Below are 144,179 nucleotides of genomic sequence, written 5' to 3'. Positions count from 1 at the left end.
TGACAGTCACTGAACTAGTGTCATAATTCATATTTGTGAGCTGCTAAGTACTTGTGAGGTTCAGTATTTGCTGTAGAAGCTCTGAGACAAGGAATCATGTTGGTTCTGGCCTAGCTTGTGTACTAATAGAGTGGAAACTCTGCTCTGATCTACTGAGACAAGACTTTGATTCCAGATCCTACTGAAGAAAGGGCAAGGTTTTTTAAAAAAAAAGTTACTAAAGAAGAACTGTGGAAGTGAGAGTAATGACATAGAAACTCATTGCAGGACAAAGAGGTCTAGGAGTAAGAGTGAATAAGCCGTGTGAGAACTCTGTAAGAGCTGAGGGAATCTGAAGAACAAAGGAAGGAAATAATTGAAGACAAAGCAGAGGGAAAATGAAAGGTGACACTGGAAACACTTTTCAAAACAGTTCCAAAGCCACTTTTCTCACACCCTAACTTTAAGCCAACAGGTTGCAGTCCATTGCATGCAGAAGAAGCAGGGTCTAAATCTACTGACAGGGTGGGAGCAAAGAACTGACTGAAGTGTTGTGTGTTCCCCTTTCTTCCTTTACACTTCTCTTCTGATGCTGGAAGAAGCAGCTCTTGCTAGATAACAATGACCCTGATAATTGCGGCAGCACCTTACTCATGGATCACATACCACATTATCCAATATGCCACGTAGTACAGCTACCTGGCCTACCTCTAACAGGAGCTGCGGTGGGCTCTGAGCCTTCCCCTATGGCTCTGGTCTGCAGTGTTGCATACCATGTCCTGAATTTAGCACTAATCAGTGCTGTGTTACCATCATTACAGAATTTACACATTTTAACAAGAAGAGATGCCCCTTAGAATGTGATTCACCTAAGGGTAAGTTGGATGTAGTTCAGTTAAGGTTATTGGACTTAAGGGAAAGAATAGTATAAGCCAGGTAAACTGCGACTCCTATGAAGCAGGGCAGCACAGTAAGGGAGCGCAGTTGATAGTTGTAAGAATATCAGAAATTAGCTTACTGGGGGGACAAGAGTTGGGAGAAGCCGTGGAATTGTGTAAACTTGCATGTAATCAAGTGATGATGTTGCCTTAGCCTTTGTTTGGCTACGTGCAAAGAAGAGTTCCCCAGGATGCTTATTTACTGTGGTAAACATACTGATATGTTTGATGAGGAGGAGGCCCCTGTAAAATTAAGTTCATGCTATGTCCAGATGGAGATTGTTTCCAGATGGTGCAAAGAGCAAAACCAGACTCTCAATTCTTTTCTGGTCATTGGTGTCTTCCCTAATGATTCACCTTGGGGTAGGATGTGTTTGACTTGAAACAGGTGATTTCCTGAGTAAGAGTTCACCTGTGGAGCCCCTCAGATGGACTTGCAGGAAGCCAGGGTTAAGAAGCCGGAAGAAGGTTTGCTGTAGTTTGATTTGTTGTTTGTTTTTTTTTTTTTTCCCTTCTTTCCAATAAGTGGGGAATGAAATACCTGCTTGACTCATTGCAGTCACAAGTATACCCGTGACAAGACTAGTGAATTAGTTTTAAAATTACCTTTTTTATTATTTGTGCAATGCTATGATAACTAGCATAGCATACTATATTACTGTAGTACACTGCCTCCTTCATATAGACTTTGTTTCTGAACTCACCAGCATGCAAATCTGTCACAGGTGCCTGATGGCTGTTCCCCTTCCTGTTTGGCATCACTGCAGGTGGCAAGCCAGCCAGCAAATCTCCTGTAATTACAGAAACCTCCCTGTTGTTTGGAGAAGTGGTAAGAGAACATTTTTGCATCCAAGTGCCAGCCTTACATAATTCTGCATTTAAATGTGAAAGTAACTGCTGAAGGCATAAAATAGTTCTACTTTATCTAAATTCTGTATCTTGTTGCTTTCTCTGTGATCCACAGTCTTAAAATGGCATTAATACAATATTCAGCTTTGGCAATGGATGAAGTACTGTACAGAGTAAGAATCGGTTTCACTCTTGATAAAAAAGCCCTTGCTCCACAAGGGATTCAAGCATAAAGTCTCAATTGTTCAGGTGACACTGTCATTTTACTCCTTAGTTTATTAGCATCACTACCCATTAGTTAATTTGGCTTTATTTGAAGCCTGTTTTATAGAGGGAAAATACTTGCTGTTGTAGATACCTCACAAGAGTGAGAGTATAAAGAGAAGTTAGATGTCAGATTGCAATCAGAAATGCTGGGATCTAGAGATTTTGTATTTCCTTCTGTAGACGAGCTACAGTTTCATTAAATCTATAGAAATACTCTAAATTAAATAAGAACAAAAAAATCTGTGTTCACGTTCTCCCTTAAACCTCAGTAAAGGACTGGATTGTAGTTTTTCATCAATTCCCTAAAACTGAAAAAAAAAAAATCACAAGACAATATTTTTACTTATGGAATATCTATATATAGCTTCAGAACAGTCTATTTTCTGGTACATTTCAAACCAGGAAAATTTTCTGTGGATGTATCATTTGGATTGTCTGTTTATGATGTTACTGTCACTACTTCATGTTATAAATTATTAGCCCAGATTTAGAGCAATTCCTAGAGGAAGTCTTACACCTTGTCTGACAGCAGTATAGGCCTCTAGGTATGCTTTGTAATACAATTAGGCTTGGTTTTGGGGCTTGTTTGTTCAGATTCAAAGTTTTAAATGATAATTAACTCTTTATTTTCGGTGATCTTAGCATGTTTTTATGAGCTGGAATCTAGCTTTAGCTATATGAAGTAGGCAAGAGTAAACAATCAATAGCTTTGCTTAGGGCATCATAATGGCAAATATTTCAGGATCAACAGAGATGAAGTATAAAATCTGGAACAGTCCTACCAAGTGACAGCTAAAATATTGAGACAGGTGTTCACTAAAGTGTCTAAACATTTGGCATCAACTGAAGTCAGAGATTATGTTTCGTTATTGCTGGTAACTTCTGTTTATATAATTGAAAGAGTATTTTCATACAAAAACTGCAATTAGTTGGGAATTCACCCAGAGTGTAATGCTGACATGTTACCCCCAAGGAATACCTTTCACAATCACCTTTTTCTGCTGTTGTATCATGCTGGACTTGTGAGTAGCATCTTAAGGTTTTCCTCCGGGGTGTTGGTGCATTTCCTCTTGCAGAAGCCCGTTGCAGCAGCGCTGTATATACATGGCAATGGTTTCATGACTGGGCTTTGCGTGTTGTGAGTAGTTTTTAGTGAACGCTGTTATTTGGACCTGCTGAGTTTATGGGTTTCGTATGTATTATAACTTAACGTTCATATTTATGAGGTAGAAATACGTAACTGCTTTAGTGCTTATTTACCATCTTCTTCTAAGCGCTGCTTTAAGCCACTTCTAACTGGGTGCTACTACAATACTGCCAGATGAAGTCTGCTTAGCAATTGCAACCCAGCTCCTCTCTTCCCTTTACAATTTTATTATAACAGGTTTCAACAGCTCTAAATGGGTGAGTGTAGCTTCAGATTCCTTTGTGGCAGGAGCATCATGGCAAACTTTTGTTCAGAGATCAGTGGATCCATCTGCATTAGTTTCTTGGTGAGCCACCCCGTGCTTCGCACAAAGCTGTGTATCCAGCCCTTCCCAGGTATGTGGTGCTGTGCGTGCTCAGTGGGCAGGCGTTGGCTGCGGAAGCGGAGTGCACCGGCCACGCTGTGAAAACACCCTCGTTCAGGCTGCCAGTCAGTCTTGTCTGACAGCTAGCCAGACACTGTATACAAAATCAAAATAATCTTTTCCTGGAAAGCCTGCCCTGAATTTTGAATACTTTGGTAATTGCTTCGCTGTAGTAGCAATAAGGAAACTGTCCTCACTGCTAATTGATGAGTGGGGTGTACACAGAGATACAACAGCTGTGAAATGAGAGTCTTTTTGCTTTGGATTGTAGGCTTCATGTTAGTAGTTTTTAATCCATGAATAAATATGAAAAAGAGAGGAAGGGAAAATTGTTTCCCTTTTCTCAGGTACAAAATATTGAGAGAACAGAGAGTTTTCAAGTTGCCTGTCTTTTGCCAGTACATCATGCTTTTTTTGTTTTCTTTGAATGCGTAGCCTTCCCAGGGGCAATGTTTTTACTCTGCAGCACCATGATACCTTCCCTGGCCTTTGGTGCATTGTGAGGAAATCCATCCAGTACGGGCATTGCTATCCTTATCTCTGTTATACTGTGAAACAGTATAGACATAATAATTTTGGTCTATTTTTTTTCTTCTATTGTATTTAATGTTTGTTTTGTCAGATTGTTTCAGAGACTTTAAATCCCATAGTGAACACATCACCTGTTAGCAATGATCTGATAATGCTTTGAACATAAATATTTGGTTTAGCCTAGCAGTCATATTCTTTCTTGTATTTGGAATCTAAGCAGATAGGGAATGCTTTCAAGTGAGAGAAGTCTTCTGTTTTTTGAAAAGCTTTAATGATCAGGTATTTTTGCCCTTTCTTTCATTGTTGTTTTACTGGGATGTCTCATCTTAGATACTGATCTCACTTTTAGTAGTAAAAAACTGCAGAGAAACTTCATTAATGGCATGTGGAAGTACCTCGGTGTGAGGGCAGAATCACTTGAGTTGGATATTTTCATATTATAGAATAGGGCAGAATCACTTGAGTCGGATATTTTCATATTACAGAATATATTGGTGCTGTGCTGCTTTCCAGCATGACCAGCAGGTGGGGAAAGTGAAAAAGCTGCAGAGAGGCAACTCCAGCAGCAGCTGCATATCCCCGACTTCAGCGAGTCCTGAGGCTGCTTCTCCAGTGCTGGGGAAAGTGGGCTGGTGGCTGCGTTGCATTTCATTAGATGTTGTAGACAATTGGTTCTTGCATAATTCTTCATGGGTGTTCCTGTATTTTTCCCTTGAAAAGATGACCTGCATTTGCTTCTCTCTAGGATCTTCCTTCTGTATAAATATAACTGCCTAAGTGAAATAACTGAAGTATATTACAAGTAAGTGGTGTTATTTTGATAATTGCTCTGATTAGATTAGAGAGATTTCTTGGCAAGCTGAAATGCAAATTATTATTAAGAAGCTGGGTATTTAAGTAATATTGCACCTTTTGGTTTTTCCCTCTGAAACGTTGCTTTCTTTTCTAAAAATGACTGTGGTGTTCTAGGTCTTGCAGTGGATGGGAAAAGAAGGGCAGTTTTTGCCAACTCTCCTCTTCTGGTAAGTTAGAAGGTCCTGAATTGTCCTGATACCTCCTGATCAATAGAGAGAGATGTCACAGTCTTTCCTTTTCAAAGGCTTCTTGGAATCTCTGTGCCTGTAGTGGCCAAAACAACAAACCAGGAAAATGCTGCACAGTGGTACAAATTAGTGTCTCCTAGGAGTCCTTATGTGAAGAAGCGTCTATGGTACAGTTAAGTGCCTTTGTGAACTTTCATTTTTTTTCTCACTCTGTCAACTTTTGGAGGTAAAATGACTATTGCAATAGGAGAAGGTGTTTAAAGGTATTTATGAACTTCATGTCTTCAAAAGAGTAGTATAAAACTAAATGACTAGCTAACTACTAAGCTCTCAGTGTCTCAGTAAAAATAATAGACATGCCGGTTTGCTTACAGATGTTCAGCAAGAAAGGGTGATCAGCAAGATGCTGGCTGAGCACAGCCAAAGTTACTCTGTTAAAGTGTGTCTCAGGCATGTAATTACTGGTAGCTCACCTTACTGTGTAAGAGAGTTTGTCATCTTTCTTGCTTTTTGCCACCAGGTATTTAACATCAATTAGCATCTGACACAGAGCTTGTAAAGCTGATTTGTGTGATGTCTCAGTCACTGAAACATTCCCTCTGTTTAAGCATTGATGCTTCCCTCAGAAAATATTTATTCTTTGGATTTATATAGGGAGTTCCTGCAGTTTGTACTACCATGGTTTGTTTCTTTCTTTGATGATACTGCGTCATACTGTATTGCTAAGGCTTTGGAAAGGTCATAAAGAGATTAGGAAGCATTAATGTGGTGATGAGAGTGAAAGACAGCCAACCAAGCAGTAGCAGTCCCTCTCCTGGGCAACTGGAGAAGGAACTTCCGTGGACAGCAATTTAGCAAAAGAGTGACTTCTGGGTAGAGAGATTCTAACTTTAATAATAATCATAGAATCATAGAATGGTTTGGGTTGAAAGGGACCTTAAAGATCATCTAGTTCCAACCCCCCTGCCATGGGCAGGCATACCTTCCACTAGACCAGGTTGCTCAAAGACCCATCCAGCCTGGCCTTGAACACTTGCAGGGATGGGGCATCCACAACCTCTCTGGGCAACCTGTTCCAGTGTCTCACCACCCTCACAGTACAGAACTTCTTCCTTATATCCAGTCTAAATCTACCCTCTTTCAGTTTAAAGCCATTACCCCTTCTCCTGTCACTACATGCCCTTGTAAAAAGTCCCTCTCCAGCTTTCCTGTAGGCCCTTTTAGGTACTGGAAGGCTGCTAGAAGGTCTCCCCAGAGCCTTCTCTTCTCCAGGCTGAACAACCCCAGCTCTCTCAGCTTGTCTTCATCGGAGAGGTGCTCCAGCCCTCTGATCATCTTCGTGGCCCTCCTCTGGACTCGCTCCAACAGGTCCATGTCCTTCTTATGTTGGGGGCCCCAGACCTGAACACAGTACTCCAGGTGGGGTCTCACGAGAGAGGAGTAGAGGGGGAGGATCACCTCCCTCGACCTGCTGGTCACACTTCTTTTGATGCAGCCCAGAATACGGTTGGCTTTCTGGGCTGCAAACACACATTGCTGGGTCATGTTGAGCTTCTCATCAACCAACACACCCAAGTCCTTCTCCGCAGGGCTGCTCTCAATCCACTCATCACCCAGCCTGTATTTGTGCTTGGAATCACCCCAACCCATGTGCAGGACGTTGCACGTGGCCTTGTTGAACTTCATGAGTTTGCACGGGCCCACCTCTCAAGCCTGTCAAGGCTTGAGAGGCATAAGAAGAAATACTTTAAGCCAGTATAAATGGCACTTGATGCTCATGAAAGAGAGTTCTAGTGCTGATCTATCCACGTCACTGTCAACCTGGAGACAGGTCCATGGAGCCGTACTTCAGTGCATCAGGGTTGGAATTGGAATCTGCCCCTTGGTCATCACTTTGACCACAGGGCAGAGGTACCTCTGCAGCTGGATGGGAAGCCCCACAGCTCCCATGCCTCATTTACTTACAACCAGTTTCTGGTGTTATGGAAAAAGGGAGAATCACCTCTTTTCTCCTCTGGGTCCAGAAGAGGACCCTTTATTAAGGCCCTGCAAAGGCAATGAACTATTTTCTATTAACTTCTTTGAGATACAGGATCAAAGTCTTGATGCAGGTTCAGGTTCCTTTGAACACCTTTGCTGCCATTACTCATCCATCACAGCACTCCACCTCTGCACTTCAGTAGATTATGGGCTTAATTTTGTAAAATCCAGACATATTTTGTAATTTTGTCAACAAGCAATCTGCTTTGGCTGGAAATACTGTTCTTAAATGTGTGCACTTAATGGGAAGTGGCTTTTTATGTATGTTTCCTCCACAAATGATGATTGTCAATGTTTAATCAGTGATGGAACAGAATCTGGCAGCTTCACACTGTTTTGATGAATAGGGGACTGATGTTTCTGATGAAAGAAACAGGTTATGTCCCAGCTAGTTCTTTGAAGTACTTTCCTCTGTGGATCATTGTTAGAGTTTCTGTAGGGTCAGCATAAGTTTGCTGCTCTTTGCACAGGAACTAATTTCTGCCAAGCGTTGTGACATTTTACAGACAGCGATGTCTACATCTGTGGAGAATAAAACAGGGAATCAGCTGTATGTTCTTGGCAGAGAAACCTATAGATTGTGTTTCTTCCTCCGAGTGGGTGTTGAAGAGAAAGGGAGATAAGATAGATCCCAGTAGGTGGGCACAACCAAAGGTTTTTAAAGAGGATGAAAAGCAGAATTGCACTTGTATTCCTTGGATCTTTCTGAAAGAAATAATTACTGCCTACATTGCACAGTATATGTCCACAGGAGTAGTTCTGGTTGCTGCTGGCTGGCTGACATTGAAAATAGACTGCACTTTTTGCTACTGAGTATGTCAACCATTTCAGCATTTTCCCCTAACAAGTGGAAGGTGTGCAGGCAGAGATGAGATCTGTGCGTGCTCAGTTCTTTTTAAGAGTTTTTATAGCATAAGTCAAGTGGCTTTGAACAATTCTCCTTTGACTCATTAACTGTCAAAAGCAAATGTAGATGGGAGGCATAAAACTGTTTCTTTCAGAAAAGGATAGCTGCAATATAGTCTTCCTCCATATGGAAGCATCTTTCACATGAATCCAGGCTTATACATAAGCAAGCACTGACACATTACATGACATTTATAATAAGACAGGGAGATGCATAAAGAACAATTCAGTTGCCTAAACACGAAGTGCCATTTGAGATACCGTTGTCTCATCTGATCTCCTGGTATCTCACCAGGTCTCTAGCTTCTGGCCCAGGGGAATATAGGGCCTCCATTAGGTCCTTTATCGTATCTTGTGTGAATGTATCGCCTGTCCTAGGATATCTCAAATGGGACAAGATACTTATGCTTAGACTAATGAATTAAGACCATGTAGATGAAAATAGCATGAATTTTGTTCCTAGCTGGTTGACATACAACCTCTAGAGACACATTAAGCGTGAAGGATACATTAAGAGTCCTTATGCACAAGGTGCTAGTTTTAGAATCCTAATCTGTGATTTTTTATAAAATATGGATGATGGAATAAAGGTTATGCTTATTACATTTTCAGACTGTGCCACATGGAAGATACTGTGAGCATTTTGGAGTGGATGGTGGTAAATGAGTGCTTAAAATGGAGAAGGTAAGGGTTTTTAATGTGAATTTTGACAACTGTATTAATAACAAGAATGAATAATTAAAGGTAGGGACGAGCAAAAATGGGTGAATTACTTCAGTTAGATGTGCGCTTTTTCACGAGACAGAATCACTGTGTGTGTGAATACTTCAGGTCAGAAGCAGGATTAATACATGTTCAGTACTAAAGCATATTATGTAGGTAGGTTTATAATACACAGTGCAGTGGTATGTATATTATGAAAGAGGGAACTAAATCTTAAAATCTCTGATTTTGAGCTTTGGTATAGCGAGTCCCAAGGTGGCTGTATAGCCAGCAGTATGCCAATGTTGTGCTACTTGTTACATTCCTTGAATGAAATTATTTTGATGCAGAACTGAGTTTGTAGCTAGAAAGGACAGTCCCTGGCTGGCAGGAGGCAGTTCCTGGAGGAAGAATGAAAGGGAGAGACACAATTATAATTCAAAATTATCTTGATTAATTGCATAAGTGATTTGAAATCAGTGAGATGAAATCCAGTAAGTTCAAGTGCTAAATACATGGGGAGAGATGTGTGTTTGTAGGCAGGGAGGGGGCATTTTTAATACAACATGAGGAGTTACTGACTGGGTAATGATATAATGGATCACAAACTGAATAGGGATCAGTGGTGTTTTCTGCAAAAGAGGGATAAATCTAATTCTGGGATTTATGAACAGGAAGATGATGCATAGGAAGCAGGCAGTGAGACCACAGGTGAAGTAGAAGGTCTGGTTCTGTACATCATGACTTAAGAAAGATGTACATATGTTAAAAAAGGCTGCAGTAGATCCATAAAAATTATTAGATATTTAAAGATCAAAGAGCATGATCTTCAGGTGATATAAATCACTTCAGGCTCAATAACTCCTAAAGAACTAAGCTGATTCACACCAGCTGAGGAGCTGATTAAAAGAGTTATTTTTTAAATTTTCTTTCTAATCTAACCTTAACAATAGCAATTTACATTAACTTCTCAGTGCTATCAAGTTTTCCCCAAGGCTTACAGGAAAGAATTATTTGAGTGTCATAATTTAACTCTCTCTCTTTTCTTTCATTTTTGTTTTAAACTGAGCTATAGATTTTTTTTTCAGTTTCTATTTTAGCATTATTTAAAAATGAACACAGTTAAAATGGAAAAAAGGAAGTACTTTTTAAATACAAGGCACAATTAACCTCTGAACCCTACTGTCTCTTGATATCATTGCTGCCAGAAGCTTAATAGGATCAAAAAAAGGGTAATAGATAATGAGAAAATCTCCTGACATATTAGAGAAGATTAAAATAAAAAAGACTTTAGGAAAAAAAAGGACAAAAAGCTACACACTTCAGGACATAAGACAGCCTTTATATATCTGAATGGAGGAAGCTGGTTTCTCAAAGAGCATGTTGTCCTATAGTTGCCCCTAATGGGCTTGTCTTACTTTGAAACATCTCCTGTTACCCCTTGTCAGATGGAGGATACTGAAGCAGATGGACACAGCTCTCAATGAGTCTGGCATTCATACTTTTTCCTAATTTGAATTCTGTGCAAAATTCTGTGCTCCTGCAGCTAACCTCTTAGTGATGTGTAAAGGTGACTTGAAAGGACTATTTAAAAAAAACAGCAAAGGCAAGCTTCTTGTTTTGTCTTTGTATTCATGTCTGTCTGCATATTCATATCATATTCATCCTCATCACCATGTTGTTTCAACATCCTTTATGTACCTATGTGTTTAATTTTTATTGGAGGCTGGATCAGTGGGATGAAGAAAGGTTTCTCCAAGGGTTGATCTAGGAAAAGGTGAACAGCAATAAAGAAAAGCAACAAAGGAAGAATGTAAAAGCATTGCTTGGGTACTTAGGGACAAAATTATAAATGACAAAGCCCAGCTGCAGCTAAAACTAGCAGGGAACATTAAAGATGGTAAGAATGGATTCCAAAAATGTGCTAGCTACCAAAGGAAGTTTAGGAAAAAATGTGTTGGTGAATGAGAGCCTAGGGATAGACATTGGGGAGAAAACTGAAATTCTCAAGACCTTTTTTTCCTCCCTGTTCATAGGCAAGCTTGCTCCTAGACTTCTGCATGTGCTGCTGCAGTTTGGGAAGGAGATGGCAACCAACAGGGGGAGCAACAGATTAGAGACTACTCAGAAAGGCTGGTTTTCTTAAAATCTGTGGGGGTGGTTGGGATTCACTTGAGGGTGCTGGTGCGGTAACTATGAGACTGCTGTCTGTCATTTATCAAAACTCATGACAGTCAGGGAAGCAAGACTGGGTATCGCTGCCCTGCGTTCATAATGGATGGCTTTCTCAGCAAGGTTTTGCACTAGTCTGCTTGTGTGGATCCTCAACTGAGCTGATTTAATACCATGATTAATTTTTCGTGGTTCTTTTCTTCCCCCAAGCCTAGGTATTGCTCTTTGGATTTGTCAGTGACTCATTTCGAATGGCCTAATGCTGTTGGAGCTGTATTCTAGTGACAAGATATGTGAGCTTTGGTTGATTTCTCCTAACACTGGGTAGCTCTAGGAAATGTTATCTTTTGAAGGGAGAGACTGGATTTTCACCCTTATTGGCTCTTTACAATGATCCTCCTTAGAGTAGCAATTGTAACTGTAGCAATTGAATAGCCCAAAATGGGATGGTGAGAAGAGATTTTACTCCTGCACTTTTTAACATGCAAGTTAAACATCAGATGTGGGGTGTTTCTGATGTAATCTGGGCCTTATGGAAGCAAGAAGCGGTTAACCGAATTGGATTATTTGGTTGAATTAATAGATCCTATGCACATTTAAAAACTTTTATAGCTTCTTTCACACTTACCTGGAAAGCCTTCTCCAAGCCACTTGAACAGCATCACAAAATCTTTTTGCATCATCTTGCAACTATTTGAGGAATACGTTCATGCTTCTTCTAGGTTGTGTGAAAATCGTGTTTGACAAAACCCTGATTTTGGGAATTGCATCTTTTCCTGTTAAGAGTGAGCCAAAACAATGTGCCTACAATGCTTTATGTTAATCGAGGATCTGGCCTAATATGTCTGTTTCTGGCATACACAGAGTAGAGGCTGTGTGTCCTGTATGCTGTGGTCTGACTGTCGTCTTTGCTTAATGCTCTTTGCAAATAAATGCCCCAAACCAGAGAAAACAATGGGCTGAGCTAAAGAAAGTCAACCTTCTGTTTCAATTTCAAGTGTTACTTTAAAGGTTTAAAAACTTTGTAAATGTCACAGTTTTTCTTTTTGTGGTCCTTAGCTCAATGGGAGAAGTCTTCAGATGGCAATGAGCTTCAAGCTGGATCCCTATTACCTTTGATTGCTTGTTCATTAAGCTATAATAGATTGATAGAACTAAGGGCTGTAAAAGGTCTGTGACTTTCTTCCAAAAATGTACTCTGTCTTGATTTGAAGGTCTGGGTGCTTAATCACTCTTGCAGTTGAAACAGTCTTGTTTCCAGTTTGAATTTGTTCAACTTGACCTGTCTGCCACTGCTTCTTGGTTTGCCTCTGCTTGATTACAAATCCTGCTCTGACTCAGCATCCTTGTAGGTCTCTTCTTGAGAAGGTGGGCAATATAGGCTTTTAATTCTTTCATGTTTGTGTCTCTTCAGTTTTGTGCCATGATTTTCCAAATGTGGACACCAGAATTGGAAGCAGCACTTCCGTTTCAGTGCTAGCAATAAACGCACTGAAGTCAAATTTTACTTTTCCCAGGTTCATATACTGAAGGAACATATTAGCGTTTCTTGTCTTCATAGCACTCAGAGTCTAATGATAAAATAATTCCGTTTATCGTTTGTTTGTCCATTTTAACTCTAGATTCGTTTTAAGTCACTGCTTTGCCAATACACCCTCCATGCTGTAGGTATGATTTGCACTTTTCTTTCTAGATGTATAATGTGAATGTGATTTTATTAAAATATTTTGTGGGCTTAATTGTTTCATATGCTGAATTACTTCAGATCATTCTATATAACTGTTCCGTCTTTGCTCTTTATCATTCCGCTTGTTTTTGTCAGCTGTAATTGTTTTAAGATTGCATTAGCCTTATTTCAAAATCATTTATGAAACTGTTATATATTCTGAAGTCCAGTGCCAACCCTGAGGAATCATATTAAAATTACTTGGGTTCCATGGTGTTTTCCCTTTTGTGACTATTTCTAGAGGTTCGTGGGCCATTTTTTAATTCACTTAATGTGTGCTTTATTAATAATGTATAGTGTTAATTTTTAGATCAGATTATCATATGCTTATGCATAAGTCAAATGCCTTATAAAAGTCTAAATATATCCTCACAGTTACCTTTTTTAAAGAAAATTGTGACCTCATCAAATAATTAAATAAGACTTGGTCAATAAGATCTGCTTTCTATAAAATCATCATCACTGGCTGTAATTATATTCCAGCGCGTATTTTTTAATTGATAAACTGATACAGGATTTAATTGAGAATTTGCCCATCTTAAATTAATTGGCTTGTAGTCATGCTGACTGTCCTACTTGCCTTTCTTGAAGGTATGTACACCAATTAGCAATCTTCTGAATTTGTTAAAAATATGCAGCAGAGGCAGATCTCTCCTCAGGTAGCTGTAGCACGTCATTGACATGTAAGAAAAATTTTGAACATGTTATCAAAATATCTTATTGAAAAAGGCTAATCTGGAGAAATTATTTTTGTCATATGAGACCTTTTTTATTTTAATACTGTTTTCAATGAAAGAAAAAAAAATGAACCAAAGTACTATTAGTTAATAGTTAACGTGTTGCTTAATACCAGCTTAACCAAAGCATCTCCTCCTCTAAATGAAATTCTTTGTCTTGTGTAAATAAAGAACATTAAATATAGTTTACAGCAAATCACTGGTAAAAGCAAGATGACAAAACATGGAGCAGGAAAATGATATAATTATTGGTTTTGTCCATATTTTCGTGCCCCTTTGAAGTCAAATTAGCCTGCATATAATTGAAATTTAGAGCATGTGTCCTTGATTCAAGGATAGATTGAGCATCTGGTAAGAGCGACAACCTCAGTTTTTGTATTGGCAGAAAATAAAACTGAATCTACTTTAGCCAGAAAGGGGCAGTGAAAATCAACAGCCTACGACTGAAAACTAAAGAGACAGCAGGGAGAAATTCAAATCTGAGCCCTTCTGAGGTATCATCAGAGGCAGGTGAGCGGCAGCCTGGAACTGAGGGGACATGGGCAGTCCCCAGAGACTCGAGCTGCAGCTGTCAGGCAAGTGGAGGAGGAATTATCTAAGCCGAGAGATTTGGTGCCATATCAAGGAAAAAAGAGTACTGAAGGGAAATCCTTAAAAATACTAGAAAAGGCAAAGGAACAGCGTGGCAGAAGCATGCGTTGGCAAGATGAACCCGGAGCTCTTGCAGAACTGGGAAGGGAAAATGAAACTATGGGTAGAGTATGAAACCACAGGCTTCATTTGACGTTAACGCAAAATTAGTCTGGCTAAAACTCTTGATGGAGGCTTCCCAGCAGGAAGAGGACCAACCACAAGCAGGTCATTTGTGTCCACCAGAACAAGAAGAAAGCTCTGATGGTGGTGGGCTGTATACTTGGAATGCCAGGATATGGGCACGTGTATGAAGCTGTCATGTTGGCATCAGGAAATGGTGTTGTCCAAGACAGACAACCCATAGCAGCCCGGCCCTAAGAAGAACCCACAGCAGAGAAGGAGGAATGGTCAAAGTCAGTGCTATGCAATACCACTGTACATTTTACTTTGTCTTCTGTGTTGCTATATGGTCTCCAGAAACAGGCAGGCATATTTCTGTATGCCAATAATTGTGATGTTTGTTTTCTCATTAGTGATGCAGGACCAAAGTTTTTGAAATATGTTGACAATTCTCTTGTAAATTGAGAGGCTTATGAAGTGGTTTGGCTGTCTAGATACCTTTAAAAATCTGTTCTTTCAGCTAAAATTTGTTGAAGTGGACAAGCCTGTTTCTGTTTACTTCAGTGAACTTTGAATTGGGCCTAAGTTCATCTGCTTGATTATCTATTTTAGCAATTTTAGTATGCAGGGCTTTTTTTTATAAGTCAAATCACAAAAACAGTATTTTATTCTATTCAGTGCTCAAGGTAATTTGATGACAGATAACACCACTGTTTCAGAACTGACATGTACCTACTCCTCCTTCAAAGAGAAGAATCTATGTCAACTCCACAAAGTTGCTAGGACAACACGAGGGAACTTACGAATTCTTCTCCTCACGGAGCAGCACTTTTCTTGCTGCTGCATTAATTACATTACTCTATATTTATCACAGTTCAGAAGAAAAGTGACAATTAAGCTATGACACTTCTCTGGAAAATTGCCATTTTATTTAGAAACAGCGTGAAGTTGGGGGCGCATAATCAAAATGAAATGGAGACCCTTGCCACAATGTGCTATCAATTATACTTTAGATAAAGAGATTTTTCCATCACTGCCCAATTTAGGAATTAATGTAGGTTTTGCTTTAGAAGTGATAGGAGAAGTTTTGGCAACCAAAGTTTGGTTTTAAGTAGAACACAAGAATCAGAAGTAAAGAGTTACCTAAATTGTACGCTTGTGCAAGGAAATGTAGGATAAGATCCTGCTATCAGGGATACTAGAAAATGGTCTTTGAACTTCTTATTCTCCCATTGTAAAGCGTCAGTTCATCAAAACTGTGGGAAATTCTTCAAGAACAAACTTTTCCAGCTTGAAAAATATATACACCTTTTCATGATTTATCAAAATACCCTGTTTCACTTGATGTCCAAAATCAGCTCCTTGACTTATTTTACTTTTTTGCAAAGGAATGATTCATTTCACGTAGGACATCTTTATGTTAATGTTTTGGATAGACCAAATATGAAATATTCTGAATGTCTCAAAAGAGGTTTCAGGTGATTAGTTGGAGAAAATGTGTAGATTCTCAACTTTCTGCCCAATGTGGAAAGGAGGAAAAAATCCTAAGGGTGGGAAAACTCACTTCTCGGACAACCTTGCCCCTCTAAGATTATAGGCAGTCCTGTCTGAGCTGAGGAATCATGCTGTCTGATTGCTGAACATCATCCCGAAGGTACGCACAGGCGGTGATCTGTAATACACTTAATGGAAGGTTGTACATGCACCTGCTTACTCTCTTTCTGGAGTAGCATGGCAAGGAAGCAATCTTCAGAACTGTTGTGACAGTAGGGGGGTACCTTAATGTATTGCTGGCCTAGGCTGGCAGATAACTCCCTCTTCACAGGGAGCAAGGAGAAAGCAGGGAAGGATGTGCATTTAGATGCTTCCAGAGCTAATCTTCGAAAACTTGAAGCATTAAAGCAATTAAACTCACTTCTGTCCTGTTTGATCGTAATTGAAATAGCTGTGAAAATAATTAAAAGTAACATTTTTTTAACCTGAAGCATTGATAATCTGGTGCTTAAAAAAGGAAAGGACATCAAGCAGAGGACATGAGCAGCAGTATCAGAGTCAGAAAAATCTATTTTTTTTCTCAGAATCTTGCTCTATTTTCTCTACAGTGCTTATTAGATAGCACTGAATATGTTGTAAGGGCTATTGTGGTATCCATGTGCACTATTACTTTTTGAATGTTTGATCTTATTTAATTGCCATCATATGATATCGTATCTAGAATTGCTTTGGTGCTAATTGTGTAGAGGGAGATGATAGGATGTCACAAATATCTAGAAAGGTCAAATACACCCACGATCCACGAAGATCAGTACAGCTTTGAACAGATTCTAGTTTACATTTTTGAACTATTTCATTGCAAAATGACCCCAGTTACTATATTATATTTACTCAGTTAACAACAGGAGACAAAAATCAGCACTAGGCAAATATACTTCTGCAACTAGGGTAGTCCTGTGGAAATAGAAGTAAAATAATCTTTGTCTCTGATTTACTTTGAGACAAAATGGATTTTGTTTTCTTATGTCTTCTTGCGTTATGAAGTCAGATGACCACACAAATTATACATGAATAATAAACTTCATGAATCAGAACTCTAAAATAATACTTTGGGGTCATATGTAAAGTTTCATGCAGACATTTGAAACTAGTTTTGTGCTCTTAGTTTTGCCTTACCAATTTGTCACACAAGGCAGAGGCCCTTCAAAGTGCACTTCAAAATAAATAAGATTTGTGCTGCTTAGTTTGGCATCTGAGAATCACAGACTTTGAAAGAAGACCCAGCTGCAATAAATGACATTGGATTCACTAAATAAATGTGCTTTCAATATTTACAAAGTTTCTGGCCTTAAATTCTTTGAACATATGTGTTGATAAATTTAATGTATTACTCCTTAGAAGTTTTGGATATTCTTATGTCATGAGATATTTTCAACAGATGGTTAATGTATGACCCCAGAATTTCAGTGGATGTCAGCAAAGATCTGCTAGATTAGGTTTATCCTCGGCTTAAACCCACTGAATCAGATCTTGCCAGGTAAGAAATGGGCCTATGTAATCTGCCCAATCGTGGTGTTCCTATCAACAACTTATACGTCCAGTATTCCTATGCAGTACTACAAATAATTTTGGTCAGTGATATATTGCAAATAGATTCAATTTTTTCACTGAAAGCTACTATTTTATGTGTTCCTCCTCAAAGACTTCTATTCTGCATTTTTTACAAATAGAAAGGAAATCTGCAACATTAATGATATTTGCAGATAACATGAAATTTGAAAGAGTTTTGAAAGAGACGGAAAAATAAGTCAAACAGGAAAATGAGAGCAATTCAGAATACCTGCAGAAGATAGCCAAGAGTTGATTCCACATCGTCAAATGCAAGAGGAAAAATAAATAGTCCAAACAATGCCAAACTCAGTGGTAGGGAGAAATTTTACACTGAACACTGAATGGCAGAGTAACAAGTTTTAGTTATTTTGTGATTAGATTTCTGTAATGATTTTCATATCAGTACTCATGCAACTCCAAAACAGTAGAGAACTTATCCTCATAGTACGTTGTCTTATAACACCATGGTGTTATTTTATAGATTTTGCAGCTGAGAAGCTGGCATACATGTAGAAGTATTCTTCAGAGAGCAGAGCATTCTCAAGAGAAGCAATTTTCTGGCTTAAGCTAGACAAGCTGTTCCAAGAGGCGTTCATCAAGTGATGCCATGGTACTTCCAGACTGAAGCACATAAAGGTCCTCTTTGGCACATCAGGAAAAGAAGTCGTGTTACTTTAGGCCTGGTACGAATTTTAACCATAAAACTGTTCAGCCTCTCTTAAAAAAAATGGAGTGGACAGTGTATTAGGGGAAGAAAAGTCTTTTTATATGTCTCCAGTAGTAAGACATGAGGATATTTAACCTTGGATTGAGAAGATATGCCTCCTTTTTCTGTGACTTTTTGGGACCAGAAAAATTCTGTTTTCAATTCTGGACATCACAATACCAAAAATAGGCAGACTGTTTTTCAGTAACTAAAGGGAAAAAAAGTCAGGAATTAGCAGAAGAGATGAAAAATAATTATGCTGAGAAGATTTTTGCGATACTTAGCACCTAAATTAAAGGTACAGTTTTCAAAATTGCTAAACACTCGACATCTCCTATTCATAAGCCTAATGTAATGGTAGTTTAGATGTGTCTAGTAACGCTGTATCACTATTGTTATTCAGTTTCAGTAAAAGGATTGCCAGGGACCTCGAGGTAGCCAAGATTTCAGCTGCATAGTTAGCAGGAAAAGGCATTTACCCAAGGAGGAGGCACCAGCTTTCTGGCTAGAGCACTTTTTGGGTACATGGGTGACCTGACCTGGTGTGCCCAGTTTGGAGCAGAAGCTTGCACCGAAATCTGCTTTGTTCAGGAAGCGCGGTGACCGAGTTGTCTTTCTACAGGTATTCTTTCTCTCAGTCTTTCTTCTTGGCGTTTTTCTACTTTGTATTAAAAATGTACAGTTACTTTTCAATGTGTTTTACCTCTGAGGAATTAGAAGGGAAATCATCTGCTATTCTTTTTCCCCCACAAAAACTAAATTTGATTTGCTCTATTTTAGATCTACTTGTAAGAAGGCTCACAAAAGAGTGTTTAAAACTAAAAAAAAAAAAAAAGAAAAGCCTCACTGCTGATTCATTTTCATTCCCACTTTTATCTTCTTGCTGGGACCATGTTGTCCCTGCAGAGGACAGGATCTACTACTATACCTGATATGCCATGCCCTCCCTTGCTCCCTCCCGTTTCCCTGCAGTGTTTACATTAGAGGTGAACAAGGGCATTGAGCTGAACTTCAGCTCAGGGTTTGGGGCTAGACTGTCAGAAGGAATGCCTCACAGTGATATGCAGAACAACTTGTGAAACGAGGGCAGCTTTGTGCCCTCAGGCACTGCTCAGGAACACAAATTGCACTATCCTAGAAATAGCCCAGAGCTGCCCCATGGCATATCTCCCTTCCCCAGAAGCTGGTCCCCTTTTCCCTTCGGAAACCTCCCTCAGCAGGGAGAGTCCTGGGAAATGCTTCTGCAAGCACTGCTTGCATTTTGCAAGGAGGGTGATTATTGTCTGTTTGCTTTTTCATTCAGCATTTCAAAATCTTTTGTTGCTTTAAAGAAAGGCAAAGGAACAAGATAAAAATTTTCCCCAGATGGCAACCTCACAGATGAGAAGGTGCTGCCTTTTCTCACTTTGTGATTTGTTGAAAGCTTCCTACTCTTCTGCTGCTTTAATTTCATCTTGTTGGCGTGTTCCCAGTGAACCTGTTTTCCCCACATGTGAATATTCTCTTTTCTAAACCAAGGTAACACCATTGGCAAATGTCCCTGGATGTAAAGGGCTCGATTCTTTTCTATCGTGATCAATAGTACTTGTTTTATCTATCAAACATATTTTTATGTGCAGTCCATCAAAAGGCCAACATAAAAGCATCATGTTATTTGACCACTTTGTTCTTGTGTGTAAATAGTCACTCATCAAGGATCTTTCCTTGTACCTAGGGCAAATGGTAAGTTTAATTCACATCTCTTGTCTTTCCAAGGCTTAAAGATAATAGATGTATTCCCAGATTCCTGAGATTAATTTTTCACCTGTTTTTGTTCCTAACTGGGCTATTGCCAGATGATGGGTATGTATCACAGTGTACAGTCTGCTTATTTATACAAATAAAGGGAAAAAGAGTTGAAGTTTATCCCATTGTGCATAGAATGAAGGAGGACACAGAGAAAGTAGACTTTTGCCACAAATACTTACCTTTTGCAGGACTGAACTTCTAGATCACCTGTTGCCTAGTAAAGAGGGTCTTGCACAGTGTAAAATACCCAAGGAAAGACAGGCTGGCTATGCCTATTCTAGTAAACAAGTGTGCCAGGGCCTGGGTTGTGGCTTTGATGGCAAATGACATGGCACTGTTTGCATCCAGCTTTTTCCCCTCCCCAGAGTGGCCTCATGTGTTTCCCAGCCTGGGTGTTGTCTGGGAGATTAGTAGTTATCATAAGACAAAGTTGTACTAGAGAAGCCAACAATTTAGCAATATGGGCAATCACGGCAACCTTGGTCTGTCTTTTAATTATATTTTATTATAGGTGTAGCCTCAAAACCAACTGAATTAACTTAGACCAGATGGAGTGCTGTTTAAAAGCACTTAAAATGTCCGGACAGAAACCAATAGATTCATTCACATTTTAGCTTGGCCAAAGTCCTGCTTAAGTTCTCCTGATTAAGTCTTGTTTTTCCGTCCATAAGGAGAAAAGGAAAGGCTTCTTAGAATAGCTGTTAACCCTCCACTTGGAGAACTTCCCAGAAGTGTAGTAAGCGTGGGTCCAGCTTCTTCCTGGACTGACTGATTTGAAAGAAAGATTTGAAGCCACATCTGCTTCCACTTTGGAGGAAGGAGATGAAGAGTTCTTTGTCTGAAGGTCATGTTTTGGAGCTATTGTACTTTGTATTAAACAATTATCCACTGAGCCAGAGAAAGTGAGAGAATGAGATAAGTCAGATATGTTCTTGTATTCGGAAACAGAGTGGTGAGCCTACTTAGTTGGATCTGCAGCTGAGACACGATGACTGATCCTGTGTATGTTTGTAGCCATTTGCGATACATAGCAAATCAATAATAAAGCTGATTTATGCTCCTTCTGCTGAAGTACGTTCCTAAAAGATGTGAATTTGACAGCTTACAGTTAGGTGATTGTGTAACTGATTGTCAACATGAATGTTTGTCTCTTCTTCAATAGAAGTGGATGCAGGAAATGGAACCGTTACTGAAGCCATGTCCTCATTGATACTGATGACTTGTGATCTGGAGTTTATTTTGCTGGGCCACTGTGCATGTTTGTCTAAATTCTCATCCAGAGAAATATATATGTATGTTATTATATATAAATAATCATGGAATAGGTTTTCTGACTTCACTTCAGGCCTCTGCACATTAACCAACACTTCTAAGAAGATTCTGTCTTTGATTTCATTTAAACAACTTTTGTAGATGTTTAGCGTACAGAAAATAAAGAGGTTGAGAGATGTATTTTCTTTTTCTCTCATTAATTCTGTTAGACACATAAAGACTGTAGAGTAATTAACATATTGATTTAGAGTAAATACAAGTTAACCTCATAATTTCTTAGGTGAAAGCTTGGGGAATAAAAGCTTGATAATAGTGCTAGAAAAATGTTCTGATTTTCCATGGATATAAATTTTATGGTCAAGGAACAGGAGTGAGAAGGGGGGTTATACATCAAACACTGACATTTTCTTTCATCTAACAGGTTTCATCTTTCTAGCTTTCAACATCAAGAGCTAAAGACAGACCCTAATGACTGCAATTAAGATATGCCCTCTTACATCAGGGCTGAAAGTTGTGCCTGGTTATTTGAAGGGGAATAATAAGAACCACATAACTGTATTTTCCTTGGCTAGAGCTGTCCTTACATTAACGAACATACTGCAGAAAAGTTATGGGGTAATGAAATTTTATATGAGGGCTTTTAAACATAAAATGAATGTAAATTACTGCAAATTTATGGGTCATTTATTCAACTACCGTAGTGTTATTCTGGCCAGATCAAACATTTGGCTAGTGGACTAGGACTTTATTTTTTTTTTTAGAGGACAAAAGAAATCAATAAGAAATAGTGTTGTTCTCAGGGCTGTAGTCAGCATGACCTCTGTCTGTTGTAGATTCTTCTGTTCAGCTCTAAAAGAATCATGGGGCTAGGTTCTGAGCCTACAGAAAATCTGTTTGCTTCAGTGGAATAAAGAAGGAGCAGTAATTATTTTTACCAGTGTATTCAAGTACCTCTTCTTAATTAAAATGAGACTTAAAGGCACCTATACCTGGAAAATTAATCCATAAAGTCTAGTCTCTAAATACTTAAATATTTAAAACATCTCACTCACAGCTGCAGTTAGGATGAGATTCACTTGGGAAAAAAATGCTCAGCTTTGCTCATTGATGATTTCCAGGATCTAAGTGTATCTTTCCAAGATGTGAGTCTGAGAACATAACAGTGTTAATTAGATCTTTTGATCAGAATTTAAGAGGGACAAAGTGAGTATCAGACTAAAGAACTGTCTAGCTCAGAGTGTGGTCCTAATGGATGCTTGGGGAAGGAGAGCAATAAACAAGGCAGGTATTTCCCTGTTCTATCTTGCATCTTGCACACATCCTGATCTGTCCCAAAACCATGGATTTCTAACAGTTAGTAGATTTATCCACTAACTACAGTGGATATGGAGCTTATGGAGATTACAGACCCCTTTATGTGGATTTAAAGCAAAAAATATCACAGTCTTCGTTTCCATTTCTCTTCCTTCCAAGAAAGATACTGTATTTTCTTTTCTTGCTTCACTCTCTCAGCACCTGCCACCTTCCTCATTAGATATGCAGGTGAAGTGATGGGAATGATTTTGGCTTAGATGTTCCTGCTTCCTTCTGCCAGGAAGTTCACTCTTCACTGAATCACGTCCCAGATCAGGTTGAATTTGAATATCACCCATAACAGACAGATGCGCAAAGCATTATCACAATACATACTCCTGTCTGTAGTGGTGATGAGATGGTGGAACTATGACAGTGATTCTTCTGCGACGGCATGTCGTGGTTTAACCCCAGCCGGCAAGTAAGTACCGCACAGCTGCTCGCTCGCTCACTCCCCCCGCATCAGGATGGGGGAGAGAATCGGAAGGGTAAAAGTGAGAAAACTCGTGGATTGAGATAAAGACAGTTCAATAGGGAAAGCAAAAGCCGCGCACACAAGCAAAGTAAACCAAGGAATTCATTCACCACTTCCCATCGGCAGGCAGGTGTTCAGCCATCTCCAGGAAAGCAGGGCTCCATCATGCGCAACCGTTACTTGGGAAGACAAGTGCCATCACTCTGAACATCCCCCCCTTCCTTCTTCTTCCCCCAACTTTATATACTGAGCATGATGTCACATGGTATGGAATATCCCTTTGGTCAGTTGGGGTCAGCTGTCCTGGCTGTGTCCCCTCCCAACTTCTTGTGCACCCCCAGTCTCCTCACTGGTGGGGTGGTGTGAGAAGCAGAAAAGGCCTTGGCTCTGTAAGCACTGCTCAGCAATAACGAGAACGTCCCTGTGTTATCAACACTGTTTTCAGCACAAATCCAAAACATAGCCCCATACTAGCTACTATGAAGAAAATTAACTCTATCTGAGCCCAAACCAGCACATTCTCCAGCCCTTATTCCATACCATTTAGGTCATGCTCAGGTCCCACACTATCCAATACATCCTCATTATCCGCCCCCTCCCTTCCCATCCTTTGATATAATACACAGATATCATTCTCTTACTCTATGGACCACACTGTAAAATGTCCATAAATGTCCACAAAATGTCCATTGAGTTCATTTAGTCCATGACTTTGGGCTCCATCTGTTATGGTGGTCACTCAGGACAGGAGAAGTGGTGTGTTGTGTGGAGTTACTGGGCACCAAAGCCAGCTCAGGTCAGGTCACTGCTGCACTTGCACTGCTTCTTGTAAGGCTTGTCCTTCACTGGTTCAGGTGGTTCCTGCTATAGTAATTCCTATAACATGCAACCCAAATTATGCGTTACAACAATGTAAAGATATATCCATTACAATCTCCACCCCTGGTCCCTCTGGACCAGACCATTGGGTTTAACGCTGCAATGAACTCCTCCCCTTGCCCCTGTTCAGGCTTGGACTTATCCACAGACTGCAGTTCCTTAAGGTTGTACCTCCTCCGAGTGGAGCCTTATCTATGAGCCACAGTCTCTTCAGGGGTATACCTGCTGCAGCATAGACTTCTCCACAGCCACAGTCGCTTTGAGGTGCACCTGTTCCAGCGTGGCCTTCTCCATGGGCCACAATGCCTTCAGAGCTACATCTGCTCCAGTGCGGCCTTACCCACAGCCACAGTCCCTTCAGGAGTGACCCTGCTCCAACATGGCCTTACCCATGGCTGCAGTCCCTCCAGGAGTGTACCTGCTCTGTCGTGGGCTTATCCATGGCCACACGCTTTGAGGTGCTCCAACATGACCTCATGCACAGCAGAGCATCCATGTATCCTAAGTGCTGAGGTGTGATAGAAAGAAAACAGGGAGGGAATTTGTATTGCAGGTTGTGTAAATTGGCAATTCCGAGGCCACAGAAAACAAAATTATCTATGGTACGACACTTGGAGTCTTAAACTCTAGGGTACAGCTTGTGCCTATCTACTCCGAAACCTATCAGGTACCGCAGAGAGTCAACAAAGTGAACGTGCTTGAGTGCATGCAGCCACATAAATCTCTGCCCTCATAGACAAAACTGCGGTCCTGCAGTCCAAGCTGAAGCCATATATCTAAAATAAGGGAAGGTGCTCTTCCTGTCCTAGTTCTTCGCCTGATACACTTCAGTGAAGTTAAATACAGCTCCATAGCCAAATAAAATAAATTTTTGGCAAGCGTGAATAAGGATGTATGGAGAGAAAAATATTTTGATTTGTCTACTCAAGTTGTGTATAAACTCTTCTGAAAATTGAATTTGCTTAAACGTCAAAACCAATTCACATGGGATCAGGAGCTCTACGTTTTGAAGGAAGTTCATGTCAGGACAAACCTACTTTCCAAATATTGTTACAAACCTAATACAGAGGTTCAAGTTGATTCCTCTTCTCCTGGACTCATGCCGGCTTGACTGGATGGGACCTGGTGACTGCTCTCTAACTACTCCCAGACAGTCTTTCCTAGCAGGGGAGCACTTTGAAAATGTCACAGATAGTCATAATATTTGAAACTGCTGGCGCTATTAAACATGTGACGTTTATTAAGGAACATTAAAGAACACCAATAAATGGCTTCTGTGCAGTTTGAGACCTGGCTGTACCAGAGACAAAATATTTAGCACAACATCAAGAGATTTTAATGACTGAATGTATACTAGAAGTAAACATGCCTTTATGCAAATAATTTGTTAGTCAGGTATGAACCGGGGTTAACCTTGGATCTGTTCGCTGTTGGAGGTTAGTGGCTTTCAGTGCTGCTTTGCCTTTTCCTTCCCCCTCAGACACTAATCCAAACCGGTTTCACGAGGTCTGCGAGAGTAGCCCTCGCCTGTGTGCTTCTAAAGGCCTTTTGTGCATCTTTTCTGCTGGATTCGTCCCCAGACACTAATGCAATGAAAATATTGTTAATGCCGTGTTGTGTAACTGTGGCTCTCAAAGCGTGTCCTGTGGAGCGCATGGTGGAGCTCAGTGGCGAGCTGGCTGCCCAGATGGTGCTGGCTCCTTCTCCGTCCTACTCACTACCGAGATGCTGAAAAGCAGCTTCGAGTATGTTGCTAAGAGCAGTTGTCTATTGCTTCACAAGAACCTAATGAAAATGGGTAACCAGGTTGATTAAACTGGACGGCGGTGCTAGGGATTCACCATGCTTAATTGTTGTTTATAATGATTAACATGTGAGCTAGCTCCCCTAAATTCCTTTTGTAATGAATGGGGAGCAGTAAACACTTTAAAGTGGGGTTTCTGCAATCTGGTTTAGCTGTCTGCTATGGGATGAAAGGAAATGTATGCCAGAAGTGCCTAATTTTCTCCATTAACTCTAAATGAAGCGTATGGCTCAGATGTAGCTGTCCATATCGCAGGGGATACCAGCCCCTGTCTCTATAGCTTCTTTGGAGAAACAACTAATATGTATTTCTGCCCTGTAGGTACTCTTCAGGAATATGAAAAGAAGCTAAAAATCACTTAGGACAAAAGTTAGTGAAGTTCTCATGCAATGAAAATGCTTGCAAAGCCTTGCTGTAGAATGTCCTCCACAAGCTCACTAATATCCAGAGTACATCTATTCAGGTTAAGTTGTGTAAACAAAAAGACTGAGTCTAACAAAAAAATTAGTCATAGCGCTGTTCTGTTTCTTGGTGTGAATGCTATAAAAGTTACAGCAGCTTTGGAATCCAGACACTGTTTTCATTAAAATACAATTTCAAACCCACTGGTGCATCATTTATTCCTACACAGAGTAGGCATTTCGTCGTGAGACATTGTAGAAAAATGATTCTAGTTTTTGCAAGTTAAAGCAAGCTACCCAGTAATGTGATCTGTGACTAGACCAGAATTCATTCTGGATTAGGAGATAATACTGGGATCCATTTTCAGGAGATCCCTGTATTTTTCCATGCAGCAGGAAACACGGCTTTTTGAATGTCCGTTTTCCTTAAAGCAACACACAATACATTAAGGAACTATCAAGCGTGTGAGAAGTGCTTCATTTTTTCTTTTCACCAGCGTAAGTATTTGCAGAAAGTTTTGTTCCCTGTTTATTATAAATACTGATCAAGAAATCAGTGTTTATAAGTCTGAAAATCCTACAAAGAAAGGTCTCGAAGGAATGTAATACAGGCATTATGCACTTACTGATTATTATCTCTGGGTGATTTCTTCCCATTAAAATCTGAAAACAGGTTAGTTTCTTACACAGACTGTGTCTAATGCATAGTTTTCTTGGCATTTTATATATATGTGTGTGAATGTATATATATATATGAAGGTATAGGCAGTTTACTTAGAAATGCATTGTAAATGAGGTATTCTTAACTTCCCTGTAGCTGCCTGGCTGACTTTCAAGCAATCACAGGACAATCCATCATAAAAATTCTTGATTTATATTGTAATTATAGGAGCATCTATGCCATTTAAATACATTTTCTGTATGCATTATGTATACGGATGTATGCATATTATGTATACAGAGATATACATTAAACAAATGTGCTACATTTAAATACATTTATCTGTTTTCTCTGCTTGTGATATTTTTGCATACTGGTCCAGGTTTCTATAAGCAGCTTTTCAAGGGGAAATTTTGAGCAGCCAAATGAAATGGATGAAATCAACCTAATCTCAGCTTTTTATTTGTGCTAAACAGAGGCCAAGGTATTTGCTGTGTTGCCTGGTCAGACGTCTTTTTAAGCAGCCTAAAGATTGACCAGTGTTAGACTATAATAGCTGCCTAGGAACAAAGTCAAGTTATTAACAGAAGCCCATTAGCTGCTGTATCAGAAGTAAAGCTATTTGGAATGCTATTGCATTTCAGCAGTGGGGCCACTCTGCTGCAGGCAGTGTGAGGTTTGTGAGGAGGCTGCTCACACAGAGCAGGGAGCCCCTCGTCCTCTCAGGGTTTCGCTAAAGCACGGAGAAACCAATATGGATATTGAAATTAAAGAGTAGTCCTCTCTTCCCTTCCACCCACCCTGGCAAGAAAACAACATGAAACACAAAAAGCTTGAACATACTGTGCTCTGCACCTCTTACAGTCAGTTTACACAAGCACAAAGTTGCTGTAAAATTCTTTCTTCTGCAGCGGCAGGGTTTGGCATGTGTTTGGTCTGTGTCACTGGTGTGTGATGTTGGGCTATGAGCCATCAGGGTCAAAAATGTGCTTGGGCAGCGTGAACCACCTACTTACTGCCTCCCACAGTAGAGAGCACTGTACACAGACAGCAACTAGGAACATCGTGTCCGTGCTGTTAAAGCAGTCTGAACAGAAGAAAACCAGTTGAAAATACAATCTTTTGTCAGCTGCAGGCTGTTGTCATGAGTGACAAAAGCAAATATGCCTAGCTGCCTTGTCTGGCCGGTAGCAAACAACACTGCTGCCCGACAGAAGCATTAAGAAGAATTGCTGTTTCCCTCAGCATGGGAAGGATGTGGCTGGTATTGATGTGAACTGGTAGCCGTAGCCTGAATTGAAGAGCCGGAGGAGTTCCTGCAAGTTACACGCAGTGCTGGCAGGACCTCAGAGCGGAGCTGTATTACAGCTATAGAGTTTTGCACATATAGGGAGAAAACCTGTTCAGCTGCCTTCAAAAATGCACTGAAGACGTGAGATTGAACCAGTTATCTACTGGTGCTGATGGAGGGAGCCCTGGCTTGCCATTTAATTTTCATCTTTTCAGTCCTATAGCACTGAGAAATGTAAGCTGACAGCACAATACAGAGAGTTCTCGGAGGCTTAATGTGTTAGTGTCAAATGAAACAAAACCTGAGATTAGCTTTTTAAAGGGTTTTTGTCTGCTACAGATAAGAACTGAAAGGCTTTTATAGATCAGCTCTGTTGAATATGACTTTGAGGAAAGAAAGGGGGAGATGAGCGTCAAGGAGGAATAGTGACAGAGCAATCAAATGGATTAATGGATGATAACCAGAAAATGGTGTATTTGCCTACATAATTAGTACCTGCTTGGGTTACAGAAACTCAGGGTAATTGACTGAGGCTGCAGAGCATGCCTTAACCTGAGAAGGATAAAAAATAGATTTCTAAGGCCTAGCAAATTTTGAAATTGTGATAATAATTACTAAATTCTAGGTTTACCGGTCCTTTGTTTCCATTTTTTGAGCTGATTCACTGAATATTATATATCTAAATATTCATTTAGCCAGAAAAAGTATATTGTCATATAGAAAAAAACTTGCAATTGGAGTGAAGGAGAGGGACCAAGGGTTGACTGACTGTGCCTATAAAGTAAAACAGTTCCTGTAAGAAAGCTTGGGAAGAAGCTCATGCAGAGCGGCCAGGTGGCTGGGGTTGCATCCTTGAACACAGGAGGTGGCAGCTCTGCTTCAGGCTGGGTTGGAGGTCTTGGTTGTTGCCAGTAACCTTCAGCTGCATGCTGCTGGTGCCTGAGGTCTCTTGCCCAAGACATTTGTGGAGTTGCTGCCTTTTAACTTTAATGAAAAAACCCCATTGTTTGAATAGCAGTTAGTTTTGAGTGACCCCCTCACACAACCGGCTCAGCTGGCAGAGGTGAGCAGGCAGCTTCCCCGAGCGGCAGGGCAGCACTGAGCACTCCAGGGCACGAACCTCCATCCAGCAATGCTGGAGCTAGGAGAAAACTCATTTCTACCACCTATCAGTGAGGACCGTGTTGCGAATCAAGGCAGAACCTCAGAAGAGCAGGCAAAAAGTTTGTCTGTTCAGACCTGAGATGGGTGTTCATGTCGCAGGACTGTTCATGAGCCATGCTAGAGCGAAGGAAATGTCTCTTGGTAATGCCATTCTTGTTTAAATCGGCATTTATGTTTCAGTAGGTAGCTTGGCTTTTGAAAAGCAGACTTCTTCCAAGCCAAAACTGTTTTGTTAGAAAATCCCCAGGCAGCAATAGTAATGACAGCACACACCAAATTGCTTACTATGGGTATCTTCTGTACCATGCCATAGCAATCTTCTGAGGAACAGCTGGTGGTTTCACCAAGGCGTGTGCGCCCTAGCACGGGCTTAACAAGTCACCATGTGGGGAAATTGCAATTTCATAGAGGCTTCTGCATCTTGGTGCCTGATTATACACCGTGCAAGTCTGTGCTGGGCAGATGGCTTTCCAGACGTCCTTGAATTGAAGAACTGAGTCTGTCTTTCTGGAGAGTGGACTCTTCAGTAGTGTTCATACGGTCTGAGAAGCCACCAGGGAAAGTGTTTTCAATTATACTATTGCTTGTAAAGTACCTATGTGCTTCCAAAAATGCCAGCTGCGCTGGAGACCCACACCTAAGTCCACTTCTCTGGCTGCGTGCAGATCAGGAAGGGATGCTTTTAGCCAAGTGTGGGAGAACAATTTCATTTCATTTCAGCATCGTTTCATTTTTCATAGTTCTTCTGGTAAAATTGGGATATTTTGTAGAGGTTGCTATTTGGCTTAAGTAGTTAACAGATGATGCCATTTACAAAATTCATAAAAGCTTAACCTGGGAAAATACCACAATGAATAAAAATAACCTTTATTGCATTTAATTTTCATTTGATATTTACTTTTCTTTCTTTAACCTTTATTTATCCTGAAGTCCAGGGCTTCATAGCTAGTTTACACTTAATTAAATACTTAAGCAGAAGTCAGTATGAGGGTGTCTCACAAATCTAGTTCTTACATAACTTTGTTAACTGTCAAACAAGGTAACGTGTTTCAATAGGACACCATAATTTAGCAGATAACATGAGGGAGCTAAGCTACCACACGCAACTTGCTTGTTCTTCTGAGTACTTGCATGTGATGACTTCTGAGTGCCTGATTTCTGAGGGTTTGTCTGCAGCAGACCCCCAGCCTCAACTGGCACTTAATACTGATTTCATTAAAAAGCATTTAGTCCTTCTGTGAACACTTAAATTCAGAATTCAAGTGGCCTTTGGTCAGCTTACCATGAATGTTAATTATGCTAAATCGAAATAACATTTTAATCCCAATTAAAATACAGAGTTTCTGCCACAGGAGATAAATGTGTGATAGCTTTCCTGCCATAGATGTGCGCTGTATCCAGCATATGGACGGATGCACTAATTACTGCTAGGTGAGTAAGACTGAATTTGCAAAACAATACTAACCAGAGGTAACTGCCTGTGTGCACACCCTAAGAATTAAACAGCGGGTAAGAGGGGTAAATTGTCTTCGATTTTCTGGGTGGCAGGAGGATGCATGAACACAGCTGCAAGTGTTGTTAAAGTTAAGCTGTAAATTCACAGCCTCTCCCCCTTTGTACCTTGCCTGTGTGTTGATAGCCTTCGCTAATTTAGACTGACTTTCTTTACTGCTCCCAAATAGATGAGCTTTCAATCTTATCCCTCTCATTGTCTGTTCATTTGTTTGTTTTCTTTGTAGGAGAATGTTATTTCAAATACCTCATGTTGGTTATTTCCTCTAACAAACAACTGTCAATCAGATACTAGTTGAAAGGGACAGGCTGTCCCAGGAAAACACAGCTCCCCTTGAATTTCTGCGTTCAGACTTCTGTCTGTGCTGTCAGTGAGGGAGCCTGGAATTGCTTGGGAGCTGAATTTGGAGAGAAGCAGTCCCAAAACAGAGCAGGGGAGCTGGCAACCAGCTCTACTGACAACACTTAAACTACCGGCTCCTTTTTTAGCATAGCAGAAGCCCCATCTGCTTCCAAAATTAAAGTATACACGTACAAAATGCTGCTCTAGCAAATTTGATGTAAGGGTGGTGTAGCCATGAAAATTCAGTTTGCAAATATGCATTTCTTTAGCAAAACTTACAAAAATTGTATTTTGATATATAAGCACTCTGCAAGTCCTTATTGTAGTACCGGAGCTTAATGTTGCTGTATGTCATGGTCACTTTTTATTTGATTCCCCATATGTCTCATGGTAGCTGTGAAATGAGGAGGCATCTGATTCTTTCAAGGTTTTTCAGTTCATGCAGAAAAACCTTTCAAGCCTCTTTAGTAAACAGATTTTTGAAAGGGCATCTGTGTAAGTTATGTCTTTTATTACCAAACATCAAAGTATTTTAACTCCATGATGGCATGCAAGGGGTAACCACAGCTGGCTTGTGATGTCACCGCAAAGTGAGATCAATGGCAATGTCTTCTGCTAAAACTAGAGACCATTTCATCCCCTCCATGGTTCCTCCTCTCCCATGCAGGATAAATCAGTGCTACCTTAGATAACAGTAACGGAGTTCCAGTAGCAGAAAATCATTTTAAGGTGGTGGTGGTGGAGGGAAATCAAGGCCAAAAAGTAGATTTCATACTTCGTTTCAGAGGTGCAGTGGAGAAGGAAGGTAATCCATCCAGTTGTCCTGTCCATCCATAACTGAAGACTATTTCCATGAACCAGCTAATTCTGGTGTTTCCTTAAATAGTCTTTTGATATTTCAAGCTTCCCATCTTTTACACTAGAACAGAAGGACTTTGTATAGTTTGAGCTTCCCAGGTATATCTGGGGAAACAAACACAAGTATTTTTCAGAAGATTCTTATGTTATAAAGCACCTGACTTGCACAGAACGTAGTTATCCACTGGCAACTGATCAAAAATACACAGAATATTGCGAAGCTGACAAAAAAATGGCAACAGCAACAATAAAAGTAGAATGAGCCAGTGTAAGCCAAGCAGTTAAAGGATTAAGAGGAGCATAAAGAAACAGAAGTGAGGCCAAAACATCCCAGAAACAAAGCTGGAGAGACAGATAGGGCATCAGCAAATCTGTAAATGGCTCAAAAAATGGGATGAATTTTAGGAGAGTGTAAATAAGATTTAGCGGTCTGTTCTTGTCTTTCCTTTCTTTCTTTAGTAACACTTCCACTAGATGCACTGAATAATGCCTTGTCCTTACCAGTTAGTGTATTTATCTAGCATGGTACGTAGGCATCCCATGCAAAATTTAAGTCCAAAGTTTTGCAGCTGCTCAGGTCCTTCCCCTGCCCATTACTGGGACTGCACATGCAATGACCCAATCAGCGCTAGAGCTAACTTGCTGCTGTTTTATTCTCTTCAGTAGACCTGCTTGTAGTGTGGTTGAACTCAAACATCTTCACTTCACCTGTGTTGTTTTGAGGAGTCCGGGCTGTTTCGGTGGTGGTGAGCCTCCAGCCAGGGAGAGGAGCAAGCTCTGAGATTGCTCTTCGTCCTGGAAGAAGATAAAGGTGAACAAGCAGCACTGGGGTAATCTGGTTTTCCTGTTCAGATACAGAGGCCCCTGTGCGTTGGATCAGCTCTAGAAATCGGTCACAGGAAGGGAATAATTTTTCTACTCCATGATACTAAATTTCAGGTTTAATCTCCAGTAATAAATGTTTCCTTTTCTGTCTCCCACCCTCTTTCTTCTTTTCTTGGCAGTCTCATGAGAGGTCTCCGTCTTGTGTATCTGAGTCTCACAATACAAGAAACACCAAGGACTTTGTGGGGTGTTGGAGCATAATGAAAAGGATTATTATGGGCTGTCGCTGTTGTTTCTCTGTTAATAAAGAATTAGCTATTTGAAGCAAAGGACGTTGTATGGAGTTTCACTCTGCAACAAAGTTATCAAGGAGAAGTAATGTAGCAGACAATGATTATTTCATAACTCATACAGAAGGCTATGATTAAATCTCATTATATGATTTATTGAATTCTGAGAAGAAAAAAAACTAAGGCAAGGTACTAGAATAAGAAATACTGAATGGGCAATGATTTACAGACAATAAGAAACTGCATCTGTACTTCTGTCTCAGGTGTCAGACTCGGTCATCTTACAGATATGCACTCTTCAGTATCATTAAAGAGAAAATTAAAAATCATTTCCAGTTTTTTCAGTATAATGGCATTGCATTTAAAGAAGCTTATGACTCACACTGTGTTTACTTCATCAGGGAGCCTGACATTTAGAAGGAAGTATTTAGTAAGAGTGGTTGTATAGAGGAAGAAAATTCATTTCTCTTAACTACACTTATCTTATATGTTAAGCACCAGCAATATGTTTGGATCCACGCTAGAGATGAGGCCTAATTTGCTTCTCAGTCCCACCTGTGTTAATTAGAAGTAATTCTAGTGCAGTAGCAAAGTGACTTGGTAAAGTGACAAGGAGTACGAGCTTTCTGTTCATATGTTGTTGCTGCTATTGGCAACAGCCAAATTTTGATACATCTATTTACATTAAACAGAACCTTAATGCGTTAGACATACCAATAAAATATTTTATTTAGCATTGGAGAACTATAGCCTTTGCCCTAATTTTTCATTTATTATAAAACTAAAGTAGATGTCTGTGGAGATGCTAGCTACAAAACACAATTTCAGTCATTTTTGTGGCTTGGCAATAAGCATCATTAGTCTTGACTTTTTCAGTCGCACATCAGGCTGACATTTTACTACAACAAAGGGGACACTTCCTTCTACTTTTAGAGATTAGCTGGTACGTTTCTCAGGAATTGGTTTTTTATTATTATTACAACAGCAGCGAGGGCTGCAGGACCAATTTGTTTTAGAAGCTTAAAAATTCCCTGTTAACACACCAGAGACACTTCTTTTCAACAGCAGAGAAGGGAGACCAGTGCGAAAGCAGGGATGGACAAAGCCTACTTTTCCAAGAGTATTGTATTTTCTTGTTTGTCACTGCTTCCAAGAGGAGGCAAACGTTTTTCCCTTGGCTTAGCTGTGTGATTTATTACACTTTCAGCTCTTGTAGCAGTTTTCTAGCTGCTCTTTTTAGTGATTCTGGGATGGTCTTTACTGATTCATGGGAAGGAAATCTCCAGAATGCGTTCCACCGCCTGGAAGCAAAACCAAGCAGTCGATAAGAAGGGATGTATTTGTGGGATCTCTAAATGTGAGTGCAGGTTTTGATGCTACAGTGAGACTCAGGGCTGAGCACTCTTCCTAACAGAGCCATGTGTAAAGTTTGTTGTAAATGTTTGTTTTCCTTTTTTTTACCTGCTAAAATTTTCTACTTTCTGAAGAAAATTTGGTTTCTCTTTTTTTCCCATGAAGGAAAAGAAACCATGTACTTCAACCAGCTTGAGTTCAATTTGCTGGTAGATCCAAGAATATCTTTCCAGCACACTAGGGAGAAACACAGGTGCTGTTGGATAGCTGATGCAAAATAATAGCCATGTAAAAAGAAACAGTATATCCTTTTGCAGCCCTAGTTGCTTTCATTTCACACAGCTACAGCTTCTAGAAACGCAACATTGAAAGGACTTCTTGGTGGTACCTACCCACACGGCCTTCGGAAACCTGCCTGCTTCTTCCAAGCTCATGTATCTTCAGGCCTCAGAAAATACCTTCAGCAAAACTACAGAGTCCTGCCCAAATTGTTGGCTTCTAATGGATTCATTGGCTCAGAAGAAAGGAGACGTCCTCCGACTCATTCACAAGAACTATTTCGAGTGACCTAATTGAACAAAAGGAACCATGCTCTGAGCTGCTGCTCCTTTACTGGAGCCCTTGATAGCCATCTCACTTTACGCCACATTTTTACTCTGTTCTGTACAAAGTGTTATTAAATTATATAAGAACCAATCTCTGCAGTCTTTATAAATATCTACGAGTCACTTCGATTTTGGACTCCTTAGTGATGTTCCTTTACATTACGAGATCATAGTTTCTGCAGGCTCTGTTGTATATATGTTTGCAATTTCTTAATATGGATAGAGGTAGTGTGGTCCTTCTCATTTGGATAAATTAAAAAAATAAAAGGATGTTTCATACCATCTCTGCTGTATCGAGATGGCTGCTCTAGGAGTGACGTGAAGCTGGGGGCAGTCTGCAGTGCAGTCCCACTGCAGTATTCCTCAAGGCTAATACAGAATGAATGCTTACGGGCTAAGGTCCTGGAATCTCTGACTGATAGACTGATGTTCTTAAGCTTTCCAGGATACCTGTGTCTATCCTTAACATGACTTTTTTTTGTGCAAGGGGCTGTGAAATCCTGGTTCCCTTGGAGGGAATGACAAAACTCACCCCAAATCCCCTCAGGCCAGGGTATCACCCTTCTTCTGTCAGCACTTGGGCTTTGTAGCTGCATTGCCTTTGTAAGTCTGAACCTGGTTGCTCTGAAGCCTGCCTGCTTTCATAGCGGGCAGTGCCACTCTTCAGCCAGGAGGGACCTTGGGCTGCACTAAGAGAAGATGCTTGTGGACTCTCCCAGGAGGTAAACGGTAATTGTTAGGTCTACACACCTGGGCATACAGCTTGTGCTCATTTTCAGCTTGCGCACATGCTAAATTTATCTTCAGTCATTCATCTCACATGCATTATGTCTGTCCACACAAGTGCTTTTTTTTTTCCCCAGAGCTCGTAGTGATTATGTACCTAGTGAATGTTGCTGTACTACTCCAGCCAACAAGTGTCTCTGCTGAGAAGCAGGAAAAAACCTGCATAGCTGTTCCACTCTTTTAGCTTTCTCAATAATTTCTAACAATGACTTCTGATGACTTTCTGAACATGCATACTCTCTTCCTTCCCTTCCCTATATATGTTACATAGTTTTCATCATGTGCTCTTTAAGATGAATGGAAACGTGCATACAGGAGAGAGCTGGGAGGTTTGCTGGGTGGGCAGACTGTTCCTGGTAGCCCTCAGTGGGTGGATAAGTGGGTCTAAGGACTGATCTTCCAGGGACAGATTTTGATGTGGGAAGTCTTTCCGTTTTAGGTTCTGTCTGGAATAATAGTAAGGCGAGAATGAAACAATTGTTGCCTGAGGTATAACAAAGAAACTGAAAAGAAATAGTCAAAGTCTGGAAAACTTCGTGGATTAGAGTTGGGGCCTTAATACAGCTGGGAGAGGTACGTGGGAGAGTGGGTGAATTAATTTGTCAGTAAACATTCAACACTGGAGTTAAGGATGGAGGAGGATGGAGTTTTAAACTAGCTGGAAACTGCTACGGTACATCAAGACATATTTTAGAAACTGAGAGCAGACTGAGGTTTGTGTGCTTGTGACAGCTTGCGAATCTGACTGCAAGCCTGCTTTTCCTACATGGTGTAGATGAAGCCATGATGTCTGCTCTAGGGGTTGTTCCAGGATAACTATTCAGAGAATCAGATCCTCTAGTGAAATACCTCCATGTATTTATTCTGTGCAGATCAAGCTTTGGAAATATTTCTTGTTTTAACTCTATTTTTCAGGATGATTTTTTTCAGTGATATGTGTTCTGCCTGCTCAGTGCCGGCAGCCTAGCTTGTTTTTTGCTCTGCCATGTCATGGTTTCAGCAGAAGAAAAAAGCACTACAAAAGTTAGCAACAACGAATAGCTCGGGAATGGAATGGCAAGTATGAGAGTAATTCCCTTTTGGCTGTCAAGCACAGAACATGGATCACACAGCTAAGCGTTTGCTATTTTTTATAGCTATTTTACAATTTAGCACAGAGAATCACATGTTTACCTGTTAAAATTCATGCCTTAATTAGAAAAGCATACCCCTTTGGTATTTTGGTTTAAATTGCAAGGAAACCTAGAGTAAAGATTTAAGTCTGATTCCTCTTTTCTGGGGCAAGCAGCTAAATAAGTACAGCTGAGCCTGACAATATTGAGGAGTTACTGTCAGAAGTGGAGGTGCTAAAAGTGGATCTGTAAGATGCAGAGAAAGTAACCCAGACTGAACGGGTTCTGTTGGGTAGTAGCAGGAGGACAGCTGTTGGGCACTGCCTTTGGTTGGTTGGGTTTTTTTATGGGAATGCAATATCAGATCAGCCTGCAAACACATAAAATACAAATTAAAAAAACTGATATCCCTAAATAAAATATAACTACTGACAGGGACCACAAAAACAGGGAAAAGTACAAAGTCATAACTCTTCTTAAATAGCTTTCACTTCTAAAGATTCAGAGATATCTTATTTTGTCCTTGAACTCCAGGGAGAGGATTCATTCCTTTCCCCAAATCCCTTTTCTCTGAGATTGCATAATAACTATAGTCCTTTCCTTCTTTATCACCTCAACATACCAGTTACCTTATAGACAGAAATAGCTGTTGCAGTTCTGACCTGGCTGTCTTATAAATAGCCACTGCATCTTCAGTGTTAGACTTAAAATCCCTTTTTATGGGTGAAGAGAAAAAAAAAACCTTATATGGAAAGAATGTATTGCTAGTGTACTTGAAATCTGAACAGTCTAATCAAAGAATTATTATTATCCCAGATCTAATTGCTATAGGTTGAATAAGACAATAAAGAGATTAATAGTATTACAGAAAAGGTCTAATTAATAATACAGATGAAAATGTTATACTCACAGTTCCTAGTCTCTGCTCCTTCTCTGCTGTTATGCTCACCCCCGTGCTCCCTCTAGGTCTGAGGTTGATGGCTTCAGCCCCAGAGGAGGGTGGTGTTGTGCTGAGTTATCACGTCCCAGGACCTTTCTGGGGACAGTGTGACACTGCTGGTGGGGATTTCTTCCTCCGCTTTGCCAACAGGAGCATGATGTTGACGATTTGTTCTGCCATACTCCAGAGCCCATGCAGGACTATCTTTAAGAATGTCTTTATACATCTTCTACCATGCTTAACCCCTTTTTCTGTCTTCACTGGCTGCAATTTCATGTTGCATGTCTATATCCCTTGTGTTTAGTATTGTGCAGTGTTGGATACTTGCCGTTTGTTTGCTTTGTTATAGCTGAAACTCGTTTCGCACAGTTCCCAATCCTTCCTGTCTTCAACAGACCACCGTGGGCGGCTCATAGCCTGCAATGTCCAGTGCTGGCCTGTGCCCGCTCTGTTGTCATCTCCTGCCTGTACTGCTCTGCACCCCATCCTGGGTCCCACTCCGATGACATTGTGCCGCATTCCTCCCATCATCGTGTTGGGGTCATGAATATTTCACTCTGCACCAGATAGCTACTTATTACTCCTAGCCATATAAAAATTACAGTTATACTCAATGAATATACAAGGAGATTATTCAAACAAGTTAGCAATTAGCCACCTGGTCAAACAAGCTAAAACAAAGCTCCAGGCAGGCCAAGCCAAGCTCGGGCAAAGGCTGACAAGCCTCACTCCTGTGACCTTGCAAAGTTAGCGTGATGTCTGTGGCCTCTTACTAGCAATGGCAATAGGGTATTTACTGGGCAACAAGGTTACATCAGGTCTTTCAGTCAGTGTTATTAGCTCTTACGGTTTTCTCTTTCCCACCAAAATGTCGTGTTGACAGGTTCATCCAAGAGCCCTTAAATAATTTAAGAATGAAGGTGACTGTTCTGTTAAAAATATACATATGCAAATTAATCTTAAAAGCAGCTGCTTACTCTGAAGACTGAGTTCTGTGATCATTAAAATCCAGTTACAGTTGTGTTGGATGAACACAAGAGAAGGGTAATGTTGCTTCTATGGAGGCAACTATAAAACCTTTCAAATTTCTTCAGGGGCCTGTGTTCGGGCAATTGTTAGGGTAAAAACCTGTTAGGGTAAAAACCTGTTACCCTAACACCGACCCACAGCAAGGCTCCCTCAGAGCAATCTGGGTTAGAAGATGTACTGCAACTCTGCTGAAGCAGTGGCAGGTCTGGGTGAAGAGCTCCAGCTGCCACCCACCCTTGCCTACGAGGATACTTGTTCCAACCCTTGGCCAGAAGTCATCCTCCTCCCCTTATTTCTATTTTGGGCCAGTTTCTTTCTTTAGCTGTACTGCATACCAAAACTCTGAAATGGTTGGTATTTTTAAAAAAACCCAGCAGTTAACGTGGCAGATCTGAGGAGGTGCTGATCTTTGGTAGGAAGGTAGAGTGAGAGCGGTGAAAGGGGCTGGGATTGACAACTCCCTGGCCTGGATCAGCACTGGGTGGGCGCTTTGCTTAAGCAAATATTAACGTGTTTAAACTGAACCTGATGGGTTTGACTGAATCAGGTTAGGGAGCAGTCAGCTGAGCAGTTTACAGCAGGTGATTTGAAAGGGTGCCAGTTTTTCCCAGGGAGGTGGTGGTGAGAAGCTACTGCTGAACTGGGGGAAGTAACCTTTTCACCCAGCTGAGCTCCAGCCAGGGCAGGGTGTAACCAGATCCTTCAGCTGAAATAAAAAATCATAGATTAGAAGCTGGGAAGAAGAGAGGGAGAGAAAACACAGATTTAGTATGAAATGGTCAAATTTCAGCGTGGCAAAATTTGAAAATTAGTGGAAATTTAATAGGACAAAGATTTTTGTACCAGTATGTCTCTGTGAATGGTTGGAAAAATTATCTCTTTTTGTTCAGCATCTTGAAACAACTGCTGGGCAGGCTTTCAGCCAGAATCCTCCTCTCTCTGCATTTGACTTCATTTAGCTCATGCTTGTCAGCCACCAACGCTGGAGGCTTCCGTGGCAGGGCATGTTTGCTCCTTGTTGGTGATTGTTTCGCTCCTTCACCGTGAAAAGGCTATAGCACGTCAAAGGCTAAACTGCAGTCTCTGTAATCCACTCAGGTGGACTGAGAGCAATATGCGTCATAAAAATTTAAGTCAGAAAGCAATCTGAAGAGCAAGAAGTGTGTTCATATAGTCTCTTTTCTTCTTTTAAGACAGTCTCACATTTTTTCTAGGGCTGATTTATTGCTTTTGAACCTACTGAACCATGCTGAAACCTAAATGCAGCATGAATTTATGAGGATGGGAACATAGTCGCTTCAGTTTTCAAGTTTTTAAATGTCAGTGCCTCAGTATTTTATAATATAAATATACTATATAATATAGTATTATATCTATTTATAATGTAACTATATAACATAGTTTAAACATGTTCTACTTTTTAACTTAATGCTTTAAAATTATTTTTTAATTTTGTATAAGAAAATTAATTCCATAAATGTGTAAACTGAGATAATTGCTTCCAATTGTTAATATTAGCCTTGAATAGGTGAAATTTTGTTTCCCCTTTCATCATAATTCCATTAAAGTGTCAACATGAACTACTGTGAATTAATAATTTTAGATCATTATTTTAAGTAATAATTTTTTCCTCATTTTTTAGAGAAAACTGTCCCAACAGGAGGTGGTATATGTTACCTCAGCATGCAGCGAAAGGTGAGAAGTAAATGTCAGATGTATTTATTAGGTAAAAAAAAAAAGCATTTTGATTTCCTCTTTTGGTTGCAAACATTCTTGATGTTACCCAGAAAAGCCACATGACAAAAATAGCACTAAAAGGAAGATGCTGTCCCATTAATGTTTGTAAAATGTTTCATGATACTCTTGAACAACTTTGATAGTTGTATTGAAAATGTAAAAAACACATTTAAATGCATTTCCATTAAAAATTAGTAGAGCCATCATTTTAGTCATCTGTAATTTACCACTTCTAATTAACAAAACCAGAAAACTTTCTCTGCTTCTTGAACAACCTTTGCTATAATGGAGTCTCATGTTATCTTTACAACAGAGGCAATAGGCTATGACTGCCACTATAACGTACAACTAAACCATATTTTTCAAATCTTGATGAAGGGCACGTTTGATGGGGATATGAGAAGTCAGGAAAACCAGCTCTGTCCGGCGCTGCAAGCGGAGCATGTTAGCTTTACCAGCCCAGCTAATTAATTGCATTTAGGGCATACCTGCCCTACTTCTGCCATCTGAGCCACTGCCTGCCCGGCGCTGTCATCTGCAGGAATAGGCTGGGCATCTCGGGCAGCCCCAGCGCTCGCCGCTTGCGCTGCACGGGGCCGTGCGCTCGCACGGAGAGCACCGAATGTGTTAGCAAAGGAGCTGAGCCGGGGCTAAATTACTGTGTCTGCTCTGAGATTTCTGACGGATTGTTAAAAGCATTTCATTTACGCATATATACTCACATGCATGCTTTAGAGAACTGTACTGACAGTTTAGTTTGTAATAGTTGATGAATTAAGGGGCAAGAGATAATCAGAGAGTCCATATTCACAGCTTCTGGGATGCACCGCTAGCATGCTCTTGTTTGCCAATATTACAGTCTGGTTGGCTTTGTGGCCGGTGTTTTTTAATTATAAAGTATCTAATGTGTAAGGCATTTAGGACCACAAATAATACAAGCTGCACCCTGAGCAAGCTGACCTTCTGATACATTATCTTGCCTTTTTTTCCCCTGAACCCATCTCTGCAGTGTTATCTCACCAGTCCAAGACGTGAGTCAGGCTCCTTTTTTCTTTTTTTTAAGTGGTGCCTTTCTGATATTGTGACAAGCAATCTGTGAAAAATGTAGAACTGATAAAAGAAAAAGAAATTGTTTACAGATAAGCCTGCTTCATCCTTTGCTGTTTTACCAGAACAAACACAATTACTTTGTGAGCTTGAGAAAGAATGTAGGGTTTTTAGCTCCTGAAAAGTAGATTTAGATCAAAGTAGGAATCACTGCATTAAACACACGTTACTACAAGATAAATGAGACCTGTACTACGTTATTATAAAACTCACCTGTTTGTTAGCTTCCCAAATCTTCCTTTTCCAGCCAAATTTAGGGAAAAAACTTAACAAGCAGCATTCACATAATCTAACTTTTCAAATGTTCCCAATCAATCTGCTAATGCAGGACAAAGAGAGGGATCCTGTTACAGAACTCATGTGAACAGTTTAAGGAAAACTGTCCTTAGCTGCTAGTTTCTGGAGGCAATTATCTTGAGGCTGAGCCACATGGATTGGTCACGTAATTTTTCCTCACCTACTTCTGTGCAAAGACAGCCCAGCTAAAATAGCCCCGAAATAGTTCGGATTAGCTCAGCTGCCTGTGCACTGCAGGAGATGAAGAGCAATTAAATGATCCATTAATAGTTTTGGGTTTTAATTAAAAACTTACTTGACTATGACTATGTGGCTGTGCCTTAAAACTAACTAGCACAGCTTAGCTTAAGTAGCTGAGCCCTAAGATGCTTTGGTGGTGATGCAGCTTTCTGAATCTGGTAGAGACATCAGTGTTGCTGCTGGACATTGGAAAAGCTGTTGTTTCTTGTCAAGTCATGTCCCATACCTCATCCACCGCTGCCCGCTGGGTTCTCGCCTTTCTAAGGACGTCTTGGACAAAAATCCCAACTTGTTGCACCATCTTCTTGGGGTGGTGGAAGGTACAATCTGTTTCTTAGGACTTGTGTCTATAGAGCATGACAGGCTTATACAGAGCTGGAAGGAACGCTACCTCTAATGATACACTGATGCTTGTGTATGACTTCCCACCACAAACACACATCATCCTGTGTTTATGAGGCGGCAGCAGCAGCAGGTCCCAGGATTTCAAAGCCCATTGACTTCTTGGTTTCGTTTTATCTGCTGCTTTGTACTTCTGAAGCTCTCCAGGGACTGATGTCAGTTGTTCACAGCAAAGGCCGCCTTGTTCTCAATTTTCTGTTGCACGAAATGTCAGTATGGGAGAACCTGTGCTTCACTGGTGCTGTTGTGCAATTTAGCAGGGGTCTGCAGCGAGGAACCTGCTGCAAGCCAGAGTAGCTGGCCCACGGCAGGACCTGGCAAAGGAACATCCCCAGCTATGGCTACTTTTAGGCTGACACATATTGTTTCACCCAAGACACTGCAGAACAATTATTTCTATGAAATTTTTTCGTTTCCTTTAGCTGATTTATTCTAGACATTTGATCTTTCAAAAGGAAAAAAAAAATAGGCAAAAAGAATTCCTTTGAAGCTAACCAATGGTATTCTAGTTTTAACAGAAAATGTGGGCTTGGTGGACTGTTGACAGCGAATAATTTATTCATTGAATTTAGCTCTTTTATATTTCCTAGTTGCCAGTAAACAGATGATGACAATAAAATCCAGAAATGTATGTCGCTCATATGCAAATCAGTAAAAGAGTATTTTATGTGGATAAACAACATCTCAGAGATTTATCTGACCATGAACTGTATAGTGCAGGACTGTTTGCATGTTTAATATTCTCAATTATTGCGATTTTTACTAGAGACACAGGTACCTTGCATTCTTTTCATGAAGGGATAAGTATTAGTTTTAGGAGCAGGGCCTGATGCAGATAGATGTAGCTGGAGAATCAAACTTAGTTGCCAGAAAGGTATGCTGAAATACCACCAATTGCTAAGTGAACATTCATATGCCAAGACTGCTTTTTAAAATAAGTCTAAAATCATGCGCCTAATTTAAGTTTTAAGTGATTTTTAAAGTATTATATGCTTAGCTTCTATCAATGTGACTACAACACCTATGATAAATGCAATGTTTAACACTGCTGTTAATAATGAGACAAGTGTGTTATTACTGGTGTTATGGTTGATGAGACTTCTATTACTGAGATTTTTAAGAACTGGCTAGATAAAAGCCTGTGGGGAATGATTTAGGTATGGATGATCTCACCTTAGCACAGAGGGATGGACTTGGGAGGTCTCTGTTTTCTGGGAGTCTCTCTGCAGAGGGGAGATTTGTATACAACAGGTCAAATAACGGAAAGCCTGGGTGTGATGGTCCAAGCAAACCATGTCGAAATTATTAGTTGTAAAATCAGCCTGGAAGGTCCAGTTGGGCTTAGGATCTGCAGGATGACTGCACACTATTCAGCCAGAACAAAACTAGGCCCTGCTCCAGTGAATTCAGTCTTATTCTCAGGTCCTTTGCAAAGCTCTTGATGAACTTTTCATCCCTTTGTGGAAAAAAAAAAAGATCAACTTGGCCAATGAAATAGGATGAGTTTTGCATGTAAAGTAATAGCTAATACTGTCATTTGAAGGCAATATTGTTATCAAATACATGACTACTGCCATTTTGATACTATATTTCTCATGCTGCTGTTATGTACATTTAATACTGATCTATCATGCTAAGAAATATGCATACAGCACTAAGTATGTTGACCAGGATTTCTCAAAAGAACAATTTTCTACAGAGTACTTAAAAAATGCAGTCTGAAATAATTTTGCTGCTCCTGGCTTGGAAGAAGGGGCAGACTTTTTATTTCATAGAAGATTAATGTGTAGTCAGAAGGAAGAGAGTGCTTATATTTGGATCATTCTTCACAAGCGAAAGGCTGACTTTGTTTCACAGTGATTGCCTTTGTTTGATAAATAGTTCCTGGTTGAAATGGAATACGTAAATGTTTAGAGGCATAAATAACTCAGTCATGGTAATGACTTGTAGACAGTGATATATCAATGCCATTATGGAAATTTGTGTTCAGCATCATAAACAAAGGCTAAACTGTATAACATAGGAAGGTATAAGGTATAAGGATTCCAGGAAGCGGAAGTTTGTATGTGTATGCTGCAGATTAGCCCAGATTTCCAAAAGTGAGGAATTACGAAAGAAACTGGTTCTACAAATATGTGTACTCAATCTGTCCAGACCTGCCCTGAGGCTGCTCTGAGCATGGCTGCGAGAGGACAGAAAAGGGATATAAGCCTTTAATATGTAAGTAATATCAGACGGGCAAAGAACTGCCCCAGGGAGAGATGATAATAGGTGGTATCAGCTTAGTGGGAAAGAAGTCCCTTGAGCATCTGATGCTGAGAGCTGACCTGGGCTGGCTTTGTGCAGGTGAAGCAAAAAGATATCTGCCAAAGAACGGGGTGGCTTGTCAGGCTGGGGAGGTGGGAAGGGGCTTGCACTCCTTCATGGAGGACACGATGTCACGGGGCTGGCGACGAGACTTCTGCAGTGATCATCCACTGGAAACAAGACGAAGAAGACACAGATGTATTTTTGGCTGAGGTTGATTGAGAGCTGCTCTTGGGCTGTTGCTGTGAAAAGGCTAGGGTTGGCCCAGCAAAAAAATACGTCCGTTAGGGACAGAGATCAGAGGTATTGCAGGTCCTTGTGACACCTGCATACAAATTTAATCACTCGTGCATAAGAAATTCAGAGAAGTGGGGCAAAGAGTGTTTAAAACTCTAATTTCAGTTTTCTAATTTATGGATATTCTGTGAATTGGCTGCACGGTGACCCTGCCTTCTCATATTTCTTAACTTCTGGTCCTTGATTTTGTAAATGTCGGGACATTTTTAGCACAGATTTTGTTTATTTGTTTATGTTTTGGGTGGAAATGTATGCAATGTCTTTAAATGCATGTTACCATCTGGAAACAGGGATAAGAGCCAAAAAATCACAGCCAGCTCTCTTAAAAACTCCAGCCAGGGCTTTTCAAATCACATCAAGACTTACTGATTTATAGGATACACAATCGTTGAATATTGTGAAGCACATGGAGCCTGAGGAATGATGAACTTTAGATGAGATTTTATAGATTCTCCAGGGATACTGAAATTAAAGTGGCCCCTCTCCCCTGTTCAGCAAACTGCATGCAGCGGGTTCAGACAAGTATAACTGACTGAGTGTGACCTCTAAAGATTACTGGTTATGCTTAGGATGTACTTTCACATTTCCAAGAGCCACTGAGGGCTCTTTTTCTTGTCAACAAACCTTCTCTCTCCACTTCTCAATGAAAATTAACAGGGAACCCTACTGATATATACGTCTTCCTGAAGAAAGCAGATTTTTTTTCCCCTTCTTGTTCTGAGAATGCTATCATCAGAATATATGAAGTACCTTAAAAAAATCACAACTATTTTATTAAATAGGATAGCTAAAAGACAATAGGAAGAAAACAGCGTTTATTTCAGCTTATTTTAAAATTATGTCTGCATTGTTTGCCAGAAACTATACATTGTGTGGAAAATCCAATAGCCAAAGAAAATGTAAAGAATATATCTTACAATAGTGCACTGCTAGAATAACATTGCTTGAAATGGGTCACTGATAACTTTTGACTTACCAGAGCTCAAGCAGTTTAGATAGAAGACTAGATCTCTTCAGGTTCATAGGTCTGTCTTTATGTGGAGCAAAGGAATATATCTTTCTTTTTCTGTAAAAGCAATTTTTAACTTCAGCTGGTTGCTAATTTATTCATGTGTCATGTTGCCTTTCCTCCCCAGTGGAAGCAACGTGTACTCACCTTCCGAATACAACCATGGGCTGTAGGAGACCGTGGAGGATATACATATACAGTGTTCTTCAGGAATTTCTGAGCTTTTTCTTCATGTGCCTTTATTTTTCTTCTCCTCCGAGGGGAATGAGCAGCTTTGAGTTCAAATAGCCAATTTCATTTGCTCTCCCCGCCTACACACTTTGCACAAAGCTTATTTCTTTTTTCCCCCCACACTTGCGATAACCTTAATAAGGAATCCCTGCATGAGCATAGGGAACTGTAACAAAGCTGCTCCAAACAAAAATTAATTAAAACCCCAGCTAAAAAAGTCTGACTAATGTTTATTTATTGCAAACTTCCTCCCCGTAAAGGAGCAGAATGATGGTGTCATCCAGAGAAAGAGCATCATGGGGATGGGGACTGGGATGTGAGATGTCTTGCTGGAAATCTATTTTACCCAATAATTTACCATCCTTTTCTTCCCTGTCAAATGGCAGCCTCTGCTTTCCTCCAGGATTCATGCAAAAGCCTGTGCAGCAGCATAACCTGAGTTGTACTGTATATGAACATGAACGTAAACAGTCACACCAGAGACAGAAAGAAGTCACCGCACTCCTACCATGGCTGGAGTCCCACACCTCAGGGTTTAGAGACAACTGATTCTCAGCCAACTACAAAATCAAATATAAAGCTCTGAATTTTCAATGTCTGCAGCTCATTGAGGCCTGACAGCATTAAAATGCGCTTTTACCAATATTAATAAATATGATTTTTATCGATCGTATTTGTATTACCATAGTAATTAAGTCTATAAAAATCTTCAACGTGGCAATCCTTACAAGACCTCCAAAACATAAGAGGGCAATTTATTTCTATTATACAGATGGACAGTCAAAGCCAAGGGGCTGCTTGTCCTAGGTGGCAGGGGATCCCTGTGTGATCTTTCACAGCCATCGGGGAGCAAGCTTGCTGAGCCATCTGGATGCAAGGCAGCTCAGATCAGAAATGCTGTAGTTATCCAGGAGGATTTAGCCTCTCAGCAAGGGGAAACCTCTCTAGCACAGCACCAAGCTGATATCTTCAGCTGAGTTAGAGCATGAGCTGTGTTTGCATGCGGGACCCCTCTGTTGCCGTGGGTATACTTCTCTGTGCCCAAACTCTGAAAATCTGTGTAGTCCCAGGCTCCTCCAGACCCCAGTCGTGGAAGTAACCTGAATCATATGGAGCAGCTGTGACTGCATCTTCAGAACCCACCATCTGTGTCTCCTGTGGTCTAAAATGTAGGTAGTGCAGAGCCGGGACAGTCTCATTCTGTGCGCTGCAAACACAAGGGATCCCGATCTCACCGGGAGACTCTCAGAGCTGCTGTGCTATATGAACAAGGCACTGATGCTGGACCTCTTGGCACAAAATACATCTCTGAGAGGGGGGGGAAAAAATCTACATTTTGCAGATTTTTTTTTTTTTAGGAGTAAGAGAGATGACCTATGCTGGGCGAGGAAAGCCATCATTTTCTGGACAAATTCCTTTTCGGTTTCAAAGGGGAGTGAGGCTTAACACTCAATGGTATAGCAAGGCCTTAGGAAGGAAAGGAAGAACAGCAGAAGATGAAAAGTGGTGAGGAGGAAACAAAGTGAAGCCAACCAAACCTCAGCTAAAATATTTAAGTATAAGCTCTAACAGCCTGCCAAGAGATGAAACGCAGCAAATCACTGCACAGAAGAACTCTATCAAAGGAAATGATATAGTGCAGCAGTTGAAAACAGACATGTGGGGTGAGAACTGAGCAGAAGTGAAAGAGATTTTCCTCTGTATTTGCTGCCCAAAATGGAGATTATTGCTGCATGTAACCATATGGAGGCAACCAAGCGACAAGGGCCACATCTTCTGTGGAGGTAACTCAAGACTGCAAGGGACACAAAGTGGATTAATTTTTAAAACTGTCTTTCTCAGTCAGCAGTGATCTCTGCCAAAGGGACACTCTCCGCCAGGATGAAGAACAGACCTTCACTTCGTTGTCCAGGGGCGTGGCAAAGAGCCCAGCAGGGAGTTAATGTCACTGTCCCTTGCTTTGGGAGCAGTCTCATCCATCAGCACTAAGCCTGTTCTTTGTCAAAAACCTCTGTGCCCATGCACAGGAGGGTCCAACATAAATATTCTACATGGCTGTTCCCCTGCTTTTACCCTTTGTCCTCCTAAGTATATGGGGTTTTTGTGGGGTTATATTGCTACCACAATTTATGGTGAGATTTCAACACATGCAAATGCTGCAGCTAGTGCTAATTTAGATGGTGAGGGTATTGACAGCTGTGCAACCACAGCAGCGTGGCTGTCAGCATGGGCTCTTCTAAACCCAGCGTAGGAGGTGATTTCGAAGAAGCCTGTGATGTTCAGGTTTCCTTTCAGTTGGCATCTGTCTACCCTTGGTATATCTAGAGATACCATGATGTTACATACTCTTTCTGTATGTTTCCCTTTGCTGCTTTGCATTTTCAGTCCTAAAACAACCAGCCATTGTCTAGCGGGTCTCAGCCTAAAAGTAGCCTGAGCACCAGACACGGAGACACGAGTTGTGCAGGGAAGGAAGGATGAAGAGCAGTACTGAAAACAGTCTGATATTTTCTCCTGTAGGATAATCCCAGGTCTTAAGGATTCCTTGTAACCAGAATGACAACCTCTGTATAAAAATGTGTTTGCATTGGTGCTTTTTTCTAAAAATGTCATGAAATTGAATTACATCCCATTTGCTCTAATCATTTATATTGTGAAAACAACTGTCGTGTCTCACCTATCAAGACAAGGTGCTTAATATTGCTTTCTTTAGCCAACAGAGAGGATTTTTTCCATTGCCTTTGCTGCAGAGAGCTGACCATATTTCTGATGGATTTAAAGCGGCAGGTGTGTGTTTTGGTTGTTCAGTTCACACTCTGTTATTTATAGTTTCTGTTAGACTAATAATGAATCTTTGAAGAAGCCCATCTGTTAAGCTGCACAGGCACAACTTTGAAGAGTTTAATTTCTCTTGAATTGCAGTATTCTCAGCTGCACAATGAAAGACATCTTTTGATCAGTCTGCAGCATTATAACTTCTCTGCCAGGCTTATTGTACTTACAAATGTTCTGATTCGTATGCTCGTGGTGTTTAGGATCTGCATTACAGAGTAACCAGTGTGGAAGCATCACAGATTCGCATGAGACCAGCTGAGTTAAAAACAGGTGAAAGAGGGTGGGTGAAAGTCCCGTCTGATGGCTAGGCTGTTCTTGCCTCAGCCAGCTGACAGGAGTGGCACTTGATAAATTTTTGCTAAGATTGAGGAAAATGTGACATGAAATATTTCATGAGGACATGAAAACATGTCAAGGACAAAAAAACTACAGAATGGCTGAGACTGGAAGGGCGAGGATGCATTGCTGGCTCATGGTCAACTTGGTGCCCACCAGCCCCCCCCAGATCCTTTTCTGCAGAGCTGCTTTCCAGCTGGCTGGCCTCCAGCCCATGAAGGTGCATGGGGTTATTTGTCCCCAGGTGGAGGACTTTACATTTCTCTTTATTAAATTTCATGAGATTCCTGTTGGCCCATTTCTCCAGCCCATTGAGGTCCCTTTGAATGGCAGCACAAACCAAATCTCTCGGACCCATCTTCCCTCCAGGTCTGTACCCCATGGGACTCTTCCAAGCAGGTCTCTGAACAGGCCAAAATGAGGGGCAGCTGCTAACCTTTCTTTTAGGTGTACAAAGTTTGTGCTGTGTAAAAGGTTTAGATTCAGATCTAGTTAGAAGTTCCCAAAATGCTAGATAGCAGCTCCAGGGAATATCAATCACAACTCTCCTGGCAGAGGGCTCAAGAAAGGAATTTTGTTCCTGTTGTCATTGGGTCTGCTTCTAAAGTCCTGACTGGTTTTACTGTCTTTTTTCAGGCAACTGCCAAACAATTCAATGCCTGAAGAACTTCTGACTCATGCGGTGAAGTCTGACATGATTGGGCCAGGGTGAGAAACTGGGGAAAGTCTTACATGGGAGTCTGTGGGTTGCTTCCTCTCCTGGAGGAAAATTCAGGTTATTTGCACTATGTTGTGAAAGTTGAATCATAAAATAGGAAAACGGGCTTAGTTAAAATTGGCATTGCTTTGACTACGCAGAGGTAGGTCGCAGGAAAAAATTAAACTGAACGCTTTGAGTAAGCCCATACCTTTCCAAATGACATTTGTTTTTACATTTCCCTAAAGTAAATTAAAAGAAGAATAAGCCCCAAGTAAACGAGATGAAAACATTTTGGTTTAGTCTCCATTAGATGTTTTAGTTGACTGGCAAAGAATTTCTAGTTGTTTTGCTGAAAAAAATTCTCTTATTTTAACTTTTTTTGTTTAGTTAGTGATCCAAAAAATCAATTATTCCTAAACTTCTCATTTTTCTTCAAAAACTGGGGATGGCTGAAAAAGGGAATCAGATACTTATGAAAATATCACAGTGTTTTTTCTTTTTTCTTGGAAATATTAAAAAGCTCATGTGATACAGATCTAATTCATTTTAGGAGGGCTTAAATTTTACTGTGATGAGCACTGTGGAGATACAAGACTTGGAAAGATGAAAGATAATACAGGTTTTCACAGATTAAAAAAAAAAGCCATTGTTCTAGTACAACTGGTGTGGACATGCAAGATGTGTGTTAGCTGTTGAATGTGATCGGTTTGCTAAAGAAAACTGGCAAGTGAAGCGTAAGAACTACAGCAGCAGAGCTGGAAAAGAGATTGCTTCTCTGCTGTACTCCTTACCAATGAAGAAATCCTGTATTTCACTTTCAGACCACTTATTGTATTGTACAGTCTAATTTTTACTGAATATTCTGCTTTCTTTGGGAGACTGACAGTCTAATCCCCATGTCCCCATGACTTTTTTCTTAAAAGTAATCTCTACGTTTCCTTTCTTCTGTTACTTATCTTTGTATCATCAATGATTCATCTCCTTCGTTCAAATAGTGTAAGTCTACCCAGCTAAATTTGCAGAGCCATTTATTTAGGGAGTTCTGCTTTATCAAATGGAGTTAAGCATGGTTTGGCAGGTGATCCTTTTCAATGGTGTGAATTAGAGAAATCCCTCAAATCCCTCAGATTTCGTCTCTGCCCAGTTAAATTCTAACATTTTTCTTTCTTAATATTTTGAAATTCCTTTTCAAACAGCTCATTTGAAAAATAATTTGAAATGTAGGATTTCTCTATGTGCATATGAAAGGTATAATCTGTCCAGACAATACCCACATGAAAAGTTACACAAGCTCTTTTTCTGTAATTGTATTTCATCTAAGAGTTTATCCAAGATACTCCAGAAACACAAAGTAAATTTGCATATCTTTTGCCGTATTTTTTATTCCTTCTGAGCACTTTCCAAATGATCTTTCTACAGGTCTTTCCCCACTAATCATGTTATCCAACAGAGGTACGTTCTGCAATTTTCAACTCTACGTCAATGCATGTATTTTATCTTTCTAACCCTTTTGGGCACTGTCTTTTCTCTCCCTTATGTTCTCAATCACCTTTTGACACATAAACTGACTTCCACAGACATTTGGATGCACACACACTGCTGACAACCTGCCTGCCCCTCACCTTTTCTTGTTGCTGCTAGTAAAAATCTTAGTGTTATGTAGTGATTTTCTCCTTTCCTTGTTTTCCATCCTTTCTGTTGCAGTCATTTTCCCTTACCTACTAAGTATGAGGTATTTTTCTTTGGCTTATCTTTTATTAACTTTTATTACCTGTTGTACTCTGTATCCTGGTGGGAGGGTGGGGAATAGATTCCCTGCGTTTTGCTCTAAGAAAGTGCAGAGACAGAGGAACCAATACAGAACGCGGCAACCAGAGCCCTAAATGAGATCTTGAGACAGATGGGTTCAAATTCTTGTTAAAGCAGACTTTGTGTCTGGCCAGGCACTCAACCCACCAGGGACTTAATTCCCAGGCTGAAAAATGAAGGCTTTGGGAGTCTCAGTACCTCACATTGCAGAGCTCTTGGCCCTGTAGTAACAGGTAACTTCATGAAGAGTGATGGAAAGCGTAGGGCTCTCCGAGCACTGCCCGTAACACTTTTGGGGTGTATGAGCTCTCGGGGCTCAAGGTCCAAATCCTGCAGGAAAGAGTGAGATCAGCAGGGGCATATATACACTCTCCAGTCTCTGGTCTGGAAAAGTCCTGCAAGGTAAGCAAGGAGTCTTTGTCCTGTTATTTTTTGCTCTCAGAGATGCAATGGTTCTTCTAGAAATAGTTAAAATATTTTTAGGATATATTTTACCTGGCTCCATTGCTCAGTTTTGACAACAACAAAAGAAGAATATTATAAAATCTTTGTGGAGAACAATCCGTCTCTAAGTGCCACATCAGAAATCCACTGATGTGCTTTAGCAGAGCTTCTGCTCAAGTCTCACCTCAAAGGGAGATACCTGAAGACCAACTGTCGTGGTTTAACCCCAGCCGGCAACTAAGTACCACACAGCCGCTCGCTCGCTCCTCCCCCCACCCAGTGGGATGGGGGAGAGAATCAAAAGAAATAAAACCCCGTGGGTTGAGATAAAGACAGTTTAATAGGACAGAAAGGAAGGAAAATAATGATAATAATAATAAAACGACAATAATAATACTAAAAGAATTAGACTATACAAAACAAGTGATGCACAATGCAATTGCTCACCACTCGCTGACTGATGCCCAGTTAGTTCCCGAGCAGTGATCCGCCCCTCCCAGCCAACTCCCCCCAGTTTATGTACTGGGCATGACATCATATGGTATGGAATATTCCTTTGGCCAGTTTGGGTCAGCTGTGCTGGCTGTGTCCCCTCCCAGCTTCTTGTGCCCCTCCAGCCTTCTTGCTGGCTGGCCATGAGAAGCTGCAAAATCCTTAGTGTAAACACTACTTAGCAACAAATAAAACCATCAGTGTGTTATCAACATTATTTTCCTGCTAAATCAAAACTACTGCACTATACCAGCTACTAAGAAGAAAATTAACTCTATCCCAGCCGAAACCAGGACACCAACCTTATAGCTTCTCAGGATCATAGAAAGTACAAGGAAAAAATAGATGGGGTCACTTTCAGAGAGGGTCTGCTTCTCTGGGCTATTTTTAGTTATAGTTCTCACTGCCAGGGAGTTGGATTCTTTGTGAAATGGGCTGCCATCAGCAACATATGGCATATATATCTCCAGGCTGGTGCTCTGATCCAGATAGCAAGTGAGGACTGCACTTGCCCATTGGTATGGCATATCACCTGGTGATAGACCAACTTGGATCTCTGGTCTGAATTTTCACAGGTGTTTAAGTGAATGGGGACATCCAAGCTCCAAATTGACTACATGGAGTTCTTATAAAACATAAAACTTAGTGTCAGATGCAAAAAATTGTGCTCTTTGCCATCTCCTCTCTGCTGCCATCTTTTAAGGTTTTCTTTTGGAGGACTATTCTTCTATGGATATTGAATATTTCTGTATGTATAGGGTTGCTATCAGCTATTTAGCCTTTTTTGCTCAAAAAATAGCATCTCAGAAGATCCTTATGGACTGAAATGATTTAACGACCTCGTTAAGAAGGTAGTGTTAAAAACTGCAGCATTCTGCAACTAACCCACTAAGGTTACAATGTTTATAATTGATTCAGTACCAACAGTGTCTTTGGCAACATACAGGGAGCAAAAGCCAAGTGGTTTATGTACCCGGAAGTTTATAATCGGATCCAGCCAGACACCGAGTACATCTATGGACTATTAAAAAAAACAAAGCAAAGAGCAACAGCCAGGTCGTTGGCTGGCATAAGTCAGTGCAATTTCATAAAACCATCAATTACACTCTTTCCCTAAGAACCTGACTCATTTTTACCCTCAGTCAATGTCAAGGAGTGAAGCTGATACCAAAGCAAAAAGAACTTTCTGGCTTGAAAACTTTTCTTTCTAATTGACTGAAATTTTCATACAGTTGGGCAAATTTTTTTGGTAAAATATTAGTCCACATTTCAGCAAATATGAAGCTCATTAAAGTTCCACCAGCTTCAGCAGGAAAAAGCAATGCTGAAATTGATGGTGATGAAGGATTGAGTCTAGGCAACCACTATGAAATCGTCATTTGGAAAGTGGGTGATCTAGGGTAATGCATTGTGCTTTATTTCTCTTGTATACATTTAATCGATAAGGTGAAATCATTAGTTGTGAATTTTTTATCGGGTTGCTTTAATTCCCTTTTAGTTACATTTTAGGAATTATTCTTTCAAGAATGTTTTCCTCTACTTTATAAAATTTGTTTTAAACCTTAACTTCTGCTGGGGCATACCTGTTTGCAGTCTGTAACTTAATGTCACCACCTTGTGAAAAATGGTTGTAATATGGACGTTTGCTAACACATCAAATTGCTGTGTTCAGAAGGGTTAGTTGAAAGCCTCAAATTAACATAACAACATACAGATGGCCTTCAATAAAGAGCAATAAAAGGGTTTGCGGTTCAAAAGTAATTTATGTCTGAAACTGTTGTCCTTGGCAACACACCTACACAGTTTGGGGAATGTGTTACTGTTTTGTCTGCCGGAAGGGAAAAAAAGAATATTTAATGAAAATACAAGACAAAATATATTACTATAAAGGGGAGAGGAAAGAATCTAGATTAACACAGTATTTCACTATTTTTTTTAATCCCAATCAAGAGTTATCATAGAAGTATCCGGTATGTTTTAACTCTGTATAGGAGATGTTCTATCTTGAGACGAGAGGATAAAAAAATTGGGTCTATAAATAACATCCCCACAGGAAGATGTCTTGAGGTGTTTCTAGATATCCTTTATCTCTTTTAAGATGGAAATTCAGAGCTGCTTTCCCCAGTTTATAATGGTATAGCTGTCAATTTTCCTTTACAAACCACAGGACAAAACATTGAAAGTCATATAAAAATTCATGAAAGAAAAAAAAATAAAATCATGAGCACAATGGTGGCTAGGAAAGGTTATTACTGGAGCTGTTTGATAAGAATATGCTTATTGCATTTTTTTACCTGGAAATGCCACTATTTCTAGACTGGCACATACATAAATATTTACCATGTGCTCCTGATAGCCATGGGATAACTCTGTCTTGAAGCTTGACCCCATCACCCGCACTCTGCCCACCAACTACGGCTGCTTCTAGTATTTTAAAACGCCTCAAAAACTTTCCAGTAGCTCCAAAATGGAAACATAAATAGAAATCTTGTTTGTAATCTCTTTTTTTCCCAGTCCTTTCCCCACAACACTACTTGTTCTCTCTTCCCCCATCTGAGCAATTCCAGAGGTTTAAGGCTCACATTTCTGACTGGCTTTGCACAAGTATTTCTTTCTGGGCATGCAACATGCAGTGAATACATGAATCCCACGACTGAGGCCATTCCTCAAGGATCTCCAGACATGCAGTATCCTGCAGCAGCAAAGGGAGTTCTCCCACTGGACCTCCAGCTGCTTGGGAGGCCAGGGGAGCTTTTCCTTTTCTTACTAGACAAAGCTTGGGAGCAGAGAGGAGGACCTACATGGGAAACCCAGCGACTGGTTGCTTTGTAGAGACCACTTCTGTAACCACGGAATAATAAAGTTCAACAACTAGGGAGTAGCAGGAGAAATACTTGCTTACAATGAGGAAGGCATCATGGATTCCCACCATTTTTAAAAGAAACCATTTTTCTTCTGGGTCTGGACAATTCTTATGAGCAGACCCTAAGTAAGCCGCATGGATTAAGGTGCTTCTGAAGTTGACTTTTTTTGGACTGAAATTGCAACAGAACCAGGAAAAGGGAATCTGATCACCAACTCCATTCCCACAATCATACCATATAATCCCTCTTAGGCCTTTGTGTGTATATTGTGCTACAAATACATATTGCCAACATATCAGGGATTATTCTGCACCTGTTCTGTCCTAAAATTTGGATCTTGTTCCTTTTGCACCGATCAGACCAGACTGACTGTGCTCTAGCACTTAGGAAATGTCATCTTATTTCCAGCCTAAATGCATTCACAGTCTATTTATAGTATCTATTTATCTGTTTATTCCTCTGCCAGTATTATCTTTTAATAGAAACAGCTCTTCTCCTCGTATATTTATAGAGGATGATCACATCCCCTTTTCACCTTTTATGTTTTGAGACTGAACAAACCCATCTCTGCCAGTCTCCTTTCATGGGACCAACTCCCTTTACCCCTGAACTTTCTAGTAGCCTGTGTTCACGCTAGTCCAAGTTAACAGAGAAACAACAGTCATACTTGTAAATACTGTGTTGAATGGTAGTCTTGATTATTTACCTCCTTGAATTCTGAAATGAATGTATGCGTTGAAAGGAAAAATAGTTCAAAACTTGTTGGAAAATGCTTAACTACCAAATAAATCAAACACAGAGAGAACCCTTTAATCCATACTGGAAAGTTTAGAAGAACTGCAGATCAGCAAAGTTTGGAAACCACTCTAATAAAGGACAGGTTTTGGGAAATGCATGCCTTGCTTATGGTTTAAGCAATTTCGCAGTCTAATTAAAGAATTTTTAAAGGAAATATTGTAGAATCCAATTTTAATCAGCCAATCAATCAATAAAGTAATCAACATTCTGAAGTCTTAGAAAACTATCATCAGCAAACAAGTGTTAAAAATTTAGAAAGGTAGAATTAGCAATTAAGGTTTAAGTAAATATAAAATCCAAACCACGCTCTTAACACTTGCTACTCAGAGGAAAATGAATGGATTAAAATTTCATTCAAAACTTTTAAAATGCTTTAGAAATTTGTGCAACTCTTTCCACTTAAAATGAATTTTCACTGAAAATTAAAATTAAAACCAAACTACAGAAGATTTAAGTCTCCAGGTTTCATTTTACATTTTGTTTTTCCCTGTCCCCTCTCTGATTAACCTTTTAAATTTCCCTACTACAATGAAGATAGTTGAAAGAGAAACAGAAGAGTGGAAAGAAAAACCTTTCCTCCCTGCAGCCTCCAAATTTGGGACTGAAAGTTTATTGATGAAAAATACGAAAAAAAAAATTATTAATTCATTAACGTCATTTAAACTTGTGACTTTTCTAGAGTTATTAGTCTAAGCAGTTACAGCAAGAAGGTGTAAACAATTCAGTTAACTTTTATTTTGTTTGGCATGTTTGAGCAAAACAGGAATCCATATAATAGATTAATGTCACAAGTCATACATTAATGACCATTTTAGCTTAATGACCATTTAATTTTAGCTTCTTTTTTTTAAAATTAGTTTTAATCGAACCTTCCAGAAGCTCAGTGTTTCATTTCCTCATGGAAGTCAGGACAGTATGAAATTGAGCTGTCTTCTGGGAACTCCAATAAAAGCAGTTTTATCACAAAGAAATTTTAACCAAAAGAAACTAGCAGTGAAAGATTAACCTTGAAGAAGTCCTCCTTGTTCCCTTAAACAGCATTCCTACGGAGAATTGTCCTTGGGAAAAGGTTCACAAAAGATGCCCCATCATATTTCCTCCAGATGTGGTATCAAACAAAAATGCAGTGGAAATAGGGGAGATGATAGAGTCTGGCCTGGATCGTCTGCATCACCGTGAGCGCCGGGTGCAAGGCAAAGGGGTGAACATGTAGGAACAGAGCCAGGACTTGACACCTTTGGACAGAAGTGGGTGTCTCTGTGGTCTTGGGAGGAGCAAACAACTCCCTATACAGTGGGAGCAATTCAGAGCACTCTCAGTTAGGGTCCTTTGGGAAAAGATGCTCAGGCTTTTCAGTAGCTGCAACAGGAGCCTGAACAGCCTTTCCAGGCAGAGGTTAGCCTTTGAGAGTGTCTTTAGTGACCCTCAGGTCTGTCCTTTGTCCTGGAGACAAAGTCACTCTGGGAGGTTTGCTGGACACCAAGGCTGGGGAGGACGAGTGGGAGAGCACCTGAGGGAGCTGGAAGTGGGGTGGGGTCTCCCAGGAGTGGTCCCTAAACTAGCCTTGGGCACGACAGCACCTTCCCCTCTCTCTCTTTGAAGAAAGCCTGAAGCTGTCTGCGCTTTAAGCCTGGGATGGCTGAAATAAGAGCATTCGTTGAAAACTCTCTTTTGCTGCATTTTTGTTCCCACAGTTGCTTTGTCTTTATTGCCCCCCTAGCATCTACTCATAATTTGGGTGAGGAGGGAGACTATTTGTGACCTCAATCTCTCCCAGTTCACATACCCTTAAGGCTGACAATGCTGCAATAATGTCTGTAACTATCTTCCATGGTTTTAACGGCTTCTGCATTTTTCACTTGCCCTGTGTCATTCTTCATCTCCTTCCTTTCCTCTTGAACATTTCCTCTGATAATTCCTGCTTATAACTCTAGGTATAGTCTGTGTCATTCATTATAGCAGAAATCCCTACCACTGTCTGATTTGGCAGTGGTAGCTGTAGCAGTTCAGTAACATTTCCAGAAAACAGGGAATAATTGCAGAGCATTGTTTTGGTGGTTAGGCATTTTAGAGATTCAGCTCTAAATAAAAACCCAGCTGTCTGAAGACTCTTGTTTTCCTGAACCTTAGCTGGAATCTTCCTAATGCTTTATCCCTCAAAACCTCCTGGGTCTGTGAGCTCCTTCAAGACAACTGGAAGTAGCCTTGATTATTTTGTACCAAGAAAGCTGAACCATTTTGTAGGAGGAATGTGTTGATTCAAGTGGTAGTAATGTGCAGATTCCCTTTTTCTCTGCTTTGAGTGATGGTAGTATTTTTTAAACATTATATAAATAATGACCTTCAGTATAGCTTTCTTTCAAGAATGTGGTTGTTTTCTCTTCTATTCTATTTTTTAATGATTTTTAAATTTTTTTAACTTCTTTGAGTTTTTTTTTCTAAGTTGCCATGTTAGAATGTCACCTGTTGTACTAGCGAATGAAGACGATCAATAAGCCAAGAGATCTTTAAAGTACCATGCCCACATCAATCAGTGGGAGGTGCAAAATGTCAAAAGCTTTCAAAAGCTTAAAAGCTTTTGAAATTTATAATTCAAAGACTACACTCTACCTATGTACCAAGAGCTTGCAACACCTAGAAGCTCACAGGGATTGCCACCACCCTCGGGACAGTGACACACTGGTACAGACTGACTGAATCCCCATTTGGATCCAGGGTCAAGTCTAACTACTTGGAAATGAGTTGTTTGCATGTAATTCAACTCTTTGTTGGACCAAAAGAAAGCTGCCTGCTTAAGAAACACCAAAATCCTCATTAGAAGAAACTTTTAGTGTGAGAACATCCTTTTAGGGCTTTTGAAATGTTAAAACTTTCCCTCTGTTGGAGTGAGTTGCCTGTCCTGACCAGCTACCTTTTTAAGAGCAAGCAAATGTGTCTGTAGCTGTAAAGCAACACATCTACTGATCATTAATGAAAACCATAAGTTCTGTATAGCAAATGAATCTCTATTATTTACATGAAGCAGTTTTGGTAGAGGTTAATGATTTTTCATTTAAAAGTCAAGCCTCAATATAATGCACTTTCAGAACATCTTAAATGCTCTTATTTTGCTTGGGTGGTAGTTTCTGCTCATGCTTTCCAAATGCAGCGACATGCATGCATAAAGAAGCACGAGCTGTATCAGTTTCAGTTTAAGTAACATGCTTGGCAAATGTCACTCATGTCTTTGTATTACTTTTAGCTATTACACTTCAGCTGATATTAGAAACGCACTGATGTAAAATCTCTCCCTACTATTTCCTGCAAGTCATAGGATTTTTTTAATTATCTGCATAAATGCATTTATTAGCACTGTTAACCTTTAAATAAAACTCCCATTACTGCTGTCAGTCACCTAATTGGGCTTTCCTAACCCGCTTAAGCTCATTACCTGTTCCTCCATCTTTCATATCAGCCTCCTTCTGTGGTGGAGAACTGAAAACCCAGCACTGCACCCAGGGCTCAGCCAGCAGAGGTTGCCTGGGCAACCAAGATACAGGAATTGGACATGCGGATATTGGCAGGACGAAAAGAAAACCTCGAAAAGGAAAAAAAAATCCAAAGCACATTATAAATACTTTGCCATTTGTAAAACTGTTTGTAAGTATTGCAGGGTAGCTCTGTACCACTGTTTGAGGAGTGAGTCTCATCTACCTTGCAGTGAGAGGCTACAAGAGCTCAGGCAACAGTTTAGCAAAGGGAAGGTTAATATGATCACAGCCTAGAATTATCCAGAGAGAAAAAAAGATTTCTGATACAATAAGGCTTTCTATTTTAGAAGAAAAGGTATAACAGTATCTGACAGCCAGATCTAGCTGAAGCTAAATACATTCAGGCTAGAAATAATGTATGCATTTTTAATCAGGATAGCGGTTAAGCTCTGAAGAAACTCACCTAAGGATTTGTCTCTCCCTATAACTTAATAATTGTCTCTTTCTAAAAGATAGTCTCCATCTTCTAGATAAACTGTGGATTTCACAAAGGTATCACTCAGTATAAGTCATCAGACTGCTGTCTTCTCCAGTTCAAATAGTTCCTCATAGATTAAAGTTTACAGGGAGAAAACAGAGAAATAGAAATAGTCATTAAAAAAGGTATCGTTCCTTACAATGAGTAAATACTAACATGTTGGATCAGAGCAGTACTCCAGCTAGTCTAATCATTTTCATTTTCTACATCCTGACTGAGGTTTTTCAGAGAATGATTTTTTGCAGTAGCCAGTTCTGGCAATTCCTTGTCTCCAGAGTCTGTTTCTTTTCAGTTCCGATGGGTGAAAGGGTGGTCTTGGCTATGAATACAGTTTACTATTTGCGGTCTTTTCCACAGGTCCGTATTTGCTTCCTTGGTAAATATATACACTCTAAGCATTTTTGTCATCCATATTTTTTTGCTCCATGGAGACAAACTGTTGTTTTATACATGGCTTTGTTGCTAATTGACTTCTGTTGCTAACTGACATTTTTTTTCTTACTAGAATTTAGCCCCAAACCTTAATGACTGGTGTTAACATGTGCATATTTTCAGTGGCCAGAGAACAAACCCAGCACTATTTCTCTTTGAATTCAAGTTGTACCCCATCTGTGAAGGATTTCATGGTTTCCAGTGCTGAAATCTTGCTCACGCTTTCATTCCAGTAAGAGACAAAAATCTCAAGAGAACAGTTTGGGTAGTTTCAATGATAAACATAAAACTTATGCCCGACCACAGCTTATGCCATGAAAACTCGTTACTAAGTCACTTGAAAAAATCATTTATATCTTGCAGTTTTCTTAGTCACTCTGCTTAAATGTCTGCCTGCTTTTAGAAGCACTGTTTGTACATCAGCCATCTCAGAATCACAAAGTGGTTGAGGTTGGAAGTGACCTCTGGAGGTCATCTGGTCCAACCCCCCTGCTCTGGCATGACCACCTAGAGCCAGTTGCCCAGGACCGTGTCCAGATGGCTTTTGAATATCTCCAAGGATGGAGACTCTACAACCTCTCTGGGCAACCTGTGCCAGTGCTCGGTCACCTTCATAGTAATAAAGTGTTTCCTAATATTCAGAGGGAAGCTCTGTTTGTGCCTGTTGCCTCTGGTCCTTAGGGAATGGAATAGCTGCAGTGAGCCAAGTAGATGGAAGCTAATTAATTGATTTCGTCCTAGTATCCAAATGAAGTGTGTAGCACAGGACAGTCTCTCATGAAATCTTCCATACATCTCAGGAAAAGAAAGATATGAGTCTTGCAGCTCATGCTGACACATCCTTAGCGATGTCAGCCACTCATGGATGCAGGGTTTGGCATTGGACATGTCTTTAATTCCAAAGGTGTGAAATATTACCATCAGTCAACTCAAAAAGTACTTTTCTTCCCAAATATAGCCCTCAAACCCACAAATTTCAGCAGCAAGTATCTCACAAATATTTAAAATTGCGCAGTGGCTGGGACCTGCTGCTTTTAACTCTCCTTTAACCTTTCCTGAGCTGCTGTTCTTTAAATTACTGCTACAGCTACTTTATTTCCCTTCCCAGCATTACCACTTGTTGGACTTTTTTATTATTATTTATTGTTTCTTTTTGCTTGAATGGTGGAAGATAACAGCCGTGTCACAGCGATGCAGCACTAACTCTGGTAACCAGCCCTGGTGATGTCATGGCTGTGCCACAGTGGTCACAATGTTGGTGGTGGCCATGTAACAGAGGAGTCATTGACACAGGCAGCCGAGAAGGGGTATAAAAGGGCTGCGACAGCCCAGTCTGGCAGGCGTCTGGCAGGCGCGCCAGAGACCTGAGCAAGGGCTGAGGGAGAGGGCCTCTTTTCTTCCTTCTACAGATACCTGGAAACACATTTGACCAAACCATGGCATGCTCCTATCATCCTCCTCCTGGGCAACTCAGCTGGAGAGCTGTCAACCCGCTACAGGACAGATAAGATAACCCCAATCTATACCCTGTTGTGGTCTCACGTGGAGACGGAAGGACGCCCAGCCCTGGGCAAAGGGAGCTCCACACCCTTTTCCCTTGGTAGCTGAGGGCTGGGTCCCATAAAGGAGCTCCAGCTACGATCCCTCACGATGTACTGGTCATGTCTGTCATAGTGGGCAGAGCAGTGGTGTAGCAGGTGGCTAGGTGCCACATGAGCTCCGAGCAACAACCCTTGCGATGCAGTAGCCACAATGGCACAGCAGGCAGAGCAGTGGTGGTGGCCCAAGCCACAGTGAGGTTGGTGACATGGTTGGCCCAGGATGGGTGTCTCCTGGCTGTCACAGAGATGAGGGATGGACAGCCTTGGGGTGAGGTTGGGGAAGCCCTGTGCAGGGAGGCAGGGGCTGTTCATGATGACAAGGGAGGCTGCTCTTTTTGTTGATTCTCCTATTACAGCTGGACACTGACAGGGACGCTACCAAACCATGGCACACGCCTGTCCTCTCCCTCCTTGACCACTCAGACGGACAGCTGTCAATGTGCTACAGGACAGATAAGATAGCCCCAGCCTATACTGTCACGGTCTCACTGGGAGGTGGAAGGTCCCTGGAGAACCCTGGAGAAAGGGAGCTCCACACCCTTTTTTCCTGGGTACCCGAGGGCTGGGTGCCACATGAGCTCCTGGCAACAACCCTGGCAATGTACTGGCCACGTCCCAGCGGGCAGAGCAGTGGTGGTGGCCCAAGCCATAGAGGGGTTGGTGACATGGTTGGCCCAGGATGAGTGTCTCCTGGCTGTCAGGGAGACGAGGGATGGGCAGCCTTGGTGTGATGCTGGGGAACCCTGTGCAGGGAGACAGGGGCTGCCCGTGGCTATGTGAGGTTGGATGTTGCGTCTGTTGATTCTCCTGTTTATTTCAGCCTCAGCTCTTGACTAGAATAAAAGGAGTTCCTGGTACGGTCCTGTTCCCTCCCTCATCTGCCACTAAGCTGGAGAGTGTCACGACTTTCTACATGGATGTTTACCTAAGGACTACGGAAACACGCATAGCCTTGGCTGAAGCAAGCTCTGCAGCACCCACCCTCTCTGTACCCCGTCATGATCCTACAGGCAGCTGGAGGGTGCCTGCAGCTATGTACAAAGGGAGCTCCACACCACTCAGCTTCTCTGTGCAAAACTTATCTTAAAATAAATCTTCTGTTTTGTGAACCCATTGGCTAGTTTGTGCTGTCTTTTTTGGAAAGCCTTTTGGGACTTTTCCTTTTACATCTGGATTGCATAAGCCTACATTTCTTAGGAATTAGGGCCAAAAAAAATTCGCCACATATTAAGCATCATATTTAAGATTAAAGTCTGCAGGCATGTATATGTAAACCACTTTCTGCCTTATTTGAGCAATGTAGCATATGTATATGATAAAGGAAACAGCAGGTTTCCTTGTGAAGAAAACCTTCCTTCCTTTTCTTGGCTCCTTGCGAGCTTGTGAAAATCCCTTTCACATGTAGACTTCAAACCTCTGATGGACTCTTGAGGGTGCAGAAATGAACAAATCTTAGATTTAGCATCAGAAGAGACAGACTGAGCAGAGCAGAAAAGCTGAAGGACTCGCTTTGATTTATGGACATCAGCTGTCACACCTGATATTTAATGTCATTGATAGGGCTGAAATCAGTCTCTCCATACCAAAAAACTGGCAGGAAACCCCTGAAGTGAAACAGTAGAAAATACCCTCATTATGAGTGTGCAATACCTAGACTGAAAAATTTTTTGCTACCATGCTGGTAGGACTGCTAATGTCACGAGCAGCTGAACCACTTGCTACTCTAGCAAAATGAGCTTTTTTAAAAGATGGACAAACGCAATGTACTGTGAAGTTGCGTGTGAGGACCTTTGCTTTAAAGAATAAGGAACATAATGCACGGCAGCCAGCTGACATATGTTTACAGCTGAAGATGTAAAGCTGACCCAGAGGGAGCTGTGTCTAACCTACAAACACAAAAGGAGTGCTACTCAAATGGACCATGTATTTTAAAATGACAAACTGAGCAGGAGCAGCAGCATGGGGATGGGTTTTTCCTGCTGCCTTATGTAAGAAGCAAGCCAGATCAATATAGCATGGTAAGCCACTGCTGGCAGGGAAACACAACTCAGAGTAACTCCTACCTCCTCGACATGCCGTGCTGCGGGGAGGAAAGCATGCTCTTGGTACGCAGAGGCAAACCCAGGCTTGGAGGTGCTTTCAGCCTAGGTGCCAGCAGTACGTGAGATGGCAGCGTGGGCTGAGCTGGACAAACGAGGTGAGCCCTGGGGCTCCGGTGCAGGCAGCAAGGCTGCAGCAATGCCAGTGCCACCAAGCCCGTGGCATCAAAGCTCACACAGGTAGCAACAGCCAGCCACAAATCCAGCTTGCCACATCAGCATGGATAACCTTCAACAAAAGCAAAGAGATAAACAGTGCATTGTAGGGTTGCTAGGCTGTAAAGAGAGGAGAGGAGGAGACAGAGGCAAAACCTTCCCCAGGCACAGTGGTGATAATTGCATCAGCACAAGGAGAGAATCACACACACTTGGGACCGGATTTTTAGCCCCCCACCAAACAAAGTAGCTGTGTTGAGATCAGCACAGTGCTGCTTCACACTGTATGAGGATCTCCCCGTTGGCATAAATCAGCCTTAGAAAAACAGGCTCCCAGTTAATTTGCTGAGTCCCCCAAATACATTGACTTTTTTTTGGACAGAGCCTTCCTTGTCCCTCTGTGGAGCTGCATGGTCGTATGACATGTAAAGAGCACAAAAAGGAAAGGTGTAAAAGAAAAATTGAAAGTTACTACAAAACAAAAATGCTTATCCTCAACCTGCCTATTAAAGATAAACCATAAACATTAATTAAGCCACCTTGCCTATAGTTAAATTACATCACACTAACGTTTCATCCCTGGCAAGCATGAGTGACAGTTCTACACTTCGGAGTTTTATAAGACAAAACCAGAGCAAGGAAAATAGCTCTGCTGTGCTCAGTAAACGTATGCAAATAACCACAGCAGGAAACTATCATTAATAAAGCCCAGTTAGAAAGACATCTCCCAGATTCCGCAGTGTTACTTTTCTTTTTCTTTTTTTTTTTTTTTTTTTTTTTTTTAGAAATCTAACCATCTTTTTTTAAAACTTCACACATACAAGACTTTTCCTGGGACCAGCTGGTGTGTTTCCACAGTGTTTGGGGAAAGCCTGAAACACAGCCATTGCACCAATGGAAATGCCTGGCACAGATGCAATAACCTCCAAGAAACCAGTGCAGCTTAACTGCAGTATGAAGTGGAGACTAGCTGATGAGACATAGCCACCTGGCTTACCTGCGACTCAGGGCTTGTGCTGGTGCAACTTACTGCAGTGGGTGTCTGTGTGTATCACAAACTTGACTGGGTCAAGTTTGTTACCTTCACTCTCATGCAGAAATCACCATCCATGCAGGGTCTTCATGCCGTTTCTGTGATACTGATCAAAAGTGTGATGCCCGTATATTGGAGCTGACATACGACATAAACTTGAAAACAAAACAGTCATCTTTTCATGTATCGTATCTTTGTCCTTCCACCCACATACAGCCTTGTATCACAAAAGGAGGGTAAGAGGTTACCTAAATATTTCCTTTTTTAAGGAAAAAAGGTGTGGTGCCGTCGACACGCTGGAGGGAAAGGATGCCATCCAGAGGGACCTTGACAGGCTTGAGAGGTGGGCCCGTGCAAACCTCATGAAGTTCAACGAGGCCACGTGCAACGTCCTGCACATGGGTCGGGGCAATCCCAAGCACAAATACAGGCTGGGCGATGAGTGGATTGAGAACAGCCCTGCAGAGAAGGACTTGGGCGTGTTGGTTGATGAGAAGCTCAACATGACCCAGCAATGTGTGTTTGCAGCCCAGAAAGCCAACCGTATTCTGGGCTGCATCAAAAGAAGTGTGACCAGCAGGTTGAGGGAGGTGATTCTCCCCCTCTACTCCATTCTCGTGAGACCCCACCTGGAGTACTGTGTTCAGGTCTGAGGCCCCCAACATAAGAAGGACATGGACCTGTTGGAGCGAGTCCAGAGGAGGGCCACGAAGATGATCAGAGGGCTGGAGCACCTCTCCGATGAAGACAAGCTAAAAGAGAGCTGGGGTTGTTCAGCCTGGAGAAGAGAAGGCTCCGGGGAGACCTTCTAGCAGCCTTCCAGTACCTAAAAGGGGCCTACAAGAAAGCTGGAGAGGGACTTTTTACAAGGGCATGTAGTGACAGGAGAAGGGGTAATGGCTTTAAACTGAAAGAGGGTAGATTTAGATTGGATATAAGGAAGAAGTTCTGTACTGTGAGGGTGGTGAGACACTGGAACAGGTTGCCCAGAGAAGTTGTGGAAGCCCCCTCCCTGGAAGTGTTCAAGGCCAGGTTGGATGGGGCTTTGAGCAACCTGATCTAGTGGAAGGTGTCCCTGCCCATGGTAGGGGGGTTGGAACTAGATGATCTTTAAGGTCCCTTCACACCCAAACTATTCTATGATTTTTTAAATTAATCTTTGATGGCCACCATATCAAATAAAGGCAAGAGGAATGAGGTTTGGTTTGCAGCCTGGGCAAGAACATTTAATATAAAAACCTAATCTGCTGTGACAGAACTGCTTGAGGTAATTCCTGTTTCTGGCATGGATTCTGGAAGAAGGAAAAATAATTCAAGTGTTCAATGTTTCTTTCCTGAGACAAGAGCATTTTCCCTCCATGCTTACTTTCAAACATAATCACTTATATTACAAAGGTCGGAGCGTTTACCCATTACTGTCCCTGCCAGTCTTCTCAGTTCAGCAAGTCACTTCCAAATCTTACTCCTCACAGACAAGATTTCAGCACTGCTTTGTGGCTGAAGTTAGGCACTTTTTAACTTTTGGTAAATAAAGAGTTTTCTATTCATTTGAGGAAGATAGATAGACTAGAAAAACAGTTCAAAGGTGATTATAGGACTCAACAGCTTAAGCCTCTATCTAAGCCACTTTTTAAAAGGTAGAAAGTCAGTGGCTTTAAAGCTGCTTTAGACAAATTTGAAGATTTTACCCTGATCTTGACCTACAGCAATTTACAAGAACCTGAGGAGATGACAGATCATCCCACACAGCCCGAAACAGCCTGTCAGACATCATCTTTGTTAGCTGCATCTCGGAAGTCTGACGTCTCCTCTAAGAACGGAGGTAGTGACCAGCATGTATTCCCCATGGCAAATTACATCTTCCCTTAAACCTGTACCAGTCATCTGGATTTATGAAACATTGCAGAACTCTCTGAAGGGAAACCAAAGTAACAAGTGTATAATCTCTCTGTAGACTAGCCTGAAAATGATAAGCGTGTAACATCAGATAGAATATTTGTTCAAAAATATTTCCTAAAAAGTCAGCTGAAAGGACAACTCTAGTATGTTGGAAGCATTTTACATATTAGCACTAGAGTATTGGCTGAAAGATCACAACACTCCTTGTTTTCACAGTTTTATGTGCCTTATAGCCAACATCCATGAAGTAGCAACTTAAATGATAACACAATCTTTTCAAGGGCTTTTTCCTCCACTTTAGTTACAAGTGTGGAGAACGAATTTTTCAACTTCGTGCCTTGCACTAACGTTCCATGTGAGAGCTTATTCTAGCCTAGACTCCCACAAAATGCCACATTTTAATGATTTCTTCATCAAAAGAGCAATGCCCGTCTGGACACACTTAGCTGGCCACATTTCATCACACATACGAAATGATGCACGGTAGGCAAATGCACCATCTGCCTTGGGTTTTAAGCTTTCATGTTGTACCTGTTATTTGCAAAAGGTTAAGGGAGCACCAGTCGGAGCTTATATGGAGCAATGAGTTAGTCTGTGCAGTCTGGCCATTTGCTACTGTCAGAGCAGAAATCCAAACTACTCTGAGGGGCTGACAATGTTGCAGCAGGTTATGAGTGGCCGTAGGTTGCTATCTTACTGATGAAGCTTGCCCAAAGCAAGATCAAAACACTTTTCCTCCTCTCCTTCTCCCCTGCTTCCTTCCTGCATCTTCTTGCCCTTGGAAACATCACAAGAAAACTGTGAGGGAGGAAACCTTGTGTTTTTCTCTTGTGTTCAGGGAACCATAAGCATACATACACGCATGCTTTGTAAACAAATAAGATTACATCAAAGATATAAGCCATGTGTAATCAGTATCATTTTGCGATAGAAACACCCCAGGGAGGTCCCAAATGCTGGCTGCCTACTCGGATCAGAGTGGCTATAACAGCTACACCACAAGGGAGGACATGATCTGCTCTGGAGAGATCCTATCACCCATCCATCTGTTATGATAGTGGGTGTAGAAAGCAGGGAGACCAAGTTGTCACCTAGCTCAGTAGAATTCATTTTGCATAGAAATGGGATGTACAAAAAGCTTTATTTAAAATGGATCTCATCAAATAGCATGTGTAGAATCTAACTTTGGTAACATCAACTAAAAATGACAATTTGCTGTTTTCATTTAAGTAATGATATGTAGCTGTGGAAGATTTTCCTATTGTCTAAGTTGAAGAACAAATCCCATATCTTCTAATAAACCACCACCACCACAATACCTTGCCTCCCACATACATACACACATAGTAGTACTATAGTTTGCTGCTGTAGTTTGATGAGAGTTGAAGCTCTTTGGAATATATTTTTCAAGTATAGATACACTGTAAATATATACATACACTCTGTGAACTCAAAACCACCCAATCAATTCTCCTTTGTGCCAGAAATAAAGTGAAATAAACACAGTGAAAAATGCTTGTTTTTCAAATGTATTATTTGTTGGACGACTTGGTTGCTGGTTTGCTAGGAGAGCCAGCCCTTACCTTCCCCATTTGGATAGCAGGAAGACAACCTTATTACGAAAATAACAAAAAATGGAATGATTAGTAGCACTCTGTCCTCAGAAACCTTACTTTCCTTCCCCCCTCCCCTCCTTTTTTGTTATCTCATCTCAGGTGTTTTCAGTCCAGCAAGGCAGTAATCACACTCTTCCCCTGCCACGTTCAGTAACTGGGTGGGTGCCTTTATCATCTGGTTTCAGGAGGCCCAGTTTTGCCCTGTGGAAGTTTCAGGGCAATTACTAAGAAGAAAAAGCACAAATACCCATGGGGTTCTTTTTTTCTCTCCCTTCTGATGACAGCTCTCAGGACTAAAGAAGTTGCTCTTAATTAAGACTGATGAATTAACATGCAGGTGTCTGTAATACGCTGCCACTTTCCTCCCCCCTTTCTAAGTCTTTGTGGATTCACAACAACTCTTTCTACAGACAAACTGCTTTTGATGCAAGGTTTATCATGTTACATTTCTGTTCCAGGATACCCGGGGCTGGGACAATGTCATCAGTACAGTTACTCACTATGCAAAGAGAAAATCTTTTTCCTTCTGCAAATGTTCAGCCAAGAGCAACATTGGCCAAAGAGTGTTAAATTTGTACTAAAATCTAGTTCATTTTTTCTGGACAAATCTGGACAGATCTGGATAGATCCAGCAAAAAATGTAAACTTAGAGAATTCCAACATGATAAAAAAAATTTGCTGATTTACCGCAACTTAAAACTAGACCAGAAATTATAAATCAATCAGGTGTTAAAAAAAAATAAATAAAACATCTGTATTTTATGAGAGTAAAGTGGTTATTTTAGCAGAAATTGAGTTTGAGAAGGGAGAAACACATATGGGAGGGAAGAAGCTGGAAAGGAGGGGAAAAAAAACCAAACAAAAAGGAAAGCTAAAAAGTATTGTGAAGGAAAGGGAAAAGGGAGGAAAGAAAGAGAGAAGAGAACGACAAAAGCTGAATCACCTGCAGATATGATTTTCCAGCCAGAAATGACAACTGCTGAGGAGAGCGGAGGAAAATAGATGGAGGGAGGAAAGTAATATAAAAATTGCATTTCATTCTTAGCCCCTAAATTGATGGGTTTAGGAACAGCCTCACTGTATAAATGATCTGTTCCATGCCATAATCATTTAGTGATGTTGACCTGCTGCACAGCAATTAATGGGACACAATCCCTCTCAGTGTCTGCCCTCTCTCCTTGTTAAGGTACTTTTAATATTGATGGATGACATATTCCGTGTAGATTAATGAAGCCTACATAGCAAGTGTATATTAATTTGACAGACTACTCAGACTCATCAGAAGTCGATGGGAAGTCTTTGCAAGGCAAAAAGTAAAATTTAGCTCTCAGTCTTGTAGACTTATATTTCTTACTGGACCTTTTAAAATGAGCAAGTTTGTTGAATTCGAACTCCATTTACAAATTTTAAAAAATTCTTAATGTTCTTAGAAGTAGCAAGATACTCTAAAAATGTTCTACAGTTAGATACATTTCTAAAAGTATTTTAAAGAGGATAACTGTTATATAATGTGAGGTCTAAATAGCATTCCCTTGTTCATACAACTTTTATTCAAATAAGCCATCTTGTTAACTTTAATAAGCATATTGGAAGGGTTCACCACCCTCAGTTGGAGCTACATTAATCCTGCTGTAGGTATCTGGAAGAGCACATTAACTTTAGGTACATCATACACTCAAAGAAATGGTCAAAGGAACATTATGCAGATAGTGGAGTCAAACACTCAGCAGGAGAAAATGCTGAGATCAAAATTGCCTGTGCAATCTCTGTTCAGGTGTTGGTGAACAGGCTTTCTTTTATGTGCTTTCGCCACATATAATACATAAAGATGCTTTTCCCCTGGGTTCCTGCTTGAATGCAGGCAGAAGACAGGTAGTGCTCAGTCAGTAAGCTTTGATTTTTCCTCATTATCAATGACTGAATCTGCATTGGGAAGTAAAAGAAGCATTTTGGAAAAACATTATTTACTTGTACATCTCCTGCAATAATATCATCCCCTTATTTCCCATTTTACAGAGAGGGAGCTTAGACACAAAATGTAAAGGCAAACTTAAGGCAAATATATGTGTGATTGACTTGCTGAGCATATATATGAAAACTACTACAGTGGACAAGTTTACTTTCCTGGCTTTCCCTTAGTTGCATTTTGGTGAAAAGAATAATTTTCCTCTTGTGTTTTTCACCATACACCTTCTATCATCTAACAAATGAGCAGAGCAATACAGAAGAGTCAACAGAAAAGGCCCATCTGTGTGCTTGATGGAGTATGATGTGGGTAAAAAAGTGTTTTGTGTCATCGTGTTAATTATCCATGTATCATAAAGCACGAACTCACGGGATGAAGATAACCAGAATAAGTGTCACAGCAACTTAAGTTTTGGAATTTCATAATCATTGAATACTTTGCATTGTTCTATTTTGGTAGAAGGTATTGTTTGTTCTAAAAAAAATTTTAAAAAATGTGAAAATTTAGAAATATCAAGTGATGTTGACCTTCACCTCAGTCATCAAAGTGCAGTCTATGCGATTACTACTCTGCTCTCTGTCATCTGAGAGTGGTGATTTAGTAGTTTATCTGGGGACCATCTCTGGAGAGAGAATATGACACACTACTAGGCTCCCAACAACAAAAAGAAAAGAGAAAAGAAACCTGCAGACTTTGGGGGAGAGCATGGTTTCACAGCCCATACTTACTCCTGTTTGAGCTTCTATTGAGTATTTCAGCTTTACCTCTGCATTGCACCATTAGTCCTACTTCCCCCCTTGGGGGGAGTTTGCATATCAAACTCCATTTTTTCAGCTGTACTGTTGTTTTTTTAAACCCCTCTTTTGATTTACGATACATCTCTTCTTTCTTTCATGGATTTTGGCATCTCCGCTATCTGGGTTCCAGTCCTACTTTCTCATATGGGATCTCCACGTGGTACAACTTACCTTTTGTCTTAGGTTTACTATCCAGCCACAGCAAATTCTCCATAAACCCCTGAGCTCTGCAGCCAATCTGCCTCCTCATCCTTTGGTTTCTCACTGCTAATGCCCTGAGAGCATGAATGGGCCTCAATGGCCCTGACCAGCCTCACCCGGGACCTCTCCTCACCCCCTGATCATGGGCCCAGGAACCTCATTTAAGCTCAGACCTGGCCCTGACCTGAGTTGCACAGTAGGTGTATCTGTCTTTAGTCCTGGTTTTTGGCCCTATCTCCTGGATGGCCCGTAGACCCTATGTTGTAGCCTTGTCTCCAGCCCCATCTACTGCTCCCAAATATTCTATGGAGACTCTAATACTCTGGACAAAATCCCTGCTGGTTGCACTCCTGTCTCAGCAGCGATGACCCAGAAACTGTGGGAAGTCAAATACAGTTAATGAGGTACAACCACATGGCAGAAATGACCTTGCAGTTACTAAAAACTGAATCCACATATAAGTAAAGTATCAAATCACATTTCAATTGCTTATAGTGAAATCCATGATAAAATCCACTGACTACTTTGGTATTGCTAGAACAAAATACCTTTTTAAATGTAGTGAGCTCAGAGTAACAGGGACTTATTTGCTATTGATCTAGCAATATCAAAGTGCTTAAATGTAGTTGCAAGATTTGTAGTGTTTTATTATAAGATAGTTCTGAAAGAAAAATTAGAAAAACCCATATCTATTGAGTTGATTAATGTTTTATTGACTTCTAAAACACTTTACAAGCAATTCGTATTTAGCCCTAGTGACAGCTCATTCCTATAATCGCCACAAAACTACATGAGTTGGTCTGTATGATTGTCAGTTTTCAGATCAGATTGGCTTGTCAGCTTCAAGATTTTTCTGCCTTGGGTCAGTAATCGGGTCATGTGGGTTTGTAGGTTGTATTTATTGGTTTTAACTAGCCTGAGCAAAAAGACTGGCAACACTGTGGAAAACTGAAAACATACAAAGCCATTTTGAGGAACTTGTTATGAGTTAGCATATAGGAATCAAAATGAAATGTAACCTGGCATATTAAACTGGACAGCTCTAGAATGCAAGTGGGTTATAATTACTGTCTGATTAGCAAGTACCTTCTTCAAGTGATGATGTCCTGACAGCTACTATGTTAGAAGAAAGCCAAGGAGTCAGGAAAGAGGCTTCAAGCAGAAGGCTGATGTTACACATAAGTTTTTTCTTAGCTATAGGATTCATTTCTTTCTTTCAATTTTAACTACTTAATTGGTACACTTTTGTTCCTTCATCTGTTTTGCTGAAAATTAACGAACATAATTTCCACTGCTTCGTTACATCAGTACTTCTTGTATGCTCAGTTCCATTCATGGGAACTTTAAACTATTTAAGGGCTTCAGCCAGTTTCCAAACCCTCTACATATAGATGGGAAAGCTGACAAACCATGCAAAAATCACTCCTGAAATCAGTGATAAAGCCTGAGACAGACATGCAGGTGTTCTGTTTCTCCCACTTCCAGCTGAATAGCAACTTCCATCTCTTATTCAGCAACACATTTAATGACATGATAATGGCTTTTGTTGACAAAGGCTTTAATCCATAGATCACTGGATAGAGTACTACACTGTTTTGGGTTTAGCTGAGCACAGCAATGTGATGCTCTTCAAGTCATAAAGAAGGAGCTTGAGATAATTGTTGTGGATCTAATGTAACAGACTTTGTAATGGCTGCAAAATTTTAAATCATGAATCATATCTTTACAACATTTTGAACAATAAATAATATAATGCGGTTCTTGGATTTGACTATAGATGCAGCTAATGTTCCAGCTATACTTGGAGCTAAATGTTGAATATACAGCATCTGCAGCAGATACTGTTTTTCACCAGTTTACCTATTAACAAAAAATACTGGCTCTATTCATCTAAACAATTTACAAAACTGCTCTATTTCTGAGTAGAAAAAGTACAACCATGGAATGAAAGTCATAAGTCATCCAGGGAAACAAACTCTAAGATTCCTATGGCCAAGTTTGAACAGTGCTTTCGAATGAACTTCTTTAGTTTTAGCTTGTGCTTCTGTTGTCAGTGCTGGAGCTGCCTGCGTGCCCCTGTGTAGCAGTGGAAGGGATGCTGGTGGAAGTGAGGAGCTCTATAGTGTTGCTGCTGAACACCTTTCCACCTCAAGCAGTCTTGCTAGACCGGGCTCAAGAAAATTTTCTTATGCAGAAATATGGTATTTCCATTTCTTTAACCCTCCCTACAGGCAAATGCAGCACGAGGTAATTCAGTATGAGACGGAATCTGCTGTGGAATAACGTGAAGAGCTCACACTGAGACAGCAGAAGCCTACTTAACTTTTCCTTCAGAAATGGTTTGTGGTAAGGAATTAGGCCCAACTTGCATAGGCCACCTTTAGCTTCTTTACAGCACTGCTATACTTGCATAAGTCTGGTTTTAAGGGTAATACCAAAATAATAATTATACAACCTGTATCTAGAGCACTGTCCTGGTCACTGGGGCGGGGGGGAACAGGGGAAAAGAGCTTAAAACAAAGATGTGATGCTAATGGAGGCTGGGAAGTGAACAGCCTTTTTCAGCAAGGATTTGTTTGCAGAGAGTAGAAGAAGCCCAGAAAATGCCTTTTAGAGCTTTCATAGGATGCACTTTTTGCCTCTTTTGTCAACTCTCGTTTTCCTCTTGGCTCGTGTCAATGATTAGAGTTGCGTGTGTTGACTTCTTGAGTTGTGTTCCCTCTCTCTCTCCTGTCAATTAATTTCTTAGATTTAAAAAAAAAAAAAAAAATCTAAGGGAGGTGCTTGATGTTATCTATTGTTTGGAAAATACTTAATTAGTTGCACTGTAATTCTTACATGTCTAGAAAGCACTCTTCTTTCAGGCTACTATGGGTAACAATATAAAAGTCTCCTAATTAGCTGTTCTCTTGTAGCCTCTTTAGGGAAAAGTTTATTTTAAAACAGATCTCAAGTTTATCACAAGTTATTGAATAATATTTTGTACACCGTGGTACATGTACTAGGACTTCAGTCCAGAAGGCATCAAAAGGTATATGTTTCCATGATTGTCAGCAGTTGGAGGGATTGACTTGGCAGCTGGAGTACTACTTTGGTTTCTCTCATGTTAAATTCACTACACCCCCAAACACATATCAGGGTTTTCTTGAAGCTAGAATTACTCCATGAGGCTGTGAGTCATACTTGAACCCCATTGCCTTGCAAGACAACATAGTGTGAGTGGTGGTTGAAGGGTGTGTGGGAACAGGGGAGAGCCTGGATGTGCCTGGGGTGGGCATATGAACAGCTGAATGCAAATGAAATCACCTCTTCAGAAGAGCATAATTTGCACCTGAAGAGGAAGAGGTCATTAAAGTCACAGGACTGGTGAGCAACACGCTCCTTAAATTCTCTGTGCTGAGATCTAGAAGCTGTAGTGCAAATTCAGGAGGAAAGGAAAAAGAATCCTAACCATTTGCTGTCTCTCTACACATCTGCTGACACAAAGGCATGTGATGCAACGAACAACTGCAAAGCTCTGTGGCAAATGGGTCAAAATGGTGAGTGGGTGTCCCTAGCTTTGACTATGCTAGACTACTTAGATGTCTCCCTTTTCTAAACTGATGGTTAAGGTTTATGTAAGAGTATACTGTAAATCTGCCTTTTTGAGGGGTTAGTGAAGTGTTTAGACTGTATGAATTGATTAGCTAAATTAGAGGAGATGTGGATTTGTATATAAACTGTAAAGTGGATAAATTAACTAAGCAGAGACAAGAATGCATTGATCTGAGAAAAATTCACAGAGATGTTCAATATGATGAGAGAGCACAGAAAACAGTCTTTGTGATGCAGCCTAAAACCCAGCTGTGCTAGCTTGAGACCAGTCTCTGCAAATAGATAGTATGGTTTTTGTGTTTGTGACAATGTAATTTTGAAATGCCTTCCCCTACAAGACACCCTGTAGACTTTTCCCACAGGGTAAAAGGTAGAGATGAAATTTAAGTTGCCTGATAATGGATTATTTGTCTTGCCTGAGTGTCTGGCTGTGCCAGTGAGTTATGTGTTTCTACCACTTGCCATGGGAACAGCACGGAACTTAAATATCAGCAAAGGATGTTTCATATAGATACATTGGCATGATCGTTTTGGTCACTGCATGCCTGTTTAAAATGAATTCTCTAATGGTAGGCTAAGAAATACTTCTTACAGCACTGTTTTGGGGGAAATTTGCTTTTGCTTTGGTGGACTTCTGAGGTGTTGAGCATTTCTCTCTGCAATGGAGCAGTGAGCTACTTCCAAGGCTGAGTCCCACCATCCTCAGCTTCTGCTGACTTCTCTAGGGAATGGAGGTGTTCAATACAGTGCCCTGCAGGGCTGCACTCTCTTCCGTTAGGAAGGGGCAGTTATTAACTAATGTTTTGAGAGGAAAAAAAATTAGGAAGTTGAAGTCACTACCATTTGGCAAGAGATTTGCATACAAATCTTCTGCTTCCGTCAGGAACCATTAAATGAAATCAGTTATATTTGCATATAAAATAGCTTATCTTTTCCCTCATCTGAAAATAAGTATTATGAGACTCTTCTCTTTTTCCTCACAAGAATTCGCATTAGGTTTATTTAATTGGAAATCTTAAATCCGTTCTTCTAAAACCAAATAGAAAATGAGATTTTTGTATACATTTTTTAATAATATTCACAAATGGGAACTTTAATAGCTTGGTAATCTGTAGAGAAGTTGTACTTAATACTTTAATGAATTTATAATGCTTTGTGAAGTTATTTGTGCTCATTAATTTAAAAATTAGTTTTAGGTATTTTAAAGGAATCTTATTAACTAGTCTAGACAAATGATAAAGAACTCCTACTGCAAAAGCAAGGCCAGCTTTCCAAACTGTTAAACTCCTGAGAATTTGTCAGGACTTCAATATACTTTTTTTTGAATGTGTGTTTCCAGACTACTTTTATAAGTTAAGATCCAATTTTAAGTCTTGGGACTGGGTTATGAGCCACAAAATAACAATAAGTAAATCTCCTTAATTTATTTGGGTAGATTTTTTTTTTTTTAAAATCTTAAAAGTCAACCTGCAAGTTATTTCATACCTGTTTCTGTGTTTCCTTAACACCCATAAGAGCAGCCCTGTTCCATCCCACCTGTGTTGCACCTCACTTCTACTTGGGGTAGGACCTGAAATCTCTTTTTTTCATGGTGACTCCCAGGGCTGACTCCAGAGCTCCTGGGCCATTTCTACATTAACATGTAATTTAGTCCAGTGGGCTTTTTTACAGTTTGGTTAGTGGATCTGTGACTGATGAGCCATTGGCCAAATGAGTATTTACTAGATCAGAAACTTTCAGGACTGAAAATGTGACCTGTAACTGAGAGTTAAACTCTATAGCTGGAAATCTGTGTGATTTGTTTTCCAGGTGGCATAAGGTTGCTTTAAAGCACATTCATTATAACATGGGGTTTGCCCATGACTAGGAGGACTGTTGGGTAACTCAGTAGGGCAGGTGAGGGGTGCCAGGAAAGCCTTGAAACCCAGGGTTTCACCAGCCTGGTTCTGCCTCTGGCCGCGGGGTTCTGCTGGCCTCATCCCTGCCTGTTTCCCTGCAGGATCCCCTCCTGGCACTTACGAACTGCACCCGGCATTTTGGCAGCTCCCTACTTACAGACTGGGGTCCTGGCACTCCTCAAAGCCCCCCCTACAGTGCATCTCAGGGGCATCAAAGTTGGAACAAAATACATGCCCCAAGTTGTACTTTCTCTGAGTGCTGCTCTGGAACAGAGTCCTTTTATACCTTCACTACTAAAACCAAAGTCCTAACGCTTTGCCCAAAGTATACTTTTTAGCATCACTATTTGACTTAAAAAGTTATAGTCTGTATGTCAGCTGTGAAAGAACCTTTGAACGCAGCCAACTGCTTTTTCTTTCCATGTGTGAAGTTACAGTACAGCTCTGCTTCCAGGCTTGGTAGGGTTTTTTACTTTTTTCATTGTAAAAACAGAGAACTTGGAATTAGAAGTGAGGCTGGAGTTATATTTTGTCCACGTCTTTACTTGCATCAAGTCTGACTCGTTATGAAAACAATGGCTGCCTTTCCTCAAAAAAATACTTCAGCACCTGATTAATTCACTGCCTGTGTAGATTTTTGATGCCTCTTTGCTGTATGCAAATTACCTGCTGAAACGTATGTTTTTCAAATCTAAGCAAGAGTCCAATATTTGAAGTGTAGCTTGTGCAGAACTCAGCAGCACTAAGACCTGTAAGCCCTTTACTAGAAATGACTATTGCAGAAGGAGAATAAGGTCAAGGAACAGAGCAGCAGCGCTAGCAGGTCGATGCCTGAACTTTTGCTCAGAAATGTTATACAGACATCTTGGTTGTTCTAGCTTCCAAAAGCCTGGGTTTTTATTAAGGTTGTGCATAACGTTGGTTTTTCCCCACCTGGACTCTTATAAGGAAAGAAAAGTTACCACATGCTGTCTCAGAAGTGTCTCCCTCTTTCAGCAATAATACTCCTAACTCATTGATTAGCTCCAATCAAATCTAATAGAAAGGTGGGAATGTCAAAAATTTCTGAATTCCAGGTCTGCCTGATAACCCCTCCCCATGCAGACCTGAGGCTGTTGGCTTCACGCTCACCGACGCTGTCGGCAGCGGCCGGCTGGCCGACCAGCACACCTCCAGCTCCAGCAGCACATGGTGTGTGCCTTCATGTTCCCCGCAGAGGCAGCTGAGGACAGGGAGGGGAGCTGAGGTTACCGCAGGGGAGGAGGGAGGGATGGGTGTGGAGCTGGGGAATTGTACTGTAGCTGCAAGAAATCAGTCTTCATTAGTCCTGCTGCAAAGACTTGGAGTGATTCTTCTCTGTCTCTCAGGAGACCATCTTAATCATCTGGGACAGGGGAGTTCAGTGTCTTTTTTCCTGATTGTCCCTCCAGAGGCTGCTCCTTTTGCATGGATAATCCACTATTCAGTATAGTAACACCAGGAACTTGCTCGAGAATATCAGCAGAATGCATCAGCCATAGCTGCTGTACTCCTTGGCCCACTGAATATTGAAATGTTTTATACCCAGTTTCAAAAGGAAAAAGGCTTTTCCTAGAGGATAAAAAGTTCAGCGCTGGGGGACAATAACTCATCCCTCTTCTTGAAGATGTTGCTGTCTCTGCTTACATGTTACAAGTCATATGCATTTAAAATAAAAGAAGAAAAAAAAAATCCTGAAGGTTTTAGGGTAGGGGGAGATTCAGAAAGGTAACCTGGTTCAGCAAAAAAAAAAAATTCTTCTTTCCTTCCTCCCAGAAACAAAGCCTGAAACAATGCCAATGAGATGTTTTGGATCAGTGTTGCAGGACAGCTGTCTCAGACCCATTGCTTTGGCAAACATTTGGGTACCCTGAGAAACACCCCAGGCTTTGCTAATACCTCCAACACCGCAGGTCTTGGAAGAATGGTTCAGTAGGGAGTCCCTGCTAGAAGCTACTCAACTTTCTGTTGATTTTTCTGCTTGGTTTTGTCAAAACTGGGCTTTCTTACAGGCATAATTGGATCCTTCAAAAATCAAGTGATCCCACTGAAACAGTATGTTGTTAGCATATTATCAGTCACCTTCAGATTTCATCAGGTTTCTGCAAAATGCTCTTGTCAAGCCTGACAGGCTTTTCATTCTCATTTGAAACTAATTAGAGCCTCTGCCTTATTTTGATTTTATAAAAGGCTGCGCCTGGGGAAAATTCAGTTACTCTCACAGCCCTAGCCCTATGGAAACATCTCTATATAATACAGTAGACATCTAGATGTAAAATATGTATTTTGCATAATGTTTACATACAATATAGTGAGAAATTTGCCAGTTTTAAGATACAGCCAAGCACTTGCAGTGCTTCTTTGTGTGCAGATAAACTCATGTTGATTCCAAGACAGTAGAACAGAATTAATATTCTGGTAATTATCTATTTCCAATTAAAATATCATTGTGCAATGAATAATAATAAAAAAGAACCAAGACTTTCAAATGTTTGAGGTTGAGTGCCTTGAATTAATATTTATGAACCAAAAATAAATGTCCTGACTTCATAAGAGTGCTGTGCACTCAGCAGCATCTTCTGCAATCAACAAAAACATGGATGCAGCATGGAGTAACCTGGCTCTCTTCTGCATTTTAATTAAGGATAGGACTTGCTGCCTTAAGTGCACAAGACTGCAGCACTTGGGTCAGGTGTAAGTGAATTGGAGTTTCCTTGGTTAATGATGACAGTCTGTAGTAATAACTAGTTTTAAGAAGCAGATGTACTTAACACTTTGAAAAGCACTCAGCAGCTTCTCCTGAAATCCTGGCTTCTGAAATACAGACCACTTATTTAATCTTTTTTTTTCTTCTTTTTAGCTGCCAATCCATGAGGGTGACTTGTCTGGGTGTTAAGGCTTTGTTTTGAACTCTGTGGTGGTTTTGTCTGGCTGAAGATCGTGGGAGTACAAAAGAACAAATTACTACCATCCATTCCCCTCAAAATAAGCTTGTTTAAGCTCTCCCAAGGGCTATGGAATATCTTTTTGCACTTGAAAGCAGTTGTTCTGTAAAATATACAAGTTCTTCCACCTACATACGCTGTCCACCCTCCTGGGAGCTTGCTTAACCACTGCATCTTCGGAAGCACAAAAGGAGAAGACAGCGGTGTTATGTGCTGCATCCAGATTTGTAGCACTGCACTCGTAAACAGTGTCTAGGTGGTGTGGGATGCAACAGAGCAAACTGCAAGGAATTTGACCCTGCTCCCTGCAGTTTCTGGCTTTCCACAGAACACAGTGCTCTGATGCCTGTGAAGATGCTGAGAAGATGCTTGCACCAGTTGATAGATATTGAGGGCTGACACATCAGCTTGTCTGTTTAGTGATGTCATCTGTAGCCCTTTTCTAATTGGGCTTTTGCAGATATGTTCCTCAATGATGTTCTCAACTTTATAAGAGCCTTTGAAAAACTACCCAGCCTTAGCCATTTTCCTGTTGCAGCTGGATGTGCTCCTTTTATAAACAACAAGGTTAAAATTTTCTGTATCGTTCTTCTGTGCATCCAGTTGCCTGTTTGCTGCTGGCTGTCCAGCCAAGAATAATTTCCATAACTTCTTAGCCTTGAGTATTATGTTATCACAGGGACAATAGAATTGTCCCATACATATCTCTTAGTGACTGATTAAAGCAGATTTCAGAACTAGCTAATCAAAAATTACCCTACTTTACACCCTTCAGAGTAAGCAGTTAGAGAAAGTGCCAGACAAGAATTAGGGCCCCACTAGCCCCCTGTACAGTGTATCTATCAGCTCTACCTCCTCCCTGGGACTCTACAGCTCTATCCAATATAATCCCACAGTGATGAGTTAAAAACTATTTTAATATCCCAAAAGGTCTGGTTTACTTTTTTTACTTCCACTCTTAACTGTGGATGTCTACTAAGTAATAAAATAAATAAATCTTTTTATGAAAAGATGGGTCATGGTATCAGCTGAAGTTAAATTTTGGGTTTTTTTGCTAGTACAAATGGTCAATATATATCAACCTTTCCTGGGTTTTAGTGATTATTCCCTGACTTTTATTCCATTTTAGCTTTGTTAAATAACATTCTGCTTTGCACAGGAATTGCACAGCAGATTGAACCCAAGGGACATCTAATCTAACAGTCAGATGGAGGCCAGTATCAGCTATTTCAGTGGAAGGTGTAAAAATCAGCTGTCAGTAGACATCAGGTAAGAACACGTCATGTCAGTTCCTTGTATCTAATAGAGATTGGTTTACAGGCTTGCATATGGCATTTAAGTCACTCCATTCACTTGGGATATTCTGTGAAGTGTTTTTACCAATATACATGTCCAATCCTCTATGGCAAAAATAAGTCTCTGCCTTCCTGTGATTTGACACTTTGCTTCAAGGAGCATTTTGTCCCAGAGAGATGACCAGTGACCTTTCCTTAAAGGCAATTCTCTGTTTTCTGTTGGTTCAAAACTCTTTACTTCCTCCCTCTTTACATTCATTTCTCAGGTATGTCTGAAATAGTAATTTTAAAAAGATGGGGAGTAACCTCTTCCACCCACCCAGTTGTCAGGAGTCAGTGCGGATCAGTCCCTGGCATCCATGATGTGCCAGGGGGAGTTTTGGGAAAGCCGGGGAAGTTCAGCGCTCCAACACTGGTGAAAATAACTCTGTGTTTCAGCATCTCTGTCCTTCTTAGTTGGTGCCAATTTGCAGGAATATAGATTTCTCTGCTGATTGCAAGAACAGGTTTTTGGTTGACTGAAGGGAAATATTCTTTAAAAGTCTCCCAAAATATTGCCAGGTTTAAAGTCTGATGAAAAACTTGATCTACTCCATTAACTGCTTTCCAGGACTGCATTTTCTTTCAGAGATGCTCTCCTTCCTCAGCTCTCTGACCCTGTCCTTCCCCAGCTTTTAAAACATGTCTCTGGCTTACTAAAGCCAAATGAAACTCTTCCATATCATAGGAGACTGCCGTCTGCTGACTGGTGAATCAGATTTAGTGCCACCTCAGCATTTTACTGGGGAAGAGAATTTCCTAGTCTTCTAAATGACATGGTCTATTGGGATTCAGATCTATGGATGGACAAAGACCAGAGACAGCCCTGGACTATGGGCATATTTCTCTTCTTTTTGAAATGTCATGTCTGTGAAAAGTATCTGATTACTGATGGGTTTTAAAACTTTCATGGCTTCTGCTCCATGTTCTAAGGTATGCTTTTTTCTCTTTCCAACTTGTCATATTGAGATATTACTAAAGGGATCAAAGGCAAACATTTAATTTATTTCCTTATTTCCTATTCCATTTTGAATATAAAGCCTTCATTACTGTCTTCCATTTAACAGCACCCTGTGCAGCTAGACCTTAGAATCATAGAATCATTTAGGTTGGAAAGGACCTTTAAGATTATAGAGTCCAACTGTTAACCCAGCACTACTAAGCCCACCACTAAACCATGTCCCTAAGCACCACATCTACACATCTTTTAAATACTTCCAGGGATGGTGACTCCACCACTTCCCCGGGCGGCCTGTTCCTGTGCTTGATAACCCTTTCAGTGATGAAATTTTTCCTAATATCCAATCTAAACCTCCCTTGGTGCAACTTGAGGCCATTTCTTCTTGTCCTATTCCCTTCTTACCTGAGAGAAGAGACCAACACCCACCTTGTGACAACCTCCTTTTAGGGAGTTGTAGAGCACGATAAGGTCTCCCCTCAGCCTCCTTTTCTCCAGGCTGAACAACCCCAGTTCTCTCAGCCACTCCTCATAGGACTTGTTCCCTAGACCCTTCAGCAGCTTTGTTGCCCTTCTTTGGACATGTTCCAGCACCTCAGTGTCTGTCTTGTAGTGAGGGGCCCAAAACTGCACACAGTATTTGAGGTGTGGCCTCACCAGTACTGAGTACAGGGGGACGATCACTTCCCTAGTCCTACTGGCCACACTATTTCTGATACAAGCCAGGATGCTATTGGCTTTCTTGGCCGCCTGGGCACACTGCTGGCTCACATTCAGCTGGCTGTTGACCAACACCCCCAGGTCCTTTTCTTCTGGGAGGCTTTCCAGCCACTCTTCCCCAAGCCTGTAGCGCTGCATGGGGTTGTTTTGACCCAAGGGCAGGACCTGGCACTTGGCCGTGTTGAACCTCATACAGTTGGCCTCGGCCTGTCAATGCAGCCTGTCCAGATCCCTCTGTAGAGCCTTTCTGCCCTCAAGGAGGTCAACACTCCTGCTCAACTTGGTGTCATCTGCAAACTTTCTGAGGGTGCACTCGATCCCCTCGTCCAGATCATTGATAGAGATATTAAACAGAACTGGCCCCAGTACTGAGCCCTGGGGAACACCACTTGTGACTGGCTGCCAACTGGATTTAACTCCATTCACCACAACTCTTTGGGCCCGGCCATCCAGCCAGTTTTTTACCCAGTGAAGAGTACACCCGTCCAAGCCATGAGCAGCCAGTTTCTCCAGGAGAATGCTGTGGGAAACAGTGTCAAAGGCTTTACTAAAGTCCAGGTAGACAACATCCACAGCCTTTCCCTCATCCACTAAGTGGGTCACCTTGTCATAGGAGGAGATCAGGTTAGTCAAGCAGGACCCGCTTTTCATGAACCGATGCTGACTGGGCCTGATCACCTGGTTGTCCTGTACGTGCTGCATGATGGCACTCAAGATGATCTGCTCCATAACTTTCTCCGGCACAGAGGTCAGACTGGCAGGCCTGTAGTTCCCTGGATCCTCCTTCTGGCCCTGCTTGTAGATGGGTGTCACATTTGCTAACCTCCAGTCAACCGGGAGCTCCCCAGTTAGCCAGAACTGCTGATAAATGATTGAAAGTGGCTTGGTGAGCACTTCCGCCAGCTCCCTCAGTACCCTTGGATGGATCCCATCTGGCCCCATAAATCTGTCTGTGTCTAAGTGGTGTAGCAGGTCGCTAACCATTTCCCCTTGGATTATGGGGGCTTCATTCTGCTCCCCTTCCCTGCCTTCCAGCTCAGGGGGCTGGGTACCCCGAGAACAACTGGCCTTACTATTAAAGACCGAGGCAAAGAACGCATTAAGTACCTCAGCCTTTTCCTCATCCTTTGTCACTATGTTTCCCCCTGCATCCAATAAAGGATGGAGACTCTCCTTAGCCCTCCTTTTGTTGCTAATGTATTTATAGAAACATTTTTTTATTGTCTGTTACGGCAGTAGCCAGATTAAGTTCTAGTTGGGCTTTGGCCCTTCTAATTTTCTCCCTGCATAACCTCATGACATCCTTGTAGTCCTCCTGAGTTGCCCACCCCTTCTTCGAAAGGTCATAAACTCTCTTTTTTTTTTTTTTTTTTTTTTTTCCTGAGTTCCAGCCAAAGCTCTCTGTTCAGCCAGGCCGGTGGTCTTCCCTGCCGGCTTGTCTTTTGGCACATGGGAACAGCCTGCTCCTGCACCTTTAAGACTTCCTTCTTGAAGAATGTCCAGCCTTCTTCCCACTGTTGCCTCCTCATCTCAGCCATAGTGCACCTTCAAGCAGGCTTTGGTTTAATGGGAAGACCTTGTCTCAAGGACTGCAGTTTGGCACCTGTAGTTTGATGCTACATGACTTTCGTCCATGTCTGTCTTAAACACCTCCAAGCTTCATTGTCCTATTTTTGTGACACTGGCTTCTGCAGCCCTTCACAAAAAGGCAAAGGAGGAGATGGATCTGCACCCCGAGTCAGACTGATGCATCGATGCTGTGACCTGCAGAAGGCAATGACCAGCGTTGCCATGAAAGTCTGTGGTTTAACAGCATTTAGTGCTACAATTGAATTTGGAGGCATGAATGAAAAACATGGAGGAAAATTTCTAGAAGGTGGTAAGAACTGAAAGCAAGTATCTCTTCACCTTTGAGAAGAGTCTGCAAATTTCACTGCTCAGGCCTCTCCTCCTGCTAGCTTATGCCACACGTAAACGTACCACAAACTGTGATACTGAGCCATGCAGCGTACCAGCATGTTTACCTATTCCAGCTTGATAGAACTGTGTGATTTTTTTTTTCTATGCCTGCACAATATTAGTTAAATTAGAAGTTCAGCTGGATTTCATCACCAGCATCCTGGTGGAGGTACTATAACCAAATCTTCACTCATAGCTTAATCGTACAATCAACAAAACTATACAAAATTCTGACAGAGAGCTAAAAAGTGTCATTTGTGTCAAGATAGCACTGATTAATTTATTGATCTGTTTCTATTCAGAATCTGTTCGTTACAAGCAAGTATATGATTCTATAAGTAGCTGAGACCTTACCCTGGGACCACACCATGCTGTTGATATTCCTGCACAGAGACTGTGCCTATACCCATCCCTACAGAGCTGCACTGCAGCTGGGTGATTGGTGTTCTGCAGCTGGTTTCTCTGTTCACCAAACCGTGACAGTATGAGACCTAGTATCTGTATAACTGGTGGGTTTTATGCTGTCTATGTTTGTCATGGGTACATAGACCATGAGCTAGAGACTGCTTAAAATTGTCCTACTTTCTTCTTGTCAGTGGAAAAGTTTATCTTTTGGAAAAAAAAAAAAAATCACATATATCAATATTTGGGGGGGGGAAATTGAAGAAATCTTAATGTTTATTGGATAGAGGCATAATGGGAATGCCTAGGCACTGATATGAAAGTTCATGTTATAATCACAGAGAGATAAGATGAACTGGAGCCCCTATAAGCATTGGAAATACTGGTTTGGTGCTGAGTATTTAGGCTTTCTGAAAACATGGTTTTGCCCAGGGTATTTCTTTAAATTAAAAATCTTCACAAAGCAAACCATTATCTCTTAACAAAACCCTAAAGCCGTAAGCCCTGTTTTCTCTCACATAAAAGAAATGAAATATTAGGGATGACTGAATATTTTCCATTGAAACTGTTTATCTATTTTAGATTTTCTCCAGGATATAAAAAGAGCATTTTTCTCTTTGTGCTCTCTCCTTGCACCGTATCACTAGGCTTTAGTCATTCTTAGAGAGATAACATCCTGCTTGTGCGATAGTTTCTAGGCTGTCAGGATAACCACACTGGTTAGTGAAACTCATCACTGAGGGCTAATGTCACTTCCAGTTTAGGCGTTTCCCACTAAAATGCATTTTGCTGTCTTAATGTGTTTGAGTGTATGTTGATATTTTTTTCAAGTACGGACTATTCTGATGCATCTAGTTGAGGTGAAAGTAACACGGAGAAACTGCATTTGAGCCATGGATTTTCAGTGTGTTGGCTTGGCCGGGATAAGTGGTTAAAATGATCTGGCTGATGGCGCGATTCTTCTGGTTGTTTTAATCACAAACAAGGAGGGACACTGCAGCTTGAACGCAGAGTCCCATAGGAAAACCCCAGTGGGAGCTACTCACATTGACTTCGCTACCGAAACCAGTGTCCTGTGAAACTCTGTCCTTGGATAAACATGACACAGTATCATTGGGCATGACCATTTTGTAACTTTGTGTGCTGTAGCTCGCACCTATGTGACATAAATGCTAAATACTAGTGGGTCTGAATAATGGTGTTTTACATCTGTTTTGTGTGGGGGTTGCTGACCAAAGGGAGTGGTAGAGGACCAAGCTGAGGCTGTATCTGACGCTGACTGAAACTTCTCAGTGCTGCCATATTTCCAGCATTTGAACTGGGAACTGCTTTCATTAGACACCTATTTCAAAATCTATCTTGTCCTTGTAGAGGAGACTTCTTAATCAGGAAATAAAAACAGAGGCTCAGTTTCAAAAAAAAAACCCAAAACAAACAAACAAAAAAAAAACCCCAAAAACCCAACCCAAAACCACAAGAGACAACATACCAGTGGGGCGTATCAAGGAAATCATGAAACATTGGTCAATGGATCCAAATTCTGCTGAGGTTGTCACCAGTGTATATTGGTGTTAGTCACAGTAGGTGAACTGGAAGCATAATGGCATGTACTTGACAAGACACGCCAGTCATTGCCTACCAAGTGTTTTTCTTGCTACCATAGCAAAGGAGAGTGGTCAGATGGACTAAGAGGAGAGTAACAGAGAGGCATTAAGGAAGTGGATCAAAATGAAGAGAAAGCACAAAAGGGCTTGTTTGAAAATGCACTTTGGAAAACCAGGCTGGCATCATCAGTTTTTTCAAGGGGGGTCAGCCCCTGCTGCTGCCTGAGGTGACGTGATGTGTGTGTGGCAGGAGAGAAGGGCCTTCTGGAGTAAACACAAAAGTGTCCATGTCTGAGGCAGCAGAGGCCAGTGCAAGGTTGGAAAGGTGTCACACAGTCACAGAAACTGTCAGGAAGACTGTCCTGGTTTCGGCTGGGACAGAGTTAACTCTCTTCTTAGTAGCTGGTACAGTGCTGTGTTTTGGATTTACTGTGAGAATGATGTTGATAACACGCTGATGTTTTAGTTGTTGCTAAGTAGCGCTTATCTTGAGTTAAGGACTTTTCAGTTCCCCATGCTCTGCCAGCAAGCAGGTGTGCAAGAAGCTGGGAGGGAGCACAGCCGGGGCAGCTGACCCAAACTAGCCAAAGGGGTATTCCATACTGTGGAACGTCATGCCCAGTATATAAACAGGGGGGAGTTGGCCGGGAGGGGTGGATCGCTGCTTGGGCATCGGTCAGTGGGTGGTGAGCAATTGCATTGTGCATCACTGGGGTTTCCCCCCCCCCCCCCCCCTTTAATTGTTATATTCCTTTTCATTATTATTATTATTATAATATTTCATTATTATTGTTAGTATTATATTTTACTTTAGTTATTAAACTGTTCTTATCTCAACCCACGAATTCTGCCTTCTTTCCTGATTCTTCTCCCCATCCCACCAGGAGCGGGGCAGGGGGACGGGGAGTGAGGGAGCAGCTGTGGGGTGCTTGGCTGCTGACTGGGGTTAAACCATGACAAAGACTACCTCTGTTTCATCTTCCCAGGTAGATCTGGATTGGCAAGATCATATCTGCTATGGCCAAAGAAAAGGATGTTGCAGTAACTGATACGGAGAGATTTATCTTTGGGGCTCTTAGATGTGCAAAACCAAAATATACTATATATATACATACTCAGTCTGAGGGAACTGACCTTGGGTGAACCAAAATTTTGCAGATCTGAGAGCTGGGATGGTGTGGTGGTGTGGTGTGGGTATTTTTGGTGTTTGGTTTGTTTGGGGTTTTAGTTTTGGTTTGGGTTTTTTTTTTTTTTAAAAGTATGTCCAATGAGGCATCATCCAGTGGACAGAAATTGAGAAGGAAGACTATCTGTCAGGGAGGGATTAGTCCTGCCCAGGTAAAGTGTCCATGAGGTGCTTATAAAGAGACAGGAAAGAAGCCAGGCCAAGACTGTAGCATATTCATTGCCCAGCTCATTCCTCCTACATGGAGCAGCTCAAGCTACAAAATAGCACTGCTTTTTGGAGCTGAAGTTGCTATTTTCAGCCCTTGCTGTGTGAGGTTGGATGTCACATTTGCCTCAGGTTAGACAGGATGGTGCTCAGACTGTTGGTAGTAAGGGCTTCAGGCAGCTCGGGGCTCTCATGCTTCATGAGTCACTACTAAAGGCTATAAATAGGAAATAATATAAAGTATATGAACCTTACAAACCACATAATGTGGGGATAGTATGACTCAGTCCAGTCACCCCATCCCCAATTTTATCATTTCTCTTATCACTATATTGTACTTGAGCTCTGAAATACTGGGGACAAGCCAGCGTCTGATGCATTAGTGAGGTGTTAGTTCTTGTTTCTCAAGATACGTTATTTATAACATATTGCAACAAGTGGGAAAAAGCTAGACTGAAATGGCTGGTGAAAAAACATAATAAATACTAAAGTCAAGGTAAGATGGCAAGAGAGAAAAATGGGTGAGGGGAGGAGTGGGGAATGTTCATACTACAGATACCTCAAGATTTTAAGTGAAACCAGAATTCCTGATTAGGAAAGAAAACGGGAGTGAAATGCATCTCATGTCCATATTTGTAGCTGTAGATTTCTATTCAGTGATATCTCTTAATCAAGGAGGAAGGAAAAAAAAGTATAGCAGGTTTTAGGATGTTTGCATCTTGACCAAGCTGGGATACAAACAGTGGGTGGTGACTGATGTGAAGGGACAGTCCTATACAGCAAAGCCCAGGGAGTGCAGTATATGCAGGGACCCGTCCTGCAGCAGAACTGGGTGGTGTCAGTCATCAAGCAGGACTAAGTTTGAGGTGGACTTTCAATAATTTGGTCTGTTCTTTTCTTTTTTTTTTTTGTCTCTGTGTTCTTTGCTGGTTTATATTCAAATGCCTAGCCTTGTATTTTGCTAGATTGAATGTCTTGTGTGTGATCTCTGATAGTAAACCTTACTTCAAAGGTCCCATTCCTCTAGGAACTGAGAAGATATTTGGAAGGGTGCAAGTACCCTTTGAAGCATCTTACATCCCAGAGTTGTGCTGGAAACCCTTTACAGCACCCTGACTAAAGGTGACAGTGCCTGGTTAGAGGGAAATGTTGATGGAGAAGCATAAGTAGACTCAGAATTTAGTGAAACTGCTGTGTTTTGAAGAGATTTCATACAAAAAGCCAGAAGCACTGAGCTATGTTTCATTATGTTGTCTCACAAATCGGACGGTCTTACCTGTGACCATCCATATGGACTGCAAATAGAAGAAACTTCAGATATTGAACAAAATGGGTTCCTACAAAAAAAACATTTTCCACTTCTCTTCTAAAAGGTGTCTTCAGCTGGATGAAAAGGTGAAAGGTGTGAAGGAGGGCATGATTTGGCCTCTGCCAGCGGAGAAGGTCGTGGCTCGGGAGGGAAGGAAGCTAAACCTGAATTCACGCAGCGATCAGTGGTGGAAGTCTGATTGAAATTTTGCTAACTGGCAAATTCTGAACTTTCCTAGGAAAGGTCAAGATAGTTTAGCAGGAAAAAAAGCTGCTTCCAAATCCCGATGACTTTCTTTCTTTTACCCAGCTGGGAATAACTCTGAACTGTCTGGATAAGTTTAACCTGGTGCAGTGCCAATAAAATAAGCAGAGTTACCCTGGGACAAGTTTGTCCTCAGCGTGACTACTCGCTGAGCTGCTTTTGCACTAGGGATTGATTTTTATTCAGCCTTCCTTTAAGTTACTTTTCTGAACTATAACAAGCTCTTATCTGACACATCTGAATAAAATAATAATTTTAAATAAAAAATGTTAATAAAGTAGATATTTCAGATACTTCACTTGCAAATAATTCATTGCACTGAATTAGTTTTCTCTAATCAATTAGGAGTCTGCCAGGTACCAGCAAATGGTAATTTAACAGCAGGAACAATTTTGTGTATTTTTAGAGAGGATGAGAGAGTAGAACCAATTTCTTTAAAATTGCTCCTCCAACCCACAGGGCCTTGGCTGAACATTACCCTCCAATGACACAAGGGCTTTTGTTCACCAGTCTTCCTATTTGGAACAAGGATATATTGACTTAGTGCTACTCTGAGCCTAGTTATTTTGTTTGCTGGTGGAGTGCCATGAGCAAAATATACAGTCATATGACTTCTGTGTCTCAAGGACAAAACCAAGACCTACAGAGACAAATATGAGTCCCTTCAGCTTCTACATCTATAGCTGACACGTGTTTTTAGCAGGATGGTACAGACCCCTTTTACAATCAATACAGAGACATAGACGATCAGAGTGACCCATAATACTCACGTGGTGATCTGAGCCATATTACAGACGTATTGTTTATGCAGTTCTTGATAGATGCTGCTTATTAGTCTTTAATGGATGATTCTTTGGTCTAACCCAATTTGTTTGTTCTTACAAGTTCAGGTCTGCCTACAGCTAGCTAACAGAAAGCAGTAGGTACAAATTGTGTCTGAACTCTCACTCCTCTCTGGCATTTGGATACTTGATGTTATGTTCTTTCACCCACACAGAATACAAGTAGAAGCAATGCCTTGCTAGTCTGTGTCACTTCTGGTGATGGAGTTAGGGCTGGTCACCTTTTGCTTGATGAATTTGGAGTCCAAGAATCTTTCCCTGAGGGGGAGGATTACAGCTCTGCCTGCTCACCAGCCTGTAGGCTGGATTTGTGCAGTGACATCCACCTTCAGCCTCTGCTGCCACAGCTGGTAACTGTGCTTGGGAATGCAGGGAGGAGCAGCAGGGGAAGCCTGGCTGCAATGTTAGGTAGTAGGACAGTCACTTCTGACTTAGCCAAAGCCTCTGGAGGCTTATGCAGACAAATCTATAACTAGGATGTCTTATCTTGGTGTGGTGTGTTTTGTCATGAACCTGTCAGAAGCAATGGTTAAGGATCGCATTTCAGTGTCCAAATCCTGAAACCTAAACCCTGTTGTGACTTCGTGAAAAATGAAAAACATGGCTCGCAGTCCTCTCTACCCGTTATTGGATGCATGCTGGAGACAACGAGCTTGGATGCTGGAAACCACGAAACGCACCTCTGACTTTTCCGGCTGCACTGCCAAGGGCTTTGGTTTTCTTTACCTGGGTATTCAGGCCAAGGTCCTGTTCCAGCTGCGTGTTGGCGCAAAGTACGTCAGTCCAAGTAACACGCATTGATAGTGCAATAGGGAAATCAAAAGACAAATGTTTTTGCTTCGGCACCCCCTGTCACAGAATGCCATAGTCAACAGCAAAGCCACACAGAGGCTGGCAAAGCCCATGCAGCTTCCAGTAGATTAAAGCAACATGTCTCAAAAGAAAAAGGCATTTGACCTCAGGCAAAAGCAAGTGTGTGGCATGCAATTGTCATTACTGCTTTTCAGCATGATTGCAGAAACTTGGACAGCTTGGAGTTGTCACATTTAGTGTCCTAATCGGTTCCACATTTCACTGGGTAAAATCTCAAATACTCATGTTTTGTGGAGTTCAAGAATTCTCTGTATCTGCTTCCACAAACTCTACATTGGTTTTACTGTCTAGTGTGCATTTTGGTCTGCACAGCTGGCTCTCTCAAGCCATCATTAAGGGGAATGACTGAGAAGCAGCCCTCTGATGTGATACAGGCCATGCCTAAGGCAAATCTGTTTCCGTCCATGGGAAACTTCATCAAAACCTCTCAGGGAAAAGGACTGCCTTTCTTGTTTTAAGTTGAACCAACAAAGACATTTCTGAAAATGCATTATTTGAATAGCTCCTCTCATACTTAAGAACTAGCTATACAGGCTAATATTAGTACTATATTGTATTTGGTGCCAAACACATGCGAAGTACTGTACAAACACCCCAAACAAAGACAGCCTCTAGTCTCATCCAAAGCCCTTGTATAGCAAATTTCTTAACCGTACACACATTTTCTCACTAATTTAACTGAAACAACTTACAGGCATGAAGTTGAAGCATAAGCAGGAGTGTTTTGCAGGTCAAGGCTTGAGGGATTTTTAAGGGCATGAACCAAAGCCTGGGGAAGTAAGTGGGAGGCTCCAACCAACTAATGGATTTTAGAGGTCAGGTTGTAAAGACAGTAAATTAGTGCACAGATGCACATCCAAAAAGGTTCTTGAAATTGTGTGTGACATTAGTACAAGTTTGAAACCCAATGTCTCATGAGGGTGGGAGAAATAGGCTGTCCCACTGCTGGATAGTCCTTGCGGGGAAAAAGTGTATTCTTCTACCCAACATGCCTCTTCTCTCTCATTCTACCACTATGTGAAGAGCCTGCTTTTATAACAAGAATTTTTTAACATTGCCAGGGTCTTGTGAAACTTCTATACTCACTAATTTATTTTTACAAATTGGGTCTCATTTTTCATTGGAGCTTGGTGAATTAAATTGTACAACAGTATTTTGTGTCTGTATTTTGAGATCTTGTGAAAAGCAAAAACCAGTTCTGTTAAAAATGTGAATAATTGTAAGGGCTGTTGAAATTTCAGCTTTCAGTAATTTCAGCTACAATTAAAATAATTAACATGCAATTTACTTAATGAAAATGTTTAACAGAAATGCTAAAAGAACATACCAAATTAAAATGTACATGTTTTAGGATTCATGAGGCTTTCAGTCAGGATCTCAAAGGACCTTACAGTCCCACTATTTTTCAAATAAGCATATTATGCAGAACTGCCAGACTTCTGGGCCTTTTCCACCTCAAATATTAGGATTCTCTACAAGCTTATGAAAATCACTGCAGATAAAATACACCTGAAGAAAATTTACTCTTGATACTGTCAGTGGAATATTCTTCCCTATAGCACATCTTTCTCTAGTACTCTGTCTAGCCTAGATGTAAAATAAGGCTATACAATAACTTAATAATTTAACCAAGAAAATGCATCTTGGTGCTCAGAAATTGTTTTCCTATTATAATGAGGCACCAAGTTTTGCTGCCAAATGCAATGAGATATAATATGCAGATTCAAAATGATCACTTCCAAAATGACTTGGGAGTGTAGTTTGGTAGGATGGAGCCACGGCCAGCAGAGAACTGTGCCAGTTCAGGGCAGTGGTAGTCAGTAACACAGCTTTTTTGTCCACTGCCATTATATGCTGCTGCATAGTAGATGGAAAAGTTCCTGTGAACTTGCCCATCATAGGCTGGGGCAGTACACACAGCTTTTAAATACATAATGACATAGGAAACTTCTCAGTATCACTGATACCAGCCTTGCCTGCTGGATAAGATATTCCATTACGTGTACACCTGGAAAAACAAGACAAGACTTTTTCTTGGAGTGACGGAAAGTGCTCTGCAAGGCACTGAAGATGAAACTGCTTGTTCCCAGCACCCTGCTCAGGGATGCTCTGTCCAGTGTTGCCCTTCCTTAACGTCAATGGTGGTCTCTGATGTGTTACACATAACTGCAAAGAGGGGGGTTTTTTATGTTTGGGTTTTTTCTTTGTTTTCTTTTTTAAAAAAGAAAAAGAAAGAAAAAGAAGTGCAGGTGAGTGTGTCTTGGCTCCCTGGCCAGCCTTCCTCTCCCTGCCAGAGGTGGGAATAACCTGGCAGGCAGTTTCTCGTCCACCTAACGAGTCCCTCTAGTGGTGCCAGCCTGAAAATTTTAGTCCTACATTCCCAAATCCATGAGGAGTAAATGCAAATCAAACTGAACAAATGTTTTAATGCAATCTGTCATCAGTGAAAATACTATAACTTTGTGAAATGCAGATGTGTTTGGTCTAATTAGCATCATGCTTGTGGAAAATCATGTACCAGGATAATTCCAGTACCTTCAGTTCAACAGGTGCTGAAACTGTTTGCAGTGACAGCTGAGCAAGGTCCTCGATTTTCATGCAAACAAGAAACAAGCTAAAAATATGATCTTTTTTCAACATGCAAAATGTTCTCCTCAGCTCTTCTCAGAAAGATATTTTAGGAAGTTTATTTTGAGCAAATTAATTATATTTCTATGATGACCTTTTGAGGGACAACTTCAGTATTATCAGTGCACATACTGCAAATGGGGAGTTCAAGTTGGGGTGTAGTGTTAACAAACCGACCTGAGAAAATAAATTATATTTCTGCTTTCTTGAAGCCATAAAATGTTGGGAAGGAAGTAACAGTGAAAGGCTGAAAGTGAAATGGAAACATTGCTGAAAGTGAAATTAAAGAACTGAGAAATGCAGGGACAGTCTTTGAAGCTGTGCTGGTTTTGGCTGGGGTAGAGTTAAACCACAACAGAAGCAAACACACCTGCATGTGAAATGCTCAATACAGCATTGTTTTAATTTTAATTCTTAATGGTTTGGTTTTTTTTTTTTTGGGGGGGGGGGGGGGGTTTGGTTTTTTTTTTCAGCAGTGTAGTTAAGTAAATAGGAGAAAACACATTTATTTGTAGGGGCTTTTTTAGCTTTCGGGGTTCAGGGTAATCAGAGTAGATCTGCAAAATATTTTGGTTCACTCTGAACCTCTGAGTGGTGAAACACAGCGTGCAAAAGCAGTAGAAATCAGGCGGTGACCTAAATGACAGAGAACAGACGATGACCAAGCACAGGCTGTCCTGACCAGCTGCGTGGCCAGAAGCACCCTCAGCGCTGCCACGTGTACTGATGGGAAAGGAAATATCACTTACAGCCCGGTAAATCCAAGACTCGTTGAAAGGGGTGTACCGGGAGAGCACAGCGCTGCTGCCACAGCAGTCAGGGCTGTCCTGAAAATGCAGTGAGCAGGAATGGTGTAGCTACAGGTAAATATGGGTAATTAGAGTTTGTTCAATTCCCATTTGAGCCAGACACAGTTCATCCATTCCTCGCTGCTCCGCCCGGATCCCCGGGCACCTGAGTTGATGTGCTTTATTTCCCATTTCCCACATTGCCAGGGAGCCACTGGGTAAGAGCACCTGATATTTCTCTTTGGTTAGGCACCTATTTGATCAAAATTCAGCTTTATCTGGGAATACAACATTAACTCTGTTAGTTTTAGGAATTGAGAGATTCATGCAGAGAAATCAAATTAATTTCCTTTCTTCCACCAGGTTGTCAGTCAAGGTATGGGAAGGAAAATGGTGTCTTTTTCATTTTTTTCCTAATACCTTGAGGTCAGATGAGATTAAATGTACTGTAATACTGCACCCTCATGCAATGCTCTGCAGAGATACCTGACCAAAGTCTGGTGATTGACAAGTTAGTGAAACTGCATGTAGGTCCTTCCCTGGTCCTTGAAGCAGCTGAGCTGTGTTAGCCTGGCGAGGCAGCTCTGCTGCTTTTGGGCTGGAAATTCAGTTTCCAACCAGAGGCCAGAGCCAGCACAGCTCTTCCTACCGGGCTCTGTACTGCGGGCTGCAAATGTTCTCAGACCCACGGCAAAACAGTCCATACCTCTACCCCCAATATTGTTCTTAAGAGATGTAAAGGATGAAATCTTCAAGGGCACCAGCTTAAACCTACTATTAAAGTCAATAACAGGGAAACACACACTGCAAAGTTTCCTGTAATAAATCTAAATGTTAACTCGGTGCAAGGGCACTTATCAACAGCTGCTTTGATAGAGTTACAGGTGCTTTGGGTATCACAATTTTGCATTTCTCAATTGAGTTTTTGAATGTTGAAAGTGTCATCCAAAATTTATTTAAATTCCCTTGAGTTTGACTTGTAATAGATTTTTTTAAATTATATATTGCTTTCAAGAGAAACAGACTCTATTTGGGAAGCTTTGAAAGGCGATTGGCTAGAATAATAACAAAAATAAGATGTGGGTTCACAAATTATGGTTTTTATTTCAAAACATGAAACAGAGACCTGTGACTGCCTATTTGTGTTTATGCTTCTGCATGCAGAAGTGTGCTGACCAGGGAGGAAAGGTTTGGGCTCTGGAATCAATACTGAGCACTGAAGTAGCTTTTAGATGCTCAGCTCCTGCTGTGCTTGGTCTAATTTGCAGTTTGTTGAAATCCCATTTTAAATGCTGCTGGAGGAGTCTGCTTTATCTCAGTGAGAAATCTGGGGAAGTTGGTAGTTGAAAATAATGGATCATCAGGAAATAAATGTAGGGATAATGTATGCAGGGAAAACTTCAGCCATGAAACTTGTTTTGGAGGAGGGTGAGCCCACATCTCTGCTCATTTTTTACTGTTAGAAACGAAATCATCCAACAAGTATGGGGAATGATTGGGTGTAACGGTTACATTTGGGTCTTATGGCTGAAATCCCAGAAAGACTTACTTTATTAATTTGATCTAGCTGACAGAGATAAACATTCGTGCTCGAGCTTTCAGAAGAAGTGGTCATTTGGGAGAAAGTCCCGCTGCTCCTGAGCTCTCCCCCACACGCTGGGTTTCACCTTTTGCAGCATTTTGAGAAGGGTCTGCACAAAGCTGGCCCGGTTGAGCGGTATATGCTCTGTCTAACTATAAAACAGTCCTAGTCGCTGCCAAAAAAGCACAGCAGTTACTGTGTGTTCCTTTGGCAAACCGATGCTTGCAGCAAAAGACATGTGAATGTTGGGCAGGAATCCCAGAGGGTGAGAAATAGCCCTCGCCCTTCGGAGAGGAGAACGTTTTAGTTGGTCAAACTTCCTCTCACCCCGCTCTTTGGCAGCCCCGTTTTATAGGGAGCCAGCAAAGACCAGGGTAACTTGTCAGTCAGTTAAATGGAGAAATGAAACTGAGAACTTAAAAAGCTCATGCAGCCTGACTCCATTCATTGCTATAGCAGTAATTCCCTGTGAAAGTGGTGCAAAGAAATGTTTTAGATGATAATGCACTTTTAAAATGCAATACTGCTAGCAAAAACCCTCTCTCATTGTATCCCATGGATCTGTGAAGTCCTTTAATGACATTAATGAGGTTCTTTGCCTTCCTGAAGGAGTTCTTAAGTGGCTGGGAATGAATTTAGCAACTCCTACCTTGCAGTTACGGGTGAGAATTTAGATGCACAAGTGCTTAAACAATAGAAGTTTTAAGAACAGGTTGTACCTTGATACAAGTGAGTCCTCTGCCTTCTCTTACTTCTTCAGATTTCCAAACCCCCCAGAGCAGTTAGAGATGCAAATGCAACTAAAACTAGCTGGCTGTCGTTTGGGTGTTAATTCCCTTTTGCACTTTTGAAAGTCCACTACACACTGAAGTGTTAAGGTAGGAGAAACATTCCCAAGAGACTCATCCCAGCCAGAGTTGTCATACGTCAGGGGCAGGGCATAAAAGAGGGTTTTCCTGAAATACATTTTTTGCTATCCGCAGGGTGCAGCTACCTTCTTACGATAGCCAATGCCTTATCCATCTTCTCTATTTCTCTGTAAAGAGAGGCCGTAAGAGCTCTTTCCTACCTTGTGAGGGCACTGGGAAGGTTACAGGCTGTGAGGTCCTTGCATATGGCACAGACTGAGGATGACTAGCAGAGGCTCTGTTGGAATATCTCCCTCTGACCCATCCAGAAAGAGTCCCTGGAGGCACAGCAAGGGCTGCCTGCCTCTCCCTCTGCATCTGCAAGGTTGTAGTCCTACACGTTAAATTTTTGTTGTTCTACACACTTGAAAAACACAGTCCAAGGAATCAGTGGGTTATTTGGCTTGTAAGTACTTTTTTTCTGCTATTCGCTGAGGTGTTAACCATACCTTCTGTGTTTATGTGCTTGGCAACTAACAATATTGTTTTAATTAAATGACTTTTGACTAGGAGAATTCAGCTACTTCGTAAAAGGAAACATATGAAGCAGCTCTGTTATATGCTGGTATTTTAGTACTACCCTGCTTTTTCTAAAGTAATTAAATAGAAACTGAGAAAGCATTTAATTTTAAAGTACATTCATTTGTCTTAAGGCTTTAGAGTAGCCTTATTACTGCACCTACTTCAGCTGAACAAATGGAAAATTCTGTTCTACTCAGCCCAGATTGAGCTAGTTTTAGATTTAGGTAGTTTTTGCCTATCAATATGTGAATGTGGTTTGGATTTTTCTGTAAGGGGAAAAATCTAGGGCTTTTACCTCCTGCACAGAACACAATAGAAAAAAAATTGTTTTAATTTCTGTGGCCAAACTAAAAGAGAATTAAGAGAATAATTCACTTTGGTTTAAAATTAAAAGTTGGAGAGGTTTTTTTCCTTCTTTTCAAAATGGGAAAAAATGTCAACTAAAGTGGCCAAGTAAAAGTTTAGTTCCCCTGAAAAAAATGCTTTGTTTTATTTTGGGGAAATTCTTGTTGTTACTTCTTAATAAAGCTATATGTTAGAATCATTTTGAAAGTAAATGTTGAAAAGGTATTTGAGTTTTTCCCTGAATTTTCCTTTGAGATGAAACTAATTGCTTAATCTAATCCAAATGTTCAAACTGTTTCATTCCTCTTGACTCAGGATTTCTCGGTAAAGGAGCTGTCTGTGGAAAGCCTTCCCGAGCCCCAAGAAAATGTGAATTCTGAGAGGAAATGCACATGTGGGAGTTGCTAGGAAGGACCGTGTATTTCCCCAGGGCATGGCGGAGGGCAGAGGTCCCGCGGCATAGGGGGCCCGGGGGGAGAAATCTGGAAGCAGGGAGGTGGTTTTCTTGAAGTCAGTAAGATCCAATATTATAGGATAGCCTATATAATATGATTCTTATAATACTATATAATAGGATGTTATATATAATAAAAAATACAATAATAATAAGATCATTCCTATAATATAGGATATAATAATAATAATAGGATTATTCCTATAATGTAGGATATCCTATAATATAGGATATCTGATATCAGGATGCTCCCATCCTGGGGAATATGAAGCTATGGATTGCAGGGTAATGAAATAATTATTTCCAGGCCTCTGGTAGCTTGTCATCATCTCTGTCTCTTCACTGTCAGTACTAGGATTTGCAAGGAGTATAGAGAAAAGGAGAGAGAGTACAACATCTGAATCAGCTCAGCTCAGGCACAGTGACGTGATCTAGCCAGAAAGAGCAAAGCTAAAGGCCACCTGTACCCATCTGCATCTTCAACTATTCAGGTTTTCGCCTATGTGAGTCATTGGCTTTTTCAGACTTCAGACTGAATAAAGCAAAATCTTGACATGAACTACCAGTTCGATCAAACCGGTTTCTCAAATGAGGGAAATATTCTTCCTAAATGGACAAAACAGATGCTGCAGCATTAGCAGGGATGGGTTTTTATGAAGTGAGGATGGGGAGGGAGGTAGCAGAAAAATTGTCAGCTGAGCACATAAATGTATTATCTGTATTTTGTCAGAATAGCCAGCATCATGCAGAAGCCTCTTCCTTTCACTGATCGTCAGTCCTCGGCGTGAAAACCCAACAGCAGCTGTATGCTTGGCAAGACTGGAGATGGCATTCCAGCTGGAAGAGGTTATCACTCTCAGTCATGAACGGGATCATTACCCAGTGCAGTCTCAGATAGACTTTCTCCCCACTGCAGAATCGTTTAAAGACGAGAGGAAAGTGCAAGCATGAAAACCCATTATAATATATAGCTGCCCTAAGCCTTTCAGTAATGGAAAGTACATGCTGTATCTCGCTGATGTCCAACACCAGCTCAGGGTCCATAGCAGCTCCTAGCAACATCTGCTACAGCAGAATCTCTCAGCAACAGACAATCCACTGCAATGTTGTAGCTATGTCAAATGACATCTACCTTCTCGTGGCTGTGGGGCTGAACATGGCCGCAGGGAAAAGAAAAGGACTCTGGTTCAGTGCTTACCCAGAAGAGATCTATCGCCATGGCTCCTAGAGCTTCTTGAACTCCCTGAGTGATGCAAGCCTTGAGTGGGACAAGCCCCTTCCCTTCATTGAAGGGCTTTCACTGTAAGGTGTAACTTACATATGTAAGCCAAGGGAAGGGAATCTCAAACCCTGTACTCTTTGGTTTAGCAGTCAGACCTCAGCTAAAGCCATGAGATTTACACACCTTGCCCCCTAAATTGCTCTCAAGCTCAGGGTCACCGTCCATCAGGGATACCTTTAGGGAAGCCCCCAGCCACCATTTGTGTGCATGAGCAGTCTTGGCAGTTCTGCCTGTGGTTTTTGGTCGTTTAGTACAACAGCAGGAGAGGCCAGATGGGCTGTTTGTGGACTGCATGTAATGCTCCTAATCTGTGCTGGAAATGGGAATATTGGATGAGCTGCTTAAGATAGATGTAGAGATACTTTCTATTAAGTATGCAGTCAGACTTTATAAGTATGGTATACACTGTTCATATTTCTAGCCATTGAATTCATCAGTACAATGAATGCAATTTAGATGGGTAATGAAAAGTCCTCTATTCTACCTTAAACTGGCACATAATTTTACCTGTCAACAATCTGCAGTACAGAAGGTCGTTTCTGAAATTCCTGGCTCTAGAAGTTACCAAGGCACTTACGAAAATGTACTTAACTGCCAGTGAGTCAGCATTCAGAGGTCTGAAACTCATTTCCAGGAATTATGTGATTTACAAGGCTTCACTTCCAAACCTGGCGACTGACATAGCAAGAGAAAGAATAAAGAAACTCAAATACAAACCCCATATGCCTTTAAAATGCAAACCACAGTAAGAAAACAGTCAGTCTCTTGAGACATATCTGCACCTGTCATTTAAAATCAAAGGGTAGTGGAGAAATACTCCATCTCAGTCATTTTCTCTTTGGGGTCACGGTTTCTTCACTGATGTCGAGTCCAAAGACCGCACTGAACCAGAAAAAGGAAACATTCTTTAAATTTAACAGTACAAATGAAGACCATTCCTCTTCTTTTGGATCCTTTAAATGTGGAATGAAAGTGTTTGGTATATTACCAGCATCATAACAACTGATGGTATCTGCTTCAGGCAGTGCTATGTGAGCAGAGTGGAGGTAACAGGCAGCAAAATTTTCAGTATTATTATTTAACGTTGATATTCCAGTGGATCCCAGGAGCACTTTGGCCAGGCCCATTTCCAAAGATGAGTTCCAAATAATGCCAGTGCTATTCAGGTAGAAGTGAGAAAATTTGCAGGTCTTATTTAGGGAATGAGATGGATAATTCATTTAGAGTGTTAAGAGAAGTGACCCTTCCTAGGTGCCCCCCAGCCACTAAGCAGGATTCAGTGGTAGCAATCTCCTAGGGAGAATAATTTTTCCTCCTGGCAGTGCCTTCAGCAGCTGACTGTGTGCTCTTGGAAATAAGTTGCTGTTCTGTCTCATTTCCTTAAATTCCTGGCTCTGTGTCCTACTTTTCAGATAGATATTTTTCCTTTTCATTAGGGATGTTATGGCAAAGGTGTAATTCATGCTTCTAGAAGCCAAAGCAGTAGCAGAGCTATTAAACATGCAGGCGATGCAACCTTATGAGACCCCGTGGCTGGAAGGGGCATGAATGCTCCAGACTGAAAGACAAGACAAGGCAGAGGCTCGTGGCTGCAGTTTGCTGGCAGGCAGAGCATCCACCCCTTGCACCAGAGCCTTGGCTAACTGAATAGCGCGGTTCCCCTTACTGTGGTATGTTCGTAATTGGAGTGGGGCACGTGACAGCAAAGAACTAACCAAATCTGTGGCAAGCCTTGTAAATTTTTTTTTTTGAAGACTGCCATTTAGTACTTTTATTTGCCATCTGACTCCTATTTTACTGCCGAAGTTACCATCCTCTTTTGCTGTGACTGGTAAATGCCACCGAGGAATATGAAAATATGTAGAAAGTGCTAGTAGCTCTTATATATACCAAGTTTTCCTCTTGCTTATGGAAAAATTAGTTACTTGGCAAATTCCCAGTGTCGTATAGTCTGCAGTATCTTGCATTGCTATCAGTCCATTTTCAGACCTGGTTATGCCATGGGAACAAGCTGGCTTTATCTTGTGAGAGCAGATATGTCCTCAAGTTTGTGGGTACAGGTAAAGCCCCCATCATGATTGTCTGAAAAGTTTAGCAGATTTTACTTAATTATGTAGTGGTTTAGGCTGGTGTGTGTAATTTGGCTGGACCTGAAAATCAGCCTGAAGATAGATGTTTTGTTCATGTCTTTGACAGAAGTCTGAGGTTTGCAGTGGGAAAGTGGCCATTCTCCCTAAGAGCTATCTATTCTGTGGTCCCATCATGTTCATAAATTCGTTGCATATTTCTTTTGTTTAGTCAATACAAACCTCCAGGGTCTCAATTATGTTTGTACAAATTAAAAGCCCTGCCTGTGCAAGGTATGAGAACATATGAAATAATTTGGGTCAACTTGCTTGGGTTTTATCGTAACCAGAGAGGAGTTATTTTCCAAGGTTGATGCCAGGCCATTGAATAACGAGGAATATGTTCAGTGCTCTGGTGGTAGTATGCCACTGGGGCTTTTCTTTCAAGCTGCAATATCCCAAGCCAAATGTTTATGTTCCATCTGGAAGCAAACAGGTGACCTGCAAACAGATGTTATAAGACTCTTTAAGTGTTTTATGGATGGAAAAGAAAAACCCACTTCATGTACAATTTAGTCTATTCTCAAAGCAGCAAAGTTGTCTATTATGATAGCAACATCCTAACTAAGGTAAAATGAGTTTAGAAATGTTCATGGGCACTACTCTATGGGAATCGTGTGGCACCAGCCAGAGGTCTGACAGCACTCTTCATTTGCTCTTTGTCCAAAGCAAACTGGTATTCCTTCATCATCATTTTGTATTACACAACTTCTAGGTTTATTCCTGGGCTGAGTTAAGAAGCAAAGAAAAATGCATTTGAAATGAAGGAATATTCAAAATGACTTGGTTCAAACTCAATGTACCCATGGGTATTAGGTATGAAGGATCCTTATTTTTCCACACCAGTTTTGTGACCCTCAGTTTAGATCTCAACATTATACTGTAAAGAGTGGACTACTTAGAAGTAACAGAATTAAATACCACATATAAAAAACCAGAGAAAATATCTCTCTGGAGAATACTGTACTGGAAATACACCAAAATATGCAAACAAAATACTTTTGTGTGTAAGTAGGTACATGTATACACATAAGTAACATATGATCTTTATTGCATATAAAACAATAATGTTCTTGAAATCCTAAATAATCAAATGATAATCAATGAAAAAACCCAGCCTGCTATATCAGGTCTGTGTGCATTTACAGAGTTGGCGGAAAGCTTGACATTTCAATAGACATTACATATACAGTTGATAGAGCCCTTGAAAAAGGCAGCTGTAAATTATTTCTTATTGTGGCCTAAATAAACCATTTACATTTTATCTGGAGAAGAGAATTTCAGTAGTTGCCTTAGATGTGATTACTGTGTTCAAAGAAGAAAACATTTTAACCAGGACACCTTTCCATCTGCTTTTGTTTTGGTGAGGGTTATTTATGTTATTATTAAATCATCTATTAGTAATCAACTGAGGAAAGACAGGAGGGTAAACATGTTGGAAAATAAAATAGAAAGCATTAAGGAAGGTTCCCATATTACTTGTGTTTTGCAGGCTGCAGAATTTGGCTTTAACACTGCAGCAAGCCAGGAGAGACTTGCCTCTACAAAATCAGAGGGTCCAGCTGACTTCAGTGGACTCTGTGTGGGCAGCCACTGAGCCACACACCTTCAATCCTGGAAGGATTCAGTCCCAGACGTGCAGAAAAAAGGTGAAAATCTGAGGTGAAAACTGCTCCACCAGGGACCAGCTCTGGAACGAAGCAGTGTCACTGCGAATCTCCATACTGCCATGACTTCGCTCCCGGGCTGGGAGGAGAGAGATGCAGTTTCAGCACTTACTCCTGGTTTCTTTTTGTTTCAGAATTTTTCCATCTTCTCACTTAAAAAGGGCCCTAGTAAATGAGCAATATTTGTAAGTGATGGTCCAAGAAGACACATGGTGCCCTTTTGTTTTAGGTAAATCTTATTTTAATATTGGATATTTTGGCGTAGCTTGGCCTTTTTTTTCCAGCATGTCTATCTAATGCATAAATAACTTCCTGTGGTGAAGCAGCAGCCTCGCTAACAATGGATCATATGGAATATCAGTTTAACACCAGTACCAATGATTATATATTTTAGCAATTTTGCAGGGCTGTTTGTCTCTAATCTTTTGTTGTTACATTATGGGACTTACTGTTAAAACAAATTATCTGAATTTGTCTTGCAATGCGAATGATAGCTATCAACCAGATGCTCATTCACACACCAGAAGGTTACTGAGGAACAGGCACAAAAGTTATAACAGCTCAAAGAGCTGACTCTGCTCTTAAAGCTAAGGTAAACCACTGTAGTCGCAAACCACTGCAATACTAAGAAATATTTTTAAAGCTTTTGTGTAAAAAAGATAAAAACCCCACTAAATAATTGTGCTAAACGAGTTTTTATTATCAAAAGAAAAAAAAATACAAAAAACCTCCAAATACAGTTTATTGTGACTGTCCCAATGGTCTCTCACAAATGTTATGATCCCATTTCTCATTATTTATGCTCACTGTGGTTCTCAAGAGAGCAGTGAGCAACATGTCATTTTGGAACTGCTATCATTGAGGGCATACGTAGTTTAATTATTAAAACAAAGCTGTTGCGTAGCATGCTCTAAATGCCGTTGCTGCCACTTAGAAACTGATGTGATATGCATTCCTTTTAATAAATTAGGTACTTAATTACATTATAAATGTAACCTATAATTGAAGCACCTTCTCCCAGTGGGCATAACTCCATGACGATTTCGGATGAGCTACCTAGAAGTAGATGCATGCTGCTGCAGGAGTGGGAGTCTCACTAATAAGCACTTAAACATCATTCTTGAGTATTTTTGCAACTTAATGAATCTTCCCCCAGGATATCTCTTAGGAGGATATTTGTTCTGCTGTAGCGTGTTGCCTTTTGTGGCCATTTGTGTGTCTGCACTTTTCTCTTTGATAGCTTTTATTTTGCGTGCCTGGATACCCACTGGTATCTCCATAGTATATAAAGGTGGATGCAAGTCCCCATTCATGGGTATTTCATGGCAATGGTGGTACTGTTTTGTTCCAAACCTATTTAACTGTCCAAATAGAGCTCAAATCTTTTTTATACTGAAGCTATTAAGTGAGCTCTGACACCTCAGTTTGCTCTGTGTAGTAACTCATAGACCCAATTTAGAAGAGCAGTTCCCTGCTGAGGATGCCAGGTAAAACTTCATCATATGCTGAAGTCCTGTATCATTCTGATTGTTAAATATTTAACAGCTTTAAATATATTTATTTACCTTAGTCTCTTGGCTAAGGTCTAATCTAAGTAGTTATTTTCTGCTTATCTATAATTTGTTGTTGCTTCGGTAAGGAATTTCATTTTTTGTTTTTGTCTGTAAGTTACTTCATGCTGTTTCTGCCCAATTTAACGCCCAAGGTGGCTGAATCGATGTATTCAAATAACACCTGCCCATACTTTGTATCTAGAGAGTGTTGTGAGATTGGTGAAAATGGAGTATAAATCAATACATTTAACTAATGTTACTGTTTGATTGCAGGTCATCGAGGTGTTAGGCAGGATTAGATAAAAATGATAATAATTTGTGCTGTGTGGTTGAAGAGCAGCTTTACAGTTTCTTGCCCTGATTCATGTTTCCAAGACTACCCTTGGACTTGCCCTCTGTGTTTGTGACCAGCTCTGCTGTCATCTTCCATGGGGGAATGAAAACCTGGTGCTCAAACCTGAACAAACAAGGCACGCTCATGACAGTTAGGAGTTTTGAGCCAATCTCTGTAACAGCGGTGCAATTCAATTGCTAAAGCAGTGATGGAGGCCCTGAGGAGCAGAAAAAGATGTTAAGAATTGTTCAGAGTTTAGGTAGTTTAAAAGGCTCACTCGGTCACTCTCAAATAGTACAAGAATTTCAACACCACATTAAAACCTGAAGTCTATCATCTACTATAGTAACTTACTCCTCTCAATAGACTGTACCAGGTACCAGAGGGAGATCCCAGGAAATAAAAGAACAAAAAAAGGCCATTTGTAGATTGCTTACAGTTCAGTTTCTTCCCAACTCCTTTAGAAATTTTTCCTTTTCTAATTCTTATTTAAACTCTCACTTCATTACTAATCTAAGTTTTCTACATGCTTTTGAACTGTGGTCTTAGTTCTACCTAACACTGGCTAAATACACAGTGTTGGGGACGTATTTCTTTGGCTTTAATTTACTGTCTTGCACCATGCTTCTCCTGGTTCTCATAGTAGGAGAAAGATGATCAGGCGTTTGCCATCTAAAAAAGCCTGATATTTAAATTCAATACGATGCAGTTTCCAGGGTTAGGACAGATAAGGTAAATAAGAGCTGGGTGACCTTAGAAAAGTCTTATCTCTCAAAGAGAACTTGAACAAGGTCATGTTGAAGAAGGACAAATCATAACCTTTTCTGGTTACTCTCTGTATTCTGTAGACAACACAAGAACCTTCTCAGTTTCTGTGGGAGACATCCGAAGATTAATTCAAACACCTATATATATATATATATATATACACATATAGCTGATAGATTGTAATATTCTTTCCCGCCCTCAAACTTCTCATTTTGAAAGATGAAGCCTGAATTTCAAATATGAGATAGGCAACCCATTTAATTAGTTTAGGACTCTCCTGTCTGTGGGCGGACAACTTCTATTTGTTTCTGTGAAGTACGACAGCTCGTTTTCACATAAAGCCGAGAATGCAATGCCATTTATTTTTCTTTCTATAAATTGTCTCACTAAATACCTAGTTAAACGTGTTAGCAGAATAAATGAGGAAGTATGGGAATACCATTTCTGGAGGAGAAACTGCACAAAAACAGTCTGGCTGCAAAATATATGTTTGTAAACACTGGATCACATTCTCAACTGCGTAGCTTCATTGACTTTGGTTAATAAGGATCTGTCTATCAGTTTTCTCTCAGATAAATATTAATATACTCTTCCTTTTGTCTCAAAATGGTTCTCCCTGATACCAAATGCAGAAAGGAGGACAGCTGAAGCAAGGCTTCCTGGCTAAGACTTCTAATGGAGGCTATGGTCTTTTCAAAAATATTAAACTGCATGTGGGGCTGTGAAAGAGGGGCAGCTATTTTCACACGGGGAATCTCACTTCTTCACCTTTCCTGGGACATGGCATTATCTAAGGCCAGCTCTGCTGAGAATAAACAGATGTTTTTGAGACTTCATCCTGTGCCTGGTAACACATATTTTGTACTTTCAGCAGCATCAACAATCACATCTGCAGCTATGCTGAGAAGAGAACTAAAAAGAGAGGAACAAGAGGGATCACATACTTTTTGGCCAGGTTATCTTATTGTAGCTTAGAATTTTGCATTCATGAGGCTGAGGATTATACAATAGCCTTGGGGTGACCAGCAGCAGCCTCTGAAGTTCAGGCTTATAAAGGTGATTTTGCCAGAGATGTGGGCAGAACCTACTGCAGGGCTGTGGAGGAGCACAGTAAGGTCTTGCTCGCTCCTTATCTGCTACTACTAACTACACTTGTCTTGGTGAAATAACCATAGTGAAGCTGGATCAACAGTGAAGGGCTTGCTTTTTGGGTGTGCTTACTATAGAGTTTGGTGATTCTCAAGATGTTTGTGGTGGCTTTTTCTTGGTGGTCCCTATGGCCATTCAGCGGAAAGCAAATTTCTCCCTCTCTGCACCACCACCTCATGTCAGCCTTGTAGGTGTTGCTGCCCTTAGCACCCTTTTTGTCCGTCAGATATTGCATATCCCTGGCTATCCAAATTAAGTTTTCTGTTAAATCCCCAAGCTGTTAGAGAATAACATTACAGAATTCAGCACAGCTGTGGGGTCACAGTGTAACGTGCATTTGGAAGATAGACGTGAGCAGCAAGGTAGGAAGCTCCCGATCAATACTGCTGGGAAAAATAAGCGGTCTGTACAACATCTGTGCTGGGAAAGGAGAAACTATCACCTAATGCTGAGCGTGGGAAGCTCAGGGATAGTCATGATACTTCAGGCTGCTGGCAGGATGCCTTCTCCCAGCTGATCTCCGCCTAAGGCAGGCAGCAGGGGTGCCTTGTTTTTTATGTGGGGTGAAAAAAAAAGGCTAAATTTTCATGCTCTGCTTGACTCCCTATGGCTTTGCTCAATGTGCTTTTGCTATATGACATATGGCTTTATTATGAGACTCACCTTCAGCCTGGGAAGTGTCTTTTCACTGCCTGGGACTTGTTTCACTCCCTCCTGCCATCTGTAACTGTGACGGTTAAAATCATGTTGGTCTGGAGTATGTTCAGCGTTTGTTGATGAAAAACCTCAGAGCTGAAGATGGCCAAGCTATTTTATTAGTAAAGGCCAGAGTGAATGTTCATATGAGAGAGATTAGTTACTGCTCTGCAGAGCAGTCACAGTGGTTTCCTCATGATGATTTTTTTTTCACAGAAAATAAGAATCTTCAAAGTTGTGTGACTCCTGTTACACCTGATTTCAGTAAAGACTATTTGAATGTACTATGCCTTTCCTAAGGCAGTTTTGATTGACTTGTCTTTGTTCTCCACTTTAATCCAAATGAAAAAAGGCATTTACTTGTGCTAATTAATTTATTTCTGTTAATGAACATCTATTGACTCATCCTTCCATACTGCACTGAAATTTGAGGTGTGCTGCAAATCAGGCATGGTTTAGCATACCAACAAAATAAAAGCATTTGGGGGCTGTGGGTTGGTTATATGCCTACCACAAATAAAGGCACTTAGGAAATTGAAAGCACTGACTTCAGGCTGCTGGTTAGAGGAAAGCCCTTGTTTTCAGCCTGAGATGTGGTTCAGCTGTGTTTGTGGCACTGGCTATTTACAGTCATTTATACTCATATACAGATTTATAAATAGTTTACAGAAATATCACTGCAGTTGAACGAACAAAGCAATCTTTATTTTTTCCAGAAGTGATAGTATGAGCCACTGAAGGCTGGGGAAGTTGTTGATAAAATGTCACGAACAAGGAGTGGAGGAAAACCAGCTCTGTCTGGAGCAGGATGTCACGCAGCCATGAGGAGATGGACATAGGGTCATCCGTCCAGGAGGTGGCTTTTGGTTGCCCTTGAGGACCTGTTAGACCAGAGCAGCAGGACAAGAACCTCTCCTTGACTCAGGAGGTCAGAAGAAGGACAACAGAGGTGTGGTTTGGATGTCCTGTCAGGGGAACATTTTTGTTGTGGCTGTTCCCAGTTGGAGGAGCTTCCCCAAAGCCCCTGCCACTGGCAGAAGAGCATTTGAGCGTGGCTGAGGCAAAATGCCCAAGTATGAACAGGGTGAGCTTTCCAGGAGCATCATCAGCTGCCTCTCCCACCATCAGTGCTTTACCATGCAAAGAACTTAGTGGCGTCTCAAACAGGCATACAGAAGGTGCCGCATTTCACCAGCTACTACAAAAAGCTTCGCTCTGTGCATACACTCACTTACAAGCAGCAACCGATGGTTTCCTTCCACTGTGGCTGACCAGACCTGATTGCATTTCAAAGCTCTCCACTTTGTGGCAGGATCCTGAGTCAAATTCCCTCCTCTGGCCCTTCTTCCTGGGTTAACTGCCCAGTACAGGGGAACCCTTTGCCCTTACTGATATAGGGAGTCCTGCTTTGTGGTTTTGGTTCCTTTAAAAACTGATTAAAATACTTCGTGGAGGTGGGTTTTCTCAGGTGGAAAGGGCATCTCTCTCTATCGGGTAGTCTGGTTAAATCGGGCGTCATCGTTTGGGCGAGTCTGCCTGGATGCTGACTTGGGGATGTAAAACAGCAGCTTTTGTTTCCAAATTGCTTTGTATTTTGTGGAATCGCTTCCATCTGTGAGGCCTTAAAATAGCGTCAAATTTAAATGGTGGCATTTTGCATTTGTTTTGTCCAAATGTAAATGTTTAGGCTGTTAGGCAGCAGCAAGTTAGGCCCAGAATGAAACTTTTTACATATTTGTTATTGAAGAAGATGCTCTGAAGAAATACAGTCATAATTTCATCTGTCTCTAAAATTTGCACTCTGCCTTTAGTTATATTTCTTACAATACTTCCTCTCTTTTCCCCCAAAAGAGTAAGTTCTTGGCTTTTCTTTTTTTTCAGTTTCTTCAGTAGAAAAATTGGCAAAAACATTGTGTTTGGATGAATCTGTTGCAGGGAAAGAAATCAGTCAGTTACTACCTCTAGAAATCATGTCATGCAAGGTTATCTTATGCATCCAGCTGGCAGAATTTCAAACTTCATGTTACCAGGAGTTGCAGCATTTCAGCCTACCCACTTTCTGTGATTGTCGCTTTTTCCTTGCACTCTGCAAAGTGGGTGAATGCATTTCTATTTATGGAACAAATTAGAGGTTTGTTTGACTATTGATTAGCTAACTTCAGAATCTGCTTTAGGGAGGTAAAATGTGCTATCAGCACTTGAGGTTGAACAGTGTAATTAATAAATATTTAGAATTTACCTGATTTTTGAAATCACCTTATTTGTTTGAATATTTAGTTAATTGCTAAGTTTTTGTTTGTGTAAATTCCTCAGAGAAAATGCTTATGATGCTCAAAATTGTACAAATAGAGCATTACTGAATGTTTTCTGTCCTTAGGAGCAGTTCAAAGCCTTTGACGTACCTGCTTTGTAACTTGAAGGCTTGATTGCCATTTAACTTTAATTGCCTTTATTGCCATATAGCCTTTGGGTCATCCTGCATGAAACTGCTTTCATTTTATTGCTGTATTAAAGGATATGGAAATGAAGGACAAAACTAGCCCACTTCAACTCCATACTTCTGATTTTTCCCATATTTTTCATATGATGGAAAGTGAGTACATTTCCAGAACATTAACTTGATGCTTAGGAAGCAAATACAGCAAGGGGACTGCTGTATACACACTCTGTGTATGTTCAAACCATTTGAGGATTGAATGACTCAGTTCATAGCCACAGTGGGATTATTTTTTCATGGCTTTCTGCTCAGATAACCATGCACAAGTAAACGGGAATTGTTAGTGATGTTTGAAAAGGTGAGAACTGTTGTCCATGTGTTGGTAGCTACTTGCACAGGTGTGAATCGCAACCACTTTTGTCATAGAACAAATACTTTCAATTTAAAATGACTCAAAGTTTATTTATGAACTTAAGATCTGTTAGAACTTATTGGTTCTCTAGATGAAGACAGGGTTGTTTCCTAATTAAAATATAGAGATAATTTTTATCTGTAGAAATACAATAGAAGGGCATGCTTATGTTTATGTGTCATTAGATCTTCACACTGGAGGAGATACAGTTGTTCATTGTGGTAGTAAACACAGACAGGGCATATATGCAATATAAGGTGGGCAGGCTGGTTTGGAAAAAGATAAGTATTATGTAAATTTTGCCATTAGTTGAGGTGGTCTGTTTTTTTCAGGCCGAAAATATTAGGAGCTTAATTACTACAACAGTGGAGCCTCATTTTACTTACACAGGTGGCTTGGAAACAGTTGGATCATGGCTTGGCATGGAAAAGTTAATCTGCTAGAACAGGAGTTTTTATCACTCCTTTCCAAAAAGAGAGATCTGTATCATCAGTGGTCTGTTGGAGGCTGCTATCAAATGACACGTGCTAGAGAAGTCATTAGGCTGTTCAAGCTAACATCGGTGCTTGGCTACTGCAGACTTTATTTTAATTGGAGAGGCATAATTATAGCTTCACCATGGGCAGAAGAAAATCTGGGCTCTGAACTTGCATTCTCTGTATTTGTATTTATCTCATGCACCTTCTAGTTCTTGTCAATGAAGATATGGGGTTGGAGGTCCAGTGGAGATCCATTGGGTTGAAAAGTTCAAAAACATTATCTTTCAGCACAGCTTCAAGTACCTCTTCCTAGCTATGCTGAATATATGGTCCCCTGGACATAAAAGAAAGATATAGTCTAAAGCTCCTTCAGTAGTCATTAAACAAAAGTTACCTTCACCTCTATCGATGTAAAAATCTCCTCCACAAGGACGTTGGATTAAATACAAGGAACACAGACAGAGGCTGGGTTTTTGTGATCTTTTTTAAGGCCACAAACTAAAGTTGTTGCTAAATCTTCTCTATCAAGGAAAAATGTTAGATGCCCATAAGTCATCTTTAGGACATTAAAGTGCAAGGACAGTGAAAAATTAAATGAATGCTTTTTAGACACAATGTTTGCATACCTGTAAAAATCTGGCAAGCAGATGGCAACACATTGAATTTCAATAGGAAATCAGATTTGCAAAAACATTGTTTGTTACCAGGTTGCTCTTGCACAGGCTGATTATGATGACTGATAGGAGTCCCTGCGACGAACCCCTTGCCCAGGCTGGCAAGCAGTTGCTCACATGAATAGCTGCAATGATTTCAGTGTACTGGCTTTCTCCCCAGTGCGAGGCAAGTGCATAAGCTGGTCCAAATCTTTAGCTATAAATCAATGTGCAGGTCAGCAATATTTTCTCTGAGGACTGGCAGATGATAAGATTAAGAGTTTATCAGTAATTGCATGTGTGTGCTTAACCCATGGTGAGTGAAGGGTAATATGAACAGGCATTGAGCTCTGCTGAATTGTGCTGTGTTTAGCACAAGCTAAAAAAAAAACATATGAAAAGCTACCACCGCCCAGCTGACGCATGGTAAGTCTTTAACCTTTTCTGGGCATGAAAGAGCCTTTTTTACAGGAAAATCCCATCTGCAGAAAGTGGGGGAATTTCAGGAGGGAAAGCACAGAGCCTGGTACGATAAATAGCTTCAGAGTGGGAGGATATCTGAGAAGTGTGCCTCGGGTGCAAAAATACATCTAGGAACCTGGAGAAATCCTTTCAAGAGCTGTTGGAAAAGAACAGGAGAAAGTCCAAGTGGTTCTGGGACATCACAAACTAGAGCAATGCTATTTTCTCAGTACCTGGGACACACAACGCTGTCTGAAAAATCTTGTGTCTTGTGTGTTGTTGTTGAAGGGCAGAGCACAGCTGAGTCCATCGCTGTGTGCTTCATCAGGAGAGGCCATGAGAAAATCATGAAAGTTGTCTATGAAAAGTCGCTTGCTTTTTAAGTTCTTGCTAGTTAAATTTAGGGAAGAACTGAGAAGTGATGTTTCTATTGTCTAGCTAAAGTTTGGTTCTGTCTTTGTTCCTAGTCAATTCAGGTATTTTTGAACTCCTGTCATGGAGACTTATGTGAAAGGTAACAGGGAAAAAATCCATCCATGTGATGGGCTTATGCAAGGGTCCCTCAGGTCTTCCCATTCTGTGAGAGTTTATGCTTCCATTGGGAAATATTTAGAGCATGAAGACAGAGAAACTGCAAACCACTTGTGTAAGAGATGGTTATTTTAAAACCTCTGAATGCCATCTAGGCCTTGGAGATAGTTATTATGCAGTGAATTCTCAAAATTCTTTTGAAGGAGGGTCAAGGAGAGCATCTGTAGAAAACAAAAATGTTGGTCTGAAATGATGTGGATCTTTTCACAACCCTGTATTTTGCCATTTCCTCTAGGTTGTATTTTAATTTTGTCTCTTGTTTCTTAGGAAGATCCTGACTATTTCTGAGACTCCTAAACTCAGTACTGTTTCAGTCATAGCTTATGGCAAGTGATTCATTCTTTGGGGAGCCGTGCATTCGCTACTTTGCAGACATGGACACTGGCACAATTCTGCAAAACAGCTAAGGTACAGCTTCCACAGGCGAACGCACAATAAGAGGTGGGAGAGGAAGGGAAGAGGAGGTTAAGAACTAAAGCAATATGGCTAAAAAGTTCTGAAACACCTTGTCTTGATGTTGCCTCTAGCCCCAGGCTGCCTGTAGCAGAGCCCAGTGGAGCTCCCTCTTGTGCTGGGAGCACGAAGATGGACACAGAGTGCTGGGTGTGGCCTGATCAATGCCAAATAGAGGGCAATGACAAACTGTTGTTGGGACTTTCTTTAAGACCATAGCATGATCCAAAACCTGATTCCATAAACAAGTAAATAAATAGCATCCTTTTAATTGCTTTTTGAAGAAAACTTAGCCATGAATGTTTCTAAGGAAGTAAATGATGTGGCTTTACTTACTGGCTTCCACAGTTTGTGCCACAATATCCTTATTTCATAACCGGAGCAAGGTATTCCACAATTAAAAATTAATTAGAAGTGGAGATTATAATGAAAATAATTTAGGATTTGTATTTTGCCGATAAAATGCAACAAATTGAACACCGAAGTAGGAAAAATAGCAATGGATGTGGAAGAAAAGTACGTTTGCATGCTTGGTGTTATCACTGATATGACAGCATAGCCTTATTTCCCCAAATTCAGGCATACATGAAATGGAGATAAAAATAGGGGGGTTTTTTGATGACTTTTAATCATGGGAACATATTGTACTTACACTTCACTGCTAGTATTTTCCACTGAGGGCTAATGTAACCATTAACACTTGCAGTTGTCAGCCTTTATAGGCAAACTGCCGGTCAGTATAAGGATTGGAGCCACTTTTTAAGGGGTGTCAGTTGATTGCCTCACTTGAGTGCAGAAGTGAAGATATGTTCAGGAGTGGAGTTGGCACCCATGATTGTTCCTAGATCCTGCTAATGATAGCAAATCTCACCAATCTCCTGCTGTCAAACATTTCAAATTTGGAAGCCTGAAACTAGGCGTGTAATTCCAAAGTCATGAGTTCTGCAACTGCGGACAAGAGTCAATGGTGTAAATACCATAGCCACAGCTGACAGTGTTGATTGATGGGATTGCCTTGGATCCAGCTGTCCCTATTAAAAAAGACATTATTAAAGAATATGGGCTGACAAAATGCATACTAATTTAAGCTTCCCAGAAAGTCATCGTGTGTGCTGTGGGTGAAATCCAATGCGCTACAATAGATCTGCAAACCTACCTTCCCGTCTCCTGTGTCTAGCACTATACTGGTCTTCTGTGTTGCAGCAAATGCTTCAATTTATCTTTTTTGCTGTGTGTTTCCCAGTGCTTTCACAGCTGCATCCAGCCTTATGCCATTGCACAGGGATAGAGGGGCTGACTGCTGCACTCCTGGACTCACAGGAAAGGATTTCTGGGCAAATCATACCACAGGCAGAAATACACCTCTGCTGCACTTGCTGCTTCTGCGGAGCATATTGCAAAGCCTGCCTGGAGTCACGTAAATGTGATGCAGAGTTGTGTGAGCTTGTGTTTCGATCCTCATTTATCAGAAAAAAACTAAATGTGAGAAGAACTTTAATACAATAGAAATGGTTTCAATTTTGTAGCAATAGAAGAAAATTCACATAGGAAGATCCAAGTTCAAATTAATTTACATACGATCATGAAAGACTGATGGATGGCTTCTGGTCACAAAGGCAGCTCATGACCTGCCTATTCACAGCATGCCATTCGCAGAGGTGGTCCAAGTGAAAGGCATGGCAGAGTCCACCATTTTGTTTTCATGTTCAGTTTGACAGGATTCACTGGAAATTACCCTCATCGGTCTGATAGGATTCCTGTGGCTAGCAAAAGCGAGCACAATTCAATATTATAAAGTATTTATAAGTCCCTAAGGCACATTTACAGATGTCCTTGGCAACATCAATTTCCAGCCTGTTAATAGCTTTAAAAGCTAAAAGCAGAACTGTAGACCTTTTCTAGGCTCTAAAAACCAGCAAATGCTGACAGACAAGTAGTGAGTAGGCAGATCCCTCTCTGCCCACCTCTGATAACAATCAAGTCGCTGTATTGTGCATTAGCTTCAGGGAATGGATTAGCCCTTTTGGCAGCCCACTATAAAGCACTTTGCAGTAATCTCATTTTGAGATCTCAAAGGCATGAATCATCCAGGTCAAGTTTAAATCGAGCTTTGAGGGCCAGATTCTTATCTTGCTTACACCACAATGAATAGAGAGCTATTGCGTTAAAGCCAGTGTTGTCACACAGCCGTGTAGCATCAGTATGCAGGTAATCAGAATTGGGCCCTAAGGGTGAAAATTTGGCATACTAGTAAAAATTAGCTGAGGGAGCTATGGGTTGCTATGCGTTGCTATATATAACAGTAAAGAATCAACTACTTCTAACATTGAATGAGGAGCTTTCTTACAATAAAGAAAAGGGAATGGTCCAGTTTCAACTAAATTTTTAAGGTCCTTACTGGTTAGGTTCCTACTTCTCCACTGAGTTCACTGGGCCTCTTGTATGACCAAATTATAAGCATTTCGCAGGCAGACATGAATATTTGAATACATATATCCTCCCATCACATAAATACATGCCCATCTGGCTTGGGATGAAGTCTCTTACTTCTGGCCGCTTCTTGTTAGTACAGGAAAGAGGTGGCAGACAGGAAAGGTGGCAGACAGTGGGCTGCTAGATGACTTTATCTGGCTGATGTCCCGCTCTCCACTCACATCTGAGGGACCCCAGAAAAAGAGGGTTAAAGTGATGCTGGGTGTGGGGAGCTGTTCTCAGGGCTGTATTGGCCTTGTAAGGCAGTATCTTTGGCATTTTCCCCGTTTGATCAATCCTGAGACTATTGACTTCAGTGTAAGTATGCTGCAGGCTGCATCCTCAGAAGGAGACATACATTTTTCAGCTTCATATCATTTAAACAAGGTATATAGCACCGAGCTGTTTCTCAGTCATGAATATCTAGGGGTGAAACACCTAAACACTTTAGCCTCCTCAGACCTGCTCTTATAAATAGCTGGCAGGGCACATGTTTATACATTTTTGAGGCAGCTGACCCTGCAGCCTCTCTCCCTTCTCATCCCCACCTTTCCATTTAAATTGCTTGCATTTTTCTCATTTGTAGGTTCCTGGTGAGCAGAGATTTATTCCACCGGAGGAGAGAGTGAGGGGTGGGCCCAGTGCTAATGCAAGAATTTGCTGAAGGGTTGCATGCAGCTTTTCCACTGCAAACTGCTCACTCAACCTGTCCACCCTTTTCTGAAATGTTTGCTTCAGAAATAATGTGCTTAGAAGCTGCCTGGATCTCAAGAGCTTCAAATGCAGAGGATGTAAACAGTGTCCAGAAATCTGAAGTGGAACAAGACGCTGCTCTGTCCAGTGACCTGCAATAAAAGCAACATGGCTCAGAGGAGCTTGCAGGGGTCAGGTAGTCCATGCCCTGCCTTGCAGCAAGCTCAGCTCTTCCTAGACCATTACTGAGAAATAGGAGTCTACCCTGTTCTTAAAAAATCTTCTGTGGGGGAGATTCTGCTACCTCCTGAAGCAAACTGCTCTGGTACGTACTTGTCCTCAGTTGCCTATTGATGTGTAACAGCCCTGAGAAGTTGGACAGGTCTGAACCTAGGATCCCCTACTTGGTTTTTCTGATGTGATAAAGATGATTTTGGTCTACACTGGAATATTCATTTTTGAAGGTTTATGAGGGTGGAGAAGACCAGAGCTCTTGCTTCACATGTCAAGCGTATCCTCTGACTTTGAAAGCAAAATGAAGAGGGTCCCCCAGTGATTCTGAGCTCAAAATACTTGCAAGGCAAACTTATGGAAGCTGAAATTTCTGCAGCCACCAGTCAAGCTCAGACTGCTGGGACTGTTAGGCATCTGGCTGCACAGCGGGGAGTCTGTCAGCCCTGTGAAATGCATCTTCTAGGCTCTGCCATGGGCAGTGCAGGTAAGGTTGTGGAAAGGCAGGCACATTTTCCTTGGAAGGCTAAATTAATCCAGTGTGTCCCTGCTAAATATGCAAATTATTGAATTGGCTTATTCCTGTAGGGGGGAAAAAGGTTCTGTTAAAAATTGCTAACCAGCCTTTTAGAAAACCACCCTCCCACCATGTGTTTATCAAATATGCTAATCCTTTCCCCTCAGACAGTTTGAGATGCTTTTGCATGGATTTGCTGGGTCACAGTACAGATGCAAGATTCTTTGAGGTCATTCTACAAGAGCATTTCTGTTTGTGTTTTCTTGTAGCAGGCCTCTATATGGACAGACTCCCACTTCAGCTTGAAAGATTGCCAGAGAAGAGCCTTTCTGCATGTGGGTTTTGTAGGAAGTGATCTAATAAATGGAAGGAAAATACTGAACTTTGTATGTGTGTGCAGTTTTGTGATAGTGTATCCCTTATTGCCCACAGTGTAATCAGCTTCATTATGATTAATACCGCGCTGCCAATGAAACAAACTGCCTGCGTACAGACATTGAGGGGAACAGCTTGTTGAGTACGTTCACAGTGCTCGGGTTCACTTTCCAAGAACTTCAGAGAAGTAGTTGGGCCTTTTTAGTTCGTCTGTTTTACAGCCAGAACACTAATATTTACGATTCTGCACATTCTTTCATCCTTCTGTTAATGTCTTCATACTGGCTGACAATGTTTTTGCAAAAGTAAAGAGACCTCATCTATAGCAAGAGCTTTTGCCTGTGGAAATAAACACTGCTGCTTCTCAGCTGCAAACAGTGCTGCTACTCAGCTGCCATTCAAGCCCAGGGTTATGAGGAGTGTTTGCAGAAAAACGCACGCTGAATGCAAGAACAGTTTCTTTTCTGCTTACACTTTGTTCCCTCTCACAACACTTGGAATTTAAATGCTTCAATCAGTGACCAGGTTCTTCTTTGTTTTGCTGGAAAATGTTATTCTCCCCCCCAGAAGCCTACAACATCTGCAAAACCACAAGTGGTTTCTTTACAAAAGATGGGAGGCAAAGCTGTTCTGTCTGATGCTTGGGCAAGAGGAAGCACAAACAAATGCTGCTCAATTACAAAAAAATGAATTGAATGTGAAGGCAGGACATGTCTTAGCAGAGTGCAGACAACTCAGGATGGGGACAGGACTCTCTTTACTATGTAATTGTTACAAGATGTTCCCTCTCCACAGCAGTGGAAAGGGACAGAGATGCAGCTGTCAGGCATGCTCTCCTTCATCCTCACTACCTTCATCCCCAGCACTAGAAAACATGCCATTAAAATATACACATACACAAGTCCTTCAGCAAAGGAAGTCTATTTGTAATTGGGTTCATTTATTTAAGACCTCTTTTAGGTAATTCAGCTCCTTTCTGGAGCTTAGTGAGGGTCTCTACTCTAGCATCTCACATAGCACCAGCAAGGAGTATCTGGGTGATGGTTTTTGGCTGTTCATATGAAAGCTTGTCTCCATGAAAGGAGCAGAGAAGCAAAAGGAGCAGGAGAAAATACTGGGAAGGTAAGAACAAGAAAGGTCAAGAAGAACAGGTATGGGTGGACCATGAAGGTGCTTGCAAGCACCCAGGGTAGGTTTCAGGCCCTCAGCTAAATCACTGGCATGGGCATGTCTCCATATGAACTAGATGTTTAAAAGCCTGTTAAAGTTAAAGGAGGTGGGAGGGCTGTGCAGCTGACCAGACACAGGTGTTGAGGTGTGCTGGTTTTGGCTGGGATAGTTAATTTTCTTCATAGTAGCCAGTATGGGGCTATGTTTTGGATTTGTGCTGGAAACAGTGTTGATAATTCAGGGATGTTTTTGTTACTGCTGAGCAGTGCTTACCCAGAGTCAAGGCCTTTGCTGCTTCTCACACCACCCCACCAGTGAGTAGGCTGGGGGTGCACAAGAAGTTGGGAGGGGACACAGCCGGGACAGCTGACCCCGACTGACCAAAGGGATATTCCATACCATATGACGTCATGCTCAGCATATAAAGCTGGGGGAAGAAGGAGGAAGGGGGGGATGTTCGGAGTTATAGCGTTTGTCTTCCCAAGTAACCGTTAACGCATGATGGAGCCCTGCTTTCCTGGAGACGGCTGAACACCTGCCTGCCGATGGGAAGTGGTGAATGAATTCCTTGTTTTGCTTTGCTTATGTGCGCGGCTTTTGCTTTCCCTATTAAGCTGTCTTTATCTCAACCCACAAGTTTTCTCACTTTTACCCTTCCAATTCTCTCCCACATCCCACCGGGGGCGGGGAGTGAGCGAGTTGCTGCGTGGTGCTTAGTTGCTGGCTGGAGTTAAACCATGACAGGAGGGAAAGCATTTGCCCTGGAGCTTCTCTGCTATAAAAAGGCAGGTGGGTCTCAGTCTGAGCCATCTCACATGTTAGTTGAATTCTTGCCATGTGTGTCCTCATTCTCCTTTTCCTCTTCTTCTTCTCAGTTTTCATGTGATATAGTTTAATAAGTACATAGCTGAAATGGTTTAGAGGCCTATAAAGACAACCACCACCATCAATTGACTACATAGCCACATAACCAACCTTTACATGTTTGCAGACTATGTGTCCTCTTCTAGTTACAATCTGTGGGTCACATTGTGAGGCAAAGATGTTTTCCATACACAGCACTCTGCGTTCACTGAAAACTTTTGCTTTTCACCAGCCTGTTTGCTTACTCACTTGTAACTGAGCATGTACACTGGTATTTCGCAACAGTCTGTAGATCACCTTTTGATGCGAACTGTAATGAGAAACACTTCTGTACTGACAGCTTAGGCATTTATGTTGTGGAGAATGGATCCACTCAGTACATAAAATTAGGCTTATATTAGGTAAATATTCGCTTTGCTTACCAGAAATACAGCACGATAGAGTCCTGGAAGATACATCCCTCACCAGGAAATGCTCTCAAAGTAATTGCAACAGCCTTGTATGTATCCCGAGGTTGTTATGTTTCCTTTCAATCTTCTCTAAGCCAAGCAACTGCATTTCTTTCAACTGCCCCTAACAAGCCATGTTTCCTCGGGCTCTAATTATCCTTGTCACTCTCTTATTGACACGCCGGTTGCTCCCCTCTTTCTCTACTTATGGTATTCCGGACAAGAGGCAGGATTCTCACTGAGGCCGTGCAGAGCTGGAAGGAAGGTGAGGGTTGCTTCACATCTTGGATAAAACCCACCTGCTTCTACATGCTAGAAGGAAGTAGGTAGACATAGCGCAGCTGTGTGACACTGTAAACTCTTTGATTTGCAGGTCTGACCCTCTTCTCCAAAACTTAATGTTTATCCAGTGGTTTCCCATCTTCTATTTGTGCAGCTGATTATTCCTACCTTTTCACCCATCCTTGCTGAACTGCATCCTATTTATTTCAGACTGCTACTCCAGCTAATGAAGATATTTCTTTCCTTTTAATTCTACATCCAGAGAGCTTGCAACTCACATTAAACTTCATATTGTATACAAATTTCATAAAGAGCATTCCCCACTCTTGTGTGAGTCATTAATGGAAATACCGAGAAATGCCAGAAGCAAGCTGGATTTTTGCAGAAAGCCACAGGACATCCTTCTAGTTTGACAGTGAACACTGATAATTTTTGGCATAAGGTTTTCAGGCAATTGTATATAGCTTATAACAATTTCAGCTGGGGCAGTCATTTAGAAAACATGGTATAAGTACCTCCAGTAGAGTATTCAAGCTACTTTAAAAACCTTACTGTTAGACAGCAAGATGCCTCCTTTTTACCTGAATGCTGCCCAGCAGAGAGTCAGGGACTTTTTGCCATGACTGGCAGTAGTAGCTTAGGAAACCAAGCCTGGGAACCCCTCATTTACAGGACACTCCTCTAGCTGCTTTGAAGAAATGCCAGATTAGTAGGCTTTTCATGGTGTTTTAAGTAACAATACAGCACATCACGTCCATTTCCTTCAAGTGTTTTGGATCCATTGTAGAATAAAATGCATTATTCGACATCAGTTGGCCTTGAGAAATTCCTGTTGCTGTCACTGGCTTTTTAGGGGCTTGTAAATTAGTATTTTTGTTGCAGAATTTCAAGGAGTGTTGGAGTTAGGCTGATTAGGCTACACTTCTGACACTTCTGCCTTCCTACTCTAGACTTTTTTTTTTGAAAATAGATATGCCATTTGCTCCTTCCAAGGTTTCTGTTTTCACCTGTCCCCCATAATTCTCAAAACCAATACTTGTGAACTGCCTGAGATTGCACCACTCAGTTCCCCATACGCATCAGCATGAGTTCCACCGGGCCAGCCTGAGCCAGGAAATGCAATTTATAGAAGTGTAGTATAATTTAGGTTACAAATAACTTCTGGAGGTCATCTATTGCAATCCCTGCTCACAGGGCCAACTTGAACTTATCTAAGCATTTTCTGCCTTTTTTTCCATTTTTTTCTCTCTTATTCAAGCTTAAGCTCTCTCCTTTTTATTACTGAGATTAATTGTTGTAGCCATTTGATTACTATTAAACTCCAGAGAAGACTAAACAAAACAGAAGATAACACCAGAAAGTTGTTTATTAGCTTTCTAGTCTCACAGAGTGATGAACCATTTTATCTTCTTCTGAAGAATGTGTTCATTGAATATTTCCCTGTTTCTGTCTGTATATTTGTCAAAGAACAAAATGAACTACCTTTTGGTCATCTTGCCTCTATATAATCCAGTAACTATCTCACACTCCTCCTGAGTAACTTGAATTAGCAAAATAGTCTTTTCATGACATTCCAAGAGTAAAAGTATTTAGAAGTGCAACTAAACTATTCAAAGTATTTTTCTTCACAGTGGTGGTTCCTATTTCACTCTATATTTGTTCCTCGAAGGAACAATTATTAAACAATTTGCTTTCTTTTCAATGCAAAGATAGCTGCTCCTTTCCTTACATACTTCACCAGGAACCTTACTGCTTGTTACTGCTAATTTTGCCCTTTCTACTTTGTTACTCAATGTAGTCCTCAAATGTGTCAAGAACGTGCCTCTCAAAAAAAAGCCTGACCATAGTACTCAAGTCACTTTTCACTGAGGTAGCTTTCAAACTTGAAATACATTCTGATATTTATCTAGTTTTGTTTTTATTGCACTGCTAGCTCTTAATCTGTTTAAATGTACAATGTCGAGGTCATTTTCCCAGAATTACTGAAAACAAAGAAACCCTGCTCCTGTCTTTCATAGGACAAGAGTTATTTCCAGGCCTATCACCTTTTGACACAGACAGTATAATAACAAATCTTATTTGTATTAACCTCTTGAATATGGTAGAAAAGCGTGTTACAGTGTAGGCTTTGGAAGCTCTTCCTCAGGTTTGATCTCTTTCAGAAAGAGATCAATATAATTTCTAATGGTTTGATTTTGAATGAGGTCTCTGGCCATTAACTTTATTATTGAAACATATTATAACTCTCATTGATTTTTGCCTGGGAAAGAAGGCTGGCACACAATTTGAACTGCTCTGGGTGTCTTCTGGGAATGGCACCACTCTGACCTGATAGCAGCTGGTACACACATAGGAGCTAGTTAACACTGCTGTTGGCATGGAAGCTGAACCAAATACCACGAGCAACTGACAAGTCTCAGAGTTGGATTTTAAAACCATTTAGGTGTCTAAGTGTTTGTGCAAATGCTGTTATTTATTTGGTTGTGGTTTCTAAAACCCAAAGAATATGTCTACAATAATCATTGTGATGTCCAAGTGAGTTTGAAGTAAACTAGCATGCAAAGATAGTAATTTGAGTCTTGAAAGCAGTAGAGCTGTGTTAGAATTGCATTATATTGGACTAATTAATACTGCTTCTTGACAAGGCAGTTGCCTTGGAACGGGGCTTTGCTGACAGGGTTGTGGCTGCTGAAGCTGTAGACGGCTGGTTGAGTGCTGGGCTGAGTGCTCTGCTCTGCTGTACTGCCCAACGTGAATTCATTGAGTCAGTAGGATCAACTCATGATCACAGACATTTCAGTTTTTGAGAGCTGGAGACTTACAACTTAGCTCTTGAAGAAAGTTCATAGTTGCTTTCTGCTTTTGTCAAGTGAGGCTTAACTTGTGGCTAAAAGCTTCTTTAAAAGATGTTGATTCGTGGGAAGTGTTATTAAAAAAGAACCTGAATTAGGACTTTGTACACTTCTGAAATATTGAATGTTTGTAAGTACATAAAAGAGCACTGACTGTTCAGGAGATGCGGCATGTTAGTGTGCTTCAAATATCTCTTACTTCAGCATAGTCATGTGTTCAGAGATACATTTTCATGTCTCACAGAAAAACACAAAGGCTTTTCCATTTAAACAGATTACTTTCTGTTACATGGGCATTCAAAGTAATTTACCTGTACATCTGTAAAGCAAATGCGATAAATACATTTGTCTTGTATTTGGATTCAGGTCTACAGAATCATTTTCTCTTTTCAGCTAAGCGAAAATATGAAAGATGACTGAAAATGAATGTTGCAATATTGCATTGTGCTGAATTCATTCAATTCAATTTTCTAAGAGAAAATATTGAGACATCAGTATGCAACTCCATGCCTTGGAGTGCCATCTAGTCATGTATAGAATCGTGTTTTTTTCATGTAAAAGATGAAAATGCAGCTACATTCAGATCTTAATAATTACTCGTAAAACTACTTCTTTTCCTTTTCTTTCTTCTTTCTTCTTTTTCCTTCTTCTTTCTTCCTTCACCCTTCTCCTCTTATCCTTTCTCCTCTCGTCTATTCTTTTTTTCTAAAACAGAAAGTAAGCAGGAACCTGTCAACTGCCAGTAAAGCATGGAATGAAGGGAAGGAAAACCACAGAAAATGTCATTTTCAAATGGTCATGTATGTTGAAGACCAACAGGGAAGACTTCTGCTAGGGAAACACACAGAGGCAGGAGAATGAGTGGGTGGCTTTAAAGCACCCTGGAGATGTAGTGATGACACTTTACATGTGAAATACATGCACAAAATGCTGTGTAGATTTAAACAAGTAAAAGCTCATGGTTTTGTTCTATATTGCATGGATGTTTTCTCCCTAATTACTGCTTCCTAGCAGTCAAAGGTGACAATTTTTTGACTACAAGGCTTCGGCTACTCCAATTTTAAATGTTAGTACAAGCATCAAAGAAAGTTGCATAAACAAAAATGTCTTAAACCACTAAACCCCAACATTTCATTAGTGTTGAAGAAAGCTCAATTACATACATCCATAGCTGAGTGATCATACCTGAATGCACAATCATGATCATACTTGTACAATGGGCACTCAATGCAACTGTGCATGCAAATGAAGTCCAATATTTTACTCAAAGCTCTGCAAATCATATCAATTAATTGCAGGTTATCCCCACTATTTCTGAGAATATAGTCCATTTTGGAAAAAATAACTGTAACAATCTTCAGGCTTCAGGAACTAAGTTAGAGTGCAATGCTCTCATCAAACATGCAATTAAAGAAATTAAGGTTGACTCTTTGCACAAAAATCTTACAAACTGTATTGTGGCTATGGCAAAGAAAATATTGGCCCTATTACATATCTCCACTATGATATCTTCAAGGCAGTTGAAGAAGCCTTTTTAGCCCCTTAAAAATGAGGCCCAATTCTTCAACTACAAAATAGGAGCAACACCCACTGATTTTGAAGAGTGCTGCACATATTGTACAGTCGGAGAAGAAAGTGTTATGATTAAAACAAAAAGAAATAAATTAGCTTTTTTTGTCTAATAGTACTAGAGCACCAATTGGTGCATATGTGTGGGAGTACAATAATGCAAACATTTAAACTATTCAACTAACTATTCGATCTAACTTTTAATACATTTCAGTGTTTGATTTCAGATTTCAGCTTTATACCTTATACCGTGCCTCACCTCAGGGTTCATCCAGCTGGTGATGAAGTTTTGGAAGAAGAGGATTCTAGCTTTGTGTTTGCAGCTTCTGCTTTCCAAAATATAGTAGTTGTGGTGGGTTGACCCTGGCTGGACACCAGATGCCCACCAAAGCAGGTCTATCACTCCCCTCCTCAGCTGGACAGGGGAGAGAAAATGTAACAAAAGGCTCATGGGTCGAGATAAGGACAGGGAGATCACTCAGCAATTACTGTCATGGGCAAAACAGGCTCGACTTGGGGAAATTACTTTAATTTATTACCAATCAAATCAGAATAGGATAACAAGAAATAAAACCGAATCTTAAAACATCTTCCCCCCACCCCTCCCTTCTTCCTGAGCTTAACTTCACTCCTGAATTCTCTACCTCCTCCCCCTGCAGCAGCACAGGGGGACGGGGAATGGGCATTGCGGTCAGTTCATCACACGTTGTTTCTGCCGCTCCTTCCTCCTCAGGGGGAGGACTCCTCATACTCTTCCCCTGCTCCAGCGTGGGGTCCCTCCCATGGGAGACAGTCCTCCACGAACTTCTCCAACGTGAGTCCTTCGCACAGGCTACAGTTCTTCACAAGCTGCTCCAGCATGGGTCCCTTCCACGGGGTGCAGTCCTTCAGGAACAGACTGCTCCAGCGTGGGTTCCCTGCGGGGTCCCAAGCCCTGCCAGCAAACCTGCTCCAGCGTGGGCTCCTCTCTCCACGGGTCCACAGGTCCTGCCAGGAGCCTGCTCCAGCGCGGGCTTCCCACGGGGTCACAGCCTCCTTCAGGCATCCACCTGCTCTGGTGTGGGGTCCTCCATGGGCTGCAGGTGGATATCTGCTCCACCGTGGACCTCCATGGGCTGCAGGGGGACAGCCTGCCTCACCATGGTCTTCCCCACGGGCTGCAGGGGAATCTCTGCTCTGGCGCCTGGAGCACCTCCTCCCCCTCCTTCTTCCCTGACCTTGGTGTCTGCAGAGTTGTTCCTCTCACATCTTCTCACTCCTCTCTTTGGCTGCAATTGCTGCTGTGCGGTAACTTTTTCCCTTTCTTAAATATGTTATCCCAGAGGTGCTACCACCATTGCTGATGGGCTCGGCCTTGGCCAGCAGTGGGTCCATCTTGGAGCTGGCTGGCATTGGCTCTGTCGGACATAGGGGAAGCTTCTAGCAGCTTCTCACAGAAGCCACCCCTGTAGCCCCCCCGCTACCAAAACCTTGCCACGCAAACCCAATACAAATAGTTTTGTGCCTTGGAATAAGGCAAAGGTGCACAGTATCTGCACAAGGATTTCCAGCTTTTTTCTTTAAGAAACTCTTGTCTGTTTTCAGAAGTCAGATTTTAGTTATAGAACATGATTCCTGATCTGTGTGAAATGTTTCCTATTTTCACATGTCCATATAGTTATGATGTAGATTGTGTATGTTACCATTCAGGGAATATACCCATCCCTATTCAACAAAGGATGAACAGCTCACGTGTTTTTTTTCCCCTCAGAAGTACTAGGCTTTTCATTATTGTTTTGATTTGGGTATTAGTCCTAAAGCCTTTTCCTGGCCAAGATTCTCCTGAGTTTTGAATCTGTTGTTGGATTGCCGAGATACCTTTTAGTTATCGGTGGAAGAAACTTATCTTTTGAATGGCTTGTCTACCGTCAGCTCTGGTTGCTGGCACTAGTGACAGCCTTGATGAGTGCTGAGAATGTCGCAGTTTACATAAAAGCATTTGGGAAAAATTGGCAGACATGAAAGACATTGTTGTAGTTATATAGAATGGAAGCCAAAAGATTTTTTATTTAAAAAAAACCCCAACCAAAACCAAAAAACTCTATTGGAATAGGTGCATGAATGCATTTTAAGATAACAGTTTGATAAATACTCTGAAATGTGTAGTTGTTTGTTCTCCAATATACAAAAACATTCCTAAGGAAACATTGATATAGGTCATTACAAATGAGATGCTGAAAGATGTCCCAATCAGATAAATTTACCAGGCAGGTAAAGTGTCCATCTACTATGTTGCTGAGGTTCAATGATGTGCTGTCCCATCTACCGCTTGTCTACATAAGCTGTTATTTAAAAATAGGTGTTGCCTTTTAAATAAATTAATTTTGTCTTTATCAGAAGCTATCAAATTTAAACAGGCCCTTGTTAATCACTGAAACGTCAAGCTTTCCACTTAGCGGTGTCTAACACCAACTTGGACAGAAATATACACCAGAACAAGATTAGATGTAGCAGGAACAAGCTCAGGCATTTCTGAATCACAGAACATTTTGTATTGGGGATGTTTTAAAACCCACTAATAGCAGGTGAGTGCCTCAGTCCCGATGTAGTTTATCTCCTCAGCAGTGTGCCCTGCTACGCACATTTGCTTTTTACGTTTGGTTTTCATAAGAGGTTGCCTCCAGTTCAGGGTCTTGCCCTTATCTTCAAGAGACTCCAGGCAGGATTCATCAGACCAGATGTAGACTCCTACATCTGAGTGAGTCATCACAGTCTCACTGTCCTGTCAGTGAAGAGAAATAGGTGCTTGATGGCAGAAATCTTCTCATCCTGAGGTCAATGACTAAAATAGTGTAGACAAATCTTATCCAGCAGTGTTTATTTCTTTCTGTGGACTATATTTGGGTAAGATGAATTCCACCCGCACACAACTGAACTCTCTGCAGCAAAGGGAAAAAGTGGTCTGCTGACTCTAAACACCAGCTGGATTATTACAGAAGACACTCTACTGCAAATATTTCTCCTGCTGGGAATGACTGAGTGAACAGACAAGTGACAAACATGTTACAAGACCTAATGAATGTCAGAGGAGGTGCTGGCTACAGGGAGAGCTGGATATGAATGTACACAGGACATGGCAATGTAGCAGGAGATACGAGCCCAACTGCTCTTCCCGATTTGGTAATCTGCCACGCAGCTCTTATTTTATCTGAGTATAAATGTGCTCCTGTTCAATGTAGAGACTATATTTCTTAAGTCTGTGACATCGGCTTCCTACTCCTCTTCTGGGAACAATTAAAATATTTCATATTAAATCAGTGCATATGTTGTTCCTGGTTATGTCTGAGATCACTTAGTACTCCATATGAGCTGCAAATAAATGCTTGGGACATTACAACTACTGCTTTTTACAGTGAAAAGTCCTGCTGGGGAGTGAGCATTTTCAAATGAAGACTCTTGCTCTTAGAATTTGGTTCTCTATCAAGTCTAGCAGAGAGTGTTTTCTGACTTCTGTGGCAATGAAAATGTGCTTACTGATTATTTTTCTCTGTACAGCCTGCTATCACTTGTCAAGAAGAGATGGATGTTTCTAGGTCTCCTCAGAGGAATATTGAAAGCCAGTACATAGGGAATTTCTTTCCTTACCTAAACAGCTTCTGGCTACAAAATAGAATATTACTATTCTTTTCACATGAGCTAGGGGCCTTTGCAAAAGTGTGCTGCTGTTTATGAAAACATGTCTGTCAATTTAATAATTAGGCAGATATCAGCTTTCATTCAGTGGATCAGAGATAATGTACTGATTATCTAATGCTATATTGTTTTGCAGACTGATTGAAACACTATAGTTGACTCCAAGCTTTCTGATTTCTTTCATTATCATTAACATAATTTTCTGTTCAGTGGTTTTTTTTATAGTAATTGGTGCTTAGAGTTTATTACCACTGTTGTGCAATCTATGCCAATACTAGGAATTCTATGTCTTTTTACCATTACACCAGTCTACGTGGTTTTGGATGAATGATACTCATGAGAATTAGTAGATGGTTAACTGATTATAATAAAGTTTTCAGTGTGAAGCGGTTTAACTGATGCTCTTCTAATTCAAAATGGCAACACTGGAAGTAAATTCCACGGAGTTAAATAAGTTACTTTGACCTGAAACTAGTAAAAAGGAGAGAACTGGGATATTTTGAGGCTACAATGATCTTGCTGAGACAACTGCATGTGATCTGCCAATGCTGCCCATGACAGCGATCACGTCATGGTGAGCCGAGTACCTCCTTGGGCTCACTAGCTAGGGTCAATATTGATTACAGCAGAAATGTAGACACCATGGTACCTATATTTAGGTACTCAGATTTAGATATCTACAATTTGAACTGTCTTCCTTGAGCAGACCAAAAGACAGTGAAGACTCTGAAGCCCATTGGGCCATGGCCTGAAACTCATTTTTTCTTTTTCTGATTTTACTCAATCCCACTGAGAACACTTATGAGTTTGAATTTATGAAGAGGCTTGTTCTGAAATTACTGTTTCAGGAATGCGGTGGTTTGAAGATACTATCCTTTACAAAGTTGAAGGACTTGTGTTTTTATAAGCCTTCACAGCAGACTGTCCTGTAATTCTGGGTATGGTGCCTTTGGAAAGAGAAAGTAAAACACAATGGTCATATAAATCTACTTTGCTACATCAGAGTATTTGATAAGAACCTTGTTGCCATGTTGTATCTTGTGTTTCTAAGAAAGATATCTTCTTTATTCATTTCTTTCAAGCCTCCCAGTCTTTTTTGTTGGAGGTGCAGGTTGGTAATGCTGCAGAAATAATGAAAACATACTTCTGCCATACTTCTGTGGAACAGCCTTCAATGGGGCATTAATTCACTTTGCCAATGGTTGGCCGGAGAGAGTGAAGGCAGGGACATGGTCTGAGGCAAAAAGAAGATTTTTCTCCAAGTTCTCCAACCCGTATCTGCCCCACAGACAATGGCAAACACAGTTTAATGTTGCAGTATATGGAAGGTAGGATGCATAAGCAGCAGCTCAGGTTTCTAGGAGTTCGACTCTGAGTACTAGTAATTCAGCTTCTACAATTCCTGTTGGTATGGGAAGAACATTTTTTACTTGTTACAGGTAGGAATATCCGATAACTAGATGTTTGTACAACTTTCAGAAAATGCTACTCCCTCACAAAGGTCAGGAGTGTAGATATGTATGTTAGGCTGATTTCCATATCCTAACTTAAAAGAAACTTCTTACGAATTGTTTCAGAGAGAAATCTAATACAAAATGAAATTAAGTATGCATATATTCCTCTAGATATACAGTTACCACCTTTTTTAATTAATCTCTTATTAATCCTATCTGTGGTGCAACAGCCATGCTATAGCCTGTGCCTGACTCCCAGGTGTGTTTGGAGGAGCCTATGCAGCTGGCAAACATGGAATATGTTTTCCAAACAAGGGAAACTCCTTCTCTTAATGAAGGCTGAAAGTACACTCATAGAAGGATGCCCTAGTAGGTGAAACCCAAATAGCACTTGTATTGCTCGTGTGAGATAGATAGGTATTGCATCTCAGCCCTCAGACCAGACACACATGTCAGTCTTGCATTGATCAAACCCTTAAGCTAGAGATACTTTTAACTCCTACATTTATAAACTTTCCACTGTGCTTTGACTGGCTGTACTGGCAGGAAAAGCTGGAGAGTGATGTGTCAGGCTAAATGGCTGTTACCAGATATTCCCATAGAGCTTCAAAAATAGCTGGTGAACATGTCTGGTAATTGCCATACTTAATCTCTGAAAGGTTCCTGGTCCTTCTGCTGAGCTGCTCTGCTCATTCTTCAATGCACATACATCTGTGGAGATTTGAATCTGTATCTCCTCATCCATCTCTTTCCCCCACGCTGGCAAAGACAAAAGTTGCAGCATCATGCTTGTAGATTATAAACATCAGAATTGATTGCAAAGTGTCAGACGTTCAAAACCTATGAACAGTAGTTCAGCTCCCATTCCTCTTAGTAGGAGGTGGTAAGTTTTAATTTAAATATATATTAATTTGTAATAACTGCAGAATCTGTTTTAAAGAAATATGCTGGCAAGCACTTTTTCTTGATACTTTCCAGCAGAAATATTGCAGCTTCTTTTGACTGTCTCTACTGAGGGGAAGGTACTTAGGCAGATCAAACATATGGACTTAATATTTCAAGATCCCATGCTAAATCGTACACAGGACATAAACATTAAAAGTATGATTTAAGCAGAACTGAAACTATGGTATCCAGAGCAGCTCACTCAGCTGCTGCCAAACCTGTCTGGTTGTAATGCTCTCCAGAAACCCATAATTCTGCTTGTGTGTGTGCCCAGAACAGCTCTAGCTGAGCCTGTGTCCTTCAGAAGATGTCGATGTAGTACAGGGTGGGGGCACACAGAAATGCCCAAATAGCTGCTGAGCAAGCCTAGATGCTTGACGAGCTCCAGCCACTTAACAGTACTGCTGTACCCTGGCTAACCACACTTCCTAAGAAGCAGACTTGATTTGTCTGGATGGATTTTTTTAAGTTAATACAGCTAAGAAGCTTCCCCAGTCTTATCTAGCTTATTCTAAGCCAGTATCTTTGCCCAACAGAGCACTGCAACACTGGGATTTTCTTCACTTGTTCCCAGAGGGGCCTGGTCAGCCATGCATAGAATAGAGTCCTTTATGGAGTCTAGTTGCAACAACTTTCCTTGGAAACATGGACAGTGACGGTGTCCCTCTTGGATAAAAAAGCCTAGTCCTTAGAGCAAACCAAGCAGTAAAACCTTACTTCTTCCCAAAAGAGGTTCCTAGACTTGCCAGAGTAAGGCCAACATTTTGATGAAAGAAGGGCCATCGCACACAAAGTACCCACCATTCATTGAAATTTGACTTGCATACGTTTCTTGGTCTAACATTCCCTCTTGTAAGCAACCCTTTTTGGATTGATGGCCATTTTGAATACTCTTTTAGGACATCTCATCTCTTCCACGTACAACTCAGAGTTCAGCTACCCAACTCCGTGCTCAATTCTTTCTTCAGGATCTTCTCTAGTGGATACCTTACCCAGTTATTCAGCCTAATTATAGTACTCCCAGCAAAATTAGTGGCTTATAAGATGATCAACATTTTGTGTATAGGAAAGCAAGTTGCATTAACACAGTGTCTTCACCCTGTGATGTCCTCTTTATTTGTGAAGACATGGAATGGCATAATCTACTCAGATAAAACTTACAAGTTTTCTTGCCTGAGCATAACAGAAGTATATTTTTTTTTCTAAATTTCAATGAGCCCACAAACTTCTGTCAGCTGCATCTCTTCTTGTTGCTGAACTTCAATCAAACACGTTCTGAATGTCCGACAATTAAAACATTAAGTGGAGTTTAATGTCTAATTGGAGAGAATTTTCTCAGCAAGTACAAAGGGGCACTGTCTACTGCCTTCAGTCATGTTAGCTTTCAGTAATAGAGACAGGTAAACTGATCCTTTCTTTCCAGCCAGACTACTCTGAAAATAGACCAGGTCCCACTGGGAACAAAAGATGCTCCTAGAAAAGTCTGTAATTAGACGACTTCAACTGCTCTGCACAAATATCTCATTAAAGTTCCACTATGATCAAGCCTGCTGATGCATAAGACAGACATAGACATCTCAGCTGAAAGCTGTATCCTCTTTGATCCATTCTCTGAAGTAAATATTGCAGACTGTTTATCTCTTTAATCCAAGCAGATAGCTGTTTTTCTTCATTGATAACCCAATCAAATGTCTGTTGTAGCTGGCAGAATATTTTCCAATAATTTAGAAGGATCCAATAATTTGGATCAGGCCCTGAGAAAGGCTAATGCAGGGCCTGCAGGATAAACTGCTAGTAGCACTTTGTTCATCCATCCCAGATGGAGGCATAGGCTGCAGCTGTTCCTGGTCACTGACTCAGAGGCAACGCCGGCTAGATTTTTGTTCAGAGTTTATATTCATATGCTGATGTTAAGTCCGATACTTCAGAAAGTAAGATCAGAATGATGAAGCATGGGAGAAAGAAGAGCAAACATGGTAATTTTATTCATTTTTTCTAATTTATTCACAGTGTTCTGCATTGTCTGCCTTTTTGCAATACAGCTGTCTTCAAGTGAAACTCAAATTATCTCTTGTGAAATGTAGATTACAGTGATTAAGACAAAGCACTAAGATCCTAATTTTTGACACCGATTCCTGATTTTACACTTACTCCCCATCCCACGAAAACCCATCCACTGAACCCAGTCAATGGTTTCTGCTGGGCACAAGACCACAAGGTAGCCCTAGTTAGCTCGCTGCTTTGGTGTGTTTCGCTGTTGGATTGAACAATCAATTTTCCCCTTTCAAGAGTGGTGGTGTCAGCTCCTGCCAGTACCTTGTAACTAGGCTGTGTGTCTTTCAGCTGGCAAAGGGAAGCAGAATAGTGATCTCTCTCCCTGCACTTTGGCTAAATAACCAGCAATACTGGAGAAAGTTTGTTCAAGAGAGAAGTCCTTGGAGACTAACGACAAGCAGTTAAGTGGGATATAACTTGTTCATATTATATTTTTTTTCTAACTGATACAACACCTCTTTGGAAAGAACCTTGACCTTATTAGAATGAATTGGGGAAGATGGGAGGGAAAGGTGGAGCCTGAAGCTGAAAATGTGAAGCTTTATTTTAAGATATTCACAGAGAAAACATGATTGTGATGTCAATTAAAATAATCAAAAGAAATTTAGAGAGAAGAGGTGAGTCTGCAGTTGAAGAGGAGAAACAGGGAAAGGGGCAGGATTGTGAGGCTTTAGTTTGCATAGGAAACAATTCCACATTTTAAAACAGTTATTTCTACACTGTTTCTAGGCTTTTTCTTCTAGGGATTTACCAAAAAGTTTTGATGTTCAAGGCTTGTTTTGAAGCTCTCCGCACTGCAGTTTGCTGTTACAGATCCTGGGGACTGACAGATGCTCTGATCCTTCTTGGTGCCGTGCCAACAGCGGCAGCAGGTAGTGAACTACACTGCACGCTGCCAGCCCATATGGCATATCCACACATTAATTGGTTCTCAAGAGTCGGTCCTCCTGAGCCCACCTATTTGTTGCTTTCATTGACTACTGCCTCATCTCATTAATCAATGTTCGCTTCTGCAAACTTCTGGTAAAGCCAGTTAGCAGACCTGTAGCAAGTAAAACTAGAAATATGGCTTTTCATAGCACTGAAATTCAAAACTTAAAGGTCTGCAAAATAAGGATGGCTTCCTAACTTTTACAGTTAGCACACTGGAGACTGAACTGCTGGCTCAGAAAATGATCAAACAGCATTGATGTACTGAAACCTGAATAACTGACAGAGAGACTTGGGTCTCTCGTCCCAGACACGTTCTCTTTCTCCATCCTCACTGGTGTTAGTTGGCACAGATTGAGTTCCTGCCGTAATATCTTAATCTGAAGTTTGGAAGCATGTCCCTCTTCTCTAGCAAGACTTTGGGGGGAGAGGAGCAGTAACTGGTCATTTCACTCTCTCCAGACAAAAGTAGTGAGAGCTATGAAAAGAAATTGATTAGATTTATCCGTTCCTTTTCAGTGACTTTTTCTTCTTTAAGTGTATCCAACTAGAATGCAATTCCCATTATCTGCCTTAAACTGAAAAGCAACTGCCAGAAGTCTTCCAGGTACTCTGTGCTTATATTTTTCTTTATACTCGTTGATTATTTCAAGACGTAGTCCTATCCCTTGGGAATTTCATGCAGCCAAGGTCATCCTTTGCCTTTCACATAAAACTTTTGGCCTAGCATGTCCTTGTCCTTTCCAAATCCCTGGGAAGCTCTCTCTCCCTACCACAGGTTTTGTTATATGTTTCTAAATAAGCCATTCTTAGGCTTGCAAATGTTGATCCTGCCTGCTAGACACTTGGTTTTGTTTTTATCTGAACTAGACTGTTATCATTTGCAGGCAGGAGCTTGGTCAAGCCTTGGACACATAGTTTATATACAGTAATAAATAAACAGATGAGATGATAAGCAAATAAGGAATATATATTTTTTATGACTAGAGCTCCTTTTAGTGCTTGGAAAAAATCCTTTCTCCTCAGAGCTTGAATCAGTTGCTCAAAATAGGTTTTGAGGACCAGCTGGCATGCTTTAGGCTATCCCACCTAGCCTCCAGCTCCGACTCAGCATGCCTACGTCTCCTGTAGGTCCTGAGGCTATTCTGCCAGCCCTGTGCAGATCTCCGCTCACTAAGAGCATCCTGCATGACACTGGGGATGCCTCCGTGAGGGCAGGTGATCTGGTACCTTAATGTGTCCAAATGCATTTCTCATGTATTTTCTTTTCTTTTTCTCTGTTTTCATCCCTACACCCTCAATATCATCTCTGCTTTCCTCTAGTCTAATCTTGCTGGTAAGGTGATCATTACTGAGGTCTCCCATGCTACAGGAGCCAGCCAGCCTGCGACGGGGGACTCAGGGAGCCTATCTGCAGGCTGCACTCTTGCAGAGAGCTGATAAGGAAGAGGAAGAGGTCTTGTCTGACAGCACCTCACTCAAAAAGGGGATGCATCTGTCCTACAGTGCTGTTCCTGGGTAACAGCAGATAGGTATACACCTAGCAGGGGGATGAGGGGGCTCTAAACATGCTCTCCCTCCCCTCCGAGATCCAGCCACGGCACTGCTGTGAGGGCAGCAAGAACGTGTCGTGCAGCACCATGGTTTCTCTTTGTCTCCCTTGCCCCAGAAGGTCCCTCACCTGCAGGACTGTCCCTCTCCTGCCTGCAGTGCCAGGCTGTGGTATTGCTCCTGCTGTGACACCTTGACTGTGAGGTCTGGGGAAAATCACTTGAACTACCATCACTGTTATTAATCATTCAATCTAGATTACTTTCCCTAACGATGTCAGGTTTTGTACATGCTTTCCTGTGTTGGGAGAGTGTTAGGTGGAAGGAATCGGTTGCTGTGAGTTCTCTCATGCTTGGGGTGTTGGAAGACAGAAGTTACAGCACTGGATAAAAGGAGGTTGAGTGCTGGTGCCTTAGTTGTGGAGACTTCCCTCCCCTTTCTGTTCTTAAAGATTGTTTTTGTCTTCTCAGAAGAAGATGACAAGGAGGTGGAGACAAGAGGGGTCCTTTGCCTGGTCCTCGCGGTTCTGCTGCTGAGCTTTCTTTCCATCAAAAACAATTAATCCACAGAGTCTCTATTCTTCTTTTATTGACATCATCCTGACAAAAATGCCGGACACCAATGACTCTTCAGAGATTTAATCACACATCTCTTAAAAATGTATCCATGACGATTTACTTTGGTGTTATACCTCTAGAGCTGCCTGCTGTGGGATCAAGGTTTGTTTAAATTTCTAAAGAAGAACACAGAGCAGAGGTGAGAGTTTGCTCTGGCTAAATCCAAAGGAGACTCTATCGGTCCATCAGTGTTGTTTCCACATTGTCCGGATGCTGTATCACCATGTGAACAGTAGGTGTGTGTTATCTTGAGCACCGTGCCACTGTCTCAGCTCTGTTACTTCCAGAGCAGAGCTGGATCATATCCAGTGAGTGTCGGTCCGCGGGGAGGTGCACTGCATCTGTACCAGCCACGATTGTCCACCTTTACAGCTGAAGAGATCTGAGATAGTTGTTTACATGGAATCTGCTTTGTGTGTAATAATATCTGTGAACCCCAGGTATCTTCTGCACAACTAATATCTGATCTAAGCATGATGACTGTACCCCCGGGTGATAGCAGTGACACTCCCCTGCACAGTAGCTCAGGAAAGGCCACCTCTGGAGAGAAGGTGTCTGATGTTTACAGAGGTCAGGGAGGTGCTTTCTTCCTCTGTCAGTGCCAGAAGGCAAGGTGAGGGGAAAGGGCAGGACATATATCCGGAGCAGCCTTGAGCCATTCTGACCCTCGGTTGCAGTTTGGCCCCTTGTTCCTGCTGGTGGGAACTAGAGCAGCACTTGAGAGCTCTGAGCTGAAGATGAGAGCAGGTCTATTAAGCAGCACAGGAACCAGCCCAGTGTGCATTTGTACTGGGATTACAGGACCTTCCAGGTATGGAGCCATTTAAATCCAGTATATTGCTCTGTATACTGCATTTGATCACATCCTTAAATGTTTAGGTTACTTGCTGCTTTAAACGTCCTCCCTCCCCTCCAAATTATGGGCGCAGTTTGTAAAACCTCTTATTAAAAAAGGTCTCTCAGATATATAAACCCAACCTGTTTACAGCTGGCAGAAATTCTAGTACTAGTAAGTTTATAGATCTGATAGCTTGGGGAAACATTTTTCCAGGTTGTGTCGCCCAGAGTAATGCAGGCTTGCCCTCTAAAGAAAAACATCCCCTCTGACATGAAGATGTATGCCTGTTAAAAATGAATGGAAAACCTTACTTGAATACAGGAACTTATGAATTTGTCTCTCAGAGCCGTACATCTGCAATCTCACCAACACGGCACGCCCTCGTGAGTACTTGCTTTTCAGCAGGAAAGGAACATGCGACGAGATGTCTGCAGCTCAGAGCTCAGCGGGAGCCTGAGACTTGGCTTCTGCTTGTGCCCAGCTCGACAAACTTACACCGCTGCAGCTGCAGCATAGGGTCTGTGTGGTGTGGTAAGGTGAATATTCATATGATGTATATCATGCTGAAAATGTGTATCCAATAAAAGTAAAATTCTTATAGGATACAGCTAAAGGAGAAAGTCTTATGGTATTGGGATATAGAATGACCAACATACTTCCATAATTGATTAAAAATTAAGTAAAATCAGGAACAGAGCACAATCTTCTTTTTTTTTGTCACTCCAGATTTCAATACTCATTACCTTTTTTTCTTAAAAGATGTTTTGCAGTCATAATACAGAATTTCACAGAATGCATTTTCTTATGTACTAATGCTGTATCCATGTTCTTGTTTAGCTCTGGGCAAGTGCTGGTAGACATTTTAAGAGAATGATTAAACCCTAGGGAATTATTCACATTACCATCAAATTAAAGGATTTTCTGTGTTCACAGTTGCTCTGTCTTCTAGCAAGACCTTTTGCTGAAAGTTAAGGGACATCTCCTCCTGTAGTTCTCAAAGACGTAGCATAGACTCCTTGGAGGTAGAGCTTATGAAACAAAAAAAGCCACAGAGAAGATGATGAGACAGAAAGGGCAAAAGTGGAGCGGAGGAGGGAGAAAACTCACCAGCAACACCGTACATCTGCTCAGCAGGGACAAGTGCACGGTGGAACGAAGCAGGTCTGAGAGAGAAAAGACATAACTGTCAAGGTAGATAATTGTTTTGATGTTTTGCCAAACGAGTGGGTGTTCACAACAGTCTAAGGAGAGTGTAAGTGATTTTGTAGGTGGTCCTAGGAAATGGAAGAGAGCCTGGGGATGGTGGTGAGGGAAGCGGATGTGCAGAAGGTTTGGGAATTTATTGTGGTCTTGGTAAACATACAGAAATCTGAATGTGAACTTGAATCGGCTCAGACTTCTTAAGGAAAAGTCCCACGATACTGTGGTGGTAGGCAACTATAGAAAAGTATTCGGAGACTCACTCGTAAGGAAGTATCTGAATGGTTTTGCAATATAAAGAAACCAGAACTAAAAGCCAGTTGGGGGATGGAGAATTTCCAGTCCCATGTTGATTTGTTTTAATAGGTAATTAACCTCACTTGAAAATCTCAAATCCTCATTTCTGCCTTGAGTTTTCTGAACTTCTCTTTCAGCTGCCAGCCACTGAATTACACTGTGCTTTTAGCTGATGCCTTATAGCTCTTACTAGTACCATTGCACGGTCTTGGGTGATTTTTTTGTTTTGGTTTGGTTTGTTTTGCTTTTGACACATTAGTCTCATGCAGGGGATTTAAGAAAATATTTCCTTCCCCAGTTCATTTCTATGTGTTTTAGGGGCATTTGGATTTTCTGTTACCCCTAAAAAGCTCCTAAAACACTTTTATATTTCTCAGAGGTAGATAGATCCTTAGTATAAAGTAGGGTGAGGTAGAGAGAAGCTGATTATTGTTTCATAACATATCATAACACGTGAAAGTATGTGCTGCAAAAACTGATGCTAAGGTTGGCCCATTCACACTCTGTTTTGCTTCTACCCCCTGCCCCTAAAATCTGCACCTGATATGAAAAACATCATGTAAATTTGAACAAATAAGAGTTCACAACTCACCACACATTATGGTTCATGAACAAAATATAGACCACAATGTGAAAATGAAAACTCCTAAAATTCTGATTTGATGTGGATAGCTTTTGTACTTCAAGACAAAGCTTGACAAGTTGAGTGTATTTATTTGCTGAAAGCCATCTGCTGCAAAAGATTTGATATTGAACTGTAATTCCAGGTTATTACTGCAAATTCTGCAAAAGAAGGAAGTGGGAATTGACTACTTATTTTTCAGCTACTCTAGACTAAATGAGAATGACAAGCACTGGGAAAAGAAACATCATTTCAAACACCGGGCGCTGTCTCATGGGAAAGAAGCAGAAATAATTGACGTCTAAAAGTAAACTACTCATTAGGATGGACATGTGTATTAGAGAACCTGTGGATAAACAACAGGTTTGACTTTAGTCAGAATTTTTTTTTCTCATTCTCGGTGTATACAAATATCAGCAGTGAACAAAATAGATCTACACTGAAGCCAACGCCACAGGCCACCCCCTGGGTGAGATAATTTTATATCCAAGTTTTCTTAAGAACTAGACCAAGGCAAGTTGCCAGGGCTATTTCTGTGGTTCCTCGGCTTGTCCTTCACTGGGACAAGACTGTTCACTGAGGTGAAGGTAGGAATATAATCTTCTTTTGCCAACCAGCATTGTGTTGCTCATTATAAGCTTGGCTGTATCTCTGACTCTTGCTCTAAGCCCACCTTGTTTTTCTTTCATGTCCTGTTGTATTGCCTAAGTCTTCGAGCTGTCTGAAGGTAAACATTACTTAATGGGCAGTATGGTTACTGTTCCACGGCAGAGCAAGGCATGCTATCCAGTTATTTAAAGGGGAGAAATAAGTTTATATGTTTACATAAACATACAGACCCTTTTACTTAACAGTGTGAGGGGTCAGCATGGGCTGGGAGCCAGGGCAGACCCCAGCTGGGCAGGCTGCAGTGTCCCCAAGCTGGCCCCAGGCCCCGGCAGCCAAACCCCAGGAGGGGATGGGTGCTCTCTGGGCCCTTACAGCACCTTTCCAAATGGTGAAGGGGCAGACCATCATGCTGATGGGAAGCTGGTATAACCAGCTTTAGAGCAGGAGCTTTACTCCTGCTTTAGGTCAAGGACACAAGGACAAAAACCCTGAATTTAATAGGGCTCTTGGCTGCAGTGCTGGGGTGCAGCTCTCGGCACCCACAGATTTCCTCGACATAGCAGCATCTTGGCTTGTAAACCATGGAATTTGGTGACTGATGCCCAAAATAAAATCAGTCTAGCTCTGTCCCAAGTCTCCCCATAAAGTTGCTTTTTCAATCACCCCCCATCAAGTAAAACAAATCATTAATTTACTAAATTTATTTTCCAGTCCTCCCTATTGACCATGTTGCCATGGATGGAAGAAGAGGCCATAGGAGAGCACTGCATCTGGCGTGTCTGCTTTGCATCCAGAAGGCAGATGTGTCACCTTACCTTGTGTGCTTATAGCCCAGTGCTGCTCTGCTGTGTCATAGCAAGCCCTTGGGGCTACTGATATAGCCAGGCAAGGAAAGCAGCCTTTCCTGCTACTACAACCGATGGCACCCTCTGGTGCCTGGGTCCCACACTGCTGTGGGTGTTAAAAAGCAGAGAGAGCACCTAACTGTAGAGTAGGTCAGGAACCCAAGATCATCGGTGCCTTATCACAGCAGACGGCATCGGTGAAGGATGCCTACTGAACATACTTCCGCTGTCGCCTGTGTAAGAAAGGAGTTAAAGCACTTCTTTCATAGATACAAGTTAAAACCACATAACATGGGATTTAAGCTGATCTTTTTAAGCAGAACCATGTCTATAAACATCTGAATTTTAAAATGGCATACAACTACTCTTTTTAATGCCTTAGCTGCCTTCCCACTCACACATGCATTTTTGAAATCCAAGGAAAAATCTTAATCGTGCACCTCAGGCAGTACAGGTACAAATTGGTCCTCTGTATTTTAAAAACTGCCATAAATACATTATGCAGGTGGATGAATAAGCACTCTTATAGAGCCATGATTGCTTATTATGGTTTCCAGGGAGTTTATTTCTGCAGAAAGGTGGCAATTCACTCACCTCGCTCTCTGTTGGTCTTTAGTTTCAGTAATCATTGCAATCAGATTTATTTTTTGAGCTTTTACTGATTTAGATGACTAAGCAGCGTGTAAATAGCATGTATTGTTTTTAATTATTGTTCTGGAACCATTTTTAAGACTTTAATTTTTAACTGAAAAGGAAGACAAGGTACACATTCTTTGTGGACAAGACCATCAAACGGGGAAATCTCTTTGTCACTTCCCTGGACCAGTACCACCAGATACAGCTGCACTTTCTAAGCTGCGGTGAGTGAGGATGGCAGTAAAAGCTCAATTTAACTGAATTTCTGTTTCATAGGAAATTCTGACATTTGGAAACTTGTTTTCCTTCTGAAGCAGAATGATTTGCAATGCCTTTGGAAATCCTGAAAAGGTCTGAGCCATTTTAAAAAGCATAATTCCCCATTTCTAGGAAATCTTGTATTGCATAGTTGAAATAAAGTCATTTCAATGTCAAAGTCAAAGTGTCATTAACTTTTTGGTAATGTTTCTTCTATGCAAATCACTGCTGAAAAGACTAAACATCCCAGAGTCAGGCTGAGTGGCTTCTCTTTAACTTTCTTCTCTTGTGGTCCCAGAGGAGAGCTGTGGTGTGCTGGGGGAAGAGTGAGCATTGCAGCAGCTGCTGCTTTTCCCTCCCACAAAATTTTCTAGCACAGAGCTGGAGAAGTGCTGGCTTTTCCCATGATGATGAGGCACTTTTTATTCTCTGCCACTAACAAAGTGATGCCGCCATAGTGATGCTGTGCCATTGAAGTAAGTGTCACATGGGTTCAAAGATCTTGAGGAGCAGGAGATGACACTGGTGGAGGGGGAGGGAAAGCACAGGCTGCAGTAGCAGGTCCCAGATAGGGAAGATGACAGTGAGAAATGAGGAGAGAACCAGTGTAGCATATAGGGATGAGACCTCAAAGGAAAGAAAGGAAGAAAAAGAAGCTTCTGTCAAAAAAAAAAAAAGGGTTTTGGTTGAGGTTAGTTGAGGGTATTTCTCAGAAGTGATAGATAGTTTCCTTCCTTTCAGGGAACCTGAACATCACCATTACTCTGCCACTGCTGGGGAAGAAGCTGAATTGTCCAGAATTATTCTCACACCCAAAGTGACCATTGTAAGGAGTTTGCTGTTGTAGTCTCCTACAGAAGCAACCTCTCTGAGATGTCTGTCCTCTTGCCAAGAATGTGTTAAACTGGTGGCTGATTTCAGCCTGATTTGGTGTCTCAAAGGAAACTGAGTTCCAGCAATTTTTGTAGAAGTGGGTAACCAGAGAGGAGGAGAGGGCTGGGCTTTCAGATGTTCCCAAGTTTGTTCCTATAAGTTCTGATCATTATTCTCATAACTCCTCATTCTCTTGCCTTTTTCTTCTTCAGCAGCATGACTTTGCAAAGCGCATTATCTTTACCTCCAAATGATATGAAGCCATGTGAGGCAAAAAGCCTTTTAGTCAACAGTTCAAGAAAAGACTGTCAGATAGTCCCATCTTCTGTACCCCTACATTGCCTCAGTGGTTGGAGCTAAGCCAGAAGGTGTTGCAAAGCGATTTATGATGGAGGTTGACAAGACAGAAAATAGAATTTGGC

At 41.1% G+C, this 144,179-nt stretch overlaps 1 long non-coding RNA gene across 4 annotated transcripts; it reads left to right on the top strand.

Annotated features, from left to right (window-relative positions):
- Positions 1-75,887: 75,887 nt before the first annotated feature.
- LOC127015875 (uncharacterized) lies at positions 75,888-119,155 on the top strand. 4 transcript variants are annotated; one of them, XR_007766397.1, is made up of 4 exons: positions 75,888-76,018; positions 82,094-82,203; positions 117,940-118,764; positions 119,064-119,155. It is a non-coding gene; the product is annotated as an uncharacterized LOC127015875 (long non-coding RNA). The 4 variants fall into 4 exon arrangements; XR_007766395.1 differs by lacking the exons at positions 117,940-118,764; positions 119,064-119,155 and adding exons at positions 104,720-104,876; positions 105,029-105,117; XR_007766396.1 differs by having other exon boundaries at positions 117,940-119,155.
- The last annotated feature ends 25,024 nt before the right edge of the window (positions 119,156-144,179 follow it).

Source organism: Gymnogyps californianus, chromosome 4 (genome assembly GCF_018139145.2).
Source record: "Gymnogyps californianus isolate 813 chromosome 4, ASM1813914v2, whole genome shotgun sequence".
In the NCBI taxonomy this organism is placed as follows: domain Eukaryota; kingdom Metazoa; phylum Chordata; class Aves; order Accipitriformes; family Cathartidae; genus Gymnogyps; species Gymnogyps californianus.
The sequence above is the reverse complement of the archived record's forward strand: the minus strand, read 5'-3'. Positions and strand labels throughout refer to the sequence as shown.